We start from the raw sequence: 142,148 nt of genomic DNA, 5'->3' as shown, positions 1-142,148 counted from the left end.
GCACCTTCAGGAGAGGAGGGGACCCGTACCCCAGTGAGAGTCAGCACCTTCAGGAGAGGAGGGGGACCCGTACCCCAGTGAGAGTCAGCACCTTCAGGAGAGGAGGGGACCCGTACCCCAGTGAGAGTCAGCACCTTCAGGAGAGGAGGGGACCCGTACCCCAGTGAGAGTCAGCACCTTCAGGAGAGGAGGGGACCCGTACCCCAGTGAGAGTCAGCACCTTCAGGAGAGGAGGGGACCCGTACCCCAGTGAGAGTCAGCACCTTCAGGAGAGGAGGGGACCCGTACCCCAGTGAGAGTCAGCACCTTCAGGAGAGGAGGGGACCTGTACCCCAGTGAGAGTCAGCACCTTCAGGAGAGGAGGGGACCCGTACCCCAGTGAGAGTCGGCACCTTCAGGAGAGGAGGGGACCCGTACCCCAGTGAGAGTCAGCACCTTCAGGAGAGATGGGGGCCCGTACCCCAGTGAGAGTCAGCACCTTCAGGAGAGGAGGGGACCTGTACCCCAGTGAGAGTCAGCACCTTCAGGAGAGGAGGGGACCCGTACCCCAGTGAGAGTCAGCACCTTCAGGAGAGGAGGGGACCCGTACCCCAGTGAGAGTCAGCACCTTCAGGAGAGGAGGGGACCCGTACCCCAGTGAGAGTCAGCACCTTCAGTAGAGGAGTGAGTGGGACGGATTATTGGTGTTCTGTTGAAGTGAGTGTGAATCGCAGTCCCGGCCTCCCAGGATTAATCACCGGGTTTCTGCCAGCCCAGCATCGGAAAGACTGGAATCCCAGGACCCCGAGAGCACCTGACTGTCACCCTGGGAAATGCTGCTGTTTCCTGTCGAGGTGCTGGGATGGCGACGGGGGGAGGGCAAATTTCAAGAGATATTTGACCCCGAGCTTCGCTCTGACCCCCTGTGGGGTGGGTGGCTGGGCCCGGAGGGTCCGTGTGGTGCAGGTTGTGGGGAGGCGGAGGGGGGCAGCCTGATTCATTCAGCTATTTCAGGCTCCAGGGGCAGGGCCAGTACCACAGCTCTACACCAGGTGGCAGCCTGTCCCCACATTGAAACCCTGTCCTCTGTCAATGGGTCACAGACCCAGGATTCACATCCATTCAGTACTGACACGCAAGGCCATTCAGCCCAGGAGGGGCAGTACTGAGGGAGCGCCGCAATGTCGGAGGGGCGGTACTGAGGGAGCGCCGCACTGTCGGAGGGGCAGTACTGAGGGAGCGCCGCACTGTCGGAGAGGCAGTACTGAGGGAGCGCCGCACTGTCGGAGGGTCAGTACTGAGGGAGCGCTGCAATGTTGGAGGGGCGGTACTAAGGGAGCGCCGCACTGTCGGAGGGGCAGTACTGAGGGAGCGCCGCACTGCCGGAGGGGCAGTACTGAGGGAGCGCCGCACTGTCGGAGAGGCAGTACTGAGGGAGCGCCGCACTGTCGGAGAGGCAGTACTGAGGGAGTGCCGCACTGTCGGAGGGTCAGTACTGAGGGAGCGCTGCAATGTTGGAGGGGCGGTACTAAGGGAGCGCCGCAATGTTGGAGGGGCGGTACTGAGGGAGCGCCGCACTGTCGGAGAGGCAGTACTGAGGGAGTGCCGCACTGTCGGAGGGGCAGTACTGAGGGAGCGCCGCACTGTCAGAGAGGCAGTACTGAGGGAGCGCCGCACTGTCGGAGGGGCGGTACTGAGGGAGCGCCGCACTGTCGGAGGGGCAGTACTGAGGGAGCGCCGCACTGTCTGAGGGGCGGTACTGAGGGAGCGCCGCACTGTCGGAGGGGCAGTACTGAGGGAGCGCCGCACTGTCGGAGGGGCGGTACTGAGGGAGCGCCGCACTGTCGGAGGGGCGGTACTGAGGGAGCGTCGCACTGTCGGAGGGGCAGTACTGAGGGAGCGCCGCACTGTCAGAGGGGACAGTACTGAGGGAGCGCCGCACTGTCGGAGGGGCAGTACTAAGGGAGTGCTGCACTGTTGGAGGGGCAGTACTGAGGGAGTGCTGCACTGTCGGAGGGGACAGTACTGAGGGAGCGCCGCACTGTCGGAGGGGCAGTACTGAGGGAGTGCTGTACTGTTGGAGGGGCGGTACTGAGGGAGCGCTGCACAGTCGGAGGGGCGGTACTGAGGGAGTGCCGCACTGTCGGAGGGGCGGTACTGAGGAAGCGCCGCACTGTCAGAGGGGACAGTACTGAGGGAGCGCCGCACTGTCGGAGAGGCAGTACTGAGGGAGCGCCGCACTGTCGGAGGGTCAGTACTGAGGGAGCGCCGCAATGTTGGAGGGGCGGTACTAAGGGAGCGCCGCAATGTTGGAGGGGCGGTACTGAGGGAGCGCCGCACTGTCGGAGAGGCAGTACTGAGGGAGTGCCGCACTGTCGGAGGGGCAGTACTGAGGGAGCGCCGCACTGTCCGAGAGGCAGTACTGAGGGAGCGCCGCACTGTCGGAGGGGCGGTACTGAGGGAGCGCCGCACTGTCGGAGGGGCAGTACTGAGGGAGCGCCGCACTGTCTGAGGGGCGGTACTGAGGGAGCGCCGCACTGTTGGAGGGGCAGTACTGAGGGAGCGCCGCACTGTCGGAGGGACGGTACTGAGGGAGCGCCGCACTGTCGGAGGGGCGGTACTGAGGGAGCGTCGCACTGTCGGAGGGGCAGTACTGAGGGAGCGCCGCACTGTCGGAGGGGCAGTACTGAGGGAGCGCCGCACTGTTGGAGTGGCAGTACTAAGGGAGTGCTGCACTGTTGGAGGGGCAGTACTGAGGGAGTGCTGCACTGTCGGAGGGGACAGGAGAGGAGGGGACCCGTACCCCAGTGAGAGTCACCACCTTCAGGAGAGGAGGGGACCCGTACCCCAGTGAGAGTCAGCACCTTCAGGAGAGGAGGGGACCCGTACCCCAGTGAGAGTCTGCACCTTCAGGAGAGGATGGGGCCGGTACCCCAGTGAGAGTCAGCACCTTCAGGAGAGGAGGGGACCCGTACCCCAGTGAGAGTCAGCACCTTCAGGAGAGGAGGGGACCCGTACACCAGTGAGAGTCAGCACCTTCAGGAGAGGAGGGGACCCGTACCCCAGTGAGAGTCAGCACCTTCAGGAGAGATGGGGACCCGTACCCCAGTGAGAGTCAGCACCTTCGGGAGAGGAGGGGACCCGTACCCCAGTGAGAGTCTGCACCTTCAGGAGAGGAGGGGACCCGTACCCCAGTGAGAGTCAGCACCTTCAGGAGAGGAGGGGGCCCGTACCCCAGTGAAAGTCAGCACCTTCAGGAGAGGAGGGGACCCGTACCCCAGTGAGAGTCAGCACCTTCAGGAGAGGAGGGGACCCGTACCCCAGTGAGAGTCAGCACCTTCAGGAGAGGAGGGGACCCATACCCCAGTGAGAGTCAGCACCTTCAGGAGAGGAGGGGACCCGTACCCCAGTGAGAATCAGCACCTTCAGGAGAGGAGGGGACCTGTACCCCAGTGAGTGCCAGCGCCTTCAGGAGAGGAGGGGACCCGTACCCCAGTGAGAGTCAGCAACTTCAGGAGAGGAGGGGACCCGTACCCCAGTGAGAGTCAGCACCTTCAGGAGAGGAGGGGACCCGTACCCCAGTGAGAGTCAGCACCTTCAGGAGAGGAGGGGACCTGTACCTCAGTGAGAGTCAGCACCTTCAGGAGAGGAGGGGACCCGTACCCCAGTGAGAGTCAGCACCTTCAGGAGAGGAGGGGACCTGTACCCCAGTGAGAGTCAACACCTTCAGGAGAGGAGGGGACCCGTACCCCAGTGAGAGTCAGCACCTTCAGGAGAGGAGGGGACCCGTACCCCAGTGAGAGTCAGCACCTTCAGGAGAGGAGGGGACCCGTACCCCAGTGAGAGTCAGCACCTTCAGGAGAGGAGGGGACCCGTACCCCAGTGAGAGTCAGCACCTTCAGGAGAGGCGGGGACCCGTACCCCAGTGAGAGTCAGCACCTTCAGGAGAGATGGGGACCCGTACCCCAGTGAGAGTCAGCACCTTCAGGAGAGGAGGGGACCCGTACCCCAGTGAGAGTCAGCACCTTCAGGAGAGGAGGGGACCCGTACCCCAGTGAGAGTCAGCACCTTCAGGAGAGATGGGTACCCGTACCCCAGTGAGAGTCAGCACCTTCGGGAGAGGAGGGGACCCGTGCCCCAGTGAGAGTCAGCACCTTCAGGAGAGGAGGGGACCCGTACCCCAGTGAGAGTCAGCACCTTCAGGAGAGATGGGGACCCGTACCCCAGTGAGAGTCAGCACCTTCGGGAGAGGAAGGGACCCGTACCCCAGTGAGAGTCAGCACCTTCAGGAGAGGAGGGGACCCGTACCCCAGTGAGAGTCAGCACCTTCAGGAGAGGAGGGGACCCGTACCCTAGTGAGAGTCAGCACCTTCAGGAGAGGAGGGGACCCATACCCCAGTGAGAGTCAGCACCTTCAGGAGAGGAGGGGACCCGTACCCCAGTGAGAATCAGCACCTTCAGGAGACGAGGGGACCCGTACCCCAGTGAGTGCCAGCGCCTTCAGGAGAGGAGGGGACCCGTACCCCAGTGAGAGTCAGCACCTTCAGGAGAGGAGGGGACCTGTACCTCAGTGAGAGTCAGCACCTTCAGGAGAGGAGGGGACCCATACCCCAGTGAGAGTCAGCACCTTCAGGAGAGGAGGGGACCTGTACCTCAGTGAGAGTCAGCACCTTCAGGAGAGGAGGGGACCCGTACCCCAGTGAGAGTCAGCACCTTCAAGAGAGGAGTGGACCCGTACCCCAGTGAGAGTCAGCACCTTCAGGAGAGGAGGGGACCCGTACCCCAGTGAGAGTCAGCACCTTCAGGAGAGGAGGGGACCCGTACCCCAGTGAGAGTCAGCACCTTCAGGAGAGGAGGGGACCCGTACCCCAGTGAGAGTCAACACCTTCAGGAGAGGAGGGGACCAGAACCCCAGTGAGAGTCAGCACCTTCAGGAGAGGAGGGGACCCGTACCCCAGTGAGAGTCAGCACCTTCAGGAGAGGAGGGGGCCCGTACCCCAGTGAAAGTCAGCACCTTCAGGAGAGGAGGGGACCTGTACCCCCTGTGCGGTGGGTGGCTGGGCCCGGAGGGTCCGTGCGATGCAGGTTGTGGGGAGGCGGAGGGGGGCAGCCTGATTCATTCAGCTATTTCAGGCTCCAGGGGCAGGGGCAGTACCACAGATCCACACCAGGTGGCAGCCTGTCCCCACATTGAAACCCTGTCCTCTGTCAATGGGTCACAGACCCAGGATTCACATCCATTCAGTACTGACACGCAAGGCCATTCAGCCCAGGAGGGGCAGTACTGAGGGAGCGCCGCAATGTCGGAGGGGCGGTACTGAGGGAGCGCCGCAATGTCGGAGGCGCGGTACTGAGGGAGCGCCGCACTGTCGGAGGGGCAGTACTGAGGGAGCGCCGCACTGTCGGAGAGGCAGTACTGAGGGAGCGCCGCACTGTCGGAGGGTCAGTACTGAGGGAGCGCCGCACTGTCGGAGGGTCAGTACTGAGGGAGCGCCGCAATGTTGGAGGGGCGGTACTAAGGGAGCGCTGCAATGTTGGAGGGGCGGTACTGAGGGAGCGCCGCACTGTCGGAGAGGCAGTACTGAGGGAGTGCTGCACTGTCGGAGGGGCAGTACTGAGGGAGCGCCGCACTGTCAGAGAGGCAGTACTGAGGGAGCGCCGCACTGTCGGAGGGGCGGTACTGAGGGAGCGCCGCACTGTCGGAGGGGCAGTACTGAGGGAGCGCCGCACTGTCGGAGGGGCGGTACTGAGGGAGCGCCGCACTGTCGGAGGGGCAGTACTGAGGGAGCGCCGCACTGTCGGAGGGGCGGTACTGAGGGAGCGCCGCACTGTCGGAGGGGCGGTACTGAGGGAGCGTCGCACTGTCGGAGGGGCAGTACTAAGGGAGTGCTGCACTGTTGGAGGGGCAGTACTGAGGGAGTGCTGCACTGTCGGAGGGGCAGTACTGAGGGAGCGCCGCACTGTCGGAGGGGCAGTACTAAGGGAGTGCTGCACTGTTGGAGGGGCAGTACTGAGGGAGCACAGCACTGTCGGAGGGGACAGTACTGAGGGAGCGCCGCACTGTCGGAGGGGCAGTACTGAGGGAGTGCTGCACTGTTGGAGGGGCGGTACTGAGGGAGCGCTGCACAGTCGGAGGGGCGGTACTGAGGGAGTGCTGCACTGTCGGAGGGACAGTACTGAGGGAGGGCCGCACTGTCGGAGGGGCGGTACTGAGGGAGTGCCGCACTGTCAGAGGGGCAGTACTGAGGGAGTGCCGCACTGTTGGAGGGGCGGTACTGAGGAAGCGCCGCACTGTCAGAGGGGCGGTACTGAGGGAGCGCCGCACTGTCGGAGGGGCAGTACTGAGGGAGCGCCGCACTGTCTGAGGGGCGGTACTGAGGGAGCGCCGCACTGTCGGAGGGGCAGTACTGAGGGAGCGCCGCACTGTCGGAGGGGCGGTACTGAGGGAGCGCCGCACTGTCGGAGGGGCGGTACTGAGGGAGCGTCGCACTGTCGGAGGGGCAGTACTGAGGGAGCGCCGCACTGTCGGAGGGGACAGTACTGAGGGAGCGCCGCACTGTCGGAGGGGCAGTACTGAGGGAGCGCCGCACTGTCGGAGGGGCGGTACTGAGGGAGTGCCGCACTGTCAGAGGGGCAGTACTGAGGGAGTGCCGCACTGTTGGAGGGGCGGTACTGAGGGAGCGCCGCACTGTCGGAGGGGCGGTACTGAGGGAGCACCGCACTGTCGGAGGGGCAGCACTGAGGGAGCGCCGCACTGTCGGAGGGGCAGTACTGAGGGAGTGCCTCACTGTCGGAGGGGCAGTACTGAGGGAGCGCCGCACTGTCGGAGGGGGGAGTACTGAGGGAGCGCCGCACTGTCGGAGGGGCAGTACTGAGGGAGCGCCGCACTGTGGGAGGGGCAGTACTGAGGGAGTGCCGCACTGTCAGAGGGGCAGTACTGAGGGAGCGCCGCACTGTCGGAGGGGCAGTACTGAGGGAGCGCCGCACTGTCGGAGGGGCAGTACTGAGGGAGCGCCGCACTGTCGGAGGGGCGGTACTGAGGGAGCGCCGCACTGTCGGAGGAGCAGTACTGAGGGAGCGCCGCACTGTCGGAGGGGCGGTACTGAGGGAGCACCGCACTGTGGGAGGGGCAGTACTGAGGGAGCGCCGCACTGTCGGAGGGGCAGTACTGAGGGAGCGCCACACTGTCGGAGGGGCAGTACTGAGGGAGCGCCGCACTGTCGGAGGGGGGAGCACTGAGGGAGCGCCGCACTGTCGGAGGGGCAGCACTGAGGGAGCGCCGCACTGTCGGAGGGGCAGCACTGAGGGAGCGCCGCACTGTCGGAGGGGCAGTACTGAGGGAGCGCCGCACTGTCGGAGGGGCAGTACTGAGGGAGTGCCGCACTGTCGGAGGGGCAGTACTGAGGGAGCGCCGCACTGTCGGAGGGGCAGCACTGAGGGAGCGCCGCACTGTCGGAGGGGCAGTACTGAGGGAGCGCCGTTCTGTCGGAGGGGCAGTACTGAGGGAGTGCTGCACTGTCGGAGGGGCAGTACTGAGGGAGCGCCGCACTGTCGGAGGGGGGAGTACTGAGGGAGCGCCGCACTGTCGGAGGGGCAGTACTGAGGGAGCGCCGCACTGTCGGAGGGGCAGTACTGAGGGAGCGCCGCACTGTGGGAGGGGCAGTACTGAGGGAGCGCCGCACTGTGGGAGGGGCAGTACTGAGGGAGCGCCGCACTGTCGGAGGGGCAGTACTGAGGGAGCGCCGTTCTGTCGGAGGGGCAGTACTGAGGGAGCGCCGCACTGTGGGAGGGGCAGTACTGAGGGAGCACCGCACTGTCGGAGGGGCAGTACTGAAGGAGCGCCGTTCTGTCGGAGGGGCAGTACTGAGGGAGCGCCGTTCTGTCGGAGGTGCGGTACTGAGGGAGCGCCGCACTGTGGGAGGGGCAGTACTGAGGGAGCGCCGCACTGTGGGAGGGGCAGTACTGAGGGAGCGCCGCACTGTCGGAGGGGCAGTACTGAGGGAGCGCCGCACTGTGGGAGGGGCAGTACTGAGGGAGCGCCGCACTGTCGGAGGTGCTATCGTTCTGTTGAGACACGTCTGTCAACGTGTGCGTGTGCCGGCTGGTTGCCCTGTTTGAGAATAGCTTATCAGCCCACGTATCTGGGCTCAGGGGCTATAGACACGCTCTGTGGGTCTCAGTACCTCACTGGGCAGTGTCCCCCTGCCCCGAGGATCGAATGTCTTCAGGAATGAATCGACCCCTTTACCCACTTCCCGCTTCCCCCCGTTCGCCCCGAGACCACGGGCGGGAGAACCTGTCTGTGGTTCAGGGAACATCGGACCGGAAGGGGTTAATTCCGGCAGAGCCAGTCTGTGGAACGAGCAGCTCCAGACTTGTCGTACAGCAGGAGAGGCAGGCCTTGTGGGCCAGGCAATCTCCATGGCAACAGCCTTCTCTTCAAGGTCAGGCACAGCGAGCCTTCGCTCCTATCGTTCACGCACCTCTCGATTGACCCCTGAACCCATAGCTTGAGCGCCCCCCTCGACCCCCGCCAGGTCTCTGAGGGGCTGCAGTTCGAGGTTCATTCCCTTTCAACAGCACCTTGTATTTATATAGCACCTTTAACACAGTAAAACATCCGAAGGTGCTTCACAGGAGTGTAAATCAGACAAAATCAGACCCCGAGCCACATCAGGAGATATTAGGACAGGTGACCAAAAGCTGGGTCAAAGAGGCCGGTTTTAAGGAGCGTCTTAAAAGAGGAGAGAGAGGCGGAGAGGTTTAGGGAGGGAATTCCAGAGCTCGGGGCCCAGGCGGCTGAAGGCACGGCCGCCAATGGTGGAGCGATGGAAATCGGGGGATGCGCAAGAGGCCAGAATTGGAGGAGCGCAGAGATCTCGGAGGGCTGGAGGAGGTTACAGAGATAGGGAGGGGTGTAGGGCTGGAGGAGGTTACAGAGATAGGGAGGGGTGTAGGGGCTGGAGGAGGTTACAGAGATAGGGAGGGGTGTAGGGGTGGAGGAGGTTACAGAGATAGGGAGGGGTGTAGGAGCTGGAGGAGGTTACAGAGATAGGGAGGGGTGTAGGGCTGGAGGAGGTTACAGAGATGGGGAGGGGTGTAGGGCTGGAGGAGGTTGCAGAGATAGGGAGGGGTGTAGGTGCTGGAGGTGGTTACAGAGATAGGGAGGGGTGTAGGAGCTGGAGGAGGTTACAGAGATGGGGAGGGGTGTAGGGCTGGAGGAGGTTGCAGAGATAGGGAGGGGTGTAGGGGCTGGAGGAGGTTACAGAGATGGGCAGGGGTGTAGGGCTGGAGGAGGTTACAGAGATAGGGAGGGGTGTAGGGGCTGGAGGAGGTTACAGAGATAGAGAGGGGTGTAGGGGCTGGAGGAGGTTACAGAGATGGGGAGGGGTGTAGGGGCTGGAGGAGGTTCCAGAGATGGGGAGGGGTGTAGGAGCTGGAGGAGGTTACAGAGATAGGAAGGGGTGTAGGGGCTGGAGGAGGTTACAGAGACAGGGAGGGGTGTAGGGCTGGAGGGAGTTACAGAGATAGGGAGGGTTGTGGGGCTGGAGGAGGTTACAGAGATAGGGAGGGGTGTAGGGGCTGGAGGAGGTTACAGAGTCAGGGAGGGGTGTAGGGCTGGAGGGAGTTACAGAGATAGGGAGGGGCTGGAGGAGGTTACAGAGATAGGGAGGGGTGTCGGGGCTGGAGGGGGTTACAGAGATAGGGAGGGGTGTAGGGCTGGAGGAGGTTACAGAGATAGGGAGGGGTGTAGGAACTGGAGGAGGTTACAGAGATAGGGAGGGGTGTAGGGGCTGGAGGAGGTTACAGAGATAGGGAGGGGTGTAGGGGCTGGAGGAGGTTACAGAGATAGGGAGGGGTGTAGGGCTGGAGGAGGTTACAGAGATAGGGAGGTGTGTAGGAGCTGGAGGAGGTTACAGAGATGGGGAGGGGTGTAGGGGCTGCAGGAGGTTACAGAGATGGGGAGGGGTGTAGGGGCTGGAGGAGGTTACAGAGATAGGGAGGGGTGTAGGGGCTGGAGGGGGTTACAGAGATAGGGAGGGGTGTAGGGGCTGGAGGAGGTTACAGAGATGGGGAGGGGTGTAGGAGCTGGAGGAGGTTACAGAGATGGGGAGGGGTGTAGGGGCTGGAGGAGGTTACAGAGATAGGGAGGGTGTAGGGGCTGGAGGGGGTTACAGAGATGGGGAGGGGTGTAGGGCTGGAGGAGTTTACAGAGATAGGGAGGGGTGTAGGGGCTGGAGGGGGTTACAGGGATAGGGAGGGGTGTAGGGGCTGGAGGAGATTACAGAGATGGGGAGGGGTGTAGGGCTGGAGGAGGTTACAGAGATAGGGAGGGGTGTAGGGCTGGAGGAGGTTACAGAGATAGGGAGGGGTGTAGGGCTGGAGGAGATTACAGAGATAGGGAGGGGTGTAGGGCTGGAGGAGGTTACAGAGATAGGGAGGGGTGTAGGGCTGGAGGGGGTTACAGAGATAGGGAGGGGTGTAGGGGCTGGAGGAGGTTACAGAGATGGGGAGGGGTGTAGGGCTGGAGGGGGTTACAGAGATGGGGAGGGGTGTAGGGGCTGGAGGAGGTTACAGAGATAGGGAGGGGTGTAGGGGCTGGAGGAGGTTACAGAGATGGGGAGGGGTGTAGGACTGGAGGAGGTTACAGAGATGGGGAGGGGTGTCGGGGCTGGAGGAGGTTACAAATGTGATGAAATATGTCATTCATCAGACTCTGCAGTTAACTACATATATTGTATTGCCTGCTCCGATGTTTTACCTTGTATTGTGTATAGTGCACCGCCCCCTTTGTGTGTCGGCTCCGCCCATACCTGGCCCTACTTAAGACAAGCCCAGTCTTGTCTTGCAGCAGAACAGCTGCATGCTAGGTGAAGCCACAGGCATCTTTTCTTTGCTAATAAAAGCCTTGTTTTATTCAGTTAACTTTGAGTGTTGAAGTCATTGAAGCGCATCAACAGAGATAGGGAGGGGTGTAGGGGCTGGAGGGGGTTACAGAGATGGGGAGGGGTGTAGGGGGCTGGAGGAGGTTACAGAGATAGGGAGGGGTGTAGAGGCTGGAGGAGGTTACAGAGATGGGGAGGGGTGTATGGGCTGGAGGGGGTTACAGAGATAGGAGGGGTGTAGGGGCTGGAGGGGGTTACAGAGATGGGGAGGGGTGTAGGGCTGGAGGAGTTTACAGAGATAGGGAGGGGTGTAGGGGCTGGAGGGGGTTACAGAGATAGGGAGGGGTGTAGGGGCTGGAGGAGATTACAGAGATGGGGAGGGGTGTAGGGCTGGAGGAGATTACAGAGATAGGGAGGGGTGTAGGGCTGGAGGAGGTTACAGAGATAGGGAGGGGTGTAGGGCTGGAGGGGGTTACAGAGATAGGGAGGGGTTTAGGGGCTGGAGGAGGTTACAGAGATGGGGAGGGGTGTAGGGCTGGAGGGGGTTACAGAGATGGGGAGGGGTGTAGGGGCTGGAGGAGGTTACAGAGATAGGGAGGGGTGTAGAGGCTGGAGGAGGTTACAGAGATGGGGAGGGGTGTATGGGCTGGAGGGGGTTACAGAGATAGGGAGGGGTGTAGGGGCTGGAGGAGGTTACAGAGATAGGGAGGGGTGTAGGGGCTGGAGGGGGTTACAGAGATGGGGAGGGGTGTAGGGGCTGGAGGATGTTACAGAGATGGGGAGGGGTGTAGGGGCTGATGATGTTACACAGATCTGGAGGGGGTTACAGAGATAGGGAGGGGTGTAGGGCTGGAGGGGGTTACTGAGATAGGGAGGGGTGTAGGGGCTGGAGGAGGTTACAGAGATGGGGAGGGGTGTAGGGCTGGAGGGGGTTACTGAGATAGGGAGGGGTGTAGGGGCTGGAGGAGGTTACAGAGATAGGGAGGGGTGTAGCGCTGGAGGAGGTTACAGAGATAGGGAGGGGTTTAGGGCTGGAGGAGGTTACAGAGATAGGGAGGGACTGTAGGGACTGGAGGAGGTTAGAGAGATAGGGAGTGGTGTAGGGGCTGGAGGAGGTTCCAGAGATGGGGAGGTGTGTAGGGGCTGGAGGGGGTTACAGAGATGGGGAGGGGTGTAGTGGGCTGGAGGAGGTTACAGAGATGGGGAGGGGTGTTGGCCTGGAGGAGGTTACAGAGATGGGGAGGGGTGTAGGGGCTGGAGGAGGTAACTGAGATGGGAAGGGGTGTAAGGGCTGGAGGGGGTTACAGAGGTGGGGAGGGTTGTAGGGGCTGGAGGATGTTACAGAGATGGGGAGGGGTGTAGGGGCTGGAGGGGGTTACAGAGATAGGGAGGGGTGTAGGGCTGAAGGAGGTTACAGAGATAGGGAGGGGTGTCGGGCTGGAGGGGGTTACAGAGATGGGGAGGGGTGTAGGGCTGGAGGAGGTTTCAGAGATAGGGAGGGGTGTAAGGGCTGGAGGAGGTTACAGAGATGGGGAGGGGTGTAGGGCTGGAGGAGGTTACAGAGATAGGGAGGGTTGTAGCGGCTGGAGGATGTTACAGAGATGGGGAGGGGTGTAGGGGCTGGAGGGGGTTACAGAGATAGGGAGGGGTGTAGGGCTGGAGGGGGTTACAGAGATGGGAAGGGGTGTAGGGCTGGAGGGGGTTACAGAGATGGGGAGGGGTGTAGGGCTGGAGGAGGTTTCAGAGATAGGGAGGGGTGTAGGGCTGGAGGAGGTTACAGAGATAGGGAGGTGTGTAGGGGCTGGAGGAGGTTACAGAGATAGGGAGGGGTATAGGGGCTGGAGGGGGTTACAGAGATAGGGAGGGGTGTAAGGGCTGGAGGAGTTTACAGAGATGGGTAGGGGTGTAGGGCTGGAGGGGGTTACAGAGATAGGGGGGGGCTGGAGGGGGTTACAGAGATAGGAAGGGGTGTAGGGCTGGAGGAGGTTACAGGGATAGGGAGGGGTGTAGGGGCTGGAGGAGGTTACAGAGATAGGGAGGGGTTGTGGGGCTGGAGGAGGTTACAGGGATTGGGAGGGGTGTAGGGGCTGGAGGAGGTTACAGAGATAGGGAGGGGTTGTGGGGCTGGAGGAGGTTACAGAGATAGGGAGCGGTGTAGGGGCTGGAAGAGGTTACAGAGAGAGGGAGGGGGTCGAGGAGGCCATGGAGGGATTTGAAACGACGGATGAGAATTTTGAAATCGTGGCGTTGCCGGACCGGGTGCCAGTGTAGGTCAGCGAGCATGGGGCGGGGGGTGATGGGTGAACGGGACTCGGTGCGAGTTAGGACACACGGGGGCAGCAGAGTGTCGGATGGGATGATGGTTATGGAGGGTGGAATGTGGGAGGCCGGCCAGGTGATCCCCTCAGTCCAAGCGCGGAGTCGTGTTCGAAGGGAATGCGGGTGCTTGGGGTCGTAGCTATGAGACGACACTCCAATTGGCGGACCCTTTCGCCAGGCTCCGTGTTGGGGTCGCAGGGTCACGGGGGTCAGAGGTGATGTCCCGATGAGTGTCCAGTGACCCCTGGGTTAGAGAGAGGGGAAATCAGCCAGGGTTCCTGCTCCTGATCACTGTCCAGTGACCCCTGGGTTAGAGAGAGGGGAAATCAGCCAGGGTTCTTGCTCCTGATCACTGTCCAGTGACCCCTGGGTTAGAGAGAGAGGGGAAATCAGCCAGGGTTCCTGCTCCTGATCACTGCCCAGTGACCCCTGGGTTAGAGAGAGGGGAAATCAGCCAGGGTTCCTGCTCCTGATCACTGTCCAGTGACCCCTGGGTTAGAGAGAGGGGAAATCAGCCAGGGTTCTTGCTCCTGATCACTGTCCAGTGACCCCTGGGTTAGAGAGAGAGGGGAAATCAGCCAGGGTTCCTGCTCCTGATCACTGTCCAGTGACCCCTGGGTTAGAGAGAGGGGAAATCAGCCAGGGTTCTTGCTCCTGATCACTGTCCAGTGACCCCTGGGTTAGAGAGAGAGGGGAAATCAGCCAGGGTTCCTGCTCCTGATCACTGCCCAGTGACCCCTGGGTTAGAGAGAGAGGGGAAATCAGCCAGGGTTCCTGCTCCTGATCACTGTCCAGTGACCCCTGGGTTAGAGGTAAGGGAAATCAGCCAGGGTTCCTGCTCCTGATCACTGCCCAGTGACCCCTGGGTTAGAGAGAGGGGAAATCAGCCAGGGTTCCTGCTCCTGATCACTGTCCAGTGACCCCTGGGTTAGAGAGAGGGGAAATCAGCCAGGGTTCCTGCTCCTGATCACTGTCCAGTGACCCCTGGGTTAGAGAGAGGGGAAATCAGCCAGGGTTCCTGCTCCTGATCACTTTCCAGTGACCCCTGGGTTAGAGATAAGGGAAATCAGCCAGGGTTCCTGCTCCTGATCACTGTCCAGTGACCCCTGGGTTATAGAGAGGGGAAATCAGCCAGAGTTCCTGCTCCTGATCACTGTCCAGTGACCCCTGGGTTAGAGATAAGGGAAATCAGCCAGGGTTCCTGCTCCTGATCACTGTCCAGTGACCCCTGGGTTAGAGAGAGGGGAAATCAGCCAGGGTTCCTGCTCCTGATCACTGTCCAGTGACCCCTGGGTTAGAGAGAGGGGAAATCAGCCAGGGTTCCTGCTCCTGATCACTGTCCAGTGACCCCTGGGTTAGAGAGAGAGGAATCAGCCAGGGTCCCTGCTCCTGATCACTGTCCAGTGACCCCTGGGTTAGAGAGAGGGGAAATCAGCCAGGGTTCCTGCTCCTGATCACTGCCCAGTGACCCCTGGGTTAGAGAGAGGGGAAATCAGCCAGGGTTCCTGCTCCTGATCACTGTCCAGTGACCCCTGGGTTAGAGAGAGGGGAAATCAGCCAGGGTTCCTGCTCCTGATCACTGCCCAGTGACCCCTGAGTTAGAGAGAGGGGAAATCAGCCAGGGTTCCTGCTCCTGATCACTGCCCAGTGACCCCTGGGTTAGAGAGAGAGGAATCAGCCAGGGTCCCTGCTCCTGATCACTGTCCAGTGACCCCTGGGTTAGAGAGAGGGGAAATCAGCCAGGGTTCCTGCTCCTGATCACTGTCCATTGACCCCTGAGTTAGAGAGAGGGGAAATCAGCCAGGGTTCCTGCTCCTGATCACTGACCAGTGACCCCTGGGTTAGAGAGAGGGGAAATCAGCCAGGGTTCCTGCGCCTGATCACTGTCCAGTGACCCCTGGGTTAGAGCGAGGGGAAATCAGCCAGGGTTCCTGCTCCTGATCACTGTCCAGTGACCCCTGGGGTAGAGAGAGGGGAAATCAGCCAGGGTTCCTGCTCCTGATCACTGTCCAGTGACCCCTGGGTTAGAGAGAGGGGAAATCAGCCAGGGTTCTTGCTCCTGATCACTGTCCAGTGACCCCTGGGTTAGAGAGAGGGGAATTCAGCCAGGGTTCCTGCTCCTGATCACTGTCCAGTGACCCCTGGGTTAGAGATAAGGGAAATCAGCCAGGGTTCCTGCTCCTGATCACTGTCCAGTGACCCCTGGGTTAGAGATAAGGGAAATCAGCCAGGGCTCCTGCTCCTGATCATTGTCCAGAGTCTCTTACCAGCCCCACTCTGGGATTGTGTACAATGGGAGTGAATGGGAAGGGGTTGGGTCCATTGGGATTGTGTACAATGGGAGTGAATGGGAAGGGGTTTGGGTCCATTTGGATTGTGTGCAATGGGAGTGAATGGGAAGGGGTTTGAGTCCATTGGGATTGTGTACAGTGGGAGTGAATGGGAAGGGGTTTGGGTCCATTGGGATTGTGTACAATGGGAGTGAATGGGAAGGGGTTTGGGTCCATTGGTATTGTGTACAATGGGAGTGAATGGGAAGGGGTTTGGGTCCATTGGGATTGTGTACAATGGGAGTGAATGGGAAGGGGTTTGGGCCCATTGGGATTGTGTACAGTGGGAGTGAATGGGAAAGTGTTTGGTCCATTGGGATTGTGTACAGTTGGAGTGAATGGGAAGGGGTTAGGGCCCATTGGGGTTGTGTACAATGGGAGTGAATGGGAAGGGGTTTGGGCCCATTGGGATTGTGTACAGTGGGAGTGAATGGGAAGGGGTTTGGTCCATTGGGATTGTGTACAGTGGGAGTGAATGGGAAGGGGTTTGGGTCCATTGGGATTGTGTACAGTGGGAGTGAATGGGAAGGGGTTTGGGTCCATTGGGATTGTGTACAATGGGAGTGAATGGGAAGGGGTTTGGGTCCATTGGGATTGTGTACAATGGGAGTGAATGGGAAGGGGTTTGGGTCCATTGGGATTGTGTACAGTGGGAGTGAATGGGAAGGGGTTTGGGTCCATTGGGATTGTGTACAGTGGGAGTGAATGTGAAGGGGATTGGGTCCATTGGGATTGTGTACAATGGGAGTGAATGGGAAGGGGTTTGGGTCCATTGGGATTGTGTACAATGGGAGTGAATGGGAAGGGGTTTGGGTCCATTGGGATTGTGTACAGTGGGAGTGAATGGGAAGGGGTTTGGGTCCATTGGGATTGTGTACAATGGGAGTGAATGGGATGGGGTTTGGGTCCATTGGGATTGTGTACAGTGGGAGTGAATGGGAAGGGCTTTGGGTCCATTGGGATTGTGTACAGTGGGAGTGAATGGGAAGGGGTTTGGGTCCATTGGGATTACATGTGGAGATTTTCTACATTACTATCGAGCGATCTGTAGCAGAAGGAATAACAGAGACGGAAACTGTTTTTTTTGTTTATTTACATGATTCGCAGTTACAAAGACTTCTCTTTTCATTTTGGAATCATTTATGTACAACACGTGAAATAAAAAACTATTCTGCAGTATGAAACCTACAAGCTATGTACACCGAAAGATTAAAAATTAAAAAAATATGTGCCAGAGGGAATGGGGAGATGATGTTCTTTGGTGGCTGGACGGACAATGAGAGTGTCTGGGGTGACAGGAGCCTGTTCTGGGTAGGCCGAGGCCTGCCGCTGTCACTTGGCCAAGGAGGGCTGGAACTGACCATATTCTGCACCCAGACCATCCTCGCCCCGCCGCCCCCCCCCCGACCCCCGTGACAGATGCAGCTGGACCTCCCACTCCCGGATCTCGGGGCCGTTACACCGTTTGCAAGAGGCGCCCATCACTCCAAGGCGGTTTCCCTCCTTCGCTTTAGCCCCCTGCGCTGGGACGATCCCTCAAAGGCCCGGCTGAGGTCAGGAGCTCAGCTCAGTCGCAAGGGCGATAAACAATGACTGATCTTCTCACTCCCTTAGTTGGGAGAGGGTGAGAGTGGGCGCTCAGCTATCTGACCTCAGCCCGTGCAGCAGTTAACCCAGTGCCCTCTCTTAGGATGGGTTAAAATCAGCCAGGGCTCCTGCCTCTGATGACTATTGGCTCCTGAGCACTCTAGCCCCCCGATCACTATTGCTTCCTGCTCGGAGGCGGGTGTGAGTGAGGACAGTGTTGGGCTGGCTGTGTAGCCGCCCGACAATCAGCACCCACTGTCTGGATTCACACATAACAAGTGGCCCCTTGGCAGAGTGTTCGGTGCCTGTGGATCCCGGGCCCCAGTGAGAGTCAGTGCCTTTCAGGAGAGATGGGGACTAATGCGCGCACACACACAGATATCTGCACACACACGCACATAGATACACACCCGAGCTTGCGGTCACCTGTCTCTGCCCCACTCCCGCTCTGACCGTCCACACACAAAGGCCGGTAGAAGTTTGGAACTGTCTTCCGCAAACGGCAACTGATGCTAGATCAATTGTTAATTTTAAATCTGAGATTGGTAGCTTTTTGTTAATCAAAGATATTAAGGGGTATGGGGCAAAGGAGATGGAGTTAGGTCGCAGATCAGCCGTGATCTCATTGAATGGCGGAACAGGCTCGAGGGGCTGAATGGCCTCCTCCTGCTCCTCTGGTTCTCGGCCTCTTGCACTGTTCCAATGCAGCTCAGCGTAAGCTCGAGGAACAGCACCTCATCTTTCGATTAGGCACTTTACAGCCTGCCGGACTCAACATCCAGTTCAACAATTTCAGACCGTAACCTCGGCCCCTATCTTTTCACATTACAGCTGTTGATGATTCTGCCGTCCCCATTTACACCTCCTCTAGACCCACCTTTTGTTTCCTCACTTGTCCCGGGTTACCATCCTCGTTTGCCTCGCACCATCATCCCTATTGTCATTTAATCTCTCCTGCCTTCCGCCCGATCACAGACCGTCCCTTTTGTTCTTTCCCCCCTCCCCACTTTCCCGGCCCCTGCACTTGTTACATCTTTAACTTTCTCCAGTTCTGAAGAAAGGTCGTTGAGCTGAAACGTTAACTCTGTTTCTCTCTCCACGGATGCTGCCTGACCTGCCGAGTATTTCCAGCATTTACTGTTTGTATTTCAGATTTCCAGCATTCGCAGTATTTCGCGTTTTTTATATATACACACAAACACACACACGGATATACCACAGATACAGACAGAAAAACAGTAAATGCTGGAAATACTCAGCAGGTCAGGCAACATCTGACACACGCGCAGACACACACACAAACCTTTCAGTAGTTATCACTTGATATTGATCAGGAGTGGGGACCCTGGCATATTTTCCCCCGGCCCCTCCCTAACTTAGGGCGCTGAGGCCAACTGCAGTTTCCCCCTCCCCCCCCCCCCCGACTGAGATCCGCTGACTTGGGGCAGCCAAAGCGGGGGCTGTAACCCGCAGCATCCACTTCCCAGCCCAGCTGTGGGCTGGACACAAGTCGGGTAGGTCTTGACCCTGTGCGGTGGTGTGAGACGGGCTGTCGTTCCACTAGCGCACCGGATCAAGATCGACCCCGGAGTCGCCAACGTATTGCGGGAGGTGTTGTCACATGCCGCAGCGATTTGAAGGACTGAGTATGCAATGGGGCGCTGTGGGTCTCGGGGTGCGGAGCGTCACTGAGGCAGGGGGAGAGGGCGTTACCTCGACACTTCAAACACTGGCCTCACTCTAGAGTCCCAGAAACTGGCAAAACAAACTGATAACCCAGGAGGTTAACCTTTAATTCCTGGGGACTCCAGACCGATCTAGGAGCGCCGGACAAGCGGAGAAGGGAATTGGTGCGTGTTTGAGAGCGGTGATGTGCAAATGCTCAGTCTACATATTGCTGCAGTCTCCTTAATCTCACCACTAATCTGACAGATTGAATCCTGGAACCTGATCCCGGCAGAATTGCAGAACCCAGAGTGAAGGAAGGTGATTTGCTGGGAGCGTGCGGGGTGGGTGGGTGCATAGGTCAAGGAACATTCTTGGGTCACGCACTCTCCGCCAGCGAGACACCGCCCCGGTTATTTGTTCTGGAAACAAGGTGCAGGCCGGCAGGTTAGAGATACATCGGGATAAAAATGACCGGGGGAAGGGCCAGTGAGAGGGCTGGGGACAGATTCCCGGACCGCCGGGAGGTCCCTGTCGCTCCGGGGGCTTCCGATAATCACCGACACCCCGACACTTTGGGGGCGATTTTCTCAGCCCCGAGGAGGCGGGGCTGCCAGGAAAATGATAGAATTTGGCCCCCAACCCGCCTCCGTCCCGCGCCGGGTCCCGTCTCCTTGGAGGCGGGAAGGGGGTTAGTGCCACTTATTATCCCCATCTTACCCACACAAGTGCGGGCTTCCCGAAGGCTGCGAACCCCGCCAGGGCCACCGAGGCGAGCAGTGGGTCTGTGGGGGTCGGAGGGGTTGCAAAAGTGCGCTGTGGAGGCGAGTGATGGGCGCAAGTGTGGAGAGGTGAGTACGTGAGGTGAGTGGAAAGTGTTAGAAAAAGTTTCCTTACCTTTGTTTCTTCCTGCAGGCTTCAATCGGTGGGGATGCGGAGAGTCTCGCACCTCCGCGGCAGAGATGACAGACGGCCGCTGCATTCTCCAATGCAGCAACCATCCCATTTCTGCTAAAGAAAGAGGTTTGATGAGGTCTTGAATTCAAGAACTCATCAAACTACAGAGAATGTCAGTGTTTGACAGCTTCACAGAGCTGTCAAACGATGGCAATTCATCTGTCAAATGTTTTTGACAGATGAAACGTCATACACTGCCGTTCTCTGTAACCAGCTTCCCCTTAATTGGCCTGCTAAGCCCGCTAGGCGGGATTAACAAGGTCAATCAAGGGAAAATAGCGAGGGTTGGCCAGAAGTTGATGGAGGCGGGACTAGAACCCGACAAGTGGGAGTCCCGCCTCCAAAAGCTCCCCATTGGCCAAATCCAGCCCATTATCTCTCGGCTAAGTTTTAATACATGGAGGGGGAGAAATTGGGTATGTAGCGCCACCTGTTAGCGCCTAAAGAGGGCAGTCAGTGGCTGTAGCGCCACTGGCCGTGCCTCCCGCGATATTCAGCGGGGGCGCTAATGGTGGCGTTAGCCTGTTGCGCTGCGCCGCCACCGATGACGTCATCGGTGTGCGCAGCGCCCCATTAGCGCCCCGATCGAGATCGTCCGCTACCCGCGCCCGGTTCACGGGGCCTTGCTGTGCCGGCAGCGGCGCAAGTTAAGGTGGAGGTGCGGGGCGGCCACTTTTTTCGGCGGCCGCCTGCCAGCACCTCCGTCCCCGGCCTCCTGATCCCCCCCCCCCCCCGCGGCAGCGCCGGCTGTTCTCCTCTTTTGCCGGCACTCGCGATCAGGGATCGCGCTGTTGCAGGCCCCTCCCCCTTTACAATGGGCGGAAGGCCTGCAGTACCGCAGCGTGCCGTGCAGCAGCGTGTGGCGCTGTGGCACGTTGCGCTGCGATATTCAGTTTCAGCGCCCTAAGAGGGACGTGGAGCGCTTCGAGCCTCGCCCCGTCTCCCTCTAGGGGCGCTGAAACTGAATTTCTGGCGATCGGTATTACTCCGAACGCTGCGCAAAAATCAGCGCCCAGGCGAACTTGGCGCCACTTTGGCGCCTCAACCCAATTTCTAGGCCGGAGTGTTTTAAAGGAATGAGGCCCCAGTGCACACAGCTCGGAAGTACTTAAAGGGGCAGCACCTGCAGCCGGATTCCCCTCCCCCTCCCCTGCCCAAACACAGAGGACCCCGAGACCCGCTTAAATTCTCCATTCTGTGGTGCCGCCGCCCAGCTTTCCCACCGTGAAAGTAACATTTACATAACTCACGATTTCTCTCTCGTTGCTCTGCCTTCCAGTCCTTACACTGAATAATTCGATTGGCAGGAAGGCCCACAGCCAGAGAATTGAGCACAAAAATCCAGGCCGTCACGCCAGTGCAGTACTGAGGGAGCGCCGCACTGTCGGAGGGGCGGTACTGAGGGAGCGCCGCACTGTCGGAGGGGCAGTACTGAGGGGGCGCCGCACTGTCGGAGGGGCGGTACTGAGGGAGCGCCGCACTGTCGGAGGGGCGGTACTGAGGGAGCGCCGCACTGTCGGAGGGGCGGTACTGAGGGAGCGCCGCACTGTCGGAGGGGCTGTACTGAGGGAGCGCCGCACTGTCGGAGGGGCGGTACTGAGGGAGCGCCGCACTGCCGGAGGGGCAGTACTGAGGGAGCGCCGCACTGTCGGAGAGGCGGTACTGAGGGAGCGCCGCACTGTCGGAGGGGCGGTACTGAGGGAGCGCCGCACTGTCGGAGGGGCAGTACTGAGGGAGCGCCGCACTGTCGGAGGGGCAGTACTGAGGGAGCGCCGCACTGTCGGAGGGGCGGTACTGAGGGAGCGACGCACCGTTGGAGGGGCAGCACTGAGGGAGCGCTGCACTGTGGGAGAGGCAGTACTGAGGGAGGGCCGCACTGTCGGAGGGGCAGTACTGAGGGAGGGCCGCACTGTCGGAGGGGCAGTACTGAGGGAGCGACGCACCGTTGGAGGGGCAGTACTGAGGGAGCGCTGCACTGTCGGAGGGGCAGTACTGAGGGAGCGCCGCACTGTCGGAGGGGCAGTACTGAGAGAGTGCCGCACTGTTGGAGGGGCAGTACTGAGGGAGCGCCGCACTGTCGGAGGGGCGGTACTGAGGGAGCGCCGCACTGTCGGAGGGGCAGTACTGAGGGAGCGCTGCACTGTCGGAGGTGCAGTACTGAGAGAGTGCCGCACTGTCGGAGGGGCAGTACTGAGGGAGCGCCGCACTGTCGGAGGGGCAGTACTGAGGGAGCGACGCACCGTTGGAGGGGCAGTACTGAGGGAGCGCTGCACTGTCGGAGGGGCAGTACTGAGGGAGCGCCGCACTGTCGGAGGGGCAGTACTGAGAGAGTGCCGCACTGTTGGAGGGGCAGTACTGAGGGAGCGCCGCACTGTCGGAGGGGCGGTACTGAGGGAGCGCCGCACTGTCGGAGGGGCAGTACTGAGGGAGCGCTGCACTGTCGGAGGTGCCGTCTTTCGGATGAGACGTTAAACCGAGGCCCCGTCTGCCCTCTCAGGTGGACGTAAAAGATCCCATGGCCACTATTGGAAGAAGAGCAGGGGGAGTTCTCCCCGGTGTCCTGGGGCCAATATTAATCCCTCAATCAACATCACTAAAACAGATGATCCAGTCATTATCATATTGCTGTTTGTGGGAGCTTGCTGTGCGCAAATTAGCTGCCGCGTTTCCTACATTACAACAGTAACTACACTTCAAAAAAAGTACATCATGGGCGTGAAAGGCGCTATATAAATGCAAGTCTTTCTTTCTTTCCACCCCCCACTCCATGAAGGCACTGACTCTCGCTGGGGCACAGGGTCCACAGGCACTTACGCAAGTGAGCCATGGCAGGTGTAGTGCCGGCAAGATATTCGACTGCAAAAGGCATCGCCTGCGCTCTGCTAACGCACAGATCTGCCCTTTGCACCAGGGGGAACTGGATCGTGATCAGGAAGTGGTAACTCTGGCTGAATTACCGCCCCTCCTCCCCCGCCCCCCCCCCCCAGTTCAGGGACTCCGAGGGAAGCTGTAGCCCCTCCCCCTCCACCACCACCCCCCCTGCCCCCAACTCCCCCCTCAGCTGCAATGAGCAAAGATTCGGAAACAAGCCAGGGACCGTCTGCTCTGCGTGACTGTACTAAATATTTAAATTTTAAAACAGTCTATATTAAGCTCTCCGAGCCACGATATGATTGCGCTGTCTGAATATTAAACAGCCACCCGATTCCTGCATCTCATTTGGTCCCCGGCCAGCTGATTCATTCACAAACAAATGCACCTGCAGACTCCTTAACCCACCAATCAAGGACTGCCCCCTTTCATTGGACATTTCCATCTCGGAACGTGACTGCGGATTGACACATCACTCAATTACTGGGATTTACAAAGGTCGGGGGGGGCTGGTCGTGTGATGATGTCACACGCGGGTTTGTGTGCGTGTCTGTATGTACACACATGTGTCTGTGTGTGTGTGTGTGTGTGTGTGCATGCGTGTGTCTGTGCCCATGTGGGAGCATGTGCACTACGTGTTTTGAATGTACATGTATCTATGCATGTGCATGTCTGTGTGTCTGGCTGAGGTGTGTGTGTGCGTGTTTGTATGTACGCACATGTGTCTGTGTGCCCGTGTGGGAGCATGTGCACGTGTTTTGAATGTACATGTATCTATGTATGTGCCCATGTGCGTGTCTGTGTGTCTGTCTGTGTGCGTGTTTGTGTGTGGGCAGGCGTGTCTGTATGTGCGTGCATGTATCCATGTGATTTCCGTGTGTGTGCATGTGTGTGAATGCACACGCATGTGTGTGTGTGTTTGCACGCGTGTGTACGTGTGTGTCTGCATGCACATGCATGTGCATCTCTATGTATGCATGCGTGGATGTGTGCGTGTGTGTGCGGGGGGTTGCATTGTTTAAAGATGAGGTTCCCTGTTGAGTCCCCTCCACCTTGTACACGTTACTTTTACACTCTTGCCCCTTATATTCCGATGCGAGCCTCTCCCCACTCCCTGCAGTCACCACACCACACCCCAGTCGCACCGCACCGCGGGTTCTGTAACCGGCTGCACAGACCTCGCACACGGGCTGTACACCTGCTGTCAATGGCCAACTCCCTCCCATCACTCCTGTTCACTGAGCCTTGCACCGCCTCCCCTGGCCGCACAGCCCGCTCCTGTTCCGCCTGCCCCCTTTCCAGGCAGCACGCACTGCGTCCTAAGAGGGTAAATCGGGAGCTGGCGTTAACTACCGCGGTGGGGGGGGGGGGGCTGCTGGGAGAGGGTGAAATTGTCTGGGGAAAGGTTAAGACATGAATGAGTGGCCAAATAAACTCCGAGCCCAGTCCCACGCCACGGGGAACGGGAGCAAGGAAACGCGCCTCTGGAAGCGTACATAAGACACGGGTTACGTTCTAACTAGAGACGACGTAGTCACTTAAACAAACTCACACAGCTACAGTGTACGACACACACACGCACGCACGCACAGACGGGTAGGGTGCGTTCGTAGATCGCACCATCCTTGTTAATCTCAAGGCATCAGGAAGACATCAGACAATGACAGGAATTATTGGGACCTTCAGCTCAGTGTTGGTGTGGGTTTTATCGGACTTACCCCGCCCAATGTTACTGGCCTTGTCCAACGGGTCACCAGTACACACAATTAGTCTTTAGAATGTAAAAGAGTGATGGAAGGAAGCGAGAGTTAGTGCAATAACAGTAGATGCATCAGATCATCAGATTGTTTTCCCCATCTTCAAACTTTGGTCCGTCTCTTTACAGTGAAATTGCTTTGATTGGTTAACCCCGCGTCTCCTGCCCATTTCTCCCCCCTATCCGATCGCGCCCCCGCCCCCCCACTCCTTGAGCAGAAGGATTTGTCGGGTGGGGTTGTGGGGGGGTGGGTGTGGTTGTTTCTGAGATGTCCTGGCAGGAATCTCTCAGGGGTGTTGGTTGGGGGGGGGGGCTCATGTGTGAGCTGATGGGGCATCGCTTGTCCCTCCGCCTCCTGGTGTTCTTTGGGCAGCAGCCACTCGGGTCCGGGCGGGACAGCTTGACCAGGCCAGAGGTCAAGGTCCCCTCGGGGGTGGGTCCTGCATCTGCTCCCAGTGGCGGCTCCGCCGTCGGCCGAAGAGCCTCGAAGCGACTGAGAGGAGGGACCGCTGCTGGAACGAAACAATCCTGAGATTTGTTTTCTGTTGATTGGCTGGAGAGAGAGAGCGAGCGAGACGGCGGACTAGGAACCTGGAATGTTCCAGCTTGAGGCTGGAATGGAGTTTGATCCCATTTTAAGATTAAAAACACAGACGTCCAGAAGGTTTTATGGATAGTTAGTCCCAGTTTCCCAGTCCTCGGTGCTCTGGGGAGTTTGTTTGAGGTTCAGGGTCGGTTTGGCTTCCTCACCGCCCAGGGTCCAGCCCGTTGAGTTGGTTGGGTTTGAAGGACGAGTTGCTCTGGCGGGCCATTGAAGCTCATTGGTGGGCGGCCATGAGCCCTGGTCGATGGACCTCCTGATGGCTCCTCACCATATTGTCTTGGTAACAAAAACGGTCTCGTTTTGTCGAACATCTGCTATAGGTTTGGGGGCATTCATCCTTCCTTCCCCCCCCCTTCATTTCTTCATTCTCTCGCTCCCTTCTTTTGTCTCAACCTATGACTCCTTTATCCTTTTCTTCCTGTGTCTCCTCCCTCCCTCCCTTTCTCTGTTCCCTTCCTCCGTTTGCCTCCTCCCTCCCTCCCTTCCTTCCCTCCCTCCATTCTCTCTCTCCATTCTCTCCCTCCATTCCTTCCTCCTTTCCCCGCTCCCTCCCTTCCTTCCCTTCCTCCATTCCTTCCTCCTTTCCCTCCTCCTCTCCCCGCTCCCCCCCTTCCTTTTTGTCTCGCCCTCCCTCGCACGCATTTTCTTAAGACGTCTTTGTTCGCCAAGTTGAGGAGAGGGCCACCTTCACAAGCCGAGACCTGATTTAATCGAAGCCCTAGTTACGGTTGCCCCTTCCGTGGAATGCCCCCCCCCCCGCCAGATCTGATCAGGGTTGAGAGGCGAGGAGGCCACGCTCCAAGTCCCTCGTGACTCTAAACTGAATCGATGGCACATTGACGAGAAGCAGAGGTTGGCCGAAGGGTGGCCTCGCCTCGGTGGGGCCCTCCAGGTCCTCAGCAACCGACTGCCAACGAGAAAGGTGCACGAGGAATTGGAGGCCAGCTCGCACCATCTCTTCGGGACTTCCTTCCGTCTCTACATGTTGGACGGAAGTTTGGGCTTATCCGTCTCCAATTCTGGGCTGAAGACAACAGAGCTTTTCCTGGCTGGAGGCATGTCTTTGGGCTGCGAGGCTGAGGACTGTGCGGAGGGAGTGGGGGCGGAGGTGGGGGAGGGAGCTGAGGGCCTCGGAGGGGAAACCAGAGGCCCGGGGGGCATTTTCTGGGCGCACGTGGCCTGGCCCGTCACGCCGCCGGACGCTTTACTGAGAAACCCAGAGACGGACGAGGACGAGAGCTGGGTGATGCTGCCGGCGGACTTCCTGGCGTATTGGGCAGGGCTGCGGCTGATTGGCTGCGTCGCCTTGTTGGGCAAGGCCGGCTGAGAGGCCGAGAGCAGCCTGGCGTCTTGCGTCAGTTGCCCGGTGGGCAGTCCTTGCGCGCTCTTGTGTTTCACCAGCTGCTGGGGGCTGTCGGCGACCTGTTGGGTTGGGATGGACCCATGGGAGCCCATCACCCGGGACAGGCTGTAGTGGAACGTCTTCCCGGACAGCGGGCTTTGCGCTGGGCTCGACAGGCGGCTCCCGCCAGGCTGCTGGAGGAGCGAGGTTGACCGCGAAGCCGTCCTTGACTGCAAGGTTTGGGGCTGGGCCCCCTTTTCTGCTCGTGTTTGGGGCGCGGGTTGCTCCTTTCCTTTCGGCCGGCGGCCCTCTGCGCTCGCCGGCGGCCCGCCTCCCTCTGAAGCCCGCTGGCCCGCGGGCAGCGCGCCCCCCGTGCTCTGACGGCCCTGCCCGCCCTCCGGCCCCGGCTGCTGTGGAGCCAGGGGTGATCCGGCCACCGGCGTCGGAATCGGGGACTGGACGGCGGAGGGGGAGCCGGCAGACGAGGACACGGAGCTCTGGAGGACCGGGTGCGACCGCCTGATCTGCTTGGGCTGGCCAATCTCCAGGCTGGACAAGGAGGCAGGGGGCAAGAAGATGGCGGTGGGCAGGTTGTGCTGGTGGGTCAGCGCGATGGCAACAGAGGTGGTAGCGGCTGCGGTCTGGAGGGGCGCGTGGACCAGGGGTGCCCAGATGACCGGTTTGGGATGGAGGTCTTTGGCCACGCTCATCATCTGATGCTCCTGGATGCTGTGGGCCATGTCCCTGTCGTGCTTGACGATTTGCTGGATGATCTCGTTGTCTCGGTTATTGAGGGACCCCGAGTTGGAACCGTCTGTCCCTTTGCGCAGCAGGAGGCAGTTCTTCTTCCCTGTAGAGAAAGCACGAGGAACGGAGTCAGAGGGGGCGGTTTTGCCGGCATTCGAGGGGTCAGGTTTGGAGGTGGGACTGCTGGCAAAATCAAAAAGATTGGCAACGCGTGGTCCCGAACTCACTCCCAACCCGCCTCCAATCAATCGTCCCGGGAGGTGGATCCCCGATTTGCGCAGGGACCCGACTCCTAGCGGCGGGAAGAGGATTATAGCTTGTTAACAGGTAGTAAAGAGGCTTTTTCCCAATATTGACACTTCTACTGCGGGCTTCCCGACGTCGGGAAACCCCGCCAGGGTAAGTGTGGCATGCTGTGGGTCTACTGTAATGTTTGTGTATAGATGACAGCTGCAGAAGCGGTGTGAAGGATCCAATGGGACACTGGTGAGTATCAGAGGTAAGGAAATGTTGGGAAAGTCATTTTTAATGTGTTTAGGTTTTTCTGTACGTGACAAGCTTTGAAGTGTTTGTGTAGTCCCACCTCATTTGGGAGAACCTCTCTTACCACTGACAGATCACTTCTGTAACCTCACCTGCAGCTGTCGTCTGTTTTAGCCTAAGGAGAGAGTTACTGGAGAGCCTGGGTGCAAGGGCTCACCTTTGTACAGTGATTGTCAGTGTTTGCAGCACCTCAATGCTGTCGAACACTTAAAAAAATTATCTGTCAAAATGAAATGGTGGTGGCCCCTTTAAGAAAACCGGCATCAACTGACGTCGTCTGACACCGGCTTTCTCTTAATTGGCCGGCAAGCCCGCAGGGCGGGGCTTAACAAGGCCAATTGACGCAAAATAGCATCTGTGCATCGGATGTCACTGGGGGCGGGACTAGAACCCGAAAGGCAGCAGTCCCGCCCCCAACGCGCCTCTTCGGGTAAGATCCCGGCCATAGAGTCACAACGGCACAGAAGGAGGACATTTGGCCCATCGAGGCCATGCCGGCTCTCTGTAGAGCGATCCAGTCAGTCCCATTCCCCCGCTCTATCCCCGTAGCCCTGCAAGTTTATTTCCCTCAAGTGCCTATCCAGTCTCCCCTTGAAAACATTGAGTGTCTCCGCTTCCACCACTTCCGTCGGCAGCGAGTTCCAGGTCCTCACCACTCACAAAAAAATTTCCCTCACATCCCTCCCTGTATCTCTCACCCAAAACCTTAAATCTGTGTCCCCTAGTCCTTGTACCATCAACTAGTGGGAACAGCCTTTCCCCGTCTAGCCTATCCAAACCCGCCATAATCTTGTACACCTCGATCAAATCACCCCTCAACCTCCTTTGCTCTAATGAAAACAAATCCAGCTTCTCCAACCTGTCCTTGTAGCTAAGATCCCCCATCCCCAGAACCATTCTGGTAAATCTCCTCTGCACCCTCTCAAGGGCCTTCACATCCTTCCTAAAGTGTGGTGACCAGAACTGGACCCAATACTCCAGTTGTGGCCTAACCAGCGCTTTATAAAGGTTCAGCATAACTTCTCTGCTTTTGTACTCAATACCTCTATTTATGAAGTCCAAGATCCCATATGCTTTGCTAACCACTCTCTCAATATGTCCTGCCACCTTCAGGGACCTATGCACATTAACTCCCAGGTCCCTCTGTCCCTGCACACTCTTTAAAACTGTGCCATTAAGTGTATATTGCCTCTCCCTGTTCCTTCTGCCAAAATGCATCACCTCACACTTCTCTGTATTAAATTCCATCTGCCACTTGTCTGCCCATTCGCTTAGCCTTTCTATGTCCTGTTGCAGTCGATTGGAATGAACTCCTGGAGACTCAGGGAAGGGACCTGGGAGTGACAGCAGCCCTATCACTATCAAAGTCTGGGCAATCAATCAATCTGAGCTCGAGGGGTTGAGTGGCCTCCTCCTGTTCCTGTGTAACAGGCTCGAGGGGCTGAACGGCCTCCTCCTGTTCCTGTGTAACAGGCTCGAGGGGCTGAACGGCCTCCTCCTGCTCCTGTGTAACAGGCTCGGAGGGCTGAATGGCCTCCTCCTGCTCCTGTGTAACAGGCTCGGAGGGCTGAATGGCCTCCTCCTGTTCCTGTGTAGCAGGCTCGGAGGGCTGAATGGCCTCCTCCTGTTCCTGTGTAACAGGCTCGAGGGCCTGAATGGGCCTCCTCCTGTTCCTGTGCAACAGGCTCGAGGGGCTGAATGGCCTCCTGTTCCTGTGTAACAGGCTCGAGGGGCTGGATGGGCCTCCTCCTGTTCCTGTGTAACAGGCTCGAGGGGCTGAATGGGCCTCCTCCTGTTCCTGTGTAACAGGCTTGAGGGGCTGAATGGGCCTCCTCCTGTTCCTGTGTAACAGGCTCGAGGGGGCTGAATGGGCCTCCTCCTGTTCCTGTGTAACAGGCTTGAGGGGCTGAATGGGCCACCTCCTGTTCCTGTGTAAAAGGCTCGAGGGGCTGAATGGGCCTCCTCCTGTTCCTGAGTAACAGGCTCGAGGGGCTGAATGGCCTCCTCCTGTTCCTGTGTAACAGGCTCGGAGGGCTGAATGGCCTCCTGTTCCTGTGTAACAGGCTCGAGGGGCTGGATGGGCCTCCTCCTGTTCCTGTGTAACAGGCTCGAGGGGCTGAATGGCCTCCTCCTGCTCCTGTGTAACAGGCTCGAGGAGCTGAATGGGCCTCCTCCTGTTCCTGTGTAACAGGCTAGAGGGGCTGGATGGGCCTCCTCCTGTTCCTGTGTAACAGGCTCGAGGGACTGAACGGCCTCCACCTGTGTAACAGGCTCGAGGGGTTGGATGGACCTCCTCCTGTTCCTGTGTAACAGGCTCGAGGGACTGAATGGGCCTCCTCCTGTTCCTGCGTAACAGGCTCGAGGGGCTGAATGGGCCTGTTCCTGTGTAACAGGCTCGAGGGGCTGAATGGGCCTCCTCCTGTTCCTGTGTAACAGGCTCGAGGGGCTGAATGGCCTCCTCCTGTTCCTGTGTAACAGGCTCGAGGGGGCTGAATGGGCCTCCTCCTGTTCCTGTGTAACAGGCTCGAGGGGCTGGATGGGCCTCCTCCTGTTCCTGTGTAACAGGCTCGAGGGGGTGAATGGGCCTCCTCCTGTTCCTGTGTAACAGGCTCGAGGGGCTGAATGGGCCTCCTCCTGTTCCTGTGTAACAGGCTCGAGGGGCTGAATGGGCCTCCTCCTGTTCCTGTGTAACAGGCTCGAGGGGCTGAATGGGCCTCCTCCTGTTCCTGTGTAACAGGCTCGAGGGGCTGAATGGGCCTCCTCCTGTTCCTGTGTAACAGGCTCGAGGGGCTGAATGGGCCTCCTCCTGTTCCTGTGTAACAGGCTCAGGGAGCTGAATGGGCCTCCTCCTGTTCCTGTGTATCAGGCTCGAGGGGCTGAATGGGCCTCCTCCTGTTCCTGTGTAACAGGCTCGAGGGGCTGAATGGGCCTCCTCCTGTTCCTGTGTATCAGGCTCGAGGGGCTGAATGGGCCTCCTCCTGTTCTTGTGTAACAGGCTCGAGGGGCTGAATGGGCCTCCTCCTGTTCCTGTGTAACAGGCTCGAGGGGGCTGAATGGGCCTCCTCCTGTTCCTGTGTAACAGGCTCAGGGAGCTGAATGGGCCTCCTCCTGTTCCTGTGTATCAGGCTCGAGGGGCTGAATGGGCCTCCTCCTGTTCCTGTGTAACAGGCTCGAGGGGCTGAATGGGCCTCCTCCTGTTCCTGTGTAACAGGCTCGAGGGGCTGAATGGCCTCCTCCTGTTCCTGTGTAACAGGCTCAAGGGGCTGAACGGGCCTCCTCCTGTTCCTGTGTAACAGGCTCGAGGGGCTGAATGGGCCTCCTCCTGTTCCTATGTAACAGGCTCGAGGGGCTGAATGGGCCTCCTCCTGTTCCTGTGCAACAGGCTCGAGGGACTGAATGGGCCTCCTCCTGTTCCTGTGTAACAGGCTCGAGGGGCTGAATGGGCCTCCTCCTGTTCCTGTGTAACAGGCTCGAGGGGGCTGAATGGGCCTCCTCCTGTTCCTGTGTAACAGGCTCGAGGGGCTGAATGGGCCTCCTCCTGTTCCTGTGCAACAGGCTCGAGGGGCTGAATGGGCCTCCTCCTGTTCCTGTGTAACAGGCTCGAGCGGGCTGAATGGGCCTCCTCCTGTTCCTGTGTAACAGGCTCGAGGGGCTGAATGGGCCTCCTCCTGTTCCTGTGTAACAGGCTCGAGTGGCTGAATGGCCTCCTCCTGTTCCTGTGTAACAGGCTCGAGGGGTTGAATGGGCCTCCTCCTGTTCCTGTGTAACAGGCTCGAGTGGCTGAATGGCCTCCTCCTGTTCCTGTGTAACAGGCTTGAGGGGCTGAATGGGCCTCCTCCTGTTCCTGTGTAACAGGCTTGAGGGGCTGAATGGGCCTCCTCCTGTTCCTGTGTAACAGGCTCGAGGGGCTGAATGGGCCTCCTCCTGTTCCTGTGTAACAGGCTCGAGGGGCTGAATGGGCCTCCTCCTGTTCCTGTGTAACAGGCTCGAGGGGCTGAATGGGCCTCCTCCTGTTCCTGTGTAACAGGCTCGAGGGGCTGAATGGGCCTCCTCCTGTTCCTGTGTAACAGGCTCAGGGAGCTGAATGGGCCTCCTCCTGTTCCTGTGTATCAGGCTCGAGGGGCTGAATGGGCCTCCTCCTGTTCCTGTGTAACAGGCTCGAGGGGCTGAATGGGCCTCCTCCTGTTCCTGTGTATCAGGCTCGAGGGGCTGAATGGGCCTCCTCCTGTTCTTGTGTAACAGGCTCGAGGGGCTGAATGGGCCTCCTCCTGTTCCTGTGTAACAGGCTCGAGGGGGCTGAATGGGCCTCCTCCTGTTCCTGTGTAACAGGCTCAGGGAGCTGAATGGGCCTCCTCCTGTTCCTGTGTATCAGGCTCGAGGGGCTGAATGGGCCTCCTCCTGTTCCTGTGTAACAGGCTCGAGGGGCTGAATGGGCCTCCTCCTGTTCCTGTGTAACAGGCTCGAGGGGCTGAATGGCCTCCTCCTGTTCCTGTGTAACAGGCTCAAGGGGCTGAACGGGCCTCCTCCTGTTCCTGTGTAACAGGCTCGAGGGGCTGAATGGGCCTCCTCCTGTTCCTATGTAACAGGCTCGAGGGGCTGAATGGGCCTCCTCCTGTTCCTGTGCAACAGGCTCGAGGGACTGAATGGGCCTCCTCCTGTTCCTGTGTAACAGGCTCGAGGGGCTGAATGGGCCTCCTCCTGTTCCTGTGTAACAGGCTCGAGGGGGCTGAATGGGCCTCCTCCTGTTCCTGTGTAACAGGCTCGAGGGGCTGAATGGGCCTCCTCCTGTTCCTGTGCAACAGGCTCGAGGGCCTGAATGGGCCTCCTCCTGTTCCTGTGTAACAGGCTCGAGGGGGCTGAATGGGCCTCCTCCTGTTCCTGTGTAACAGGCTCGAGGGGCTGAATGGGCCTCCTCCTGTTCCTGTGTAACAGGCTCGAGTGGCTGAATGGCCTCCTCCTGTTCCTGTGTAACAGGCTCGAGGGGTTGAATGGGCCTCCTCCTGTTCCTGTGTAACAGGCTCGAGTGGCTGAATGGCCTCCTCCTGTTCCTGTGTAACAGGCTTGAGGGGCTGAATGGGCCTCCTCCTGTTCCTGTGTAACAGGCTTGAGGGGCTGAATGGGCCTCCTCCTGTTCCTGTGTAACAGGCTCGAGGGGCTGAATGGGCCTCCTCCTGTTCCTGATGTTCGTTAAAGGGATCGGCGAGAAGAGCAACAAGGCTGATCGCAAGTGTGAGGGGGAAGAATGGCGAGCGGGGCCTTGAATCTCAACTCCACTGTGTAGAGAAGGTTAAGGGGACCTCACTGGGCTGAAAAAAGTGATAAATGGCATAGGTTGGGACTGTTACTTTAAGGGCAGTCAACCCACAGAATAAGAGAGAAATTGAAATATGTGAAGACGAAATTTAGAATCATAGAAATTCACGGCACAGAAGGAGGCCATTCGGCCCCTCGTGTCCGTGCCGGCCGACAAAGAGCGATCCCAGCCTAATCCCACTTTCCAGCTCTCGGTCCGTAGCCCTGCAGGTTACGGCGCTTCAAGCGCACATCCAAGTACTTTTTAAATGTGATGAGGGTTTCTGCCTCGACCACCCTTTCAGGCAGTGAGTTCCAGACCCCCACCACCCTCTGGGTGAGAAAAGTTCACCTCAACTCCCCTCTAATCCTTCGACCAATTACTTTCAATCTATGTCCCCTGGTTATTGACCTCTCTGTTAAGGGAAATAGGTCCTTCCTGTCCACTCTATCGAGGCCCCTCATAGTTTTATACACCTCAGTTAAATCTCCCCTCAGCCTCCTCTGTTCCAAAGCAGGACAAAGCAGCCCGCTTGATCGGTACCCCATCCACCACCTTAAACATTCACTCCCTCCACCACCGGCGCACCGTGGCTGCAGTGTGCACCATCTACAAGATGCACTGCAGCAACTCGCCAAGGCTTTTTCGGCAGCACCTCCCAAACCCGCGACCTCTTCCACCTAGAAGGACAAGGGCAGCAGGCGCATGGGAACACCACCACCTCCAAGTTCCCCTCCAAGTCACACACACCATCCTGACTTGGAAATATAGCGGCCGTTCCTTCATCGTCGCTGGGTCAAAATCCTGGAACTCCCTCCCTAACAGCACTATGGGAGCACCTTCACCACACGGGACTGCAGCGGTTCAAGAAGGCGGCTCACCACCACCACCTTCATGGCCAATAAATGCCGGCTTTGCCAGCGACGCCCACATCCCATGAACGAATTTTAAAAAAGGACAACACCAGCCTATCCAATCTGTCCTCGTCACAATTGACCTAAAGAGATCAGGGGAGTGATGGCGGTGAATTTCCCGCCGTGTTGCGGTGTGAGAGTGTGGTGAACGAGCATGGCTTTGCCTGATTCACAGAAATCACAGAAACCCCACAGTGCAGATAGAGGCCATTTCGGCCCATCGAGCCTGCACCGACACATATCCCACCCGATCCCCGTAACCCCTACACCAACACATATCCCACCCTATCCCCGTAACCCCACGTATTTAATCCCCCTAACACTAAGGGTCAATTTATCATAGCCAATCAACCTAACCTGCACATCTTTGGACTGTGGGAGGAAACCGGAGCACCCGGAGGAAACCCACGCAAACACGGGGAGAATGTGCAAACTCCACACAGACAGTCGCCCGAGGCCGGATTCGAACCAGGGTCCCTGGCGCTGTGAGGCAACAGTGCTAACCACTATGCCACCGTGCTCCCTGTGCCCTCTGCCCGACCCTTCCATATCTCTGGCAGAAGTGGGGGGGCGGGGGGTGGTCCGACAGCGAGCCCACCTCTCCCCTGACCAGCTGTACCGCGGACGGCGAGTAACCGAGGGGGTGGTCTCTGGGGCCGCACTCTCAAAGCGGGCTTCCTCAGCACCTACCTATCCTATTGAGTCGGTCCATGGCCACGGTCTCGAAGGCTCGCCGCATCATGGGGTACTCCTCCAGCACTTCATTAAAGTGATCGACAGACAGCGAGTAGAGCCGGCAGTAGGTGTCCGCGCGGACGCTCGCTGTCCTCCTCCCGTGGGTCAACAGGCAGATCTCTGGTGGGGGAGGGGGAAGAAGAGCGACATTTCAGCAAAGAGTTCCCATTTCTCCCGCGCCTTTCCCCATCTCAGGACCTCCCAAAGCGCTTCACAGCCAATGAAGGACTCTCGGAGTGTCGTCACTGTCGTGATATAGGAACTTTCCCCCAGTCTCTAGCCCCCCGCTTCTTCCCGAGGGGTCACTGGGCACTGATCAGGAGCAGGAACCCTGGCTGATTTCCCCTCTCTCTAACCCAGGGGTCACTGGGCAGTGATCAGGAGCAGGAACCCTGGCTGATTTCCCCTCTCTCTAACCCAGGGGTCACTGGACAGTGATCATGAGCAGGAACCCTGGCTGATTTCCCCTCTCTCTAACCCAGGGGTCACTGGACAGTGATCAGGAGCAGGAACCCTGGCTGATTTCCCCTCTCTCTAACCCAGGGGTCACTGGGCAGTGATCAGGAGCAGGAACCCTGGCTGATTTCCCCTCTCTCTAACCCAGGGGTCACTGGACAGTGATCAGGAGCAGGAACCCTGGCTGATTTCCCCTCTCTCTAACCCAGGGGTCACTGGGCAGTGATCAGGAGCAGGAACCCTGGTTGATTTCCCCTCTCTCTAACCCAGGGGTCACTGGGCAGTGATCAGGAGCAGGAACCCTGGCTGATTGCCCCTCTCTCTAACCCAGGGATCACTGGGCAGTGATCAGGAGCAGGAACCCTGGCTGATTTCCCCTCTCTCTAACCCAGGGGTCACTGGGCAGTGATCAGGAGCAGGAACCCTGGCTGATTTCCCCTCTCTCTAACCCAGGGGTCACTGGACAGTGATCAGGAGCAGGAACCCTGGCTGATTTCCCCTCTCTCTCTAACCCAGGGTTCACTGGACAGTGATCAGGAGCAGGAACCCTCGCTGATTTCCCCTCTCTCTAACCCAGGGGTCACTGGACAGTGATCAGCAGGAACCCTGACTGATTTCCCCTCTCTCTATCCCAGGGGTCACTGGACAGTGATCAGCAGGAACCCTGGCTGATTTCCCCTCTCTCTAACCCAGGAGTCACTGGACAGTGATCAGGAGCAGGAACCCTGGCTGATTTCCCCTCTCTCTAACCCAGGGGTCACTGGACAGTGATCAGCAGGAACCCTGACTGATTTCCCCTCTCTCTATCCCAGGGGTCACTGGACAGTGATCAGCAGGAACCCTGGCTGATTTCCCCTCTCTCTAACCCAGGGGTCACTGGACAGTGATCAGGAGCAGGAACCCTGGCTGATTTCCCCTCTCTCTCTAACCCAGGAGTCACTGGACAGTGATCAGGAGCAGGAACCCTGGCTGATTTCCCCTCTCAGTAACCCAGGGGTCACTGGGCAGTGATCAGGAGCAGGAACCCCGGCTGATTTCCCCTCTCTCTAACCCAGGGGTCAGTGGACAGTGATCAGGAGCAGGAACCCTGGCTGATTTCCCCTCTCTAACCCAGGGTTCACTGGACAGTGATCAGGAGCAGGAACCCTGGCTGATTTCCCCTCTCTAACCCAGGGTTCACTGGACAGTGATCAGGAGCAGGAACCCTGGCTGATTTCTCCTCTCTCTAACCCAGGGGTCACTGGACAGTGATCAGGAGCAGGAACCCTGGCTGATTTCCCCTCTCTCTAACCCAGGGGTCACTGGGCAGTGATCAGGAGCAGGAACCCTGGCCGATTTCCCCCTCTCTTGAACCTAGGGGTCACTGGACAGTGATCAGGAGCAGGAACCCTGGCTGATTTCCCCTCTCTCTAACCCAGCAGTCACTGGACAGTGATCAGGAGCAGGAACCCTGACTGATTTCCCCTCTCTCTAACCCAGGGGTCACTGGGGACAATTTCAGCTTCAGTCCCAGTCAGTTAAGAGCAGGGACTGGGGTGGAACCTACGACCTTCCTGGTATGTTCTCAGTATCAAACCGGGAGGTGAGTTACTCACTGAACCATTGCTAAATGACTCCCTCTCCCTCTCTCTCTCTCTGTCTCTCTCTCCCTGTCTCTCTCTCCCTGTCTCTCCCTCTGTCTCTCTCTCTCTGTCTCTCTCTCTCTCTCTCTGTCTCTCTGTCTCTCTCTCTCTCTCTCTCTGTCTCTCTCTCTCTCTCTCTCTGTCTCTCTCTGTCTCTCTCTCTCTGTCTCTCTCTCGCTCTCTCTCTCTCTCTCTGCACTGAGTAGATTACAAATAAAAACAAAACTGCATCATTACTTTAAATCCTTGCTCCAACCCCAGTTAAATCTCTGATCTAATCTGCTGCCCTTTTAAATCTCACTCGGACAGTACCACGTCTCTCGGCCCTCTTGAGAGTGAAGCTTTCCTTCAGTAGACCCGAGGGCCCACAGTTGTGAGTTGAAAGCGGCAGGGGAGGGGGTGAGAGGCGTGAGGTGGACGAGCGACGCGGCGGGACTGCGTTACCTCCAAAGTACGAGCCATCGGACAGCTTCGTCTCCTTGCTGCCTTTGGTGAGGATGCTGACGACGCCGTGCTGGATGAAGTACATCTTCTTGCCCACTGTGCCCTCGCGCACGATGTAGTCTGCGGGCTGGAACACCTCGAAGCGCAGCTTGGTGAGCATGGCGGTCACAAAGTTAGGGTCGGCGTTGGCGAATAATGGCATCGTGGCCACCAGGCTCCGGCAGTTAAAGTTAACGATCTCCTGGAGGGCGGCACAAGCGGGTTAAAGGTTAACCATAAACACCCACTCCCATCCCCCATAAACACCCATTCCCATCCCCCACCATAAACACCCACTCCCATCCCCCATAAACACCCATTCCCATCCCCCACCATAAACACCCACTCCCATCCCCCATAAACACCCATTCCCATCCCCCACCATAAACACCCACTCCCATCCCCCATAAACACCCATTCCCATCCCCCACCATAAACACCCACTCCCATCCCCCATAAACACCCATTCCCATCCCCCACCATAAACACCCACTCCCATCCCCCATAAACACCCATTCCCATCCCCCACCGTAAACACCCACTCCCATCCCCCATAAACACCCATTCCCATCCCCCACCATAAACACCCATTCCCATCCCCCACCATAAACACCCACTCCCATCCCCCATAAACCCCCACTCCCATCCCCCATAAACACCCAGTCCCATCCCCCACCATAATAGAAATCAGTATTTGTAGGGAAATGGTGTTAGGGAAATTGATGGGATTGAAGGCCGATAAATCCCCAGGGCCTGATAATCTACATCCCAGGGTACTTAAGGAAGTGGCCCTAGAGATAGCAGATGCATTGCTGATCATCTTCCAAAATTCGATAGACTCTGGAACAGTACCCATGGATTGGCGGGTAGCTAATGTTACCCCACTATTCAAAAAAGGTGGTAGAGAGAAAACGGGGAATTACAGACCAGTAAGCCTGACATCGGTAGTGGGGAAAATGCTCGAGTCTATTATAAAAGATGTAATAGCAGAGAGCACTTGGAAAACAGTGACAGGATCAGACAAACTCAACATGGATTTACAAAAGGTAAATCGTGCTTGACTAATCTACTGGAATTTTTTGAGGATGTAACTGGTAAAATAGATAACGGAGAACCAGTGGATGTGGTGTGTTTGGACTTTCAGAAGGCTTTCGATTAGGTCCCGCATAAGAGATTAGCGTGTAAAGTTGAGGCACATGGGATTGGGGGCAAGGTATTGACTTGGATAGAGAACTGGTTGGCAGACAGAAAGCAAAGAGTTGGAATAAACGGCTCTTTTTCCGAGTGGCAGGCAGTGACTAGTGGGGTACCGCAGGGATCGGTCCTTGGACCCCAGCTATTCACAATATATATTAATGATCTGGACGAGGGAACTAGATGTAATATCTCCAAGTTTGCAGACACAAAGCTGGGTGGGCGTGTGTGCTGTGAGGAGGATGTCGAGAAACTCCAGTATGATTTGGGCAGGTTGGGTGATTGGGCAGAAGCATGGCAGATGCAGTATAATGTGGATAAATGCGAGGTTATCCACTTTGGTGTCAAAAACAGGAAGGCAGATTATTATCTGAATGGCAATAGATTGGGAGAAGGGGAAGTGCAACGAGACCTGGGTGTCCTTGTGCACCAGTCGTTGAAGGTAAGCATGCAGGTGCAGCAGGCGGTTAAGAAGGCAAATGGTATGTTGACCTTCGTAGCGAGAGGATTCGAGTACAGGAACAAGGATGTCTTGCTGCAGTTGTACAGGGCCTTGGTGAGACCGCACCTTGAGTATTGTGTGCAGTTTTGGTCGCCTTATCTGAGGAAGGATGTTCTTGCCATGGAAGGATTTCAGCGAAGATTCACCAGACTGATACCTGTGATGGCAGGAATGACGTATGAGGAGAGATTGGGTCGATTGGGCTTATACTCGCTGGAGTTTAGAAGAATGAGAGGGGATCTCATTGAAACTTATAAAATTCTAACAGGACTGGACAGACTAGATGCAGGAAGGATGTTCCCGATGGCGGGGGAGTCCAGAACCAGGGGTCACAGTCTAAGGAAGGCAGTTGAGGCCAATTCATTAAATATATTCAAGAAGGAGTTGGATATATTTCTTAAGGCTAAAGGGATCAAGGGATATGGGGAGAAGGCAGGGACCGGGTACTGAATTTGGATGATCAGCCATGATCTCATTGAGTGGCGGAGCAGGCTCGAGGGGCCGAATGGCCGACTCATGCTCCTATCCTCTGTTTCTATGTTTCCATAAACACCCACTCCCATCCCCCACCATAAACATCCACTGCCATCTACTATAAACACCCACTGCCATCCACCATAAACACCCATTCCCATCCAACGCCATAAACACCCACTCCCTCCACCACCGGCGCACCGTGGCTGCAGTGTGGACCATCTACAAGATGCACTGCAGCAACTCGCCAAGGCTTCTTCGGCAGCACCTCCCAAACCCGCCACCTCTGCCACCTAGAAGGACAAGGGCAGCAGGCGCCCGGGAACACCGCCACCTCCAAGTTCCCCTCCAAGTCACACACTATCCTGACTTGGAAATATATCGCTGATCCTTCATCGTCGCTGGGTCAAAATCCTGGAACTCCCCCCCTAACAGCACTGTGGGAGCACCTTCACCACACGGACTGCAGCGGTTCAAGAAGGCGGCTCACCACCACCTTCTCAAGGGGCAACTAGGGATGGGCAATAAATGCCGGCCAGTGTGAAACACATTCCAGCTCACTGACAGGGTCCTGGGGATTTACTGACAGGGTCCCGGGGATTTACTGACAGTCCCGGGGATTTACTGACAGTCCCGGGGATTTACTGACAGGGTCCCGGGGATTTACTGACAGTCCCGGGGATTTAATGACAGGGTCCTGGGGATTTACTGACAGGGTCCCGGGGATTTACTGACAATCCCGGGGATTTACTGACAGGGTCCCGGGGATTTACTGACAGGGTCCCGGGGATTTACTGACAGTCCCGGGGATTTACTGACGGGGTCCCGGGGATTTACTGACAGTCCCGGGGATTTACTGACAGGGTCCCGGGGATTTACTGACAGTCCCGGGGATTTACTGACAGTCCCGGGGATTTACTGACAGGGTCCCGGGGATTCACTGACAGGGTCCCGGGGATTTACTGACAGTCCCGGGGATTTACTGACAGTCCCGGGGATTTACTGACAGGGTCCCGGGGATTTACTGACAGTCCCGGGGATTTACTGACAGGTCCCGGGGATTTACTGACAGGGTGCCGGGGATTTACTGACAGTCCCGGGGATTTACTGACAGGGTCCCGGGGATTTACTGACAGGGTCCCGGGGATTTACTGACAGTCCCGGGGATTTACTGACAGGGTCCCGGGGATTTACTGACAGTCCCGGGGATTTACTGACAGGGTCCCGGGGATTTACTGACAGTCCCGGGGATTTACTGACAGGGTCCCGGGGATTTACTGACAGTCCCGGGGATTTACTGACAGTCCCGGGGATTTACTGACAGTCCCGGGGATTTACTGACAGTCCCGGGGATTTACTGACAGGGTCCCGGGGATTTACTGACAGGGTCCCGGGGATTTACTGACTGGGTCCCGGGGATTTACTGACAGGGTCCCGGGGATTTACTGACAGGGTCCCGGGGATTTACTGACAGGGTCCCGGGGATTTACTGACAGGGTCCCGGGGATTTACTGACAGGGTCCCGGGGATTTACTGACGGTCCCGGGGATTTACTGACAGGGTTCCGGGGATTTACTGACAGTCCCGGGGATTTACTGACAGGGTCCCGGGGATTTACTGACAGTCCTGGGGATTTACTGACAGGGTCCCGGGGATTTACTGACAGTCCCGGGGATTTACTGACGGTCCCGGGGATTTTACTGACAGTCCCGGGGATTTACTGACAGTCCCGGGGATTTACTGACAGGGTCCCGGGGATTTACTGACAGTCCCGGGGATTTACTGACAGGGTCCCAGGGATTTACTGACAGGGTCCCGGGGATTTACTGACAGTCCCGGGGATTTACTGACAGGGTCCCGGGGATTTACTGACAGGGTCCCGGGGATTTACTGACAGTCCCGGGGATTTACTGACAGTCCCGGGGATTTACTGACAGTCCCGGGGATTTACTGACAGGGTCCCGGGGATTTACTGACAGGGTCCCGGGGATTTACTGACAGGGTCCCGGGGATTTACTGACAGTCCCGGGGATTTACTGACAGGGTCCCGGGGATTTACTGACAGGGTCCCGGGGATTTACTGACAGTCCCGGGGATTTACTGACAGGGTCCCGGGGATTTACTGACAGGGTCCCGGGGATTTACTGACAGGGTCCCGGGGATTTACTGACAGTCCCGGGGATTTACTGACAGGGTCCCGGGGATTTACTGACAGAGTCCCGGGGATTTACTGACAGGGTCCCGGGGATTTACTGACAGTCCTGGGGATTTACTGACAGGGTCCCGGGGATTTACTGACAGTCCCGGGGATTTACTGATAGGGTCCCGGGGATTTTACTGACAGTCCCGGGGATTTACTGACAGGGTCCCGGGGATTTACTGACAGGATCCCGGGGATTTACCGACAGGGTCCCGGGGATTTACCGACAGGGTCCCGGGGATTTACTGACGGGGTCCCGGGGATTTACTGACGGGGTCCCGGGGATTTACTGACAGGGTCCCGGGGGTTTACTGACGGGGTCCCGGGGATTTACTGACAGGGTCCCGGGGGTTTACTGACAGGGTGCCGGGGATTTACTGACAGGGTGCCGGGGATTTACCAGGACTTCCTCGGTAAGCTCTCCTGTGATCACTCACCTCTCTCAGGGGCACACTGAGTTCTTCCAGAATATTCTCCTCATCGAACATCTTGCCCTGGTAGCGGTGCTCGTAGTACTCGTGAATCCGCTGCCGCATTTCCGACGGCAGCTTGTGGAAGGACATGTATTGTTCCACTTGTTTGTACTGCAATCACAAACGGCAAGACTCGTCAGTCAGTGACACGCCGGCCCGGGGCTGGAGTCCGCTCCCCCGCACCGCCCTGCACCGTCCCAGGGGAGCCACGCTCTCCCTGTGTGTGGGTGGCAGAAGCAACTGCTCCCTTCTCCAAACCCACCTGCCAGCCTCACTCTCGGGAAACACTCGCTGCGATCTTTCAATTCAATTCAATTCAAATCGCTTTATTGGCATGATAAGGTACTTCACTATCTGTCTCTCTCCCTCTCACCCCGTCTCTCCATTTTTCTCTCCCTGTCTGTCTGTCTGTCTTTCCCTCTCTGTTTCTCTCCCCCTTCGCTCACTCTCCCTCCCTCTCTCTGTCTCTCTCTCTCTCCCTCTCACCCAGTCTCTCCATTTCTCTCTCTCTCTCTCTCTGTCTTTCCCTCTCTGTTTCTCTCCCCCTTCGCTCACTCTCCCTCCCTCTCTCTCTCTCTCTTTCTCGGTCTCCTCTTTCTCTCTCTCTGTCTGTCTGTCTTTCCCTCTCTCTCTCTCTCTCCCTTCGCTCACTCTCACTCCCTCTCTCTGTCTCTCTCTCTCTCTTTCTCGGTCTCCCTCTTTCTCTCTCTCTCTCTCTCTCTGTCTGTCTTTCCCTCTCTCTCTCTCCCTTCGCTCACTCTTGTATTGATTTCTTTGTGGGTTCAATGATGAGACATTTATGAAAGAGAATGAGTTTTAATCTAAAGTCTGTTCAACTCCTTTATACAGCTTTTACAGGAGACACGATGCTGTGATGCATCTAGAACGAAACCGAAAATAAACTAACTGCCTTGCTTCTCTCGGTCACATGCCCTCTGCTGGTCAGGCACAAGCAATCATGCTATTAAGGCATCATAATCGAACAGGCAAATACCATCTCTATTTGCTGATATCATTACATCTCCTTTTCTTAAAACAAAAGTATTTTACTTTTAACTAACAACATGTTTTCTTTGTATTAATCTGCATTTTAACTGTAACACTTAATGAACTTACATTCATGATCAAGGTTTTTTAACCTTGCTTTGTGTGTTCACATGAAATATGTAAATACACTAGAACTTGAAGAAAGAATAAGATAACATTACTTCCTTCTATAACAATAGTCCTTAAATTTGCTCAATGAGTCTCTCAGGAGGCTTCACGTGTCTTGAGGATTTTCTGATTGATTGTCCTTGAATCTGAGTTGTTGCCTCAGATGATTGGTTCTCAGCTGTGTGATCAGGTTGTTCAACAGTATCAGTCTCTTGACCTGCTGTGGCTGGTCCCATGAGAAGATCTCGACGAGTTCTTCTCAGAACAGCACCCTCATCTGTCTGAATGGTGTATGATCTTGGTTGAACTTCACTCAGGACAGTTCCCTTCTGAGTCCATGTGTTTGTTTTGTCTTTCAACCTTACTTGGTCACCAGTGTGGAGTTCAGGTAGGTTTTGTGTTCCTCTGTCATAGTAGTACTTTTGCTTTTCTTTCTGTTGCTCTTTGAACTTCCTCACTTTCTCCCCCTCTTTTGTTTTCAGGAGGTTCTCCGGGATGGGTAGGTTTGACCTTAGCCGACGTCCCATAAGGAGTTGGGCTGGTGACATACCACACTCGAGCGGCGTTGTGCGGTATACAAGCATGCTCTGGTAGAAGTCAGTTCCACTGTCTTTTGCCTTGTACATCAGTCTTTTCACTGTGTTTGCGGGCTCTCCTGGATCAACAGCTCTGGACAACGTGTCTGCTGTATACATCAGCTTTCCCGGTGTGTACGCAACCTTCAGTTCATCATAGACTGTCTCTCCTTCGCTTTCCACAACGAGGACTCTCTTTACCAGGTTCAGTCTCTCACAGGCTTTTAAACCTAGTATGGCTTGCACATCCTTTGGCACCACGATTAATGCTAGCGTGTGCTCTCTGTCCTTGTGTGTTACTTTGACAATGCATCTTCCTTTCACTGGTATATCAGTACCTGAGTATCCTGTCACTTTCACTTTTATTCCATGTATCTTTGGTCTGGGTCTAATTTTCTTAAAATCAGTCTCTGATATCACATTAACTTGTGCTCCAGTATCCAATTTAAATGGAATATGTATGTCGTTCACTTTTAGTGTCAACATCCAGTCTCTTTCTTCTTGTTTGTTTTCAGACACAACATCTACATAGAACTCCTCTATGTCGCTTTCATCTACTGTATGGACCTTGCTTTGTTGCGCTTGGTTCTTACAGCAACGGGCATAATGGTTGTTCTTGTTGCAACTATTGCATGTTTTACCATATGCTGGACACTTTCTTGGTGGATGCTGTGTACCGCATCGACTACATGACTTTCGATTGTCCCTTTCATTTTCGTTCGCTGGCCACGCCTCTTTTTTCACATTGGCGCTCTTTTTGTTAAACGGTTTGTGTCCGTTCTTACTCACTGCATCCACGTTGCAGCTACTGTCACTGAACAGCTCTTTTGCCTGCAACTTCACAGTCTCTGTAGCCCTACACAGTGCTATGGCTTTTCCCAGGTCTAGATCTTGCTCTCTTAGCAGTCTTTCCCTTAGACCATTATCTGGAATACCGCACACCAGTCTGTCTTTTATCAGCGAGTCTGCCAGTCCCCCAAATTCACACGATTTGCTTCTGTTTCTCAGTTCAGTCACATACTGATCAATAGTCTCACCCGTTTTCTGTACACGTGAAAAATCTGTGCCTCTCAAACGTCACATTACGTTTAGGTATGCAGTAGACCTCAAACTGTTCCATTATTTTATCTAGTTTCATTTTGTCTCCATCAACAGCGAATGTGAAGTTATTATACACCTCCAGCGCTTCATCACCCACGACATGTAAGAACAGTGACGATTTCTTTTTATTACTTTTCTCGTCAGCTCCGATTGCCGCTAAATACAATTCCAAACGTTGTTTGAATCTCCTCCAATTTTCAGCCACATTACCTGTCAACTGAAGCATCGCCGGTGGGTGTAATCCTTCCATTTTTTCACTTTGTTAGCTATTCTCTAATGGTAAGTAACGATGTTCTCTTTTGGCTTGCTAATCTGTGGAGAGCTGATTTAACTTCAGATTTTTTCTCTTCATCTCTTTCAGCCACTTCTGACACCATGTATTGATTTCTTTGTGGGTTCAATGATGAGACATTTATGAAAGAGAATGTCTTTTAATCTAAAGTCTGTTCAACTCTTTATACAACTTTTACAGGAGACACGATGCTGTGATGCATCTAGAATGAAACTGAAACCAAACTAAACTGCCTTGCTTGTCTCGGTCACATGCCCTCTGCTGGTCAGGCACAAGCAATCAATACATGCAATCATGCTATTAAGGCATCATAATCGAACAGGCAAATACCATCTCTATTTGCTGATATCATTACAACTCTCCCTCCCTCTCTCTCCCTCCCTCTCTCTGTCTCCCTCTCTCTGTCTCTCTCTTTCTCTCTCTGTCTGTCTGTCTGTCTTTCCCTCTCTGTTTCTCTCCCCCCTCGCTCACTCTCCCTCCCTCTCTCTGTCTCTCTCTCTCTGTCTTTCTCAGTCTCCCTCTTTCTCTCTCTCTGTCTGTCTGTCTGTCTTTCCCTCTCTGTTTCTCTCCCCCTTCGCTCACTCTCCCTCCCTCTCTCTGTCTCTCTCTCTCTCGGTCTCCCTCTTTCTCTCTCTCTCCCTCTCAGTCTCTCCCTCTCCCTCTCCTCTTTCCTTCTCTCCCTCTCCTGCTCGCCGCAGCGATGCTCAGTGTGTGTAGGTTCTGTCCCATGGAGATATATTAGGAGTCAGGGTTTATAATTGGGTCATTATTCCACTGATTTATCCTCTCACCACTTGCACTGATTGTAATTTAAAGGCTCCTTTTGAAAAGGACATTAAATATGCAGCACTGTATCCATAAGGCAAGTGATGATCTTGGGCCGAAGCTCGTGTGTGCTGAGAGAAGCTAAGGATTGTCACCAGCTAGTAACTCCAGGCCTGTGTCTGTAGGCCTGTGTCTCCGGGCCTGTGCCTCCGGGCCTGTGACTATAGGCCTGTGACTCCGGGCCTGTGACTATAGGCCTGTGTCTCCGGGCCTGTGCCTCCGGGCCTGTGACTATAGGCCTGTGACTCCGGGCCTGTGACTCCGGGCCTGTGACTGGAGGCCTGTGTCTCCGGGCCTGTGTCTCCGGGCCTGTGACTCCGGACCTGTGACTCCAGGGCCTGTGACTCCGGGCCTGTGACTCCGGGCCTGTGACTCCGGGCCTGTGACTCCAGGGCCTGTGACTCCCGGCCTGTGTCTCCGGGCCTGTGTCTCCGGGCCTGTGACTCCGGGCCTGTGACTCCAGGGCCTGTGACTCCGGGCCTGTGACTCCGGGCCTGTGTCTCCGGGCCTGTGTCTCCGGGCCTGTGACTCCGGGCCTGTGTCTCCCGGCCTGTGTCTCCGGGCCTGTGACTCCGGGCCTGTGACTCCGGGCCTGTGACTCCGGGCCGGTGTCTCCGGGCCTGTGACTCCGGGCCTGTGACTCCGGGCCTGTGTCTCCGGGCCTGTGACTCCGGGCCTGTGACTGTAGGCCTGTGTCTCCGGGCCTGTGTCTCCGGGCCTGTGACTGTAGGCCTGTGACTCCGGGCCTGTGTCTCTGGGCCTGTGACTCCGGGCCTGTGACTCCGGGCCTGTGACTCCGGGCCTGTGTCTCCAGGCCTGTGACTCCGGGCCTGTGACTCCGGGCCTGTGACTCCGGGCCTGTGTCTCCGGGCCTGTGACTGTAGGCCTGTGTCTCTGGGTCTGTGACTCCGGGCCTGTGACTCCGGGCCTGTGTCTCCCGGCCTGTGACTCCCGGCCTGTGACTCCCGGCCTGTGACTCCAGGGCCTGTGACTCCAGGGCCTGTGACTCCCGGGCCTGTGTCTCCGGGCCTGTGACTCCGGGCCTGTGACTCCGGGCCTGTGACTCCGGGCATGTGTCTCCGGGCCTGTGACTCCGGGCCTGTGTCTCCCGGCCTGTGACTCCCGGCCTGTGACTCCCGGCCTGTGACTCCCGGCCTGTGTCTCCGGGCCTGTGACTCCCGGCCTGTGACTCCCGGCCTGTGTCTCCAGGGCCTGTGACTCCGGGCCTGTGACTCGGGGCCTGTGTCTCCGGGCCTGTGTCTCCCGGCCTGTGACTCCCGGCCTGTGACTCCCGGCCTGTGACTCCCGGCCTGTGACTCCGGGCCTGTGTCTCTGGGCCTGTGTCTCCGGGCCATGTAACTGAGCCTGAGCAGGGGACGTTCTCCTCGGTGTCCTGGGGCCAATATTTATCCCTCAATCAACATCACTAAAAACAGATTCTCTGGTCATTATCACATTTCTGTTTGTGGGAGCTTGCTGTGCGCAAATTGGCTGCCGCGTTTCCCACATTACAACAGTGACTGCAAAGCAGTTGGGGAGACCTGAGGTGATGAAAGGCGCTGGAGAAATGCAAGTCTTTTTTCTTTCTTTCTCTCTCTCTCTCTCTCTCTCTTTCTCTCTATATCGCTATCTCTCTATCTTTCTCCCCTTCTCTCTCACTGGTTTCTCTTTCTCTCTCGCTCTCTCCCTCTCTCTCTCTTTCCCTCTTTTCGTCTCCCCCCCGCACCCCACAGTCCCAGACCTGCCGTGCCTCGCCAGTCTCTCCCGCTCCCTCTGCCGTGATCCGGACGGGCCTTACCTTCTCCTGGTACTGGCGCCGGGACGAGTCGAGGGACTGGATGAGCGCGGTGGCGTGTCCAATGAACATGGCGTAGCAGGTGGCGCCCACGATCATGCTGAGCATGGTGAGCCAGACGTCCGTCATCCCCTTGGGGGCCTGCTGCCCGTAGCCGATACACAGCATGTGGCTCATGGCCTTGAAGAGGGCGTGCGAATACTGCTTTCCCCAGGAGTCGTTCTGTGAGAGAGACACAACCAGATCATTGTCCTGGGGGCCCAGATCACCTCGCACCGAGGGGTAGGAACTACGAGGAACTATCAGGGCTGGAGAGGTCTCCTGGACTCGTTCCGATCGCCAAAAGGGGGTCCGGAGGGGACTATCCCAGATCTCCCCCCCCCGCAAATGGGCTTTTTACCCAGTTTTCACCTCCCCCAGTCCCTCACTCCTCCCCTCCCCCAGTCCCTCACTCCTCCCCTCCCCCAGTCCCTCACTCCTCCCATCCCCCAGTCCCTCACTCCTCCCATCCCCCAGTCCCTCACTCCTCCCATCCCCCAGTCCCTCACTCCTCCCATCCCCCAGTCCCTCACTCCTCCCATCCCCCAGTCACTCACTCCTCCCCTCGCCCAGTCCCTCACTCCTCCCCTCCCCCAGTCCCTCACTGCTCCCATCCCCCAGTTCCTCACTCCTCCCATCCCCCAGTCCCTCACTCCTCCCCCAGTCCCTCACTCCTCCCCTCGCCCAGTCCCTCACTCCTCCCATCCCCCAGTCCCTCACTCCTCCCCTCCCCCAGTCCCTCACTCCTCCCATCCCCCAGTCCCTCACTCCTCCCCTCCCCCAGTCCCTCACTCCTCCCCTCCCCCAGTCCCTCACTCCTCCCCTCGCCCAGTCCCTCACTCCTCCCCTCGCCCAGTCCCTCACTCCTCCCCTCCCCAGTCCCTCACTCCTCCCATCCCCCAGTCCCTCACTCCTCCCATCCCCCAGTCCCTCACTCCTCCCCTCCCCCAGTCCCTCACTCCTCCCATCCCCCTGTCCCTCACTCCTCCCCTCCCCCAGTCCCTCACTCCTCCCCTCCCCCAGTCCCTCACTCCTCCCATCCCCCTGTCCCTCACTCCTCCCATCCCCCAGTCCCTCACTCCTCCCCTCGCCCAGTCCCTCACTCCTCCCCTCCCCCAGTCCCTCACTCCTCCCCTCCCCAGTCCCTCACTCCTCCCATCCCCCAGTCCCTCACTCCTCCCATCCCCCAGTCCCTCACTCCTCCCATCCCCCAGTCCCTCACTCCTCCCCTCGCCCAGTCCCTCACTCCTCCCCTCCCCCAGTCCCTCACTCCTCCCCTCCCCCAGTCCCTCACTCCTCCCATCCCCCAGTCCCTCACTCCTCCCCCAGTCCCTCACTCCTCCCCTCCCCCAGCCCCTCACTCCTCCCCTCCCCCAGTCCCTCACTCCTCCCCTCCCCCAGTCCCTCACTCCTCCCCTCGCCCAGTCCCTCACTCCTCCCATCCCCCAGTCCCTCACTCCTCCCATCCCCCAGTCCCTCACTCCTCCCATCCCCCAGTCCCTCACTCCTCCCATCCCCCAGTCCCTCACTCCTCCCCTCCCCCAGTCCCTCACTCCTCCCATCCCCCAGTCCCTCACTCTTCCCCTCCCCCAGTCCCTCACTCCTCCCATCCCCCAGTCCCTCACTCCTCCCCTCCCCCAGTCCCTCACTCCTCTCCGCACCCAGTCTCTCACTCCTCCCCTCCCCCAGTCCCTCACTCCTCCCCTCCCCCAGTCCCTCACTCCTCCCATCCCCCAGTCCCTCACTCCTCCCATCCCCCAGTCCCTCACTCCTCCCCTCCCCCAGTCCCTCACTCCTCCCCTCCCCCAGTCCCTCACTCCTCCCCTCCCCCAGTCCCTCACTCCTCCCATCCCCCAGTCCCTCACTCCTCCCCTCCCCCAGTCCCTCACTCCTCCCATCCCCCAGTCCCTCACTCCTCCCATCCCCCAGTCCCTCACTCCTCCCATCCCCCAGTCCCTCACTCCTCCCCTCCCCCAGTCCCTCACTCCTCCCATCCCCCAGTCCCTCACTCCTCCCCTCCCCAGTCCCTCACTCCTCCCCCAGTCCCTCACTCCTCCCCTCCCCCAGTCCCTCACTCCTCCCATCCCCCAGTCCCTCACTCCTCCCCTCCCCCAGTCCCTCACTCCTCCCATCCCCCAGACCCTCACTCCTCCCATCCCCCAGTCCCTCACTCCTCCCATCCCCCAGTCTCTCACTCCTCCCCTCCCCCAGTCCCTCACTCCTCCCATTCCCCCAGTCCCTCACTCCTCCCATCCCCCAGTCCCTCACTCCTCCCCTCCCCCAGTCCCTCACTCCTCCCATCCCCCAGTCCCTCACTCCTCCCCTACCCCAGTCCCTCACTCCTCCCCTCCCCCGGTCCCTCACTCCTCCCATCCCCCGGTCCCTCACTCCTCCCCTCCCCCAGTCCCTCACTCCTCCCCTCGCCCAGTCCCTCACTCCTCCCCTCGCCCAGTCCCTCACTCCTCCCCTCCCCAGTCCCTCACTCCTCCCATCCCCCAGTCCCTCACTCCTCCCATCCCCCAGTCTCTCACTCCTCCCCTCGCCCAGTCCCTCACTCCTCCCCTCGCCCAGTCCCTCACTCCTCCCCTCCCCCAGTCTCTCACTCTTCCCATTCCCCCATCCTTTCTCTGCCGAGTCCCCCGCTCCTCGTCTCCCCCCCAGCCCCTCCCCCCACCCCTCAGGGCTCGGTCTAGTTGTGCCCCGGCCTGAGTTGCTTACCACCATGTGGTTGATGGAGACCCAGCAGTCTTCGGGGAAATCTTGGAGCATCGGGACGAGGAACTGGAGGCATCCATCCCAGTGACACAGCAAGAGCATCATCCCGATCAGGTTCACGATGCGCACCACCGCGCTGGCCAGGTCGTAGGTCATGTGGAAAATCTACCCAACAGAACAGAGTGCCAACACAATCAGCCAATGGGGGAGCCTCTCAAAACAGAGTCATCCACCTGGGGTTTGCTACTTTCCAACATAGAATCAAAGGCTGTCAGTCGACGCTGGTGTGGGTTTAAACGGTTCAAGGGGGAGTGCAGTTTGACACGGAGTGCAGCTTGGACCAGAGTGTAAAGCTGCGAGTTTGGTGAGTGAGGGAGTTCGGGGAGGGAGGTGTTCCTTTCATTTTTCGATCTTTGTCAGCTTCCAGGAGGGCAGGAGTTAAAAAGCTGCACAAGCGGGGACAGAGAACCAGTGGGAGTTCGGCACTGTGACACCCACCAACCGTATCTGGAGAAAAATACAGGGTGGCATTACAGGGAAACGGGTAAGTGATTGGTTGGTGAGTATTTTGTTCACCTCCCTTATCTTTTAAAGACCAGGAAATGTGTTAGTAATTGTAAGGTTTCATTAGTACTAGTTTACTAGCAGTAATAAATCTTATTAGGTGTAGTAGTGTTTATTAATTAATAAAAATAAATTAATTAAGACTCAATAAAGATGGCAGGGCAGGTGATGTGTTGCGACTGCAGTATGTGGGAACTCCTGGACGCCAGTGTGATCCAGGATGAACACGTCTGCAGTAAGTGTCTGCGGCTCGAGGAGTTTCGGCTCAGAGTTGATGAGCTGGAGGCCGAGCTGCGGACTCTGCGATGCATCAGGGAGGGGGAACGTTACCTGGACACGTTATTCCAGGGGGCAGTCGCACCCCTTAGGACAGGGTCTTCTGATTTGGTCAGTGGTCAGGGACAGGAGGATGTGACTGCGAGTGAGGCAGGTATGGGGACCCAGGAGGTGGAGGAGCCTCAGCCTCAGTAATTGTCCAATAGGTTTGAGGTTCTTGTGGCCTGTATGGATGAAAGCGGTGGCTGCAGGGTGGATGAGCAAACTGACCATGACACCGAGGTACAGGGAGTTAATAGGAATGTAGTGGTAATTGGGGACAGCATAGTCAGGGGGATAGTTACAGTTCTCTGCGGCCAAGAGCGAGAGTCCAGACGGCTGTGTTGCCTGCCCGGTGCCAGGGTTCGGGACATCTGCTCTGGGCTGGAGAGGAACTTGCAGTGGGAGGGGGAGGAGCCAGTGGTCGTGGTCCATGTAGGTATCAACAACATAGGTAGAACTAGGAAAGAGGTTCTGCTGAGAGAGTATGAGCAGCTAGGGGCTAAATTAAAAAGCAGAACCTCAAGGGTAATAATGCCTGCATTATTACCTGAGCCACGAGCAAATTGGCACAGGGTAAATAAAATTAGAGAGATGAATGCGTGGCTCAAAGGCTGGTGTGGGAGAAATGGGTTTCAATTCCTGGGGCACTGGCACCCGTACTGGGGAAAGTGGGATCTGTATCGTTGGGACGGTCTTCACCTGAACCGTGCTGGGACCAGTGTTCTGGCGAGTCGTATAACTAGGGCGGTAGAGAGGGTTTTAAACTAAATATTGGGGGCAAGGGATCAAATTTGGGAAGATGTGGTAATTCAAAGGTTAGAGACAAGGCAATAGAGAAAGGTATTAATATGGGAAATGATAAACAGACCGTGACAGGAAGGGATCGAGAGTACAAATCTAAGAGTAAATCAACAGATAAGGCTAGAGGTTACAAAAATAATAAAAGGGCAAAAATAAACGCTCTGCATCTGAATGCATGTTGCATTCAAAACAAAACAGATGAACTGATAGCGCAAATAGAAATAAATAAATATGATCTGATAGCCATTACAGAAACATGGCTGCAGGATGACATAGATTGGGACCTGAATATTGAAGAGTACATGACATTTAGGAAGGTGGGAAAAGGTGGAGGGGTGGCTCTGTTAATTAATGATGGTATTAGCACAATAGAGAGGGATGACCTAAGTTCAGGAAACCAGGGTGTAGAAGCGGTTTGGGTAGAAATGAGAAATAATAAAAGGCAAGAAGTCACTTGTGGGAGTGGTGTACAGGCCCCCGAACAGTAACCACATGGTAGGGTGGAGTATAAAGGAAGAAATAATGGGAGCTTGTCAGAAGGGTACGGCAATAATCATGGGGGATTTTAATCTGCATATAGACTGGGAAAATCAGATGGGCAAAGGTAGCATAGATGAGGAGTTCATGGAATATTTTCGGGATAGTTTCTTAGAACAGCATGTTCTGGAGCCAACCAGAGAGCAGGCTATACTAGACCTGGTATTGTGCAACGAGATAGGATTAATTAATGACCTCATAGTGAAGGCGCCCCTAGGTAGCAGCGATCATAATATGATTGAATTTTACATTCAGTTTGAGAGAGAGAAGAGTGGGTCCAAGACTAGTATTTTAAACTTAAATAAGGGCAATTATGAGGGCATGATAGCAAAGCTAGCTAAAGTGAACTGGCAAATTAGGTTAAGGGATGGGTCAATAGAGTTACCGTGCCAGACATTTAAGGGGATAATTCAGAATACACAGAATATATACATTCCAGCAAGAAAGAACAATTCCAAGGGGAGGACCCACCATCCGTGGTTAACTAAAAAAGTTAAAGATAGTATTAAACTTAAAGAAAAAGCATATAATTGCGCAAAGATGGGTGGCAGGTCAGAAGATTGGACAGAATATAAAAAACAGCAAAGAATGATTAAAAGAATAATAAGGAGATAAAAATTAGAGTGCGAGAGAAAGCTAACAGGCCGTGTAGCCTGATCCTGCTCCTAGTTCGTGTGTCTAATTCTGTTAGATTCAGGAGATGGTGCTGTGATAGTAGATTGGTGGTCAGGATCAGATCAGCCATGATCTTATTGAATGGCGGAGCAGGCTCGAGGGGACGATTGGCCTACTCCTGCTCCTATTTCTTATGTTCTTATGTAAATATAAAAACAGATAGTAAAAGTTTCTATAGATATTTAAAAAAGAAAAGTTAACAAAGTGAGCATTGGTCCTATAGAAAGTGAGTCTGGGGAATTAATAATGGAAAATAAGGAGATGGCAGTTGAATTGAACATGTATTTTGTATCGGTCTTCACTATAGAGGATGCAAGTAACATCCCAGAAATAGCTGTAAATCAGGAAATGGAAGGGAGGGAGGAACTCAAGAAAATTATAATCACCAGGGAAGTGGTACTGAGCAAATTGTTGGAGCTGCGGGCTGACAAGTCCCCGGGTCCTGATGGACTTCATCCTAGGGTCTTAAAAGAAGTGGCTAGTGAGATAGTTGATGTGTTGGTTTTAATTTTCCAAAATTCCCTAGATTCGGGGAAGGTTCCATTAGTTTGGAAAATAGTGAATGTAGCTCCTTTATTCAAAAAGGGAGGGAGACAGAAAGCAGGAAACTACAGACCAGTTAGCATAACATCTGTCCTAGGGAATGTGTTAGAAGCGATTATTAAAGACGTTCTAGCAGGGCACTTAGAAAAGTTCAAAGTAATCAGGCAGAGTCAACATGGTTTTGTGAAAGGGAAATCATGTTTAACCAATTTATTGGAGTTCTTTGAGGAAGTAACATGTGCTGTGGATAAAGGGGAACCGGTAGATGTACTGTACTTAGATTTCCAGAAGGCATTTGATAAGATGCTGCATCAAAGGTTATTGTGGGAAAAAAAGCTCATGGTGTAGGGGGTAACATATTGGCATGGATAGAAGATTGGCTAGCTAACAGGAAACAGAGAGTAGGCATAAATGGGTCATTTTCTGATTGGCAAGATGTAACGAGTGGTGTGCCACAGGGATCAGTGCTGGGACCTCAACTTTTTACAATTCATATAAATGAGAGAGAGGGGAGATTGACCAGAGTGGTACCGGGGACGAGGGACTTCAGTTATGTGGAGAGACTGGAGAATCTGGGGTTGTTCTCCTTAGAGCAGAGAAGGTTAAGAGGAGATTGACCAGAGTGGTACCGGGGATGAGGGACTTCAGTTACGTGGAGAGACTGGAGAATCTGGGGTTGTTCTCCTTAGAGCAGAGAAGGTTAAGAGGAGATTTGATTGAGGTGTTCAAAATCATGAATGGATTTGATAGAGTAAATAAGGAGAAACTGTTTCCCCCTGGCTGGAGAGTCTAGAACCAGGGGTCACAGTCTCAGGATAAGGGGTCGGCCATTGAGGACTGAGATGAGGAGGAATTTCTTCACTCAGAGGGCGGTGAATCTTTGGAATTCTCTGCCCCAGAGGGCTGTGAATGCTCAGTCGTTGAGTATATTCAAGGCTGAGATCGATAGATTTTTGGACTCTCGGGGAATCGAGGGATATGGGGATCGGGCGAGAAAGTGGAGTTGAGGTCGATGATCAGCCGTGATCTTATTGAATGGCGGAGCAGGCTCGAGGGGCCGAATGGCCGAGTCCCGCTCCTAATTCTTATGTTCTTAAGATACGAGTTTTTCTTTAGAAAGACTGGAGAAGCTGGGGTTATTCTCCTTAGAGCAGAGAAGGTTAAGGGGAGATTTGATAGAGGTGTTCAAAATCATGAAGGGTTTCGATAGAGTAAATAAGGAGAAAGTGTTTCCAGTGGCAGGAGGGTCGGGAACCAGGGGACACGGATTGAAGATAATCGGTAAAAGAACCAGAGGGGGAGCTGAGGAGAATGTTTTTTACGCAGCGAGTTGTTGTGATCTGGAACGCGCTGCCTGAAAGGGCGGTGGAAGCAGATTCAATAGTAACTTTCAAAAGGGAATTGGAGAAATACTCGAGGGGGAAAATTTGCAGGGCTACGGGGAAAGAGCAGGGGGGAGTGGGACTAATTGGAGAGCTCGTTCAAAGAGCCGGCACAGGCACGATGGGCCGAATGGCCTCCTCCTGTGATTCGAGGATCAAAAGCTTACCTCTTCCCACTGGTGGATGTATCGAATGAGCCGGGACAGGCGCAGGAGACGCAGCAAGCTGAGGATCTTGGCGAAACGCACGATGCGTAGCGCCCGGGCGGTCTTATAGACCTCGGAATCCACCCTAGTCTCCAGGTCCACGATGAGGAAGACGTAGTCGACCGGGATGGACGATACAAAGTCCACCAGAAACCAGCTCTTCAGGTACTTCATCTTGATGGTGTGAGGGTCCAGGATGATCTCGGTGTTGTCCTCCACCACAATGCCTGTCCTGAAGTTCAGCACCAGGTCGATGAGGAAGAAAGTGTCCGAGACAACATTGAAGACAATCCAAGGAGGGGTGTTCTCGTCCTTGAAAAACGTGATTCCCACCGGCAGAATGATCAAATTCCCCACCATCAGCAGCAACATAGCAAGATCCCAGTAAAACCTGCCCAAAACAAACCCCCAGAACAGGCGTTTAAATCGGCCCGCTAACCGTTAACAAGCTCGCCTCACCCGCCACGTGCCCCACACTCAACACACACGCCAACAGGCTCGCCCCTGAATTGCTTCACTCTTTACTCCTATTTACCTATTCAAAAAAGGTGGTAGAGAGAAAACGGGAAATTACAGACCGGTAAGCCTGACATCGGTAGTGGGGAAAATGCTAGAGTCTATTATAAAAGATGTAATAGCAGAGCACTTGGAAAACAGTGACAGGATCGGAAAAAGTCAACATGGATTTACAAAAGGTAAATCATGCTTGACTAATCTACTGGAATTTTTTTGAGGATGTAACTAGTAAAATAGATAAGGGAGAACCAGTGGATGTGGTGTATTTAGACTTTCAGAAGGCTTTCGATAAGGTCCCGCATAAGAGACTAGCGTGTAAAGTTAAGGCACATGGGATTGGGGGCAAGGTATTGACTTGGATAGAGAACTGGTTGGCAGACAGAAAGCAAAGAGTTGGAATAAATGGCTCTTTTCCCGAGTGGCAGGCAGTGACTAGTGGGGTACCGCAGGGATCGGTGCTAGGACCCCACCTATTCACAATATATATTAATGATCTAGACAAGGGAACTAGATGTAATATCTCCAAATTTGCAGGTGACACAAAGCTGGGTGGGCGTGTGTGCTGTGAGGAGGATGCCGAGAAACTCCAGGATGATTTGGACAGGTTGGGTGATTGGACAGAAGCATGGCAGATGCAATATAATGTGGATAAATGTGAGGTTATCCACTTTGGTGGCAAAAACAGGAAGGCAGATTATTATCTGGATGGCAATAGATTGGGAAAAGGGGAAGTGCAACGAGACCTGGGTGTCCTTGTGCACCAGTCGCTGAAGGTAAGCATGCAGGTGCAGCAGGCGGTTAAGAAGGCAAATGGTATGTTGGCCTTCGTAGCAAGAGGGTTTGAGTACAGGAATAAGGATGTCTTGCTGTAGTTGTACAGGGCCTTGGTGAGACCACATCTTGAGTATTGTGTGCAGTTTTGGTCGCCTTATCTGAGGAAGGATGTTCTTGCCATGGAAGGAGTGCAGCGAAGATTCACCAGGCTGATACCTGGGATGGCAGGAATGACGTATGAGGAGAAATTGGGACGATTGGGCTTGTACTCGCTGGAGTTTAGAAGAATGAGAGGGGATCTCATTGAAACTTATGAAATTCTGACAGGACTGGGCAGACTAGATGCAGGAAGGATGTTCCTGATGGTTGGGGAGTCCAGAACCAGGGGTCACAGTCTAAGGATAAGGGGTAATCCATTTAGGACAGAAATGAGGAGGAATTTCTTCACCCAGAGAGTGGTGAACCTGTGGAATTCTCTACCACAGAAGGCAGTAGAGGCCAATACATACATTAAATATATTCAAGAAGGAGTTGGATATATTTCTTAAGGCTAAAGGGATCAAGGGGTATGGGGAGAAAGCAGGGACAGGGTACTGAGTTTGGATGATCAGCCATGACCGCATTGAATAGCGGAGCAGGCTCGAAGGGCCGAATGGCCTACTCCTGCTCCTATCTTCTATGTTTCTATGTCGAGTTAGCCCTGTCCCCCATCTCTGTTACACACCACTCATGAGGCCCACGAGGATACACACACAGACAGAAACACACACACACACACACACACACACACACACACACACACAGAAAGACACACACAAACACAGACACAGAAACACACACACTGAGGGAGGGCCGCACTGTCGGGACGGTACAGAGGGAGCGCTGCACTGTCGGAGGGGCAGTATTGAGGCAGCACCGCACTGTCGGAGGGGCAGTGCTGAGGGAGCACCGCACTGTCGGAGGGACAGTACTGAGGGAGCGCGCACTGTCGGAGGGACAGTACAGAGGGAGAGCCGTACTGTCGGAGGGGCGGTATTGAGAGGGTGCTGCACTGTCGGAGGGGCGGTACTGAGGGAGTGCTGCACTGTCGGAGGGGCAGTACTGAGGGAGCGCCGTACTGTCGGAGGGGCGGTATTGAGAGGGTGCTGCACTGTCGGAGGGGCGGTACTGAGGGTGTGCCGCACTGTCGGCGGGGCGGTACTGAGGGAGCGCCGCACTGTTGGAGGGGCGGTACTGATGGAGCACAGCACTGTCGGAGGGGCAGTACTGAGAGAGCGCCGCACTGTCGGAGGGGCAGTACTGAGGGAGTGACGCACTGGTGGTGGGGCGGTACTGAGGGAGTGCCGCACTGTTGGAGGGGCAGTACTGAGGGAGTGCCGCACTGTCGGAGGGGCAATACTGAGGGAGTGCCGCACTGTCGGAGGGGCAGTACTGAGGGAGCGCCGCACTGTCGGAGGGGCAGTACTGAGGGAGCGCCGCACTGGCGGAGTGGCAGTACTGAGGGAGCGCCTCACTGTCGGAGGGGCAGTACTGAGGGAGCGCCGCTCAGTCGGAGGGGCAGTACTGAGGGAGCGCCGCACTTAATTTTATGTGAAGCACTTTGAGACATGATATAAAACCGCTGCTACTAGCCGTGGTCTTTCGACCTGCCCCACATGTACTGCTTGGCTACAGCGCACCCGTGCACAAACATCCAGCTTGTTCAATGCATCTGATGCACAGCCAGGGCAGGCCACACATTTAAGCTGCAACTTACAATGGAATATACACTCTGCACACCCAGTGTGACAGGCTGAACATTCACTAGTGACACCTGCTGGTACCTCTCACAATGAGGCCCGTGGATCATTTCCTTGCCTGATCCTCTGCAACATGCAAGCAAACAGCCGCACGTCACAATATCGAACAGACGCCTTAAACCCTGACTTCACTTCCCAGCACCGACACTGACACACAGTCTGTGCCTGCTCACTGAAGAGTCGTGGGCACGCCGCCAAGGGAACGCACAGTCGCACCTGCCCGATAACAGGGAGCCTCTGCCAGTCACAGCAACGAGCAAGGAACATCCACTCACCTCAAAGCTCAAGACAATCACCAAGTGTTTTCTGTACGTCAGGAGCCCCTGAGATTCAATTACCAAAATACCCAGCCAGAAGCAGCAATGAAAGTGTGCTGGGACTGGAAATACAGAGCGACGAGGCACAGCATTCTAATAATATCCCTCAACGCACCGAGCAGGTAAAGGGTCAATAGTGAGATGATCGCAGCCAATCCCAGTGTGTGAGACAAATCCTATTCCACAATTTCAATTGGGCTCTGAACTTCAATCATATAAATGGAAAGTATAAAAACTTAATGGAAGTATATCGTTAATTTAAATGAATATTTAATTTAAATATATACAGTATAACATCAGTATAATGAACCCTTGGTATTAGTGATCTTAGCGGGAGATACTGACATCAGTAGTAGGTTAAATGCTAGAATCTATTATTAAGGACATGGTAACAGGGCACTTAGAAAATCATAATATGATTGGGCAGAGTCAACGCAGCTTTATGTAACGGAAATCGTGTTTGACAAATCTGTTAAGAGTTTTTTGAGGTTGTAACTAGCAGAATAGATAAGGGGGAACCAGTGGATGTGGCGTATTTGGATTTTCAGAAGGCATTCGATAAGGTGCCACTCAAGAGGTTATTAAACAAAATTAGGGCTCATGGGATTGGGGGTAATATTCTAGCATGGATTGAGGATTGGTTAACGGACAGAGAACAGAGAGTAGGAATAAACGGGTCATTTTCAGGTTGGCAGGCTGTAACTAGTGGGGTACCGCAAGGATCAGTGTTGGGGCCTCAGCTATTTACAATCTATATCAATGACTTAGATGAAGGGACTGAGTGTAATGTATCCAAGTTTGCTGATGATACAAAGCTAGGTGGGACAGTAAGCTGTGAGGAGAACACAGAGTCTGCAAAGGGATATCGATAGACTAAGTGAGTGGGCAAGAACATGACAGATGGAGTACAACGCGGAGAAATGTGAAGTTATCCACTTTGGTAGGAAAAATAGAAAAGCAGAGTATTTTTTAAATGGTGAGAGATTGGTAAATGTTGGTGTTCAGAGGGACCTGGGTGTCCTTGTACACGAATCACTGAAAGTTAACATGCAGGTACAGCAAGCAATTAGGAAAGCAAATGGTATGTTGGCCTTTATTACAAGAGGATTTGAGTATAAGAGTAAAGACGTCTTACTGCAATTATATAGGGCCCTGGTGAGACCACACCTGGAGTACTGTGTACAGTTTTGGTCTCCTTACCTAAGGAAGGATATACTTACCATAGAGGGAGTGCAACGAAGGTTCACCAGACTGATTCCTGGGATGGGGGGGGATTGTCCTATGAGGAGAGATTGAGGAGACTAGGCCTATATTCACTAGAGTTTAGAAGAATGAGAGGTGATTTCATTAAAAAATATAAAATTCTTACAGGGCTTGACAGGGTAGATGCTGAGAGGCTGTTTCCCCGGATGGAGAGTCTAAAACGAGGGGTCACAGACTCAGAATAAGGGGTCGGCCATTTAGGACTGAAATTTCTTCACTCAGAGGGCGGTGAATCTTTGGAATTCTCTACCACAGAGGGCTGTGGAGGCTCAGTCGTTGAGTATATTCAAGACAGAGGTCGATAGATTTTTAGTAGCTAAGGCAACCAAGGGATATGGGGATAGTGCAGGAAAGTGGAGTTGAGGTCGAAGATCAGCCATGATCTTATTGAATGGCGGAGCAGGCTCGAGGGGCCGAATGGCCAACTCCCGCTCCTATTTCTCATGTTCTTATGTTCTTAAGATACGAGTTTTTCTTTAGAAAGACTGGAGAAGCTGGGATTGTTCTCCTTAGAACAGAGAAGGTTAAGGGGAGATTTGATAGAGAGTTTCAAAATCTTGAAGAGTTTTGACAGAGTAAATAAGGAGAAAGTGTTTCCAGTGGCAGGCGGGTCGGTAACCAGAGGTCACGGATTGAAGGTGATTGGCAAAAGATCCAGGGGGGTGAGGAGGAGAATGTTTTTTACGCAGCGAGTTGTTGTGATCTGGAACGCGCTGCCTGATCGGGCGGTGGAAGCAGGTTCAATAGTAACTTTCAAAAGGGAATTGGAGAAATACTGGAAAAGGAAACAATTGCTGGGCTATAGGAAAATTGCCAGGGAGTGGGACTAATTGGATAACTGATGGGCTGAATGGCCTCCTTCTGTGCTGTATCATTCTATGATTCTGTGATTCTAAATCCGCCCGACTACAATGAACAATTCAGCAGGATCAACCTGGATAGAATGATATCCCTGCCCTGGACCCACCGCCAACATCCTGGGGGTCACCATTGACTAGAAACTGGACCAGCCACATGAATACCGTGACTACTAGAGCAGGTTTGTGGTGAGTGTCTCACCTCCTGACTCCCCAAAGCCTCGCCACCGTCTACAAGGCACAAGTAAGGAGTGTGCTGGAATACTCTCCACTTGCCTGGATGAGTGCAGCTCCAACAACACTCGAGAAGCTCGACACCATCCAGGACAAAGCAGCCCGCTTGATCGGCCCCCCATCCACCACCTGAAACATTCACTCCCTCCACCACCGGCGCACCGTGGCTGCAGTGTGTACCATCTACAAGATGCACTGCAGCAACTCGCCAAGGCTTCTTCGGCAGCACCTCCCAAACCCGCCACCTCTTCCACCTAGAAGGACAAGGGCAGCAGGCGCGTGGGAACACCACCACCTCCAAGTTCCACCTCCAAGTCACACACCATCCTGACTTGGAAATATATCGGGCCGTTCCTTCATCATCGCTGAGTCAAAATCCTGGAACTCCCTCCCTAACAGCACTGTGGGAGCACCGTCACCACACGGACTGCAGCCGTTCAAGAAGGCGGCTCACCACCACCTTCTCAAGGGCAATTAGGGATGGGCAATAAATGCCGGCCTTGCCAGCGATGCCCACATCCAGTGAATGAATTTAAAAAATTGACACATAAAAATCTACACACACTCAGACCTACACACAACCATACTCGCACATATGAACAAACTTATACCCTCCTGCACACAAACACACCCACACACAAACACCTCACGCCCCCATACACACAAACCCACATACATCACACATATAGTCACACACAAACTAACAGACACATGCACAAACATACTCTTGATCACACACAGCCTGATGCACACCATTTTACACACATACTCGCAATCTCACACTCATAGTTCCCACCCACAGTCTCACACTCACCCACAGGCTCACACTCACCTAGTCTCACACTCACCCACAGTCTCACACTCACCCACAGTCTCACACCCACCCACAGTCTCACACTCACCCACAGGCTCACACTCACCTAGTCTCACACACACCCACCCACAGGCTCACACTCACCCACAGTCTCACACCCACCCACAGTCTCACACCCACCCAGTCTCACACTCACCTCAGTCTCACACTCACCTCAGTCTCACACTCACCCACAGTCTCACACCCACCCACAGCCTCACACCCACCCACAGCCTCACACTCACCTAGTCTCACACTCACCCACAGTCTCACACTCACCCAGTCTCACACCCACCCACAGTCTCACACTCACCCACCCAGTCTCACACCCACCCACAGTCTCACACTCACCCACAGTCTCACACTCACCCACAGTCTCACACTCACCCAGTCTCACACCCACCCACAGTCTCACACTCAGCCAGTCTCACACTCACCCACAGTCTCACACTCACCCAGTCTCACACTCACCCACAGTCTCACACTCACCAACCCAGTCTCACACTCACCCAGTCTCACACTCACTCACAGTCTCACACTCACCCACACAGTCTCACACTCACCCACAGTCTCACACTCACCCACAGTCTCACACTCACCCAGTCTCACACCCACCCACAGTCTCACACTCACCCACAGTCTCACACTCACCCAGTCTCACACTCACCCACAGTCTCACACTCACCCACCCAGTCTCACACTCACCCACAGTCTCACACTCACCCAGTCTCACACTCACCCACAGTCTCACACTCATCCACAGTCTCACACTCACCCACAGGCTCACACCCACCCACAGTCTCACACCCACCCAGTCTCACACTCACCCACAGTCTCACACTCACCAACAGTCTCACACTCACCCACAGTCTCACACCCACCCACAGTCTCACACTCACCCAGTCTCACACCCACTCACAGTCTCACACTCACCCACAGCCTCACACTCACCCACAGCCTCACACCCACCCACAGTCTCACACTCACCCAGTCTCACACTCACCCAGTCTCACACTCACCCACAGTCTCACACTCACCCACCCAGTCTCACACTCACCCACAGTCTCACACTCACCCAGTCTCACACCCACCCACAGTCTCACACTCACCCAGTCTCACACTCACCCACCCAGTCTCACACTCACCCACCCAGTCTCACACTCACCCACACAGTCTCACACTCACCCAGTCTCACACTCACCCACAGTCTCACACTCACCCACACAGTCTCACACTCACCCACAGTCTCACACTCACCCATAGTCTCACACTCACCCACACAGTCTCACACTCACCCACAGTGTCACACTCACCCAGCCTCACACTCACCTAGTCTCACTCACTCACCCACAGTCTCACACCCACCCAGTCTCACACTCACCCACACAGTCTCACACTCACCTAGTATCACACTCACCCACAGTCTCACACTCACCTAGTCTCACACTCACCCACCCAGTCTCACACTCACCCACAGTCTCACACTCACCTCGTCTCACACTCACCCACCCACAGTCTCACACTCACCCACCCACAGTCTCACACTCACCCACAGTCTCACACCCACAGTCTCACACTCACCTAGTCTCACACTCACCCACCCACAGTCTCACACTCACCCACCCAGTCTCACACCCACCCACAGTCTCACACTCACCCACCCAGTCTCACACCCACCCACAGTCTCACACTCACCCACAGTCTCACACTCACCCACAGTCTCACACTCACCCACCCAGTCTCACACTCACCCACAGTCTCACACTCACCTAGTCTCACACTCACCCACCCACAGTCTCACACCCACAGTCTCACACTCACCTAGTCTCACACTCACCTAGTCTCACACTCACACTCACCCACCCACAGTCTCACACTCACCCACCCACAGTCTCACACTCACCCACAGTCTCACACCCACCCACAGTCTCACACCCACCCCCACTCTCTCACACACTCACACCCCTGGTTGGAGTCCAGCTCATTCTACCTGTAGCTTGCCCAAGGCTGCCCAGCATTGCCTTGCTCCCCACCCCCCGGCCCTCAGCCCACACCCCCCCAACCCCTCTCCCTCTCCCCCCACCCCTTTACCTGAAATCGCTGTAAGGGTGAATGATCCAAAAGCCCGCAGATTTAACCCTCTCCTGCTCGATCTTCACCGCCTTGTGGCTGCCGAACATGCGGAGGGAGAACTTGTTGACCCCGGGCTGCAGCAAGGAGCTGAACTGCCTTTGCAGGAAGGTGTTGCCGGAGATGGCCAGGTCCTGCTCGGCCAGCAGGATCTGCTCGGAGGAGCCCTCGGCTTTCTTGGTGAAAGCCACCGACTTGTTGGGGCCGGGAGCCGGCTCTCGGGGCAGGGAGCCCGGCACAGGCTTGCGGCTCCCGGCGCTGTCCTCCTGCCCCAGCCCGTCCTCCAGCTCCCAGTCCTGGGGGCTCTTGGCCAGAGAGGACCCGCTGCCTTTCGCCTGCCTCACATTGCCCTGCCTCACTCCCTGGCCAGCATCTGCTGGCTCCAGCTCGCTGCCCCTTCGCTCCATTCGGTGAGAGAGAGAGGGAGAGAGAGAGGGAGGACCACTTTCTCTCTTCTCTCTCCTCCCCTCTCTCTCTCCTCCCTCCCTCTCTCTCCTCCCTCCCTCTCTCCTCCCTCTCTCTCTCTCTCCTCCCCCTGCCTTCCTTCCTCTCTTTCTCTCCCCTTCCTTCCCCCCTCCCCTGCTTTCCTCTCTTCCTCCTTCCCCCTTCCTTCCTTACTCCCTCCCTCTTTCCCTTTCCTTACTCCCGCCCTCTCCCTCTCTCCTTCCCTCCCTCTCCTTTCCTCTCTCTCTCCTTTCCTCTCTCTCTCCTTCCCCCTCCCTCTCTCCCTCTCTCTCCTTCCCCCTCCCTCTCTCCCTCTCCCCTTCCCTCTCTCCCTCTCCCCTTCCCTCTCCCCTTCCCTCTCTCCCTCTCTCCTTCCCTCTCTCCCTCTCTCCTTCCCTCCCTCTCGCCCTCTCTCTCTCCTTCCCCCTCCCTCTCCCCCTCTCCCCTTCCCTCTCCCCCTCTCCCCTTCCCTCTCTCCCTCTTCCTCCCTCTCCCCTTCCCTCTCTCCCTCTCTCCCTCTCCCCTTCCCTCTCTCCCTCTTCCTCCCTCTCTCTCCTCCCCTCCCTCTCCTTCCCCCTTCCTTTCTCGCTCTCTCCCTCTCTCCTTCCCTCTCTCTCTCCTCCTTCAGCGATTAAACCAGCACCAGGGCAGGCTTGCCTTGCAGTAGCTGGGAGTCCAGGCCATCTTGAGGCGGAGTGAGGAGCGTGTGGGTCATGTTCAGGAGGGCAGCAGCCCCCCGAGAGCCGGGCTCCCCCCGGGGAGGAGGCTCGGGCTCAGGGTGCAGGGGGGCGGCCCCTGGGCTGGATGCTGCGAGGTGCCCGAGGCGCTTTCAGCACCGTCAGCCCTGGACAGCGGCCGGCTAGGCTAGGCTGGGCTGAGCTGGCGAGTCTCACTGCTCCATACACACAGCCACAGCGAGAGGCAGCTGCCGCAATGTTCATCAGCTGACTGTCTGACTCTCTCCAACAATGAAGGTGTCGCCCACCCGTGCCTCAGTGTGTTTATTGCAAGGGCACTGATTTAAAACAGGCATCTGAGTGTGTCTGAGTGTGTGAGAGAGAGTGTGTGTCAGTCAGTGTGTGTGAGAGTGAGTGTGTGTCAGTCAGTGTGTGTGAGAGAGTGTGTGTCAGTCAGTGTGTGTGAGAGTGAGTGTGTGTCAGTCAGTGTGTGTGAGAGTGAGTGTGTGTCAATCAGTGTGTGTGAGAGTGAGCGTGTGTCAGTCAGTGTGTGTGAGAGTGAGTGTGTGTCTGAGTGAGTGTGAGAGTGTGTGAGAGTGAGTGTGTGTGTGTGTGAGTGAGTGAGTGTGTGTGTGAGAGTGAGTGTGTGTCCGTCAGTGTGTGTGAGAGTGAGTGTGTGTGAGAGAGTGTGAGAGCGAGTGTGTGTCTGAGTGAGTGAGTGTGTCAGAGTGTGAGAGTGAGTGTCAGTCAGTGTGTGTGAGTGTGTGTGTGAGAGAGTGTGAGAGTGAGTGTGTGTCTGAGTGAGTGAGTGTGTGTCAGTCAGTGTGAGTGAGTGTGTGTCAGTCAGTGTGTGTGAGAGTGAGTGTGTGTCAGTCAGTGTGTGTGAGAGTGAGTGTGTGTCAGTCAGTGTGTGTGAGAGTGAGTGTGTGTCAGTCAGTGTGTGTGAGAGTGAGTGTGTGTCAGTCAGTGTGTGTGAGAGTGAGTGTGTGTCAGTCAGTGTGTGTGAGAGTGAGTGTGTGTCAGTCAGTGTGTGTGAGAGTGAGTGTGTGTCAGTCAGTGTGTGTGAGAGTGAGTGTGTGTCAGTCAGTGTGTGTGAGAGAGTGTGTGTCAGTCAGTGTGTGTGAGAGTGAGTGTGTGTCAGTCAGTGTGTGTGAGAGTGAGTGTGTGTCAATCAGTGTGTGTGAGAGTGAGCGTGTGTCAGTCAGTGTGTGTGAGAGTGAGTGTGTGTCTGAGTGAGTGTGAGAGTGTGTGAGAGTGAGTGTGTGTGTGTGTGAGTGAGTGAGTGTGTGTGTGAGAGTGAGTGTGTGTCCGTCAGTGTGTGTGAGAGTGAGTGTGTGTGAGAGAGTGTGAGAGCGAGTGTGTGTCTGAGTGAGTGAGTGTGTCAGAGTGTGAGAGTGAGTGTCAGTCAGTGTGTGTGAGTGTGTGTGTGAGAGAGTGTGAGAGTGAGTGTGTGTCTGAGTGAGTGAGTGTGTGTCAGTCAGTGTGAGTGAGTGTGTGTCAGTCAGTGTGTGTGAGAGTGAGTGTGTGTCAGTCAGTGTGTGTGAGAGTGAGTGTGTGTCAGTCAGTGTGTGTGAGAGTGAGTGTGTGTCAGTCAGTGTGTGTGAGAGTGAGTGTGTGTCAGTCAGTGTGTGTGAGAGTGAGTGTGTGTCAGTCAGTGTGTGTGAGAGAGAGTGTGTGTCAGTCAGTGTGTGTGAGAGTGAGTGTGTGTCAGTCAGTGTGTGTGAGAGTGAGTGTGTGTCAATCAGTGTGTGTGAGAGTGAGCGTGTGTCAGTCAGTGTGTGTGAGAGTGAGTGTGTGTCTGAGTGAGTGTGAGAGTGTGTGAGAGTGAGTGTGTGTGTGTGTGAGTGAGTGAGTGTGTGTGTGAGAGTGAGTGTGTGTCCGTCAGTGTGTGTGAGAGTGAGTGTGTGTGAGAGAGTGTGAGAGTGAGTGTGTGTCTGAGTGAGTGAGTGTGTCAGAGTGTGAGAGTGAGTGTCAGTCAGTGTGTGTGAGTGTGTGTGTGAGAGAGTGTGAGAGTGAGTGTGTGTCTGAGTGAGTGAGTGTGTGTCAGAGTGTGTGTGAGAGAGTGTGAGAGTGAGTGTGAGAGAGTGAGTGTGTGTCAGTGTGTGTGTGAGAGAGTGTGAGAGTGAGTGTGAGAGAGTGAGTGTGTGTCAGTGTGTGTGTGAGAGTGAGTGTGTGTCTGAGTGAATGAGTGTGTGTCAGAGTGTGTGTGAGAGTGTGTGAGAGTGAGTGTGTGTGTGTGAGAGTGAGTGTGTGTCTGAGTGAGTGAGTGTGTGAGAGTGAGTGTGTGTCAGTCAGTGTGTGTGAGAGTGAGTGTGTGTGAGAGAGTGTGAGAGTGAGTGTGTGTCTGAGTGAGTGAGTGTGTGTGAGAGAGTGTGAGAGTGAGTGTCAGTCAGTGTGTGTGAGTGTGTGTGTGAGAGAGTGTGAGAGTGAGTGTGTGCCTGAGTGAGTGAGTGTGTGTCAGAGTGTGTGTGAGAGAGTGTGAGAGAGTGAGTGTGTGTCAGTCAGTGTGTGTGAGTGAGTGTGTGTGAGAGAGTGTGAGAGTGAGTGTGTGTCTGAGTGAGTGAGTGTGTGTGAGAGAGTGTGAGAGTGAGTGTCAGTCAGTGTGTGTGAGTGTGTGTGTGAGAGAGTGTGAGAGTGAGTGTGTGTCTGAGTGAGTGAGTGTGTGTCAGAGTGTGTGTGAGAGAGTGTGAGAGAGTGAGTGTGTGTCAGTCAGTGTGTGTGAGTGAGTGTGTGTGTGTGTGAGAGAGTGTGAGAGTGAGTGTGTGTCTGAGTGAGTGTGTGTCAGAGTGTGTGAGAGAGAGTGAGTGTGTGTGTGAGAGTGTGAGAGTGAGTGTGTGTCAGTCAGTGTGTGTGTGAGAGAGTGTGAGAGTGAGTGTGCGTCAGTCAGTGTGTGTGAGTGAGTGTGTGTGTGTGAGAGAGTGTGAGAGTGAGTGTGTGTCAGAGTGTGTGAGAGAGAGTGAGTGTGTGTGTGAGAGTGTGAGAGTGAGTGTGTGTCAGTCAGTGTGTGTGTGAGAGAGTGTGAGAGTGAGTGTGTGTCAGTCAGTGTGAGTGAGTGTGTGTCAGTCAGTGTGTGTGAGAGTGAGTGTGTCAGTCAGTGTGTGTGAGAGTGAGTGTGTGTGTATGAGTGTGTGTGTGAGTGTGTGTGTGAGTGTATGTGTGTGTGTCTATATGTGAGAATCAGGCTAAATATAGAAAGTTCAGAGGAGACGTGAAAAAGAAAATAAGAGGGGCAAAGAGAGGGTATGAGAATAGATTGGCAGCCAAAATAAAAGGGAATCCAAAAGTCTTCTATCGGCATATAAATAGTAAATGGGTAGTAAGAGGAGGGGTGGGGCCGATTAGGGACCAAAAAGGAGACCTATGTCTGGAGGCAGAAGGTATGGCTGAGGTACTAAACGAGTACTTTGCATCTGTCTTCACCAAGGAAGAAGATGCTGCCATAGACATAGTGAAGGAGGAGGTAGAGGAAATACTGGATGGGATAAAAATTGATAAAGAGGAGGTACTAGAAAGGCTGGCTGTACTTAAAGTAGATAAGTCACCAGGACCGGATGGGATGCATCCGAGGATGCTGAGGGAAGTGAGGGAAGAAATTGCGGTGGTACTGGCCATAATCTTCCAATCCTCCTGGGATAGGGGGGTGGTGCCAGAGGACTGGAGAATTGCAAATGTTACACCCTTGTTCAAATAAGGGTGTCAAGTTAAACCCAGCAACTACAGGCCAGTCAGTTTGACCTCGGTAGTGGGGAAACTTTTAGAAACAATATTCAGGGACAAAATTAACAGTCACTTGGACAAGTGTGGATTAATTAAGGAAAGCCAGCACGGATTTGTTAAAGGCAAATCGTGTTTAACTAACTTGATAATTTTTTGATGAGGTAACAGAGAGGGTTGATGAGGGCAATGCGGTTGACGTGGTGAACATGGATTTCCAAAAGGTGTTCGACAAAGTGCCACATAATAGGCTCGCCAGCAAAGTTGAAGCCCATGGAATAAAAGGGACAGTGGCAGCATGGATACGGAATTGGCTAAGTGACAGGAAACAGAGAGTAGTGGTGAACGGTTGTTTTTCGGACTGGAGGAAGGTATACAGTGGTGTTCCCCAGGGGTCGGTTCTAGGACCACTGCTTTTCTTGATATATATCAATGACTTGGATGTGGGTGTACAGGGCACAATTTCAAAATTTGCAGATGACACAAAACTTGGAAGTATAGTGAACAGTGAGGAGGATAGTGATAGACTTCAGGAAGACATAGACAGGCTGGTGGAATGGGCGGACACGTGGCAGATGAAATTTAATGCAGAAAAGTGTGAAGTGATATATTTTGGTAGACAGAATGAGGAGAAGCAATATAAACTAAAGGATACAATCCTAAAGTGGGTGCATGAACAGAGAGACCTGGGGGTATATGTGCACAAATCGTTGTAGGTGGCAGGGCAGGTTGAGAAAGCAGTTAAAAAGGCTTACGGGATCCTGGGCTTCACGAATAGAGGTATAGAGTACAAAAGTGTGGAAATTATGATGAACCTGTATAAAACACTGGTTCAGCCTCAACTGGAGCATTGTGTCCAATTCTGGGCACCGCACTTTAGGAAGGATGTGAAGGCCTTAGAGAGGGTGCAGAAAAGATTTACAAGAATGGTTCCAGGGATGAGGGACTTCAGTTACGTGGATAGACTGGAGAAGCTGGGGTTGTTCTCCTTGGAGCAGAGAAGATTGAGAGGAGATTTGAGGTGTTCAAAATCATGAGGGGTCTGGACAGAGTAGATCGGGAGAAACTGTTCCCATTGGCGGAAGGGTCGCGAACCGGAGGACACAGATTTAAGGTGATTGGCAGAAGAACCAAAGGCAACATAAGAAAAAAAAAATTTATGCAGTGAGTGGTGAGGATCTGGAATGCACTGCCTGAGAGGGTGGTGAAGGCAGACTCAATCGTGGCTTTCAAAAGGGAGTTGGATAAAGTATCTGAAGGAAAAAAATTTGCAGGGTTACGGGGAAAGGGCGGGGGAGCGGGACTAGCTGAGAGTCGGGACGGGCTCGACGGGCCGAATGGCTGCCTTCCGTGCTGTAACCGTTCTAGGATTCTAGGATATGTGTGTGTGTGTGTGTATTTTTTTAAAATTAGTTTATGGGATGTGGGCGTTGCTGGGAAGGCCAGCATTTATTGCCCATCCCTAGTTGCCCCTTGAGAAGGTGGTGGTGAGCCGCCTTCTTGAACCGCTGCAGTCCGTGTGGTGAAGGTGCTCCCACAGCGCTGTTAGGGAGGGAGTTCCAGGATTCTGACCCAGCGACGATGAAGGAATGGCTGATATATTTCCAAGTCAGGATGGTGTGTGACTTGGAGGGGAACTTGGAGGTGGCGGTGTTCCCATGCGCCTGCTGCCCTTGTCCTTCTAGGTGGAAGAGGTCACGGGTTTGGGAGGTGCTGCCGAAGAAGCCTTGGCGAGTTGCTGCAGTCATTGGCAAACATCCCCATTTCTGACCTTATGTTGGAGGGAAGGTCATTGATGAAGCAGCTGAAGATGGTTGGGCCTAGGACACTGCCCTGAGGAACTCCTGCAGTGATGTCCTGGGGCTGTGATGATTGACCTTCAACCTCCACAACTATCTTCCTTTGTGCTAGGTATGACTCCAGCCAGTGGAGAGTTTTCCCCCCGATTCCCATTGACTTCAGTTTTACTAGGGCTCCTTGATGCCACACTCGGTCAAATGCTGCCTTGATGTCAAGGGTAGTCACTCTCACCTCACCTCTGGAATTCAGCTCCTTTGTCAATGTTTGGACCAAGGCTGTAATGAGGTCAGGAGCTGAGTGGTCTTGGCTGAACCCAAACTGGGCATCAGTGAGCAGGTTATTGGTGAGTAAGTGCCGCTTGATAGCACTGTCGATGACACCTTCCATATGTGTGTGTGTGTGTGTGTGTGTGTGTGTGTGTGTGTGTGTGAGTGGTGTTCCCCAGGGTTCGGTATTGGGACCACAGCTCTTTTTGATATATATTAATGACCTGGGCTTGTATATACAGGGCATAATTTCAAAGTTTGCAGAGGACTCGAAACTCAGAAATGTAGTAAACTTCATCCTGAATTGGAAATATATCGCCGTTCCTTCATCGTCGCTGGGTCAAAGTCCTGGAACTCCCTCCCTAACAGCACTGTGGGAGTACCTTCACCACACGGACTGCAGCGGTTCAAGAAGGCGGCTCACCACCACCTTCTCAAGGGCAGTTAGGGATGGGCAATAAATGCCGGCCTTGCCAACGACGCCAACATCACATAAACGAATAAAAAAAACGAGGAGGATAGTAACAGACTTCAGGAGGACATAGACAGACTGGTGAAATGGGCAGACACATGGCAAGAAATAAAGAAACACTTGCATTTATGTGGCGCCTATCACCACCTCAGGATGTCCAAAAGCGCTTCACAACCAATGAAGTACTTTTTTGAAGTGTGGTCACTGTTGTAATGTAGGAAACGCAGCAGCCAATTTGCGCACAGCAAGCTCCCACAAACAGCTATGTGATAATGACCAGGTCATCTGTTTTAGTGATGTTGGTTGAGGGATAAATATTGGCCCCAGAATCTTTTACGTCCCCCTGATGGAGCAGACGGAGCCTCGGTTTAATGTCTCATCCGAAAGACGGCCCCCTCGATTTCCATCGCTCCACCATTGGCGGCCGTGCCTTCAGCTGCCTGGGCCCCGAGCTCTGGAATTCCCTCCCTAAACCTCTCTGCCTCTCTCTCCTCCTTTAAGACCCTCCTTAAAACCGACCTCTTTGACCCAGCTCTGGGTCACCTGTCCTAATATCTCCTTATGTGGCTCGGGGTCAAATTTTGTCTGATTTACGCTCCTGTGACTCGCCTTGGGACGGTTTACGACAACAACCACGTAAACAACAACTTGCATTTTATTCAGCGCCATTAACATAGTAAAACGTCCCAAAGTGCTTCACAGGACCATAAATCAGACAAAAGAAGGAGCGATATAAATACAAGTTGTTGTCGCACAGCAAGATTCCGGGCACAACGAATGTAACCTTTTGCAGCACACAAATGGGGTGGGGGTGGATTGGGGGGAAAGTGCACAACTTTCAGAAGTGTTTTGAAAAATAGGGGCAGTACTGAGGGAGCGCCGCACTGTCGGAGGGGCAGTACTGAGGGAGCGCCGCACTGTCGGAGGGACAGTACTGAGGGAGCGCCGCACTGGCGGAGGGGCAGTACTGAGGGAGCGCCGCACTGTCGGAGGGGCAGTACTGAGGGAGCGCCGCACTGTCGGAGGGACAGTACTGAGGGAGCGCCGCACTGTCGGAGGGGCAGTACTGAGAGGGCGCCGCACTGTCGGAGGGGCAGTACTGAGGGAGCGCCGCACTGTCGGAGGGGCAGTACTGAGGTAGCGCCGCACTGTCGGAGGGGCAGTACTGAGGGAGCGCCGCACTGTCGGAGGGGCAGTACTGAGGGAGCGCCGCACTGTCGGAGGGGCGGTACTGAGGTAGCGCCGCACTGTCGGAGGGGCAGTACTGAGGGAGCGCCGCACTGTCGGAGGGGCAGTACTGAGGGAGCGCCGCACTGTCGGAGGGGCGGTACTGAGGGAGCGCTGCACTGTCGGAGGGGCAGTACTGAGGGAGCGCCGCACTGTCGGAGGGGCGGTACTGAGGGAGCGCCGCACTGTCGGAGGGGCGGTACTGAGGGAGCGCCGCACTGTCGGAGGGGCAGTATGAGGGAGCGCCGCACTGTCGGACGGCAGTACTGAGGGAGCGCCGCACTGTCGGAGGGGCGGTACTGAGGGAGCGCCGCACTGTCGGAGGGGCAGTACTGAGGGAGCACCGCACTGTTGGAGGGGCAGTACTGAGGGAGCGCCGCACTGTCGGAGGGGCAGTACTGAGGGAGCGCCGCACTGTCGGAGGGGCAGTACTGAGGGAGCGCCGCACTGTCGGAGGGGCAGTGCTGAGGGAGCGCCGCACTGTCGGAGGGGCGGTACTGAGGGAGCGCCGCACTGTCGGAGGGGCGGTACTGAGGGAGCGCCGCACTGTCGGAGGGGCAGTGCTGAGGGAGCGCCGCACTGTCGGAGGGACGGTACTGAGGGAGCGCCGCACTGTCGGAGGGACGGTACTGAGGGAGCGCCGCACTGTCGGAGGGGCGGTACTGAGGGAGCGCCGCACTGTCGGAGGGGCGGTACTGAGGGAGCGCCGCACTGTCGGAGGGGCGGTACTGAGGGAGCGCCGCACTGGCGGAGGGGCAGTACTGAGGGAGCGCCGCACTGTCGGAGGGGCGGTACTGAGGGAGCGCCGCACTGTCGGAGGGGCGGTACTGAGGGAGCGCCGCACTGGCGGAGGGGCGGTACTGAGGGAGCGCCGCACTGTCGGAGGGGCGGTACTGAGGGAGCGCCGCACTGTCGGAGGGACGGTACTGAGGGAGCGCCGCACTGTCGGAGGGACGGTACTGAGGGAGCGCCGCACTGTCGGAGGGGCGGTACTGAGGGAGCGCCGCACTGTCGGAGGGGCGGTACTGAGGGAGCGCCGCACTGTCGGAGGGTCAGCACTGAGGGAGCGCCGCACTGTCGGAGGGTCAGCACTGAGGGAGCGCCGCACTGTCGGAGGGGCAGTACTGAGGGAGCGCCGCACTGTCGGAGGGGCGGTACTGAGGGAGCGCCGCACTGTCGGAGGGGCGGTACTGAGGGAGCGCCGCACTGTCGGAGGGGCGGTACTGAGGGAGCGCCGCACTGTCGGAGGGGCGGTACTGAGGGAGCGCCGCACTGGCGGAGGGGCCGTCTTTCGGATGAGACATTAAACCGAGACTCCGTCTGATCTCTCGGGTTTATGTAAAGGATCCTGGGGCCAATATTTATCCCTCACCGACAGCACTAATAATAGATGATCCGGTCATTCGCACATTGCTGTTCGTGGGAGCTTGCTGTAAGCGAATTGGACGCAGTCTTCCTTAAAAACACAAACACTTCGAAAGAAAGCACTTGATTGGCTGTAAAGAGCTTTGGGGAGGTGCTGAAAGGCGCTGGGGAAACGCCAGCTCTGTCTATTCGAAGGAAAGCAGTGGCAGTGGCGGATGGCAGAGAGAGTTGACTGGGAGCAAGGTTCAAGTAGCAACTCCGCGCGGGGCGGTGCTGGGGGCGGCTGCTGGTCGGCCACCGGTCGGCCGGATCGGGGAGTTGGTGGCTGGTCGGCCACCCAGAAGGCCCGAAGCCTGGGCCTGGGAGTTGCGAGCCGCCCCGCCATGGCTGCGAACGCCGGCAGCCCAGAGTTAGCGCCGCAACCCGCCGTCGCAGGTCCGCCTAAAGCAAACCCAGCCGTCGCCAGGCGAATTTAGAGAGTTTTATTTTTTAAAGGGGCCGTGCCCACCCCTCCCCCACTGATGTAGGGAACTCAGGAGTGTTTGATGGGGACAGTGTAGAGGGAGCTTTACTCTGTATCTAACCCATGCTGTACCTGCCCTGGGAGTGTTTGATGGGGACAGTGTAGAGGGAGCTTTACTCTGTATCTAATCCATGCTGTACCTGCCCTGGGAGTGTTTGATGGGGACAGTGTAGAGGGATCTTTACTCTGTATCTAACCCGTGCTGTACCTGCCCTGGGAGTGTTTGATGGGACAGCATAGAGGGAGCTTTACTCTGTATCTAACCCGTGCTGTACCTGCCCTGGGAGTGTTTGATGGGACAGCGTAGAGGGAGCTTTACTCTGTATCTAACCCGTGCTGTACCTGCCCTGGGAGTGTTTGATGGGACAGTGTAGAGGGAGCTTTACTCTGTATCTAACCCGTGCTGTCCCTGCCCTGGGAGTGTTTGATGGGGACAGTGTAGAGGGAGCTTTACTCTGTATCTAACCCGTGCTGTACCTGCCCTGGGAGTGTTTGATGGGACAGTGTAGAGGGAGCTTTACTCTGTATCTAACCCGTGCTGTACCTGCCCTGGGAGTGTTTGATGGGACAGTGTAGAGGGAGCTTTACTCTGTATCTAACCCGTGCTGTACCTGCCCTGGGAGTGTTTGATGGGACAGTGTAGAGGGAGCTTTACTCTGTATCTAACCCGTGCTGTACCTGCTCTGGGAGTGTTTGATGGAGACAGTGTAGAGGAACTAACCCGTGCTGTATCTGCCCTGGGAGTGTTTGATGGGACAGTGTAGAGGGAACTTTACTCTGTATCTAACCCATGCTGTACCTGCCCTGGGAGTGTTTGATGGGACAGTGTAGAGGGAGCTTTACTCTGTATCTAACCCGTGCTGTACCTGCCCTGGGAGTGTTTGATGGGACAGTGTAGAGGGAGATTTACTCTTTATCTAACCCCTGTCCTGGTGGGTGTTTGACAGGACAGTGGATGGCTGAAGGTTTCACTTCTTCAGCACTCACCTTCCTCACCTCGGTGAGCCTGTCTCTTGAGATTCTCCAACGCTCCAGTTATTAACTTGGCAAAAGGCAGCCCATGAGCCAACGAGAAGTTGCCCCTGTTCCTTGGCCAGAATCTGCCGGCCTGGTTCCCCCGCTGTGTCCGGCTGTGATAGATGCAGTGCCTGACGCGCCTGGAGCCTGTTGCCATCCTGTGGGCAATCGGAGATCGGGCTGCAGGGTCGCTCGGCTGTCGTCCGCTCAGCAGGGCAGGGGCTCCCACTCATGGAATCGTCTCAAACAAAACTGCCCCATTCCTGCAAAGAAAGAACTAGTATTTTTATACTGGGAGATTACAACCTTACTGATTCGGTACCAACACAGCCCAATCCCGTCAGCCTCTTCCACCGGTCTTGAATTATTCTGTAACTCTTTCCTGGGGCTCTGTCTTTATATTCCGTTTCCCTTCCCTCACACTCCCTTTCTGATCTGCCTCTGTTTCTCTTTCTGAACTCTTTGTCACTCGCTACCTTAAACTCCTTGATGTGGCTGCCTTCTTTCTCACTCGTTCTTTTCTCCTCGCTCCTGTTTATCTCTCTATGTAACTTATCCCTCGTGTCCTCTTTCCCTGCAACGAGACCTGGGTGTCCTTGTGCACCAGTCGCTGAAGGTAAGCATACAGGTGCAGCAGGCGGTTAAGAAGGCAAATGGTATGTTGGCCTTCGCAGCGAGAGGATTCGAGTACAGGAACAAGGATGTCTTGCTGCAGTTAATAGGATAAGGCAGGATCTGGCCAAAATGGACTGGGATCAGCTACTTGTAGGAAAATCCGCATCGGAGCAATGGGAGGCTTTCAGAAGGGAGATTGAGATCATACAATGGCAACATGTTCCCGTAAAGGTCAAGAGTGGTTCCAAAAACCACAGGGAGCCGTGGATGTCAGGGGATATACGAGAATGGATTAGGAAAAAAAGGAGGGCTTTTGGTAGATACAAAAGGCTAAAGACGGAGGAAGCCCTAGAGGAGTACAAAAAGTGCAGGGGGATACTTAAAAAAGAAATTAGGAGATCAAGGAGGGGCCATGAAATAACACTGGCGAGCAAAATAAAGGAAAATCCGAAGATGTTTTATAAGTATATTAAGGGTAAGAGGATAACTAGGGAAAAAATAGGGCCCATTAGGGACAAAAGTGGCAATCTGTGTGTGGAGCCGGAAGATGTAGGAGAGGTTCTAAATGAATTTTTTGCATCCGTTTTCACTATGGAGAAGGACGATGTAGACATAGAAATAGGGCGGGGGGACTGTGATATGCTCGAACATATTAACATCGAGAGGGAGGAGGTATTGGCGGTTTTAGCTGGCCTAAAAATGGATAAATCCCCAGGCCCGGATGAAATGTATCCCAGGCTGCTGTGTGAGGCAAAGGAGGAGATTGCGGGGGCTCTAACACATATATTCAGGACCTCTCTGGCCACAGGGGATGTGCCAGAGGACTGGAGAACCGCTAATGTAGTACCATTATTCAAGAAGGGTAGTAGGGAAAAACCGGGGAACTACAGGCCAGTGAGCCTAACATCAGTGGTAGGAAAATTATTGGGAAAAAGTCCTGAGGGACAAAATTTGTCTCCACTTGGAGAGGCAAGGATTAATCAGGGATAGTCAACATGGCTTTGTCAAGGGAAGATCATGTCTGACTAATTTGATTGAATTTTTTGAGGGGGTGACTAGGTGTGTGGATGAGGGTAACGCAGTGGATGTGGTATACATGGATTTCAGTAAGGCCTTCGATAAAGTCCCGCACAGGAGGCTGGTCAAGAAGGTAAGAGCCCATGGAATCCAGGGTGCCTTGGCACATTGGATACAAAACTGGCTTAGTGGCAGAAGGCAGAGGGTGATGGTCGAAGGTTGTTTTTGTGACTGGAAGCCTGTGGCCAGTGGGGTACCACAGGTATCGGTGCTGGGTCCCTTGCTGTTTGTGGTCTACATTAATGACTTGGATATGAATGTAAAGGGTATGATCAGTAAGTTCGCGGATGATACAAAAATTGGTAGGGTGGTAAATAGCGAGGAGGGTAGCCTCAGTCTGCAGGACGATATAGATGGGTTGGTCAGATGGGCGGAACAGTGGCAAATGGAATTTAACCCGGAAAAGTGCGAGGTGATGCACTTTGGGGGGACTAACAAGGCAAAGGAATACACAATGAATGGAAAGACCCTAGGCAAGACGGAGGGTCAGAGGGATCTGGGTGTGCAAGTACACAGATCCCTGAAGGCGGCGGAACAGGTGGATAAGGTGGTAAAAAAGGCATATGGGATACTTGCTTTCATTAGCCGAGGCATTGAATATAAGAGCAAGGAGGTTATGATGGAGCTGTATAAAACACTGGTTAGGCCACAGCTGGAATACTGTGTGCAGTTCTGGTCGCCACACTACAGGAAGGATGTGATTGCGTTAGAGAGGGTGCAGAGGATGTTCACCAGGATGTTACCAGGGCTGGAGCGCTTCAGCTATGAAGAGAGACTGGGCAGATTGGGTTTGTTTTCCTTGGAGCAGAGGAGGCTGAGGGGGGACATGATTGAGGTGTACAAAAGTATGAGGGGCATAGATAGGATGGATGCTGAGGAGCTTTTTCCCTTAGTAGAGGGGTCAATAACTAGGGGGCATAGATTCAAGGTAAAGGGCGGGAGGTTTAGAGGGGATTTGAGAAAGAACTTTTTCACCCAGAGGGTGGTTGGAGTCTGGAACTCACTGCCTGAAAGGGTTGTGGAGGCAGGAACCCTCACAACATTTAAGATGCATTTGGATGAGCACTTGAAATGCCATAGCATACAAGGCTACGGGCCAAATGCTGGAATATGGGATTAGATTAGACAGGGCTTGATGGCCGGCGCGGACACGATGGGCCGAAGGGCCTCTATCCGTGCTGTATTACTCTATGACTCTATGAGTTGTACAGGGCCTTGGTGAGACCACACCTTGAGTATTGTGTGCAGTTTTGGTCGCCTTATCTGAGGAAGGATGTTCTTGCCATGGAGGGAGTGCAGCGAAGATTCACCAGGCTGATACCTGGGATGGCAGGAATGACGTATGAGGAGAGATTGGGTCGATTGGGCTTATACTCGCTGGAGTTTAGAAGAATGTGAGGGGATCTCATTGAAACTTATAAAATTCTAACAGGACTAGACAGACTAGATGCAGGAAGGATGTTCCCGATGGCGGGGGAGTCCAGAACCAGGGGTCACAGTCTAAGGATAAGGGGTAAGCCATTTAGGACTGAGATGAGGAGGAATTTCTTCACCGAGAGTGGTGAACCTGTGGAATTCTCTACCACAGAAGGCAGTTGAGGCCAATTCATTAAATATATTCAAGAAGGAGTTGGATATATTTCTTAAGGCTAAAGGGATATGGGGAGAAGGCAGGGACCGGGTACTGAATTTGGATGATCAGCCATGATCTCATTGAATGGCGGAGCAGGCTCGAGGGGCCGAATGGCCTACTCTTGCTCCTATCTTCTATGTTTCTATGTTTCAAATCCCTCTCCCCATTCTACCTCTCTTCTCCCCTTGAACTCTCTTCCTACTGCTATTCCTTCCAATCTCTCTAACCTCCTGCTCCCCCTTTCCCTGCTACCGTTTCTTTTTCCCTGTACCGCTCTCCTCCCCCATCTCGCTCTCCTCCCCCATCTCGCTCTCTCTCGCTCTCTCTCTCTCGCTCTCTCTCTCTCGCGCGCTCTCTCTCGCGCGCTCTCTCTCGCGCGCTCTCTCTCGCGCGCTCTCTCTCTCGCGCTCTCTCTCTCGCGCTCTCTCTCTCGCGCTCTCTCTCTCGCGCTCTCTCTCGCTCTCTCTCTCTCTCTCTCTCTCTCGCGCTCTCCCTCTCCCTCTCCCTCTCTCGCTCTCGCTCTCGCTCTCGCTCTCGCTCTCGCTCTCGCTCTCGCTCTCTCTCGCTCTCTCCCTCTCTCGCTCTCTCTCTCTCGCGCTCGCTTTAGCTCTGTTCAGATGGGACGGGATTGTTGGTGGTTGCTGACTTCTCGATGTCCTTCTGTCCCCAGAGCTCACCGAGGCCGTGGAGGAGTTGGCCACGGAGCTGGAACGGTTTCAGCACAACATGCAGAAGATGACCGAGTACCAGGCCTCACTGCTCCGAGTCAATAAGTTAATGGTAAGAAACCGATTTTTGAACATAACCCGAGTGGAGGAAGGATCTCGGATCCCGCCTCCGTGCCGGGGCTGGAATCTCCGGCTAGTCGCTATCGGGAGGTGACCACGCTTCTTCATTCTGCTGATCCATATACTGGTGAGCTTCTCCTGTAATATAGTTGGACAGGGTGGATGTTGAGAGGATGTTTCCCCTCGTGGGCGAATCTAGAACTAGGGGCATAATCTCAGAATAAGGGGTCGCCCATTTAAGACGGAGATGAGAAGGAATTTCTTCTGAGGGTCGTGAATCTTTGGAATTCTCTTCCCCAGAGAGCTGTGGAGGCGGAGTCATTGAACATATTCAAGGCGGAGATTGACGGAGATTTGAGCAACAGGGGAGTCGAGGGTTATGGGGAGCGGGCAGGGAAGTGGAGTTGAGTCCAAGATCGGATCAGCCATTGAATGGCTCGAGGGGCCGAATGGCCTGCTCCTGCTCCTAGTTTATATGTTCTATAGATCAATCACTGAGATCGCGCCGCACTTACTGCTCACCAATCAAAGTTCAACTGTTTGCCGAGACCCAATCTGTCCAATAGTTTTGAGATTCTTGGTCCGTTTCTCTGTGCGCCTAAACGAGTTTTGCTGATGCTCTAGGTGTTGGGAACCCTGCCTGGCCGCAGAGACCCGATCGTCACACCGCCGCGCAGTTTGTCCACACCCGTGTTTTCCTCAATTTGGCCAGTATCTTTGACAAAGCCCCAGATCCCTTTGCCAACAGGCAGGTAAGTTATGCTTTCCAGGCAGATACAGTGGGTCGCACTCTCTCGCCTCTGAGTCAGAAGGTCGTGGGTTCAAGTCCCACTCCAGAGACTTGAGCACAAAAATCCAGGCCGGCACTCCCAGTGCAGTACTGAAGGAGCGCCGCACTGTCGGAGGGGCAGTACTGAGGGAGCGCCGCACTGTCGGAGGGGCAGTACTGAGGGAGCGCCGCACTGTCGGAGGGGCAGTGCTGAGGGAGTGCCGCACTGTCGGAGGGGCGGTACTGAGGGAGCGCCACACTGTCGGAGGGGCAGTACTGAGGGAGCGCCGTACTGAGGGAGCGCCGCACTGTCGGAGGGGCAGTACTGAGGGAGCGCCGCACTGTCGGAGGGGCAGTACTGAGGGAGCGCTGCACTGTCGGAGGGGCAGTATTAACGGAGTGCTGCACTGTCAGAGGTGCCGTCTTTCGGATGAGACGTTAAACCGAGGCCCCGTCTGCTCTCTCAGGTGGACGTAAAAGATCCCACGGCCACTATTGGAAGAAGAGCGGGGGGAGTTCTCCCCGGTGTCCTGGGGCCAATATTTATCCCTCAACATCACTAAAACAGATGATCCGGTCATTATCGCATTGCTGTTTGTGGGAGCTTGCTGTGCGCAAATTAGCTGCCGCGTTTCCTACATTACAACAGTGACCACACTTCAAAAAAAGTACTTCATTGGCTGTGAAGCGCTTTGGGACGTCCTGAGATGGCGAAAGGCGTGGGAGAAATGGGAGTCTTTCGTTCTGTTGATTTTTGCCTCGGCTAAAATTCCATGTAATTGACGTGCAAGCTCATGGAACCCAACATGCCTTTTGTGTCCTTGGGACATCTGGAAGCCAATGAATAACTCTGCGTAATTATCGCTGCTGGTTTGTAGGGAAACTGCGGCAGCCACCGAACGAACAGCAAAGAGCCACAGGCGGCAAGTGTGATGAATGACCGAGACGGTGTGTTTTTAGGGGTAATAACAGCAGCAAATGCTGGGAACACTCAGCAGGTCAGGCAGCATCCGTGGAGAGAGAAACAAGAGTTAACGTTTCAGATCTGGGACCCTTCGTCAGAACTGGGAAAAAGTTGGAGATGGAACAGATTTTAAGCAGGTGCAGGGGCAGGGAAAGGGGAGGAAGGGATAAAAGGGACGGTCTGTGATCGGGTGGAAGGCAGGAGAGATTAAATGCTGCAAATGGGGATGGCAGATCATCAACAGCTGCCGCCTGACAAAAATGGGGGCAGAGGTTATGGTCTGAAATTGTTGAACTCGGAGTCCAGAAGGCTGTAAAGTGCCCAATCGAAAGATGAGGTGTTTCAAATCAAATCAAATCAAATCACTTTTATTGTCATTGTTAGTGCACAAGTGCAGTACAACGAAATGTAGGCTTGCGGCTCCCGAGAGTGTACATTTAGATTAAGACATTTAAACATTCCACATACATTTGGCTTGTAATACATTAACATAAACATAATAAAGTGCATTGGCAGATGTGCAGGCTTTAGAGTTTATTTGTGGAGTTCAGTAGGATGACAGCCCTGGGAAAGAAGCTGTTCCTAAATCTGGTCGTTCGGGTGCGAATGCATCTGTAGCGTCTCCCAGATGGCAGGGGGGCGAACAGACTGTGGCTGGGGTGGGTAGGGTCTTTGATGATGGACCGTGACCTCTGTAGACAGCGTTTATGGTATATGTGCTCTATGGTCGGTAGCCGGGTGCCGGTAATGCATTGGGCAGTTTTGACTACCCGCTGCAGGGCTGGCTTTCCGGTCGTAGTTCCGGCTTTCCGGTTGTCGTTCCAACGAAGCTCAACGTAAGCTCGAGGAACAGTGTAAGAGGCGGAGGTCAGAGTGGGAGTGAAGCGGAGAATTAAAGTGACAGGCGACCAGAAGCTCAGGGTCACCCTTACGGACTGAACGGAGGTGTTCCGCAAAGCGGTCGCCCAATCTGCGTTTGGTCTCCCCCAATATAGAGGAGGCCGCATCGTGAGCAGCGAATACAGTATACTAAATCGCAAGAAGTACAAGTAAATCGCTGTTTCACCTGGAAGGGGGTGTTTGGGGCCCTGTTTTGAGGGGTGTTAATCGAGGGATCAGTGTTGCTTGGGACACCAGTGGATCAGCAACTGAAAGGAAGGGGGGCTCAAGTTTCACTCTTCTGACGAAGGATGGCACCCAAGTCATTAACTTGTTTTTCCCTTCGACCCTTGCTGCTTATTTGCTGCATTTTCTGTAATTTGGCGCTGGGTCTTATTTCCGAGACTGTATTCTAATCGTCGGGTTCTCGCTGTTCTTCTATCGCAGTGTTTCTGGATGGAGAATGCGCAGGAGTTAACAAAGCATCGCAGGCAGATGAGTCAGCCTTCAGCCTCCACGCTAAAACTACTCGGGAAATGATGCCGGCCGTTTCTCTCTCTCTCCTCATCTGAAGCTGAAGGAACTCTGCCCTCTCCTGGCTACAGCTAGCTGTGTATATGTGTGTGTGCGTGTAAACCCGTTCTGTTTGAAGATGAGAGTTCCTTAAATTCTCACGCTGTTGCAGTTGCCTAATTTGCCCCGCAGTTGTGTTTTCTAATGTGAAGGGGACATTTCCGACTCGGTGGCCCCGTGTGTCGGCGCACTGCTGATCGCTGTGCTCTCCGCTGAGTCCCTGCGCCGAGCCGTGCACAGTGGGAGCTGCACAACCTTCCCCGGGGGGGGCCTGGGGAATGCTGAGCAGGACGCCTCTGAGCCGGCCTCCGAGCAAGCTCACAGACCTGGAGATGAACTGTAATCATTCTAACCATTTGTCGCATTTCCTCTAAAGCTATTGTTTCATTCCCTGTTGTGCACTTGCTAACGTGTCGGTGTGTTTCAGAAGGTATTCCTATTAATGTATAAATAAACTACAGCCTGGTAACTACACTCAGTACTTTTCCACATCATATTTCTGTTGTAAGTTGAGCGAGCGGGCAAACACATGGCAGATGCAGTATAACGTGGATAAATGTGAAGTTATCCAGTTCGGTAGGAAAAACAGAAAGGCAGGGTATTATTTAAATGGTGATAGATTGGGAAATGCTGATGTACAGAGGGACCTGGGTGTCCTTGTGCACCAGTCGCTGAAAGCAAACATGCAGGTGCAGCAAGCAGTTAGGAAGGCAAATGGTCTGTTGGCCTTCATTGCAAGAGGATTTGAGTACAGGAGCAAGGATGTCTTACTCCAGTTATACAGGGCCTTGGTGAGACCACACCTGGAGTACTGTGTGCAGTTTTGGTCTCCTTACCTAAGAAAGGATATACTTGCCATAGAGGGAGTGCAGCGAAGGTTCACCAGACTGATTCCTGGGATGGCAGGACTGTCGTATGAGGAGAGATTGGGTCGACTAGGCCTGTATTCACTAGAGTTTAGAAGAATGAGAGGGGATCTCATTGAAACGTATAAAATTCTGACAGGGCTAGACAGACTGGATGCAGGGAGGATGTTTCCCCTGGCTGGGGGGGGGGTCGAGAACGAGGGGTCATAGTCTCGGGGTAGGACATTTAGGACTGAGATGAGGAGAAATGTCTTCACTCAGAGGGTGGTGAACCTGTGGAATTCTCTACCACAGAAGGCTGTGGAGGCCAAGTCACTGAATATATTGAAGAAGGAGATCGATAGATTTCTAGACACAAAAGGCATCAAGGGGTATGGGGAGAGAGCGGGAATATGGTATTGAGATAGAGGATCAGCCAGGATCATATTGAATGGCGGAGCAGGCTCGAAGGGCCGAGTGGCCGACTCCTGCTCCTATTTTTCTAAATCTCTGATCCTCTGACTGTGATCATGGCGTGTTGTCTCTCTTTGTCCTCCCCAGTCTCTCTGCAGCATCCCATCATCCTCCATCACCTCTCCTCCGCTGTCCAGCTCCCTCGGTTTGTCCCGTGTGGTTCTATTCCTGTCTTATCAGAACGTGGCCAGGGCAATCGCTTTCTCTTCCTGCCCCCCCGTACCACCTCCAGAACCCCAGAGCTTCTGCCCTTCGCCCCATTCCTTTCCTCATCTACGCGCCGGCCCCTCCGGACATCATCCGCAGCCGCGGATCGGCGCCCGTACACCTGCTGACGCCTAGATTTCCCTCTCCGCTACCTCGCTCGAACCCCACGACCTCGAGTCACAAGTAGACCGCAACTTCCTTTAACACGGGGAAGACCGAAGCCATTTGTTTTCGACCCATCGCAAACCCGGTTCTCTCGCCGCTGATTCAGTCCTCCTCTGTGCTCGCCCTGAACTGAACATCAAACTGCACATCCTCTCCGTCACCACGACTGCACAGCGCCGCCCACGTCTGCTGAAACCCTTCTCCGTACTTTTGTTATGTCTCCATTTGATTAAACCACAAATGCCGAATCATCTAATACAGCTGCCTGTGTCTGTGTCCAGCGCTAAATCCCCTCGCCCATCACTCCTACCCTCACTTACCTACACAGGCTCCCTCGCCCCAACATATTAAATTCAAACACCTTATCCTCACTTTCAGATTCCTCCACGGTCTCTCCTTGCCTTGTCTCTGTAACCTCCTCCAGCCCTTTGACATTCAACGGCATTACCATCGCCGAATCCCCCACCATCGCCGAATCCCCCACCATCGACATCCTGGGAGTCACCATTGACCAGAAACTGAACTGGACCAGCCACATCAATACTGTGGCCACAAGAGCAGGTCAGAGGCTGGGAATTCTGCGGCGAGTGTCTCACCTCCTGACTCCCCAAAGCCTTTCCACCATCTACAAGGCACAAGTCAGGCGTGTGATGGAATACTCTCCACTTGCCTGGATGAGTGCAGCTCCAACAACACTCAAGAAGCTCGACACCATCCAGGACAAAGCAGCCCACTTGATTGGCACCCCATCCACCACCTTAAACACTCACTCCCTCCACCACCGGCGCACCGTGGCTGCAGTGTGTACCATCTACAAGATGCACTGCAGCAACTCGCCAAGGCTTCTTCGGCAGCACCTCACAAACCCGCGACCTCTTCCACCTAGAAGGACAAGGGCAGCAGGCGCATGGGAACACCACCACCTCCAAGTTCCCCTCCAAGTCACACACACCATCCTGACTTGGAAATATATCGGCCGTTCCTTCATCGTCGTTGGGTCAAAATCCTGGAACTCGCTCCCTAACAGCACTGTGGGAGCACCTTCACCACACGGACTGCAGCGGTTCAAGAAGGCGGCTCACCACCACCTTCTCAAGGGGCAACTAGGGATGGGCAATAAATGCTGGCTCTTGCCAGCGACGCCCACAGCCTGAGAACGAATAAAAAAGAAGCCTTATAATATGCTCCCTGATTCAATCTTATAATTCAGGCCATTTCAGCACCCTCTTCCCCACCCGCCCCCCACCAACCCTTCATCCCACCACTGGCATTAACCTCATTTGGCAATGCTGTCTGGAACTCACTTTCCCCTCTCCACGTCTCGCGCATCACTGATTATTTTCAGTCTCCCCCTGTGATGCTGCAACTGTTTCCCGATCCGCAGTCCATCTGCGAAATGCCATTCAAAGGGCCGCGTGAGTGTAAGCTGATCCGACAGACCTTGTGTGTTCTGGCTCCAAGCTCGCTGGTTCGGCAGGGCTGGAGCGCTGGGGATGGCCCAGAGGGAGCGACTGGCTGGAATCCCACCTTCAGCTTATGATGGATCCCGACTGTCCCCGGGAAGGGGGCTCAGTACAGAGCGCTGTTTCCTGGTTAAAAAAAAAAGACAAGACTTGCATTTCTCCAGCGCCTTTCACGACTCCCGGACATCCCAAAGCGCTTCACAGCCAGTGAACTACTTTTGAAGTGTAGTCACTGTCGGTAATGCGGCAGCCAATTTGCGCACAGCAAGCTCCCACAAACAGCAATGTGATTTTTAGTGATTAATATTGACACCGGGGATAGCTCTCCTGCTCTTCGAATAGTGCCATGGGACCTTTTACGTCCATCTGAGACGGCAGACGGGGCCTCAGTTTAATGTCTCATTCAAAAGACAGCATCTCCGACAGTGCGGCGCTCCCTCGGTACCGCCCCTCCGACAGTGCGGCGCTCCCTCGGTACCCGCCCCTCCGACAGTGCGGCGCTCCCTCGGTACCGCCCCTCCGACAGTGCGGCGCTCCCTCGGTACCGCCCCTCCGACAGTGCGGCGCTCCCTCGGTACCGCCCCTCCGACAGTGCGGCGCTCCCTCGGTACCGCCCCTCCGACAGTGCGGCGCTCCCTCGGTACCCGCCCCTCCGACAGTGCGGCGCTCCCTCGGTACCGCCCCTCCGACAGTGCGGCGCTCCCTCGGTACCGCCCCCTCCGACAGTGCGGCGCTCCCTCGGTACCGCCCCTCCGACAGTGCGGCGCTCCCTCGGTACCGCCCCCTCCGACAGTGCGGCGCTCCCTCAGTACCGCCCCTCCGACAGTGCGGCGCTCCCTCGGTACCGCCCCCTCCGACAGTGCGGCGCTCCCTCAGTACTGCACTGGGAGTGTCAGCCTAGATCTTTGTGTTCAAGTCTCATGGAGTGGGACTTTAACCCACAGCCTTCTGATTTAAAGGCGAGCATGCTACCAACTGAGCCACAGCTGACACTGGCAGATCGAGGCTCGGAGAGATGGAGATCTCTCTGATCAGAAATATCTCAGCCCCAGTGAAGTCTGTGGCCCAGATAATTCGAATGGGAACAGCTGCAGCAAAGTGCTGCCTGGAGACTGCGGTTTAAATAAATCAGCCATTTTCAGCTCCACTCCTCCCCTGACTGACACTTTGTTACGGTGGGTGCCTTAGAGTAACCCCCTCAAGTTCCCATGTTTCATGTGTGAATCTAGACAGTTAGTGCCAGCAGCCTATTTTAGGAACAGGAGGAAGCCATTCAGCCCCTCGAGCCTGCTCCTCCATTCAATTAGATCACGGCTGATCTGTACCTCAACTCCACTTACCCGCCCTTGCTCCAGATCCTTCAATACCCTTACCTAACAAAAACCCGTCGATCTCAGCCGCGAAAGCTCCAATTGACCCCCACCCCCCAGCGTCCGACGCCTTCTGAGGAGAGAGTTGCTGATTTCTACGACGCTTTGTGAGAAAGAGTGCTTCCTGATTGAGTAGATCGGGCCGGTACTCTCTGCAGTTTTTCAGAACATAAGAACATAAGAAATAGGAGCAGGAGTAGGCCAATCGGCCCCTCGAGCCTGCTCCACCATTCAATAAGATCATGGCTGATCTGATCCTAACCTCAAATCTTCTATCACTGTGCATCCACCCGAACCCATGTGATCTCCCGGGAGAGGTGAAAAACCAGATAAAAAACCCAATGGCCAATTTGGGAGAAAAAATCTGGGAAATTCCTCTCCGACCCATCCAGGCGATCGAAACTCGTCCAGGAGATCACTCTGTCCCTATATTTGCTACAGTACTTACCTTCTGTAAAGGCGATCTCCACCCCAGCCAGGAACAGGAATAAAACCATCTCCTGAAATCTAACACAGAATTAGAACACAAGAAGTAGGAGCAGAACCAGGCTACACGGCCCCTGGGCCCGCTCCGCCACCCACAGGGCCATGACCATTCCGAACCTAGACTCATGTCCAATTTCCTGCCCGCTCCCCGTAACCCTTAATTCCCTTTACTTCTAGGAAACTATCTATTTCTGTTTTAAATTTATTTAATGATGTAGCTTCCACAGCTTTCTGGGGCAGCAAATTCCACAAACCTACCACCCTCTGAGTGAAGAAGTTTCTCCTCATCTCAGTTTTGAAAGAGCAGCCCCTTATTCTAAGATTATGCCCCCTAGTTCTAGTTTCACCCATCATTGGGAACATCCTCACCGCATCCACCGATCAAGCCCCTTCACAATCTTATATGTTTCAATAAGATCGCCTCTCATTCTTCTGAACTCCAATGAGTAGAGTCCCAATCTACTCAACCTCTCCTCATATGACCACCCCCTCATCCCCAGGATTAACCGAGTGAACCTTCTTTGTACTGACTCGAGAGCAAGTATGTCTTTTCTTAAGTATGGACACCAAAACTGTATGCAGTATTCCAGGTGCGGTCTCACCAATACCTTGTACAACTGCAGCAATACCTCCCTGTTTTTATATTCTATCCCCCTAGCAATAAAAGCCAACATTCCATTGGCCTTCTTGATCACTTGCTGCACCTGCATACTAACTTTTTGAGTTTCGTGCACCAGGACCCCCAGATCCCTTTGTACTACAGTACTTTCCAGTTTCTTGCCATTAAGATAATAACTTGCTCTATGATTTTTCCTGCCAAAGTGCATAACCTCACACTTTCCAGTATTGTATTCCATCTGCCAAATCTCTGCCCACTTACTTAGCCTGTCTATGTCCCCTTGCAGGTTTTTTATGTCCTCCTCACTCACTAGGTGAGGTGATCTCACTGAAACATATGAGATTCTAGATACATAGAAGGTAGGAGCAGGAGTAGGCCATTCAGCCACTCGAGCCTGCTCCGCCATTCAACGAGATCATGGCTGATCATCCAAACTCAGTACCCTGTCCCTGCTTTCTCCCCATACCCCTTGATCCCTTTAGATTCTGAGGGGGATTGACAGGGTAGATGCTGAGAGGCTGTTTCCCCCTGGCTGGAGAGTCTAGAACCAGGGGTCACAGTCTCAGGATAAGGGGTCGGCCATTGAGGACTGAGATGAGGAGGAATTTCTTCACTCGGAGGGCGGTGAATCTTTGGAATTCTCTGCCCCAGAGGGTCATGGAGGCTCAGTCGTTGAGTATATGCAAGGCTGAGACAGATAGATTTTTGGACTCTCGGGGAATCGAGGGATATGGGGATCGGGCGGGGAAGTGGAGTTGAGTTCGATGATCAGCCGCGATCTTATTGAATGGTGGAGCAGGCTCGAGGGGCCGAATGGCCGACTCCCGCTCCTGATTCTTATGGTGAGACCCAGAGACCATCAAATGTACCAGCAATCCTGCTCCTAATTCTTCTGTTCTTATATCCTTGGTACAAAAGTGACCACACTTCAAAAGGTGCTTCATTGGGAGTTGCTGAGGGTGGAGAGGGCCGGCACAGGCCGGATGGGCTGAAGGGCCTCCTACTTTCTGCGGCTGCGCGCTGCCGGCGGTGGCGCAGGCGCACAGGAGGCGAGAGTGGGAGGGGGCGGGGCGGGGCTTGGCGGGCGGTGATGTCAGTCAGTGGGCGGGGCTGGCGACCTGCGATATCAGTGAGCGAGTGTAAGAAGTCACACAACACCAGGTTATAGTCCAACAGCTTTATTTGAAATCACAAGCTTTCGGAGCGCTGCTCCTTCTTCAGGTGAAGTGGGCGGGGCTGGCGCCCGGTGATGTCAGTCAGTGGGCGGGGCTGGCGACCTGTGACATCAGTGAGCGAGTGGGCTTGGCGACTTGTGATATCAGTGAGTGAATGGGCGGGACTGGCGACCTGTGATGTCATGTGAGTGAATGGGCGGGGCTGGCGACCTGTGCTATCAGAGAGTAAGTGGGCGGGGCTGGCGCCCGGTGATGTCAGTGAGTGTGGGCGGGGCTGGCGACCTGTGCTATCAGTCAATAGGCGGGGCCGGCGACATCAGAGATTGAGTGGGCGGGCCTGGCGCCAGCTGATGTTAATCAGTGGGCGGGGCTGGCGACCGGTGATGTCAGTGAGTGAGTGGGCGGGGCTGGCGACCGATGACGTCCGGCGTGCGTGCAGGGGCGGGACTTGGCGGCGGCGGCGCGTCACAAAGCAGAGGCGGGGCCACGCTGCCGTTGGTGTTTTTTCTAATTTCAGCGTTAGAGAGAGAGAGAGAGAGAGTTGGCGGTCCGGAGAAAGTCCGCCATCACGGATTTCTTGTGGGACAAACACACTGGGCTGGCTGCGAAAACGGTAAGAGCGGGATGGAGGAGCGGGCGGGGTGTGACCGCGAGTGAGTCCCCGCCAGCTTGCTTTTGTTTTTTCACCTGAGGGACGACAGATTTTTTTGCGCAAAAATAAAGCTCCCGTCAGGCGACAAGATGGCGGCGGCGCGGCTGCCAAATGGCGGCCGCCGAGCGAGAGAGAGAAAAATAACAGCAAACCAACGCGGCCGCTCGCTCCGGAATCGTTGTGCAATTGGTGGTGGGTGGGATTGGGAAATAAATAATCCTGTGATTTGTTTTGTGAATGTTTATTTGATGTGAGGGGGGTGGGCGATTTCTGGGCCGCGCGCATGCGCACCCCTCCCCCGCGCTGTGCATGCCGGGGGTTGTAGTCCGCCTTCTGCCGCGGTGCCCCGGATGAGGAAGTCTCCCAGCTGGATTGTTGACATTCAGCCCATCGCCCTCCTGCAAGCCCAGGGTTTGCATCCCTCCCCATTGGTTTAACAGCCCTGCCCCAAGAAGGCTGGAAACTATAGACCGGTTAGCCCAAATACTGAAACCCAAACCAGGTTATTTAACGATCAGGAAGGACAGGCAGGAAGGAAGGGGAGGTGGGGTGGCTATGTTAATAAAGGAAGGAATCACTGTAATACAGAGAAATGATATTGGGTCAAAAGATCAGGATAATGAAACAGTTTGGGTGGAGGTAAGGAATAATAAGGGGGAAAAAACACTAGTGGGCGTAGTCTATAGGCCTCCGAACAGTTGCAACTCTGTTGGACGGAGTATCAATCAGGAAATAGTTGAGGCTTGTAATAAGGGAACATCTATAATTATGGGGGATTTTAACTATCATATTAATTGGACAAATCAAATTGGGCAGGGCTGCCTTGAGGATGAGTTCATTGAGTGTATTAGGGATGGGTTTCTTGAGCAGTATGTAACTGAACCGACCAGGGGGCAAGCAACCTTAGATCTGGTCCTGTGTAATGAGACAGGATTAATTAAAAATGTCCTAGTAAAGGATCCCCTTGGAATGAGTGACCATAACATGGTTGAATTCCATATTCAATTAGAGGGTGAGAAGGTTGGATCTCAAACAAGCGTGCTAAGCTTGAATAAAGGAGACTATGAAGGTATGAGAGCGGAATTGAGTAGAGTGGATTGGGAAAATAGATTAAAGGGTAAGACGATACATGATCAGTGGTGCACATTTAAGGAGTTATTTTACAACTTCCAAAAAAAATATATTCCACTGAGAAGAAAAGGGTGTAAAAGAAAAGACAGCCATCCGTGGCTAAGTAAAGAAATTAAGGATAGTATTCGACTAAAAACAAGGGCATATAAGGTAGCCAAATCTAGTGGCAGGATAGAGGATTGGGAAAACTTTAAAAGACAGCAAAAAATAACAAAAAGATTGATTAAGAAAGGGAAGATAGATTATGAAAATAAATTAGCAAACAATATAAAAACAGATAGTAAGAGTTTTTATAGTTATATAAAAAGAAAAAGGGTGGCTAAAGTAAATGTTGGTCCCTTAGAGGATGAGACCGGGAAATTAATGGTGGGAAATATGGAGATGGCAAAAACACTGAATGAATATTTTACATCAGTCTTTACAGTAGAAGACACTAAGAATATCCCAACACTGGACAAACAGGGGGCTATAGGGGGGGAGGAGCGAAACACGATCAAAATCACTAAGGAAGTGGTACTTGGTAAAATAATGGGGCTCAAGGCAGATAAATCACCTGGACCTGATGGCTTACATCCTAGGGTCTTGAGGGAAGTGGCGGTAGGGATTGTGGATGCATTGGTAATTTTCCAAAACTCCCTGGACTCGGCAAAGGTCCCGGCAGACTGGAAAACTGCTAATGTAACACCCTTATTTAAAAAGGGCAGTAGACAGAAGGCTGGAAACTATAGACCGGTTAGCCTAACATCTGTGGTAGGTAAAATTTTGGAGTCCATTATTAAGGAGACAGTAACAGGACATTTGGATAATCATAATTTAATAGGACAAAGTCAGCATGGTTTTATGAAGGGGAAGTCATGTTTGACAAATTTGCTGGAGTTCTTTGAGGAAGTAACATATAGGGTGGATAAAGGGGAACCAGTGGACGTAGTGTATTTAGACTTCCAAAAGGCATTTGACAAGGTGCCACACAAAAGATTATTGCTTCACAGCGCCAGGGACCCGGGTTCAAATCCGGCCTCGGGCGACTGTCTGTGTGGAGTTTGCACATTCTCCCCGTGTTTGCGTGGGTTTCCTCCGGTGCTCCGGTTTCCTCCCACAGTCCAAAGATGTGCGGGTTAGGTTGATTGGCCATGATAAAAAAAATTGACCCTTAGTGTTAGGGGGGATTAAATACGTGGGGTTGCGGGGATAGGGCTTGGGTGGGATGGCTGTCGGTGTAGGGACCGGGTGCTAGGGTTTGGATGATCAGCCATGATCTTGTTGAATGGCGGAGCAGGCTCGAAGGGCCGAATGGCCTACTCCTGCTCCTATCTTCTAAGATAAAAAGTCACAGGATTAGGGGTAATATTCTGGCATGGATAGAGGATTGGCTATCTAACAGAAGGCAGAGAGTTGGAATAAATGGTTCATTCTCAGACTGGCAATCAGTAACTAGTGGTGTTCCGCAGGGGTCAGTGCTGGGTCCCCAACTCTTTACAATCTATATTAACGATTTGGAGGAGGGGACCGAGTGTAACATATCCAAGTTTGCAGATGATACTAAGATGGGAGGGAAAGTAGTGAGTGAGGAGGACATAAAAAACCTGCAAGGGGACATAGACAGGCTAAGTAAGTGGGCAGAGATTTGGCAGATGGAATACAATACTGGAAAGTGTGAGGTTATGCACTTTGGCAGGAAAAATCGTAGAGCAAGTTATTATCTTAATGGCAAGAAACTGGAAAGTACTGAAGTACAAAGGGACCTGAGGGTCCTGGTGCACGAAACTCAAAAGGTTAGTATGCAGGTGCAGCAAGTGATTAAGAAGGCCAATGGAATGTTGGCTTTCATTGCTAGGGGGATAGAATATAAAAATAGAGAGGTATTGCTTCAGTTGTACAAGGTATTGGTGAGACCGCACCTGGAATACTGCGTACAGTTTTGGTGTCCATACTTAAGAAAGGACATACTTGCTCTCGAGTCAGTACAAAGAAGGTTCACTCGGTTAATCCCGGGGATGAGGGGATGGACATATGAGGAGAGGTTGAGTAGATTGGGACTCTACTCATTGGAGTTCAGAAGAATGAGAGGCGATCTTATTGAAACATATAAGATTGTGAAGGGGTTGGATCGGGTGGATGCGGGGAGGATGTTCCCGATGATGGGTGAAACTAGAACTAGGGGGCATAGTCTTAGAATAAGGGGCTGCTCTTTCAAAACTGAGATGAGGAGGAACTACTTCACTCAGAGGGTGGTAGGTCCATGGAATATGCTGCCCTAAAAAGCTGTAGAAGCTACATCATTACATAAATTTAAAACAGAAATAGACAGTTTCCTAGAAGTAAAGGGAATTAAGGGTTACGGGGAGCGGGCAGGAATTTGGACATGAGTCTAGGTTCGGATCGGCCATGGCCCTGTGGGTAGCGGAGTGGGCCCAGGGGCCGTGTAGCCTGATCCTGCTCCTATTTCGTGTGTCTAATTCTGTCAGATTCAGGAGATGGTTCTGTGATAGTGGATTGGCGGTTAGGATCAGATCAGCCATGATCTTATTGAATGGCGGAGCAGGCTCGAGGCGCCGATTGGCCTACTCCTGCTCCTATTTCTTATGTTCTTATGTTCTCCCCATTGGTTGAGCAGCCCTGCCCCTCCCTCCCCATTGGTTTAGAAACATAGAAGATAGGAGCAGGAGTCGGCCATTCGGCCCCTCGAGCCTGCTCCGCCATTCAATGAGATCATGGCTGATCATCCACACTCAGTACCCTGTCCCTGCCTTCTCCCCATATCCCTTTAGCCTTAAGAAATATACCCAACTCCTTCTTGAATATATTTAATGAATTGGCCTCCACTGCCTTCTGTGGCAGAGAATTCCACAGGTTCACCACTCTCTGGGTGAAGAAATTCCTCCTCATCTCAGTCCTCAATGGCCGACCCCTTATCCTGAGACTGTGACCCCTGGTTCTAGACTCTCCAGCCAGGGGGAAACAGCCTCTCAGCATCTACCCTGTCAATCCCCCTCAGAATCTTGTATGTTTCAATGAGATCACCTCTCATTCTTCTAAACCCCAGAGAGTATCGGCTCAATCTACTCATCATTGGACAACCCTCTCATCCCAGAGATCAATCTACATATACAGCCCAGAAACAGGCCATTCGGCCCAACCAGTCCGTGCCGGTGTTTATGCTCCACTCGAGCCTCCTCCCGTCTTTCCTCATCTAAATCTATCAACATAACCCTCTATTCCCTTCTCCCTCGTGCTTGTCCAGCCTCCCCTTAAATGCATCTCTACTATTCGCCTCAACCACTCCCTGTGGTAGCGAGTTCCACATTCTCACCACTCTCTGGGTAAAGAAGTTTCTCCTGAATTCCCTACTGGATTTCTTGGTGACTATCTTATATTGACGGCCTCTGGTTCTGCTCTTCCCCACAAGTGGGAACATTCTCTCTGTATCCACTCTATCAAAACCTCTCCTAATTTTAAAGACCTCTATTAGGTCACCCCCCAGCCTTTTATTTTCAAGAGAAAAGAGACCCAGCCTGTTCATCTGTTCCTGATATGTATACCCTCGCATTTCTGGTATCATCCTTGTAAATCTTCTCTGCACCCTCTCCAGTGCCTCTATATCCTTTTTATAATATGGCGACCAGAACTGTACGCAGTACTCTGAGTGCGGTCTAACCAAGGTTCGATACAGGTTTAGCATCACTTCCCTACTTTCAATTCTATCCCTCTAGAAATAAACCCGAGCTTGGTTTCATTTTTATGGCCTTGTTACCCTGTGTCGCAACTTTTAGTGATTTGTGTATTTGTACTCCGAGATCCCTTTGTTCCTCTACCCCACCCAGACTCGTGACCTCCAAGTGAGAAGTGACCTCTCCATTCTTCCTACCAAAATGTAATACCTAGTGAACCTTTGTTGCATTACCTCTAATGCAAGTATGTCATAGAGTCATAACGGCACAGAAGGAGGCCATTCGGCCCATCGAGTCGGTGCCAGCTCTCTGTAGAGCAATCCAGTCAGTCCCATTCCCCCCGCTCTATCCCCGGAACCCAGCAAGTTTATTTCCCTCAAGTGCCTATCCAGTCTCCCCTTGAAAACATCGAGTGTCTCCGCTTCCACCACTTCCGTCGGCAGCGAGTTCCAGGTTCTCACCACTCGCTGCGTAAAAAAGATTTTCCTCACGTCCCCCTGTATCTCTTGCCCAAAACCTGAAATCTGTGTCCCCCAGTCCTTGTACCATCAGCTAGTGGGAACAGCCTTTCCCCGTCTAGCCTATCCAAACCCATCATAATCTTGTACACCTCTATCAAATCACCCCTCAACCTCCTTTGCTCTAATGAAAACAAATCCAGCTTCTCCAACCTGTCCTTGTAGCTAAGATCCCCCATCCCCGGAACCATTCTGGTAAATCTCCTCTGCACCCTCTCAAGGGCCTTCACATCCTTCCTAAAGTGTGGTGACCTGAACTGGATGCAGTACTCCAGTTGTGGCCTAACCAGCACTTTATAAAGGTTCAGCATAACTTCTCTACTTTTGTACTCAATACCTCTATTTATGAAACCCAAGATCCCATATGCTTTGCTAACCACTCTCTCAATATGTCCTGCCACCTTCAGGGACCTATGCACATTAACTCCCAGGTCCCTCTGTCCCTGCACACTCTTTAAAACTGTGCCATTAAGTGTATATTGCCTCTCCCTGTTCCTTCTGCCAAAATGCATCACCTCACACTTCTCTGTATTAAATTCCATCTGCCACTTGTCTGCCCATTCTGCTAGCCTTTCCATGTCCTGTTGCAGTCGATTGGTATCCTCCTCACTGTTTGCCACACCCCCAAGTTTGGTGTTATCGGCAAATTTAGAAATTCTACTCAGTATTCCAATATCCAGGTCATTTATATATAATCAAAAAAAGCAGTGGCCCCAGCACTGACCCTTGGGGAACACCACTGTCTACCATCCTCCAGTCTGAAAAACAGCCATTCACCACAACTCGCTGTTTTCTGTCCTTAAGCCAATTCCTTATCCAAGCTGCCACTGACCCACCTATTCCATGAGCCTCAATTTTGTCAAACGCCCTCTGAAAATCCATGTAGACAGCATCCATTTCAATCCTCCCTGTTGCATCATCAAAAATTCAATTAGATTAGTCAAACACAATCTGCCTTTTACAAATCTATGTTGGCTCTCAATTAGTTTAAACCTCTCCAAGTGCCCATTAATGTTTTCCTTGATTATTGTTTCTAAAACTTTACCCACCACTGATGTTAAACTGACCGGCCTGTAGTTACTAGGATTGTCCTTACACCCATTCTTGAACAATGGGGTCACATTTGCCACTTTCCAATCCTCAGGCACCTCCCCCGAATCTAGGGAATTTTGGAAAATTATGGCCAGCCCTTCCGCTATCTCCTCCCCCAATTCCCTCAGCAACCTGGGATGCAAGCCATCTGGACCAGGCGACTTGTCCACTCTAAGCACACCCAGCCTGTCTAGTACATCCTGTCTAGCAATTTTCACCCCTTCCATTGCTTCTACCTTTTCCACTTCTGCCACGTCCTTTCTCCGATAAGGAGGCCAAAACTGTGCGCAGTACTCCAGGTGTGGTCTCACCAGGGCCCTGTACAATTGTAGCAAGACTTCCTCACTCTTATACTCCAACCCCCTTGCAATAGAGGCCAACTTGCCATTTGCCTTCCTTAATGCTTGCTGTAGCTGCATGCTAACTCTCTGTGTTTCTTGCACGAGGACACCCAAATCTCTCTCAACACCAAGGGCAGTCTCTGCAATGGCACAGACTGGGGTTTGAATTTGTCACACGGCCCCTAACTCTTTTTGCAAAATTTCTGTTACACAACAAGGCTGCCTGGCGGGGTGGGGATAGGATCGAGACCGAGGATGCAGTCCATCTGATGCACAGCCTTTTCACATCTCAAACTTGAGGATGATTGCTGGCTGAAAAAGCTGTCCCGGTACAGAGATTGCAAACACCTTGAGAGAACCATAGAAATTTACGGCACCGAAGGAGGCCGTTCGGCCCATCATGTCCGTGCCGGCCAACAGAGCTATCCACCCGATCTCACTTTCCAGCTCTCGGTCTGTAGCCCTGTCGTTTCTGGCACTTCAGGTGCATATCCAAGTACTTTTTAAATGCGATGAGGGTTTCTGCCTCGACCACCCTTTCAGGCAGTGAGTTCCAGACCCCCACCACCCTCTGGGTGAAGAAAGTTCTCCTCAACTCCCCTCTAATCCTTCTCCCAATGACTTTCAATCTCTGCCCCCTGGTTATTGACCTCTCTGCTCCGGGAAATCGGTCCTTCCTATCCACTCTATCCAGGCCCCTCATCATTTTATACACCTCAAGAGCTGTGGGATTGTTTAAAAACCCAACTGGTTCACTGCCCTTCAGGGGTGACGATCAGCCGACCCCTGCCCGATCGGGCCCACGTGCCTCCAGTCCCAATGCTCTGTGGTTGCTCTGAGGGCATTGAATCAACTGGGATAATAAATTCTGCTTCGACTGTGTTGCCCACCTACCCAGGAAGGGAACCGGTCACCCCTACCTGTTCCGGCATGTATGTAAGCTGCTGTCCTGCGACATGTGGTTGACTTTTCATGTCCGTTGGGCACTGCTTACCCGGTGCTGCCCACATGGCACAGACAAATAATAAAGCATCGCCAAAACCATTTTAGCTGTGAACCAAGAGGGTGGTATTTAAGCACCATGGGCTGCTTTGCAATGTTAAAGGTGGTGTATAAAGTTGTTTCTTTCCTGTTGGTGTTTTAATTGAGGCCGGACATTTTCATAGGAATTGGTAAAAGCCTGAAATTCCAGGCTACATCTCACCGACGTTGGCAACATACAATTTTGAGAACGGCGCAGGTGATTTCTAAAAAGGTTTTGTCAAATGCTGACTATCTGCTTCCTAACAGATAGGAACAGGAGGAGGCCTCTCAGCCCCTCGAGCCTGTTCTGCCAGGTCATGGCTGACCTGAACCTCGACTCCATTTACCCACCAAAAAAAAAAACCCTTTTTTTTTTGTAGATGCCTCGTTTGAGGCGGTACCGCTCGTCAGACCGGGAGAGCCGGGACAGTTACCACGATCGTTACCGGAGAAGCAGACGTGGGAGGCGGAGATCCCGGTCTCGGTCGAGGAGCAGTGACCGAGACAGGCGGCACAGGAATGAAAGTTACATCAGGTCCAGAAGGTTTGTAATATTTCTCCCTATTGGCGGGCGGGCAAGCGAGCAAGAGGCCAGTGGGCCGTTTATTGCAGCGCACTTCATTCGAAGCTGAAATTGGTTTTGCCCCATTTGTGACTTGTCTTCCCTTCTCCCTGCCCACTCTGGCGGGATGACAGGATAAATGTGTAGGGTGCAGAGGGTCACAAGAGTGAACTCTCGACACAGTGGAGCAATCAGCTACCGTTGAGTGCAGTCCAGAGCACTGCACAACTTGTACCAGCTGTGTGTAACAGAAAGGCAGCACTCTTCTGTTTGGATTGTGATCTGGTAGCTCTACTCGTGGAGCTCTGTGCTCACAAGTTAAATTCCCTCAGAGAAGTAGCTTGCTAGATCTTCTTGCCTAGTTTTTTCGAGTAAATCTGTAGCAGGGATGCCCAGCCGTTCAAAGCGAAGAGCTGCAAAGGGAAATGTTTATCAGACAGCCACAGCTGTGACTCTCCGCTACTGTTGGCTCATTGCCACCGACAGGTTTGTTGTTTCGGGTGTACGGGATGGATGAACGTGCTAGAGGTCACATTCTCTCCACTCTCAAACTCAAACCACACAAGTCAAGACCCGCACCGAATCCATTCTTCTTCACATTCTCTCCACTCTCAAACTCAAACCACACAAGTCAAGACCCGCACCGAATCCATTCTTCTTCACATTCTCTCCACTCTCCAACTCAAACCACACGAGTCAAGACCCGCACCGAATCCATTCTTCTTCACATTCTCTCCACTCTCAAACTCCAACCACACAAGTCAAGACCCGCACCGAATCCATTCTTCTTCACATTCTCTCCACTCTCAAACTCAAACCACACAAGTCAAGACCCGCACCGAATCCATTCTTCTTCACATTCACCACTCTCCAACTCAAACCACACGAGTCAAGACCCGCACCGAATCCATTCTTCTTCACATTCTCTCCACTCTCAAACTCCAACCACACAAGTCAAGACCCGCACCGAATCCATTCTTCTTCACATTCTCCACTCTCAAACGCAAACCACACAAGTCAAGACCCGCACCGAATCCATTCTTCTTCACATTCTCCACTCTCAAACTCAAACCACACGAGTCAAGACCCGCACCGAATCCATTCTTCTTCACATTCTCTCCACTCTCCAATTCAAACCACACAAGTCAAGACCCGCACCGAATGCATTCTTCTTCACATTCTCCACTCTCAGACTCAAACCACACAAGTCAAGACCCGCACCGAATCCATTCTTCTTCACATTCTCTCACACTCAAACTCAAACCACACGAGTCAAGACCCGCACCGAATCCATTCTTCTTCACATTCTCCACTCTCAAACTCAAACCACACAAGTCAAGACCCGCACCGAATCCATTCTTCTTCACATTCTCCACTCTCCAACTCAAACCAAACAAGTCAAGACCCGCACCGAATCCATTCTTCTTCACATTCTCCACTCTCCAACTCAAACCAAACAAGTCAAGACCCGCACCAAATCCATTCTTCTTCACATTCTCCACTCTCCAACTCAAACCAAACAAGTCAAGACCCGCACCGAATCCATTCTTCTTCACATTCTCTCACTCTCAAACTCAAACCACACGAGTCAAGACCCGCACCGAATCCATTCTTCTTCACATTCTCTCCACTCTCAGACTCAAACCACACAAGTCAAGACCCGCACCGAATCCATTCTTCTTCACATTCTCTCCACTCTCAAACTCAAACCACACAAGTCAAGACCCGCACCGAATCCATTCTTCTTCACATTCTCTCCACTCTCAAACTCAAACCACACAAGTCAAGACCCGCACCGAATCCATTCTTCTTCACATTCTCTCCCTTCTCAAACTCAAACCACACGAGTCAAGACCCGCACCGAATCCATTCTTCTTCACATTCTCTCCCTTCTCAAACTCAAACCACACAAGTCAAGACCCGCACCGAATCCATTCTTCTTCACATTCTCTCCCTTCTCAAACTCAAACCACACAAGTCAAGACCCGCACCGAATCCATTCTTCTTCACATTCTCCACTCTCAAACTCAAACCACACAAGTCAAAACCCGCACCGAATCCATTCTTCTTCACATTCTCTCACTCTCAAACTCAAACCACACGAGTCAAGACCCGCACCGAATCCATTCTTCTTCACATTCTCTCCACTCTCAAACTCAAACCACACGAGTCAAGACCCGCACCGAATCCATTCTTCTTCACATTCTCTCCACTCTCAAACTCCAACCACACAAGTCAAGACCCGCACCGAATCCATTCTTCTTCACATTCTCTCCACTCTCAAACTCAAACCACACAAGTCAAGACCCGCACCGAATCCATTCTTCTTCACATTCACCACTCTCCAACTCAAACCACACGAGTCAAGACCCGCACCGAATCCATTCTTCTTCACATTCTCTCCACTCTCAAACTCCAACCACACAAGTCAAGACCCGCACCGAATCCATTCTTCTTCACATTCTCCACTCTCAAACTCAAACCACACAAGTCAAGACCCGCACCGAATCCATTCTTCTTCACATTCTCCACTCTCAAACTCAAACCACACGAGTCAAGACCCGCACCGAATCCATTCTTCTTCACATTCTCTCCACTCTCCAACTCAAACCACACAAGTCAAGACCCGCACCGAATGCATTCTTCTTCACATTCTCCACTCTCAGACTCAAACCACACAAGTCAAGACCCGCACCGAATCCATTCTTCTTCACATTCTCTCACACTCAAACTCAAACCACACGAGTCAAGACCCGCACCGAATCCATTCTTCTTCACATTCTCCACTCTCAAACTCAAACCACACAAGTCAAGACCCGCACCGAATCCATTCTTCTTCACATTCTCCACTCTCCAACTCAAACCAAACAAGTCAAGACCCGCACCGAATCCATTCTTCTTCACATTCTCCACTCTCCAACTCAAACCAAACAAGTCAAGACCCGCACCAAATCCATTCTTCTTCACATTCTCCACTCTCCAACTCAAACCAAACAAGTCAAGACCCGCACCGAATCCATTCTTCTTCACATTCTCTCCCTTCTCAAACTCAAACCACACGAGTCAAGACCCGCACCGAATCCATTCTTCTTCACATTCTCTCCCTTCTCAAACTCAAACCACACAAGTCAAGACCCGCACCGAATCCATTCTTCTTCACATTCTCCACTCTCCAACTCAAACCAAACAAGTCAAGACCCGCACCAAATCCATTCTTCTTCACATTCTCTCCACTCTCAAACTCAAACCACACAAGTCAAGACCCGCACCGAATCCATTCTTCTTCACATTCTCTCCACTCTCAAACTCAAACCACACAAGTCAAGACCCGCACCGAATCCATTCTTCTTCACATTCTCTCCCTTCTCAAACTCAAACCACACGAGTCAAGACCCGCACCGAATCCATTCTTCTTCACATTCTCTCCCTTCTCAAACTCAAACCACACGAGTCAAGACCCGCACCGAATCCATTCTTCTTCACATTCTCTCACTCTCAAACTCAAACCACACAAGTCAAGACCCGCACCGAATCCATTCTTCTTCACATTCTCCACTCTCCAACTCAAACCAAACAAGTCAAGACCCGCACCAAATCCATTCTTCTTCACATTCTCCACTCTCCAACTCAAACCAAACAAGTCAAGACCCGCACCGAATCCATTCTTCTTCACATTCTCTCACTCTCAAACTCAAACCACACGAGTCAAGACCCGCACCGAATCCATTCTTCTTCACATTCTCTCCACTCTCAAACTCAAACCACACGAGTCAAGACCTGCACCGAATCCATTCTTCTTCACATTCTCCACTCTCAAACTCAAACCACACAAGTCAAGACCCGCACCGAATCCATTCTTCTTCACATTCTCTCACTCTCAAACTCAAACCACACGAGTCAAGACCCGCACCGAATCCATTCTTCTTCACATTCTCTCCACTCTCAAACTCAAACCACACGAGTCAAGACCCGCACCGAATCCATTCTTCTTCACACTCTCAAACTCAAACCAAACAAGACAAGACCCGCACCGAATCCATTCTTCTTCACATTCTCTCACTCTCAAACTCAAACCACACAAGTCAAGACCCGCACCGAATCCATTCTTCACATTCTCTCCACTCTCAAACTCAAACCACACAAGTCAAGACCCGCACCGAATCCATTCTTCTTCACATTCTCTCCACTCTCAAACTCAAACCACACAAGTCAAGACCCGCACCGAATCCATTCTTCTTCACATTCTCTCACTCTCAAACTCAAACCACACAAGTCAAGACCCGCACCGAATCCATTCTTCTTCACATTCTCTCACTCTCAAACTCAAACCACACAAGTCAAGACCTGCACCGAATCCATTCTTCTTCACATTCTCCACTCTCAAACTCAAACCACACAAGTCAAGACCCGCACCAAATCCATTCTTCTTCACATTCTCCACTCTCCAACTCAAACCACACAAGTCAAGACCCGCACCGAATCCATTCTTCTTCACATTCTCTCCACTCTCAAACTCAAACCAAACAAGTCAAGACCCGCACCGAATCCATTCTTCTTCACATTCTCCACTCTCCAACTCAAACCAAACAAGTCAAGACCCGCACCGAATCCATTCTTCTTCACATTCTCCACTCTCAAACTCAAACCACACAAGTCAAGACCCGCACCGAATCCATTCTTCTTCACATTCTCCACTCTCAAACTCAAACCACACAAGTCAAGACCCGCACCGAATCCATTCTTTTTCACATTCTCCACTCTCAAACTCAAACCACACCAGTCAAGACCCGCACCGAATCCATTCTTCTTCACATTCTCCACTCTCAAACTCAAACCACACAAGTCAAGACCCGCACCGAATCCATTCTTCTTCACATTCTCCACTCTCCAACTCAAACCAAACAAGTCAAGACACGCACCGAATCCATTCTTCTTCACATTCTCTCACTCTCAAACTCAAACCACACAAGTCAAGACCCGCACCGAATCCATTCTTCTTCACATTCTCTCCACTCTCAAACTCAAACCACACAAGTCAAGACCCGCACCGAATCCATTCTTCTTCACATTCTCTCCACTCTCAAACTCAAACCACACAAGTCAAGACCCGCACCGAATCCATTCTTCTTCACATTCTCTCCCTTCTCAAACTCAAACCACACGAGTCAAGACCCGCACCGAATCCATTCTTCTTCACATTCTCTCACTCTCAAACTCAAACCAAACAAGTCAAGACCCGCACCGAATCCATTCTTCTTCACATTCTCCACTCTCAAACTCAAACCACACAAGTCAAGACCCGCACCGAATCCATTCTTCTTCACATTCTCCACTCTCAAACTCAAACCACACAAGTCAAGACCCGCACCGAATCCATTCTTCTTCACATTCTCTCACTCTCAAACTCAAACCACACGAGTCAAGACCCGCACCGAATCCATTCTTCTTCACATTCTCTCCACTCTCAAACACAAACCACACGAGTCAAGACCTGCACCGAATCCATTCTTCTTCACATTCTCCACTCTCAAACTCAAACCACACAAGTCAAGACCCGCACCGAATCCATTCTTCTTCACATTCTCTCCACTCTCAAACTCAAACCACACAAGTCAAGACCCGCACCGAATCCATTCTTCTTCACATTCTCTCACTCTCAAACTCAAACCACACGAGTCAAGACCCGCACCGAATCCATTCTTCTTCACATTCTCTCCACTCTCAAACTCAAACCACACGAGTCAAGACCCGCACCGAATCCATTCTTCTTCACATTCTCTCCACTCTCAAACTCAAACCAAACAAGTCAAGACCCGCACCGAATCCATTCTTCTTCACATTCTCTCACTCTCAAACTCAAACCACACAAGTCAAGACCTGCACCGAATCCATTCTTCTTCACATTCTCCACTCTCAAACTCAAACCACACAAGTCAAGACCCGCACCGAATCCATTCTTCTTCACATTCTCTCCACTCTCAAACTCAAACCACACAAGTCAAGACCCGCACCGAATCCATTCTTCTTCACATTCTCTCACTCTCAAACTCAAATCCCACGAGTCAAGACCCGCACCGAATCCATTCTTCTTCACATTCTCTCCACTCTCAAACTCAAACCACACGAGTCAAGACCCGCACCGAATCCATTCTTCTTCACATTCTCTCCACTCTCAAACTCAAACCAAACAAGTCAAGACCCGCACCGAATCCATTCTTCTTCACATTCTCTCACTCTCAAACTCAAACCACACAAGTCAAGACCCGCACCGAATCCATTCTTCTTCACATTCTCTCACTCTCAAACTCAAACCACACAAGTCAAGACCCGCACCGAATCCATTCTTCTTCACATTCTCTCACTCTCAAACTCAAACCACACAAGTCAAGACCTGCACCGAATCCATTCTTCTTCACATTCTCCACTCTCAAACTCAAACCACACAAGTCAAGACCCGCACCAAATCCATTCTTCTTCACATTCTCCACTCTCCAACTCAAACCACACAAGTCAAGACCCGCACCGAATCCATTCTTCTTCACATTCTCTCCACTCTCAAACTCAAACCAAACAAGTCAAGACCCGCACCGAATCCATTCTTCTTCACATTCTCCACTCTCAAACTCAAACCACACAAGTCAAGACCCGCACCGAATCCATTCTTCTTCACATTCTCCACTCTCAAACTCAAACCACACAAGTCAAGACCCGCACCGAATCCATTCTTCTTCACATTCTCCACTCTCAAACTCAAACCACACAAGTCAAGACCCGCACCGAATCCATTCTTTTTCACATTCTCCACTCTCAAACTCAAACCACACAAGTCAAGACCCGCACCGAATCCATTCTTCTTCACATTCTCTCACTCTCAGACTCAAACCACACAAGTCAAGACCCGCACCGAATCCATTCTTCTTCACATTCTCTCCACTCTCAAACTCCAACCACACAAGTCAAGACCCGCACCGAATCCATTCTTCTTCACATTCTCTCCACTCTCAAACTCAAACCACACAAGTCAAGACCCGCACCGAATCCATTCTTCTTCACATTCTCCACTCTCAAACTCAAACCACACAAGTCAAGACCCGCACCGAATCCATTCTTCTTCACATTCTCTCCACTCTCAAACTCAAACCACACGAGTCAAGACCCGCACCGAATCCATTCTTCTTCACATTCTCTCCACTCTCAAACTCAAACCACACAAGTCAAGACCCGCACCGAATCCATTCTTCTTCACATTCTCCACTCTCAAACTCAAACCACACAAGTCAAGACCCGCACCGAATCCATTCTTCTTCACATTCTCCACTCTCAAACTCAAACCACACAAGTCGAGACCCGCACCGAATCCATTCTTTTTCACATTCTCCACTCTCAAACTCAAACCACACAAGTCAAGACCCGCACCGAATCCATTCTTCTTCACATTCTCTCACTCTCAGACTCAAACCACACAAGTCAAGACCCGCACCGAATCCATTCTTCTTCACATTCTCTCCACTCTCAAACTCCAACCACACAAGTCAAGACCCGCACCGAATCCATTCTTCTTCACATTCTCTCACTCTCCAACTCAAACCACACAAGTCAAGACCCGCACCGAATCCATTCTTCTTCACATTCTCCACTCTCAAACTCAAACCACACAAGTCAAGACCCGCACCGAATCCATTCTTCTTCACATTCTCTCCACTCTCAAACTCAAACCACACGAGTCAAGACCCGCACCGAATCCATTCTTCTTCACATTCTCTCCACTCTCAAACTCAAACCACACAAGTCAAGACCCGCACCGAATCCATTCTTCTTCACATTCTCTCACTCTCAAACTCAAACCACACAAGTCAAGACCTGCACCGAATCCATTCTTCTTCACATTCTCCACTCTCAAACTCAAACCACACAAGTCAAGACCCGCACCGAATCCATTCTTCTTCACATTCTCTCCACTCTCAAACTCAAACCACACAAGTCAAGACCCGCACCGAATCCATTCTTCTTCACATTCTCTCACTCTCAAACTCAAACCACACGAGTCAAGACCCGCACCGAATCCATTCTTCTTCACATTCTCTCCACTCTCAAACTCAAACCACACGAGTCAAGACCCGCACCGAATCCATTCTTCTTCACACTCTCAAACTCAAACCAAACAAGACAAGACCCGCACCGAATCCATTCTTCTTCACATTCTCTCACTCTCAAACTCAAACCACACAAGTCAAGACCCGCACCGAATCCATTCTTCACATTCTCTCCACTCTCAAACTCAAACCACACAAGTCAAGACCCGCACCGAATCCATTCTTCTTCACATTCTCTCCACTCTCAAACTCAAACCACACAAGTCAAGACCCGCACCGAATCCATTCTTCTTCACATTCTCTCACTCTCAAACTCAAACCACACAAGTCAAGACCCGCACCGAATCCATTCTTCTTCACATTCTCTCACTCTCAAACTCAAACCACACAAGTCAAGACCTGCACCGAATCCATTCTTCTTCACATTCTCCACTCTCAAACTCAAACCACACAAGTCAAGACCCGCACCAAATCCATTCTTCTTCACATTCTCCACTCTCCAACTCAAACCACACAAGTCAAGACCCGCACCGAATCCATTCTTCTTCACATTCTCTCCACTCTCAAACTCAAACCAAACAAGTCAAGACCCGCACCGAATCCATTCTTCTTCACATTCTCCACTCTCCAACTCAAACCAAACAAGTCAAGACCCGCACCGAATCCATTCTTCTTCACATTCTCCACTCTCAAACTCAAACCACACAAGTCAAGACCCGCACCGAATCCATTCTTCTTCACATTCTCCACTCTCAAACTCAAACCACACAAGTCAAGACCCGCACCGAATCCATTCTTTTTCACATTCTCCACTCTCAAACTCAAACCACACCAGTCAAGACCCGCACCGAATCCATTCTTCTTCACATTCTCCACTCTCAAACTCAAACCACACAAGTCAAGACCCGCACCGAATCCATTCTTCTTCACATTCTCCACTCTCCAACTCAAACCAAACAAGTCAAGACACGCACCGAATCCATTCTTCTTCACATTCTCTCACTCTCAAACTCAAACCACACAAGTCAAGACCCGCACCGAATCCATTCTTCTTCACATTCTCTCCACTCTCAAACTCAAACCACACAAGTCAAGACCCGCACCGAATCCATTCTTCTTCACATTCTCTCCACTCTCAAACTCAAACCACACAAGTCAAGACCCGCACCGAATCCATTCTTCTTCACATTCTCTCCCTTCTCAAACTCAAACCACACGAGTCAAGACCCGCACCGAATCCATTCTTCTTCACATTCTCTCACTCTCAAACTCAAACCAAACAAGTCAAGACCCGCACCGAATCCATTCTTCTTCACATTCTCCACTCTCAAACTCAAACCACACAAGTCAAGACCCGCACCGAATCCATTCTTCTTCACATTCTCCACTCTCAAACTCAAACCACACAAGTCAAGACCCGCACCGAATCCATTCTTCTTCACATTCTCTCACTCTCAAACTCAAACCACACGAGTCAAGACCCGCACCGAATCCATTCTTCTTCACATTCTCTCCACTCTCAAACACAAACCACACGAGTCAAGACCTGCACCGAATCCATTCTTCTTCACATTCTCCACTCTCAAACTCAAACCACACAAGTCAAGACCCGCACCGAATCCATTCTTCTTCACATTCTCTCCACTCTCAAACTCAAACCACACAAGTCAAGACCCGCACCGAATCCATTCTTCTTCACATTCTCTCACTCTCAAACTCAAACCACACGAGTCAAGACCCGCACCGAATCCATTCTTCTTCACATTCTCTCCACTCTCAAACTCAAACCACACGAGTCAAGACCCGCACCGAATCCATTCTTCTTCACATTCTCTCCACTCTCAAACTCAAACCAAACAAGTCAAGACCCGCACCGAATCCATTCTTCTTCACATTCTCTCACTCTCAAACTCAAACCACACAAGTCAAGACCTGCACCGAATCCATTCTTCTTCACATTCTCCACTCTCAAACTCAAACCACACAAGTCAAGACCCGCACCGAATCCATTCTTCTTCACATTCTCTCCACTCTCAAACTCAAACCACACAAGTCAAGACCCGCACCGAATCCATTCTTCTTCACATTCTCTCACTCTCAAACTCAAATCCCACGAGTCAAGACCCGCACCGAATCCATTCTTCTTCACATTCTCTCCACTCTCAAACTCAAACCACACGAGTCAAGACCCGCACCGAATCCATTCTTCTTCACATTCTCTCCACTCTCAAACTCAAACCAAACAAGTCAAGACCCGCACCGAATCCATTCTTCTTCACATTCTCTCACTCTCAAACTCAAACCACACAAGTCAAGACCCGCACCGAATCCATTCTTCTTCACATTCTCTCACTCTCAAACTCAAACCACACAAGTCAAGACCCGCACCGAATCCATTCTTCTTCACATTCTCTCACTCTCAAACTCAAACCACACAAGTCAAGACCTGCACCGAATCCATTCTTCTTCACATTCTCCACTCTCAAACTCAAACCACACAAGTCAAGACCCGCACCAAATCCATTCTTCTTCACATTCTCCACTCTCCAACTCAAACCACACAAGTCAAGACCCGCACCGAATCCATTCTTCTTCACATTCTCTCCACTCTCAAACTCAAACCAAACAAGTCAAGACCCGCACCGAATCCATTCTTCTTCACATTCTCCACTCTCAAACTCAAACCACACAAGTCAAGACCCGCACCGAATCCATTCTTCTTCACATTCTCCACTCTCAAACTCAAACCACACAAGTCAAGACCCGCACCGAATCCATTCTTCTTCACATTCTCCACTCTCAAACTCAAACCACACAAGTCAAGACCCGCACCGAATCCATTCTTTTTCACATTCTCCACTCTCAAACTCAAACCACACAAGTCAAGACCCGCACCGAATCCATTCTTCTTCACATTCTCTCACTCTCAGACTCAAACCACACAAGTCAAGACCCGCACCGAATCCATTCTTCTTCACATTCTCTCCACTCTCAAACTCCAACCACACAAGTCAAGACCCGCACCGAATCCATTCTTCTTCACATTCTCTCCACTCTCAAACTCAAACCACACAAGTCAAGACCCGCACCGAATCCATTCTTCTTCACATTCTCCACTCTCAAACTCAAACCACACAAGTCAAGACCCGCACCGAATCCATTCTTCTTCACATTCTCTCCACTCTCAAACTCAAACCACACGAGTCAAGACCCGCACCGAATCCATTCTTCTTCACATTCTCTCCACTCTCAAACTCAAACCACACAAGTCAAGACCCGCACCGAATCCATTCTTCTTCACATTCTCCACTCTCAAACTCAAACCACACAAGTCAAGACCCGCACCGAATCCATTCTTCTTCACATTCTCCACTCTCAAACTCAAACCACACAAGTCGAGACCCGCACCGAATCCATTCTTTTTCACATTCTCCACTCTCAAACTCAAACCACACAAGTCAAGACCCGCACCGAATCCATTCTTCTTCACATTCTCTCACTCTCAGACTCAAACCACACAAGTCAAGACCCGCACCGAATCCATTCTTCTTCACATTCTCTCCACTCTCAAACTCCAACCACACAAGTCAAGACCCGCACCGAATCCATTCTTCTTCACATTCTCTCACTCTCCAACTCAAACCACACAAGTCAAGACCCGCACCGAATCCATTCTTCTTCACATTCTCCACTCTCAAACTCAAACCACACAAGTCAAGACCCGCACCGAATCCATTCTTCTTCACATTCTCTCCACTCTCAAACTCAAACCACACGAGTCAAGACCCGCACCGAATCCATTCTTCTTCACATTCTCTCCACTCTCAAACTCAAACCACACAAGTCAAGACCCGCACCGAATCCATTCTTCTTCACATTCTCTCACTCTCAAACTCAAACCACACAAGTCAAGACCCGCACCGAATCCATTCTTCTTCACATTCTCCACTCTCAAACTCAAACCACACAAGTCAAGACCCGCACCGAATCCATTCTTCTTCACATTCTCCACTCTCCAACTCAAACCAAACAAGTCAAGACCCGCACCGAATCCATTCTTCTTCACATTCTCTCACTCTCAAACTCAAACCACACGAGTCAAGACCCGCACCGAATCCATTCTTCTTCACATTCTCTCCACTCTCAAACTCAAACCACACAAGTCAAGACCCGCACCGAATCCATTCTTCTTCACATTCTCCACTCTCAAACTCAAACCACACAAGTCAAGACCCGCACCGAATCCATTCTTCTTCACATTCTCTCCACTCTCAAACTCCAACCACACGAGTCAAGACCCGCACCGAATCCATTCTTCTTCACATTCTCTCCACTCTCAAACTCAAACCACACAAGTCAAGACCCGCACCAAATCCATTCTTCTTCACATTCTCTCACTCTCAAACTCAAACCACACAAGTCAAGACCCGCACCGAATCCATTCTTCTTCACATTCTCCACTCTCAAACTCGAACCACACAAGTCAAGACCCGCACCGAATCCATTCTTCTTCACATTCTCTCCACTCTCAAACTCAAACCACACGAGTCAAGACCCGCACCGAATCCATTCTTCTTCACATTCTCTCACTCTCAAACTCAAACCACACAAGTCAAGACCCGCACCGAATCCATTCTTCTTCACATTCTCCACTCTCAAACTCAAACCACACAAGTCAAGACCCGCACCGAATCCATTCTTCTTCACATTCTCTCACTCTCAAACTCAAACCACACGAGTCAAGACCCGCACCGAATCCATTCTTCTTCACATTCTCTCCACTCTCAAACTCAAACCACACAAGTCAAGACCCGCACCGAATCCATTCTTCTTCACATTCTCCACTCTCAAACTCAAACCACACGAGTCAAGACCCGCACCGAATCCATTCTTCTTCACATTCTCTCCACTCTCAAACTCCAACCACACGAGTCAAGACCCGCACCGAATCCATTCTTCTTCACATTCTCTCCACTCTCAAACTCAAACCACACAAGTCAAGACCCGCACCGAATCCATTCTTCTTCACATTCTCTCACTCTCAAACTCAAACCACACAAGTCAAGACCCGCACCGAATCCATTCTTCTTCACATTCTCCACTCTCAAACTCAAACCACACAAGTCAAGACCCGCACCGAATCCATTCTTCTTCACATTCTCTCACTCTGCAACTCAAACCACACAAGTCAAGACCCGCACCGAATCCATTCTTCTTCACATTCTCTCCACTCTCAAACTCAAACCACACAAGTCAAGACCCGCACCGAATCCATTCTTCTTCACATTCTCTCCACTCTCAAACTCAAACCACACAAGTCAAGACCTGCACCGAATCCATTCTTCTTCACATTCTCTCACTCTGCAACTCAAACCAAACAAGTCAAGACCCGCACCGAATCCATTCTTCTTCACATTCTCCACTCTCAAACTCAAACCAAACAAGTCAAGACCCGCACCGAATCCATTCTTCTTCACATTCTCCACTCTCAAACTCAAACCACACAAGTCAAGACCCGCACCGAATCCATTCTTCTTCACATTCTCCACTCTCAAACTCAAACCACACAAGTCAAGACCTGCACCGAATCCATTCTTCTTCACATTCTCCACTCTCAAACTCAAACCACACAAGTCAAGACCCGCACCGAATCCATTCTTCTTCACATTCTCTCACTCTCCAACTCAAACCACACAAGTCAAGACCTGCACCGAATCCATTCTTCTTCACATTCTCCACTCTCCCACTCAAACCACACAAGTCAAGACCCGCACCGAATCCATTCTTCTTCACATTCTCCACTCTCAAACTCAAACCACACAAGTCAAGACCTGCACCGAATCCATTCTTCTTCACATTCTCCACTCTCAAACTCAAACCACACAAGTCAAGACCTGCACCGAATCCATTCTTCTTCACATTCTCCACTCTCCCACTCAAACCACACAAGTCAAGACCCGCACCGAATCCATTCTTCTTCACATTCTCTCCACTCTCCCACTCAAACCACACAAGTCAAGACCTGCACCGAATCCATTCTTCTTCACATTCTCCACTCTCCCACTCAAACCACACGAGTCAAGACCCGCACCGAATCCATTCTTCTTCACATTCTCTCCACTCTCAAACTCAAACCACACAAGTCAAGACCCGCACCGAATCCATTCTTCTTCACATTCTCCACTCTCAAACTCAAACCACACAAGTCAAGACCCGCACCGAATCCATTCTTCTTCACATTCTCTCACTCTCCAACTCAAACCACACAAGTCAAGACCCGCACCGAATCCATTCTTCTTCACATTCTCTCACTCTCAAACTCAAACCACACAAGTCAAGACCCGCACCGAATCCATTCTTCTTCACATTCTCCACTCTCAGACTCAAACCACACAAGTCAAGACCCGCACCGAATCCATTCTTCTTCACATTCTCCACTCTCAAACTCAAACCACACAAGTCAAGACCCGCACCGAATCCATTCTTCTTCACATTCTCTCCACTCTCCCACTCAAACCACACAAGTCAAGACCCGCACCGAATCCATTCTTCTTCACATTCTCTCACTCTCAAACTCAAACCACACAAGTCAAGACCCGCACCGAATCCATTCTTCTTCACATTCTCCACTCTCAGACTCAAACCACACAAGTCAAGACCCGCACCGAATCCATTCTTCTTCACATTCTCCACTCTCAAACTCAAACCACACAAGTCAAGACCCGCACCGAATCCATTCTTCTTCACATTCTCTCCACTCTCCCACTCAAACCACACAAGTCAAGACCCGCACCGAATCCATTCTTCTTCACATTCTCCACTCTCAGACTCAAACCACACAAGTCAAGACCCGCACCGAATCCATTCTTCTTCACATTCTCCACTCTCCAACTCAAACCAAACAAGTCAAGACCCGCACCGAATCCATTCTTCTTCACATTCTCCACTCTCAAACTCAAACCACACAAGTCAAGACCCGCACCGAATCCATTCTTCTTCACATTCTCTCACTCTCAAACTCAAACCACACGAGTCAAGACCCGCACCGAATCCATTCTTCTTCACATTCACCACTCTCAAACTCAAACCACACAAGTCAAGACCCGCACCGAATCCATTCTTCTTCACATTCTCCACTCTCCAACTCAAACCAAACAAGTCAAGACCCGCACCGAATCCATTCTTCTTCACATTCTCCACTCTCAAACTCAAACCACACGAGTCAAGACCCGCACCGAATCCATTCTTCTTCACATTCTCTCACTCTCAAACTCAAACCACACAAGTCAAGACCCGCACCGAATCCATTCTTCTTCACATTCTCTCCACTCTCAAACTCAAACCACACGAGTCAAGACCCGCACCGAATCCATTCTTCTTCACATTCTCCACTCTCAAACTCAAACCACACAAGTCAAGACCCGCACCGAATCCATTCTTCTTCACATTCTCCACTCTCAAACTCAAACCACACGAGTCAAGACCCGCACCGAATCCATTCTTCTTCACATTCTCTCCACTCTCAGACTCAAACCACACAAGTCAAGACCCGCACCGAATCCATTCTTCTTCACATTCTCCACTCTCAAACTCAAACCACACAAGTCAAGACCCGCACCGAATCCATTCTTCTTCACATTCTCCACTCTCAAACTCAAACCACACAAGTCAAGACACGCACCGAATCCATTCTTCTTCACATTCTCCACTCTCAAACTCAAACCACACGAGTCAAGACCCGCACCGAATCCATTCTTCTTCACATTCTCTCCACTCTCAAACTCAAACCAAACAAGTCAAGACCCGCACCGAATCCATTCTTCTTCACATTCTCCACTCTCAAACTCAAACCACACAAGTCAAGACCCGCACCGAATCCATTCTTCTTCACATTCTCTCCACTCTCAAACTCAAACCACACAAGTCAAGACCCGCACCGAATCCATTCTTCTTCACATTCTCTCCACTCTCAAACTCAAACCACACAAGTCAAGACCCGCACCGAATCCATTCTTCTTCACATTCTCTCACTCTCAAACTCAAACCACACAAGTCAAGACCCGCACCGAATCCATTCTTCTTCACATTCTCCACTCTCAAACTCAAACCACACGAGTCAAGACCCGCACCGAATCCATTCTTCTTCACATTCTCCACTCTCAAACTCAAACCACACGAGTCAAGACCCGCACCGAATCCATTAACGCCTCACTCGCCCGTCGTCTCTACAGCACCGTTGTTTTTACATACTGTGGGGTAAGCAGCACCTCCAGCCCATGGCTCTCACTTCAGATGATGTATGGTAAATTATAATCTGCCGGCAGATATACAAGTACTGGCTTTTCAGATGGGGGCCGCAGTCATTTTCAATTATAGGTGATTGGTTTTAAGAATTGCAACAACTATCGAGACAGAATTGAATCATTTCCCATCGAGACTCCACTGCGAGCAGGAGCTGAAGGGTGTTCTGACTAACCTGGTTTGCCTGCCTTGCACTAGGTCCAGTCAAGGCTCGTCGATCAGCGACGCCTTTCTGATGTGCTTTATTGCTCGCGGCTTTCTTGAAATAAGGTTTTTATTCAGATGCGTGTGAGATCTGAGCGTAATTTCATTGAGACCCATGTTGCATATATTGGGAGGTGAAACAAAGATCCCCATACCTGGGCCTCGGGCACCAAGATGGAGAGATTTGAGCTCCACACTGACGATTAGAGCACTCTGTCATTCACCCAATTTGTCGTCTTCCCCTGCTTCAATTCCGAGGAAATCTTGTAATGGGACAGGAGGATAACAGTTCCTTGAAGTTCAAATGGAGATAAATTCTATTGGTTTGACGTCTTTTCCCCACTCCGCCCCCCCATTTGTTATCTCCTGACGGTCTAACGTTGTGGGCCTGACGTCCCCCACAGTCCAGGAGGGTAACAGAAGCTCAAATCATCGTTCACCTTCATCTGTAGCAAAGTCGCACATTATTTCATGATTAATTTTTGCTCCTTTTGCTTTATGTTCAAGAAGCCTTGCAGGTACGTAGAGCAGAGGCGCGAGCGAGCGAGCACCCGTGGGTTATACGGAATGCGAGACTGTGAGCCGGCCGCTCTGAAGCCGGTTGGGAATAAACCTTTGTGGAATGCAAACTGGAGGCGTTTGTGATGTGGCCACTTGTACACTTAGTCACAGCCTGGCCTGGGGGCCTTTAGAAATGATGGAATGAAACAACCATGGGCTGCACCTTCACCCAGCGAGTTATATTTAGATCTGTTTATTTTATCTCATCATGTCCCTGTTGGAAAGGATGGTGGCAACAGTGCCTCGGGCTCAGCCACTGCGGCCCGGACTTGATGTGTTCTGTTTTTGGTACTTATGCATTATTCTGATTTGTTTCGAGCTGTGGCGCTGTTGGTCAATTAATCTTTGTGTTTCTCCACTCCTTCTTGCCTCTTCCCACCCCCTCCCCGTGACTATAGTATAGAGAACTGCTCGTGCGACCGTCGACTGTACAATGAGAGGAGGTACTGTGATGCTTACCAGGGCAACTACAGCCGGGACCAGGGCGATGGCTACCACGAGCCGGACTACTGCTCTCGCAACTCGTACGACTACCGGCGCTCGCAGGAGCGGGACAGGAGCTACAGGAGTCGGAAGAGCAGCAGACGTAAGCACAAACGGCGGCGCCGCAGAAGCAGGTCATATAGTCGCTCCTCCTCGGTGAGTACTCCCACCTCTCTATTCGTGTATCAATAGCCCTTTTTTTTTTCAGCCCACAGGATTTGGTAAGTAAAGCCACTTTTATTCTGCTTTTTCCTTATGGTTGTGTGGACTGTTTTTAAAGGTGGAACACTCGCACATGCCCACAAGCTTGGGGGTTGCACATCTGTTTGTTGCCTCTGGGCGGCCGTAACCTCGTATGTGGCTGTCCAGGCAACGCTTTCACGTTCTTTCTTTGGATCTGCCTTGAACAGCGAGCGCGTGCATTTGCAGTAGGCGGTTTTTGGTAGCGGGAAGGCTGCCGTGATTCTGCTTTCTATAGCCGCCACCCAGCAGCTGTCGAGTGCTGTGGGGGGTGGGTGGGGGCAGTGGGATTTATCTCCGCCTGATCCTACTGCTTCACTTTCTCAAGCACTGCAGTCTGAGGGGGGGGAAGGGTTGGTAAATCGCACCCATAGCTGCTCTCGTTCATTGTGACCAGGCTGCAGCGGTAACTGGCTATCTGCTCGTTTTCTCGACATGCGAACGACGTGGGGAGAAAATCGAAATTTCTGGGGGAGAGAGCTGCGCTGAGGGGGCTTTTCCCCCCCCCCACCCTCCTCCCTCTCTCTCTCGATTTTGTTTCAGGGTGTGTGGACCTCTCTCCATCACCGCAGTCAGTGTCCACTCTTAACGTCAGCTGTGCTTGAAGTGGGGTCACTGAAGCCACCTCCTCCTCCCGTCCTCTCTCGCCTCTTCCTTCTCCTCCTCTTGTCCCTCCATGTTATGGTGCTATCGACCAGGTCAAACCCTCACTATGAAGCTGGGGGGAAGAGGGGGTTTAAGTGACTGTGAATGGAACCTAGTGACCGCCTGGTTTGGAGCCAGACATTCACTCTCTTCTCCTGCTTCTAAAGAGACTTTTGAGGTTTTTTTTGTATTTCCCCCCCCCCCCCCCGCCGCCCTCCTGTTCTGTTAAAACGCTGTACCACCCCTTTTTTTTTGTTCTACACGCTATCCTAACTTGAGCCTGTAAGTAAATGTGCCAAGATGAACTAGTTTGCTTTACAGCGCTGAAACTGTTTTAAATGTGTAGGACTGATCGTGAAAAGGAGCGAATTTAACGATGTGTTGAGTGTTCCTGTCTGTGCGGATGTGTGTGGCTGCTTGTGTTAAGATTAGGAGCTCAGTTTAGTCTTAACGTCTGGATTAGAAACGGTAGCCTTTGTAAGAATGGAAATTAATGCATTGTACAGTACACATGCCGATAATGCAGAGTGGGGGTGTTTCTATAGGGAAGGGGTTGCAGCGATATTACATTTTATTTTACGATCGGGAGAATCGTCGATTCTTAACTTTGAGTAATCGCAATGGAATTCTCCTCGCTGTCCCGACTGTAACCCGTTCGAGTCATCATAGTCATACAGCTCAGAAAGAAGCCCTTCGGCCCACCGTGTCCGCGCCGGCCAGCAAGCCCTGTCTATTGGAATCCCATTTTCCAGCACTTGGTCCGTAGCCTTGTATGCTGTGGCGTTTCAAGTGCTCATCTTAAAGCGGCGAGTTTGGTCTGTGTCGGACACCCCGAGTGTCTGTCACTCGGAGGCTGGGCGGGAATTTGAAACTCGCCCAGTGCAGCCCAAAGGGTTGCTGCCGCTGTGTGTTTCTCATCGCTGTGCTGTGCAAGTAGTGATCTGTAAATCGGGAATCTTCTTTCTGTCTGTTGGGGAGAAGGCAGCGGGAGAGTTCTTTGCTAAATATTTGCATTCCATTTTTTCAACAACAAAAAATATCTCTGCAACTCTATATTGGGCAATCTTTAATCATTATTGAATCTATTAAATTAAATGCATTAAAATGATTTATTGGGAGTGGTGGTAGACGTTTGCTTTGTAAATTAAATCTTGCGTAACTGTATTGGATGGGGTGGGACGCTGTAGGTGGGGTTATGAAATGTTTCTTATTTTTTTATTTTCTTGAGTTAGTACTGTGTATCTTGACATGTTCCCTTGCAATATCCCTATCGTTATATATCCTATGTGGGCGTATGAATTGCCTGGAATCTTGACAATCTGGCAATCGACCACTCCATCGCTGCCCCCCTTCTCGACAATGCGAAAACCCCAAACCATCCAATGTGGCTGCTGGTTTGAAAAAATGTCTCTCTCTCCAATTGGCTTGGATGGTGGTTTGATGGGCGCCTGTGTGTGTTGCTGTCACCGCCCTGGCATCGGGGATACTGCGTACACAGCGGAGTCACCAGAGCAGCAGAAGGGCCAAGAGTGCGGAAGATGACAACGAGGGCCACCTGATCTATCGCAGCGGCGACTGGCTACAAGAACGATGTACAAGCTTAAATCGTAACTTCATTTAGCTCTATAGTTAAGATCCCAAAAAAAAAAAAAAAAAAAGTTGCAGACCTCTGATTGCTGTTTTTATTTTCTAATTCCCTTTCTCCTCCTCCTGCTTTTTGTTTTTATTTGTTTATACTTGTTATAATTTATTCTAAATGCAGGACAATAATATTGTACAGAGATCTTTTTTTCTCAGCAGATGGTGTTATATGCTTTCTGCTTCAGCCATGTGCCATACTTGTACTGACGAGTGAAAAAAAAAACTGTGTAATCAGAGCAGGCTTTAATTTACCTTCAAACTGATTGTGTTCTTTATTAAATGTTCTCCTCATTCAGTCCCGTTCAGGAGGCTCATTGCATATTCTTTCTTCTCTCCTCCTCAGATGAAATTGTTGGCACTTTAGGTGAAGGAACCTTTGGCAAAGTCGTACAATGTATTGACCATCGGAGGTAGGCATTGCTGACTGCTCCTGGCTCGTGCTCTCCTTCCTTGATAGGTCTCTAGGTTGAGGGTAGAAATCCTCACCCACGCCTTTGTTACTTCTACGCTTGACTGTTTCAACCCACTCCTGGCTGGCCACCCACCTTCGACCCTCCGTAAACTGAGCTCATCCAAAACTCTGCTGTCCCCGTGTCCTAACTCGCACCGAGCCCCGTTCACCTATCACCCCCTGTGCTCACTGCCCCGTGTCCTAACTCGCACCGAGTCCCGTTCACCCATCGCCCCCTGTGCTCACTGCCCCGTGTCCTAACTCATACCCAGTCCCGTTCACCCATCACCACCTGTGCTCACTGCCCCGTGTCCTAACTCGCACCGAGTCCCGTTCACCCATCACCCCCTGTGCTCACTGCCCCGTGTCCTAACTCGCACCCAGTCCCGTTCACCCATCACCCCCTGTGCTCACTGCCCCGTGTCCTAACTCGCACCGAGTCCCGTTCACCCATCACCCCCTGTGCTCACTGCCCCGTGTCCTAACTCGCACCGAATCCCGTTCACCCATCACCCCCTGTGCTCACTGCCCCGTGTCCTAACTCATACCCAGTCCCGTTCACCCATCACCCCCTGTGCTCACTGCCCCGTGTCCTAACTCACACCCAGTCCCGTTCACCCATCACCCCCTGTGCTCACTGCCCCGTGTCCTAACTCGCACCGAGTCCCGTTCACCCATCGCCCCCTGTGCTCACTGCCCCGTGTCCTAACTCACACCCAGTCCTGTTCACCCATTGCCCCCCTGTGCTCACTGCCCCGTGTCCTAACTCACACCAAGTCCCGTTCACCCATCGCCCCTGTGCTCGCTGACCTACATTGGCTCCTGGTTAAGCAACGACTTTAAAATTCTCCTTGTTTTCAAATTCCTCCATGGCCTCGCCCTCTCCCTATCTCTGTAACCTCCTCCAGCCCCACAACCCCCCGAGATCTCTGCGCTCCTCCAATCCTGGCCTCTTGCGCATCCCCCGATTTCCATCGCTCCACCATTGGCGGCCGTGCCTTCAGCTGCCTGGGCCCTGAGCTCTGGAATTCTCTCCCTAAACCTCTCCGCCTCTCTCTCTCCTCCTTTAAGACGCTACATAAATGCAAGTTGTTAAGTTCAGTTGATCTGTGCAGAGTTCATTGATCTTGTCCAGTTTGACAAGTGGGGCGCTGTGATTGATCTCGAGGGCCTCCCCCACCCCCCTCCACTTGAACATGTGTGACAGCTGAGGATGGAATTGAGCTTGTTTGTGAAGCTCATGCTGAACTGAACTGGCCCCCGAGGAATCGACCCCCAGTAGAGTCAGTGCCTGCGGGGAGGAAAATGGCGGTTCAAGTAAATGCCAATGATTACATGGAATGCACAGCACGGAAACAGGCCATTTGGCCCACCTGGTCTGTGCCGGTGTTTCTGCTCCACACCAGCCTCCTCCCACCCCCCCTTTCATCTCCCCCCCCATCAGCATCTCCAGATTGGTGTAGAATGACCTGTTTGTTGAGCTGCTTGCTGATGTTGGGATGTGTGCGTCGAGCTGATGGCTCTGTTTTTCTCTTCGCAGGGGTGGTTCACGGGTGGCTCTTAAAATAATTAAGAATGTGGAAAAATACAGAGAAGCTGCCCGGTTAGAAATTAACGTATTGGAAAAAATCAACGAGAAGGACCCAGATAATAAATTGTAAGTAACGTCACTGGCCTTGGGCTTGTCAAAATGACCACTGTCTTTCCAAATCCTGCGTCCTTTGTACTTCACAGTTAACCATTGCAGTGTAAGCGTGATGGGAAATACATTTTTTAAAATTAGTTCCTGGGATGTGGGCGTCGCTGGCAAGGTCCAGCATTTATTGCCCATCCCTAATTGCCCTCGAAGGTGGTGGTGAGCCGCCGCCTTGCACCGCTGCAGTCCGTGTGGTGAAGGTGCTCCCACAGCGCTGTTAGGGAGGGAGTTCCAGGATTTTGACCCAGTAACGATGCAGGAACAGGAAGGTGGGAAAAGCAATAGCGATTTGGGATTCGATAATTATGGAAGCAGACAGGCGTTTCTGCGGCCGCAGATGTGATTCCAGGTTGGTATGTTGCCTCCCTGGTGCCAGGATGTCACAGAGCGGTTGCAGGACATTCTGAGGGAGGAGGGTGAACAGCCAGAGGTCGTGGTCCATATCGGTACCAACGACATGGGTAGAAAGAGGGATGAGGTCCTGCAGGCAGATTTCAGGGAGCTGGGAAAGAGATTAAAAAGCAGGACCTTAAAGGTAGTAACCTCAGGATTACTCCCGGTGCCACACGCGAGTGAGTATAGAAATAGGAGAATAGAGCAGATGAATGCGTGGCTGGAGAGATGGTGCAGAAGGGAGGGCGTCAGATTCCTGGGGCATTGGGGCCGGTTCTGGGGGAGGTGAGACCCGGACAGGTTGCACCTCAACAGAGCCGGGACCAATATCCTCGCGGGGAGGTTTGCTGGTGGGGAGGGTTTAAACTAATTTGGCAGGGCGATGGGCACCAGGATGTAGCATTAGAAAGGAGAAACAATGGGCACAAAGGATTGGGAGAGACAGATCGCACTAAAGTAAGAAATAGTAAGGTATTAGGTGGGGTCAGACCAAGAGAGAATACAGGATAGTCAGATGGGTTTACAGTGGATGTATGTGAACGCACAAAGCATAGTAAACAAGGTTGGTGAGCTGCAGGCGCAAATAGTCAAATGGGAATATGATGTTGTGGCAATAACGGAGACCTGGCTCAAAAAGGGCAGGATGAGTATTAAATATTCCTGGATATAAGGTGTTCAGGAAAGGAAAGATAGGAGGTGGTATGGCAGTGTTGGCTGAGGAAAATGTTACTTTAAGGCACAGAAACCCCACAGGAAAAGTGGTCCAACCATGGCTAACAAGAGAAGTTAAGGATAGTATTCGATCAAAGGAAGAGGCTTATAATGCTGCCAAAAAGAGTAGTAAGCCTGAGGATTGGGAGGATTTTAGAATTCAGCAAAGGAGGACCAAAAAATTGATGAAGAAAGGGGAAATAGAATATGAGAGTAAACTAGCGAGAGACATAAACAGACTGAAAGCTTCTATAGGTATGTAAAAGGAAAAGATTAACAGAAGTAAATGTGGGTCCCTTACAGGCCGAGACAGGAGAAATTATAATGGGGAATAAGGAAGTGGCTGAGAAATTAAACGAATCCTTTGTGTTTGTCTTCACGGGAGAAGAGGCAAAAAACTTCCCGGAAATAGTTAACCTCCCGGAAGTAGTGGAGAACCAAGGGTCTGGCGAGAATGAGGAACTGAAAGAAATTAGCATTCGTAAAAAAGTATTCCTGGAGAAATTAATGAGACTGAAAGCCGATAAATCCCCTGGACCTGATGGCCTACATCCTAGGGTTTTGAAAGAGTTGGCTATAGAGGTAGTGGATGCATTGGTTGTCAGGGGTGGTAGAGGAGATCCTGGATGGGATAAAAATTGATAGAGGAGGTACTAGAAAGGCTGGCTGTACTTAAAGTAGATAAGTCACCAGGAGAGGATGGGATGCATCCGAGGATGCTGAGGGAAGTGAAGGAAGAAATCGCGGAGGTACTGGCCATAATCTTCCAATTCTCCTTAGAAATGGGGGTGGTGCCAGAGGACTGGAGAATTGCAAATGTTACACCCTTGTTCGAATAAGGGTGTAAAGATAAATCCAGCAACTACAGGCCAGTCAGTTTAACCTCGGTAGTGGGGAAACTTTTAGAAACAATAATCGGGGACAAAATTAACAGTCACTTGAACAAGTGTGGATTAATTGAGCAAAGCCAGCATGGATTTGTTAAAGGAAAATCGTGTTTAACCAACTTGATTGAGTTTTTTGATGAGGTAACAGAGAGGGTTGATGAGGGTAATGTGGTTGACGTGGTGAACATGGATTTCCAAAAGGTGTTCGACAAAGTGCCACATAATAGGCTTGCCAGCAAAGTTGAAGCCCGGGAATAAAAGGGACAGTGGCAGCATGGATACAGAATTGGCTAAGTGACAGGAAACAGAGAGTAATGGTGAACGGTTGTTTTTCGGACTGGAGGAAGGTACACAGTGGTGTTCCCCAGGGGTCGGTTCTAGGACCACTGCTTTTCTTGATATATATCAATGACTTAGGATTGGGTGTACAGGGCACAATTTCAAAATTTGCAGATGACACAAAACGTGGAAGTATAGTGAACAGTGAGGAGGATAGTGACAGACTTCAGGAAGACACAGACTGGCTGGTGGAATGGGCAAACACGTGGCAGATTAAATTTAACACAGAAAAGTGCAAAGTGATACATTTTGGTAGAAAGAATGAGGACAGGAAATATAAACTAAAGGGTACAATCCTAAAGTGGGTGCATGAACAGAGAGACCTGGGGGTATATGTGCACAAATCATTGTAGGTGGCAGGGCAGGTTGAGATAGCAGTTAAAGCATACGGGATCCTGGGCTTCACGAATAGAGGTATAGAGTACAAAAGTGTGAAATTACGATGAACCTTCATAAAACACTGGTTCAGCCTCAACTGGAGCACTGTGTCCAATTCTGGGCACCGCACTTTAGGAAGGATGTGAAGGCCTTAGAGAGGGTGCAGAAAAGATTTACGAGAATGATTCCAGGGATGAGGGACTTCAGTTACGTGGATAGACTGGAGAAGCTGAGGTGGTTCTCCTTGGAGCAGAGAAGATTGAGAGGAGATTTGATCGAGGTGTTCAAAATCATGAGGTGTCTGGACAGAGTAGATAGAGAGAAACTGTTCCCATTGGCGGAAGGGTTGAGAACCAGAGGACACAGATTTAAGGTGATTGGCAAAAGAACCAAAGGCGACATGAGGAAAAACTTTTTTAGGCAGCGAGTGGTTAGGATCTGGAATGCACTGCCTGAAAGGGTGGTGGAGGCAGACTCAATCATGGCTTTCAAAAGGGCATTGGATAATTAGATGAAGGAAAAAAATGTGCAGGGCTATGGGGGAGTGGGACTAGCTGAGAGTTGGCACGGGCCGAATGGCCCCCTTCCGTGCTGTAACCATTCTATGATTCTAAGCCTTGGCAAGTTGCTGCACTGCATCTTGTAGACGGTACACACTGCAGCCACGGTGCACCGGTGGTGGAGGGAGTGAGTGTTTAAGGTGGTGGATGGGGTGCAGATCAAGCGGGCTGCTTTGTCCTGGATGTTGTCGAGCTTCTCGAGTGTTGGAGCTGCACTCATCCAGGCAAGTGGAGAGTATTCCATCACACTCCTTACTTGTGCCTTGTAGATGGTGGAAAGGCTTTGGGGAGTCAGGAGGTGAGACACTCGCCGCAGAATACATGTCCAACCATGGGTGGCCCATGCAGGGAAGGCAGCTCATTTCATATCTCCTGCCAGTATATTTGTATATAAATGCTAGGTTCAATAACGGAGTCAGTTGGGGAGGGGAGAAGATGGATGGTGCAGTTGTTATTCAGGCAAGGGGCCAAGCCTTTAGGGAGGAGGTTATGCCAGCTCTCAGTTGCTTCTTTGGTGGCCACGAGGAGACGCGCAGTAGCCAGAGGGGAGAATGAGGTTTCCTGTCCATTGAGAGAGAATTAGCTGCTTCAGGAAGACTGGCACAAAGCGGTGTGGGTGTCGAATGGACCCTCCATGCAGTGGCAGTGCATTGTATGTCTAAACCCTGTTCCTCTCTCTCTTCTCCCTTTCAGTCACTGTGTACAGATGTTTGACTGGTTCGATTACCATGGCCATATATGTATATCTTTTGAGTTACTCGGCCAGAGCACCTTTGATTTTTTGAAGGACAACAATTACTCGCCATACCCTATTCACCAAGTGAGACACATGGCCTTCCAGACCTGCCATGCTGTTAACTGTGAGTATCATTTTCATTAACTGGCGTCCTGTCCGCTGCGTAAATAAAGAAACTATCCCAGTAGTGGGTTAGCAGATAGAGTAACCCATACCCTGCAGTAAAAGCTCGTTCCGTAACTCTTTCCCGGATAGTTGTTGTAGCCCGCGCAGTGGATTATTGTCAGTCCGATGCCTAATTGTTAGCTGGTGGCCTGTGCTGTTGCCTAATCTTTCTTTTTATCCCTTTAATAGTTTTACATGACAACAAGCTCACTCACACCGACTTAAAGCCAGAGAACATTCTTTTTGTAAATTCCGACTATGAAGTTGTGTGTAATGTGGAAAAGGTATGTGTGTGTCCCTGCAAGCACTGGGACTTCAACCAGTCGTCTCCTCTTGTGTTATCTCCTTGCTTTATCTCCGAAGCAGTTGGCTAAATGATGAGATTAAAAGCGGTTGATTTTTCTCCATTTCTGTGCTTCTAGAAGCGTGAAGAGCGAGTGGTTAAAAATACAGCGACCCGGGTCGTGGACTTTGGCAGTGCCACCTTTGACCATGAGCATCACAGCACTATTGTCTCCACCAGACACTATCGAGCACCAGAAGTCATATTAGGTAGGTATTGTATATTACTTCCACTCTGATTGAAACATACAAGATTCTGAGGGGGGATTGACAGGGTAGATGCTGAGAGGCTGTTTCCCCCTGGCTGGAGAGTCTAGAACCTTATCTGAGGAAGGATGTTCTTGCCATGGAGGGAGTGCAGCGAAGATTCACCAGACTGATACCTGGGATGACATATGAGGAGAGATTGGGTCGATTGGGCTTATATTCACTAAAGTTTAGAAGAATGAGAGGGGATCTCACTGAAACTTATAAAATTCTAACAGGACTAGACAGACTAGATGCAGGAAGGCTGTTCCCGATGGCGGGGGAGTCCAGAACCAGGGGTCGCAGTCTAAACATAACATAAGAACATAAGAAGCAGGAGTAGGCCATACGGCCCCTCGGGCCTGCTCCGCCATTCAATAGGATCATGGCTGATCCGAACCTAGACTCACGTCCACTTCCCTGCCCTCTCCCCGTAACCCCTAATTCCCTTATCAGCTAGGAAACTGTCTATCTCCGTTTTAAATTTATTTAATGTCGCAGCTTCCACAGCTCTCTGAGGTAGCAAATTCCATAGATTTACTACCCTCTGAGTGAAGAAGTTTCTCCTCATCTCAGTTTTGAAACGGCAGCCCCTTATTCTAAGATTATGCCCCCTAGTTCTAGTCTCACCCATCAGTGGAAACATCCTCCCCGCATCCACCCGATCAAGCCCCCTCACAATCTTATATGTTTCCATAAGATCGCCTCTCATTCTTCTGAATTCCAATGAGTAGAGGCCCAACCTACTCAACCTTTCCTCATAAGTCAACCCCCTCATCTCCGGAATCAACCGAGTGAACCTTCTTTGAACTGCCTCGAGAGCAAGTATATCTTTTCTTAAATATGGAAACCAAAACTGTACGCAGTATTCCAGGTGTGGCCTCACCAGTACCCTGTACAACTGCAGCAAGACTTCCCTGCTTTTATACTCCAACCCCCTTGCAATAAAATCCAAGATTCCATTGGCCTTCCTGATCACCTGCTGCACCTGCATACTAACCTTCTGTGTTTCATGCACCAGGACCCCCAGATCCCTTAGTACTGTAGCACTTTGCAGTTTCTCTCCATTTAGATAATAACTTGCTCTTTGATTTTTTCTGCCAAAGTGCATAACCTCACACTTTCCAACATTATATTCCATCTGCCAAATTTCTGCCCACTCACTTAGCCTGTCTGTCTTTTTGCAGGTTTTTTATGTCCTCCTCACTCACTGCTTTCCCTCCCATCTTTGTATCGTCGGCAAACTTGGATATGTTGCACTTTGTCCCCTCCTCCAAATCATTAATATAAATTGTAAAGAGTTGGGGTCCCAGCACCGACCCCTGCGGAACACCACTAGTTACTGATTGCCAGCCCGAGAACGAACCATTTATCCCAACTCTTTGTTTTCTGTTAGATAGCCAATCTTCCACCCATGCCAGTATATTACCACCAATCCCGTGATTTTTTATCTTGTGCAGTAATCTTTTGTGTGGCACCTTGTCAAATGCCTTTTGGAAGTCCAAATACACCACATCCACTGGTTCCCCTTTATCCACCCTGTTTGTTACATCCTCAAAGAATTCGAGCAAATTTGTCAAACATGACTTCCCCTTCATAAAACCATGCTGACTCTGTCTGATTAAATTATGCTTATCCAAGTGTCCTGTTACTGCTTCCTTAATAATGGACTCCAACATTTTACCAACCACAGATGTTAGGCTAACTGGTCTATAGTTTCCAGCCTTTTGTCTACCTCCCTTTTTAAATAAGGGTGTTACATTAGCAGTTTTCCAATCTGCTGGGACCTTTCCTGAATCCAGGGAGTTTTGGAAAATTACCACTAATGCCTCCGCAATCCCTACCGCTACTTCTCTCAAGACCCTAGGATGTAAGCCATCAGGTCCAGGGGATTTATCCGCCTTAAGTCCCATTATCTGACCGAGTACCACTTCCTTAGTGATTTTGATCGTGTTTAGCTCCCCCCCCCCCCCCCCCATAGCCCCCTGTTTGTCCAGTGTTGGGATATTTTTAGTGTCCTCTACTGTAAAGACTGATACAAAATATTTGTTCAGCGTTTCTGCCATCTCCATGTTCCCCACCACTAGTTTCCCGGTCTCGTCCTCTAAGGGACCAACATTCACTTTAGCCACCCCTTTTCTTAAAGATAAGGGGTAAGCCATTTAGGACAGAGATGAGGAGGAATTTCTTCACCCAGAGAGTGGTGAACCTGTGGAATTCTCTGCCACAGAAGGCAGTTGAGGCCAATTCATTAAATATATTCAAGAAGGAGTTTGATATATTTCTTAAGGCTAAAGGGATATGGGGAGAAGGCAGGGGCAGGGTACTGAATTTGGATGATCAGCCATGATCTCATTAAATGGCGGAGCAGGCTCGAGGGGCCGAATGGCCTGTTCCTATCTTCTATGTAACCAGGGGTCACCGTCTCGGGATAAGGAGTCGGTCATTGAGGACTGAGATGAGGAGGAATTTCTTCACTCAGAGGGCGGTGAATCTTTGGAATTCTCTGCCCCAGAGGGCTGTGGAGGCTCAGTCGTTGAGTATATTCAAGGCTGAGATCGATAGATTTTTGGACTCTCGGGGAATCGAGGGATATGGAGATCGGGCGGGAAGGTGGAGTTGAGGTCGATGATCAGCCATGATCTTACTGAATGGCGGAGCAGGCTCGAGTGGCCGACTCCTGCTCCTAATTCTTATGTTCTTGTATATGAAAATTAGCTTAAAGCCCTGGCAGTAAATCGCTAGGTAACTCTGATGAACAGTGATGGGTGGGAAGTGGTTCAGGGGAAGCAAATCCATGAGAGGGAACTACAGTGAACAACGGGACCCAGTTTAACTACTTTTTTCTAAATGTGAGATGCTCTCTGAAGCGCTTCACTCGGTCTGCATCTAACGAATGCTCCTCCTCTTCCAGAGCTTGGGTGGTCCCAGCCGTGTGACGTGTGGAGCATAGGCTGTATCATTTTCGAATATTACCTCGGCTTTACGCTTTTCCAGGTAGGTTTGTGCTGAATTTAGCCCATTCAGAACTTGAAATCGGCTAAGTGTGTTATTTTCCAGATGGTTTGATCTGTAATAGCGGTTCTTGAGGTGCAGCCCTGATAACCAGGGGTCGGGGAAGCTGTAATCCTGCTGGTTTGTGCTGCTGTAAACCGTCACCGGGACAAGAAAAAGCGAATGCGCAAACCTCTCCTGTGTTCCAATTGCCCAGCCCGCTATGGTGCCGAGACCCGCAGCAGAAGGTTTGATTCCTGGTTTGTGCTGTTAGCCAATCGCCACCGTCAGGGCTACCGCGGGGCTCGGTTAAGGAGGGGGAAATCATCCAGGGCTGTTGCGGGGAGAGAGATGTAACATTTTCATCTGTTCTTTGTAGACGCATGACAATCGAGAGCATTTGGCCATGATGGAGAGAATCCTTGGTCCAATCCCAACGCGGATGATCAGAAAGACCAGGTGAGAGGCGGGTGGTGTGGCAGGCTCGAGTGTGTATGGAGCTCTGGTCACTGACCGACATGGCACCAGCACAGTTAGAGGGCACGCTTTCTTCAAGCACTTTTGCATGAATGTCACCCTGGTGAAGCATGTATTTAGCAGGGGGAAGGCAGGCGGTTGCCGTGGGGAGGGGAGGGGCGGCGGTTGCCGTGTTGGAGGGGAGGGGGGGCGGTTGCCGAGGGGAGGGGGGGGTGGTTGCCGAGGGGGGGCGGTTGCCGTGGGGAGGGGAGGGGGCGGTTGCCGTGGGGAGGGGAGGGGGGGCGGTTGCCGAGGGGAGGGGAGGGGGGGCGGTTGCCGTGGGGAGGGGAGGGGGGGCGGTTGCCGTGGGGAGGGGAGGGGGGGCGGTTGCCGAGGGGAGGGGAGGGGGCGGTTGCCGTGGGGAGGGGAGGGGGGGCGGTTGCCGAGGGGAGGGGGGGCGGTTGCCGTGGGGAGGGGAGGGAGGGGCGGTTGCCGTGGGGAGGGGAGGGAGGGGCGGTTGCCGTGGGGAGGGGAGGGGGGGCGGTTGCCGAGGGGAGGGGGGGCGGTTGCCGTGGGGAGGGGAGGGGGGGGCGGTTGCCGTGGGGAGGGGAGGGGGGCGGTTGCCGAGGGGAGGGGGCGGTTGCCGTGGCGTGTGCTTGTAACAAAGGCTGTTTGAGAGTTGGCTCAACTTGTCCAATTGAAATGTGCGTTGATATTTTAACAGGAAACAGAAGTATTTCTATCATGGCCACTTGGATTGGGATGAAAGCAGTTCAGCTGGACGATATGTAAGAGATAACTGCAAACCATTAAAAGTAAGGCCATTGTGCTGGCTGGGCTTCAGGGTCTGGCTTTGTGCAGGGTTATGCTTCTTCCCTCTGACTTCCTAGCAACACGATTAGGCCATTCCTCTTCATTCTGTCTCCATCACAAGGACCTCCGTAACCTCGCCCGTCTCCTCCCCGCCTCAGCCCATCTGCTGCTGAAACCCTCATCCATGCTTTTGTTGCCCCCAGACTCCGCTATTCCAACCCCGTCACCCCCCCCCGCCCCGTGTCCGAACTCACACCCAGTCCCGTTCACCCATCACCCCCTGTGCTCACTGCCCTGTGTCCTAACTCACACCCAGTCCCGTTCACCCGTCGCCCCCTGTGCTCACTGCCCCGTGTCCTAACTCGCACCGAGTCTCGTTCACCCATCACCCCCTGTGCTCACTGCCCCGTGTCCTAACTCACACCCAGTCCCGTTCACCCATCACCCCCTGTGCTCACTGCCCCGTGTCCTAACTCGCACCGAGTCTCGTTCACCCATCACCCCCTGTGCTCACTGCCCCGTGTCCTAACTCACACCCAGTCCCGATCACCCATCACCCCCTGTGCTCTCTGCCCCGTGTCCTAACTCACACCCAGTCCCGTTCACCCATCACCCCCTGTGCTCACTGCCCCGTGTCCTAACTCACACCCAGTCCCGTTCACCCATCACCCCCTGTGCTCACTGCCCCGTGTCCTAACTCACACCCAGTCCCGTTCACCCATCACCCCGTGTCCTAACTTGCCCCCAGTCCTGTTCACCCATCACCCCCTGTGCTCACTGCCCCGTGTCGTAACTCACACCGAGTCCCGTTCACCCATCACCCCGTGTCCTAACTTGCCCCCAGTCCTGTTCACCCATCACCCCCTGTGCTCACTGCCCCGTGTCCTAACTCACACCGAGTCCCGTTCACCCATCACCCCCTGTGCTCACTGCCCCGTGTCCTAACTCACACCCAGTCCCGTTCACCCATCACCCCCTGTGCTCACTGCCCCGTGTCCCAACTCACACCCAGTCCCGTTCACCCATCACCCCCTGTGCTCACTGCCCCGGGTCCTAACTCACACCCAGTCCCGTTCACCCATCACCCCCTGTGCTCACTGCCCCGTGTCCTAACTCACACCCAGTCCCGTTCACCCATTACCCCCGGGGCTCGCTGCCCCCGTGTCCTAACTCACACCCAGTCCCGTTCACCCATCACCCCCGGGGCTCGCTGCCCCCGTGTCCTAACTCACACCCAGTCCCGTTCACCCATCACCCCCTGTGCTCACTGCCCCGTGTCCTAACTCACACCCAGTCCCGTTCACCCATCACCCCCTGTGCTCACTGCCCCGTGTCCTAACTCGCTCCGAGTCGCGTTCACCCATCACCCCCTGTGCTCACTGCCCCGTGTCCTAACTCACACCCAGTCCCGTTCACCCCTCACCCCCTGTGCTCACTGCCCCGTGTCGTAACTCACACCCAATCCCGTTCACCCATCACCCCCTGTGCTCACTGCCTCGTGTCCTAACTCACACCGAGTCCCGTTCACCCATCACCCCCTGTGCTCACTGCCCCGTGTCCTAACTCGCACCCAGTCCCGTTCACCCATCACCCCCTGTGCTCACTGCCCCGTGTCCTAACTCGCACCCAGTCCCGTTCACCCATCACCCTCTGTGCTCACTGCCCCGTGTCCTAACTCGCACCCAGTCCCGTTCACCCATCACCCCCTGTGCTCACTGCCCCGTGTCCTAACTCGCACCCAGTCCCGTTCACCCATCACCCCCTGTGCTCACTGCCCCGTGTCCTAACTCGCACCCAGTCCCGTTCACCCATCGCTCCCTGTGCTCACACCCAGTCCCGTTCACCCATCGCCCCCTGTCCTCTGACCTGTGTTGGTCCTGGTCAGGCAATGCTTCAATTTTAAAAATTTGGATCCTCCTGTTCAAATCCTCCATGGTTCGCCCCTCTTATCACTGTTGCCTCCTATAACCCCCCGAGATATCTGCGCTCCTCCAATTCTGGCCTCTTGAGCATCCCCCGATTTCCATCGCTCCACCATTGGCGGCCATGCCTTCAGCCGCCTGGGCCCCAGGCGCTGGAATTCCCTCCCTAAACCTCTCCGCCTCTCTCCTTTTAAGACGCTCCTTAAAACCGACCTCTGTGACCCAGCTTTTGGTCACCTGTCCTAATATCTCCTGATGTGGCTCGGAGTCTATTTTTGTCTGATAATCGCTCCTGTGAATCGCCTTTGGGACGTTTCACTACGTTAAAGGCGCTGTATTAATACAAGCTGCTGTTGTTCTGCCCCTCGAGCCTGCTCTCCTGTTCAGTTAGACCATGTCAGATCTGTACCTCGAGCCTGCTCTCCTGTTCAGTTAGACCATGTCAGATCTGTACCTCGAGCCTGCTCCCCTGTTCAGTTAGACCGTGTCAGATCTGTACCTCGAGCCTGCTCCCCTGTTCAGTTAGACCATGTCAGATCTGTACCTCGAGCCTGCTCCCCTGTTCAGTTAGACCGTGTCAGATCTGTACCTCGAGCCTGCTTCCCTGTTCAGTTAGACCGTGTCAGATCTGTACCTCGAGCCTGCTCCCCTGTTCAGTTAGACCGTGTCAGATCTGTACCTCGAGCCTGCTCCCCTGTTCAGTTAGACCATGTCAGATCTGTACCTCGAGCCTGCTCTCCTGTTCAGTTAGACCGTGTCAGATCTGTACCTCGAGCCTGCTCCCTTGTTCAGTTAGACCATGTCAGATCTGTACCTCGAGCCTGCTCCCCTGTTCAGTTAGACCGTGTCAGATCTGTACCTCGAGCCTGCTCCCCTGTTCAGTTAGACCGTGTCAGATCTGCCCCTCGAGCCTGCTCCCCTGTTCAGTTAGACCATGTCAGATCTGCCCCGTTCACCCATCACCCCCTGTGCTCAGTGCCCCGTGTTCTAACTCACACCCAGTCCCGTTCACCCATCACCCCCTGTGCTCACTGCCCCGTGTCGTAACTCACACCGAGTCCCGTTCACCCATCACCCACTGTGCTCGCTGCCCCGTGTCCTAACTCGCACCGAGTCCCGTTCACCCATCACCCCCTGTGCTCACTGCCCCGTGTCGTAACTCACACCGAGTCCCGTTCACCCATCACCCCGTGTCCTAACTTGCCCCCAGTCCTGTTCACCCATCACCCCCTGTGCTCACTGCCCTGTGTCCTAACTCACACCCAGTCCCGTTCACCCATCACCCCCTGTGCTCACTGCCCCCGTGTCCTAACTCACACCCAGTCCCGTTCACCCATCACCCCCTGTGCTCACTGCCCCATGTCCTAACTCACACCCAGTCCCGTTCACCCATCACCCCCTGTGCTCACTGCCCCGTGTCCTAACTCACACCCAGTCCCGTTCACCCATCACCCCCTGTGCTCACTGCCCCGTGTCCTAACTCACACCCAGTCCCGTTCACCCATCACCCGCTGTGCTCACTGCCCCGTGTCCTAACTCACACCCAGTCCCGTTCACCCATCACCCCCTGTGCTCACTGCCCCGTGTCCTAACTCGCACCCAGTCCCGTTCACCCATCACCCTCTGTGCTCACTGCCCCGTGTCCTAACTCGCACCCAGTCCCGTTCACCCATCACCCCCTGTGCTCACTGCCCCGTGTCCTAACTCACACCAAGTCCCGTTCACCCATCACCCCCAGTGCTCACTGCCCCGTGTCCAACTCGCACCCAGTCCCGTTCACCCATCGCTCCCTGTGCTCACACCCAGTCCCGTTCACCCATCGCCCCCTGTCCTCTGACCTGTGTTGGTCCTGGTCAGGCAATGCTTCAATTTAAAAAATTTGGATTCTCCTGTTCAAATCCTCCATGGTTCGCCCCTCTTATCACTGTTGCCTCCTATAACCCCCCGAGATATCTGCGCTCCTCCAATTCTGGCCTCTTGAGCATCCCCCGATTTCCATCGCTCCACCATTGGCGGCCGTGCCTTCAGCCGCCTGGGCCCCAGGCGCTGGAATTCCCTCCCTAAACCTCTCCGCCTCTCTCCTTTTAAGACGCTCCTTAAAACCGACCTCTGTGACCCAGCTTTTGGTCACCTGTCCTAATATCTCCTGATGTGGCTCGGAGTCTATTTTTGTCTGATAATCGCTCCTGTGAATCGCCTTTGGGACGTTTCACTACGTTAAAGGCGCTGTATTAATACAAGCTGCTGTTCTGCCCCTCGAGCCTGCTCTCCTGTTCAGTTAGACCATGTCAGATCTGTACCTCGAGTCTGCTCCCCTGTTCAGTTAGACCGTCTCAGATCTGTACCTCGAGCTTGCTCCCCTGTTCAGTTAGACCATGTCCGATCTGTACCTCGAGCCTGCTCCCCTGTTCAGTTAGACCATGTCCGATCTGTACCTCGAGCCTGCTCCCTTGTTCAGTTAGACCATGTCCGATCTGTACCTCGAGCCTGCTCCCTTGTTCAGTTAGACCGTGTCAGATCTGTACCTCGAGCCTGCTCCCCTGTTCAGTTAGACCCTGTCCGATCTGTACCTCGAGCCTGCTCCTCTGTTCAGTTAGACCGTGTCAGATCTGTACCTCGAGCCTGCTCCCCTGTTCAGTTAGACCATGTCCGATCTGTACCTCGAGCCTGCTCCCCTGTTCAGTTAGACCATGTCAGATCTGTACCTCGAGCCTGCTCCCCTGTTCAGTTAGACCGTGTCAGATCTGTACCTCGAGCCTGCTCCCCTGTTCAGTTAGACCCTGTCCGATCTGTACCTCGAGCCTGCTCCCTTGTTCAGTTAGACCATGTCAGATCTGTACCTCGAGCCTGCTCCCCTGTTCAGTTAGACCGTGTCAGATCTGTACCTCGAGCCTGCTCCCTTGTTCAGTTAGACCGTGTCAGATCTGCCCCTCGAGCCTGCTCCCCTGTTCAGTTAGACCGTGTCAGATCTGTACCTCGAGCCTGCTCCCCTGTTCAGTTAGACCGTGTCAGATCTGTACCTCGAGCCTGCTCCCCTGTTCAGTTAGACCATGTCAGATCTGTACCTCGAGCCTGCTCCCCTGTTCAGTTAGACCGTGTCAGATCTGTACCTCGAGCCTGCTCCCCTGTTCAGTTAGACCGTGTCAGATCTGTACCTCGAGCCTGCTTCCCTGTTCAGTTAGACCGTGTCAGATCTGTACCTCGAGCCTGCTCCCCTGTTCAGTTAGACCGTGTCAGATCTGTACCTCGAGCCTGCTCTCCTGTTCAGTTAGACCGTGTCAGATCTGTACCTCGAGCCTGCTCCCCTGTTCAGTTAGACAGTGTCAGATCTGTACCTCGAGCCTGCTCTCCTGTTCAGTTAGACCATGTCAGATCTGTACCTCGAGCCTGCTCTCCTGTTCAGTTAGACCGTGTCAGATCTGTACCTCGAGCCTGCTCTCCTGTTCAGTTAGACCGTGTCAGATCTGTACCTCGAGCCTGCTCCCTTGTTCAGTTAGACCGTGTCAGATCTGTACCTCGAGCCTGCTCTCCTGTTCAGTTAGACCGTGTCAGATCTGTACCTCGAGCCTGCTCCCCTGTTCAGTTAGACCGTGTCAGATCTGTACCTCGAGCCTGCTTCCCTGTTCAGTTAGACCGTGTCAGATCTGTACCTCGAGCCTGCTCCCCTGTTCAGTTAGACCGTGTCAGATCTGTACCTCGAGCCTGCTCTCCTGTTCAGTTAGACCATGTCAGATCTGTACCTCGAGCCTGCTCTCCTGTTCAGTTAGACCATGTCAGATCTGTACCTCGAGCCTGCTCCCCTGTTCAGTTAGACCGTGTCAGATCTGTACCTCGAGCCTGCTCTCCTGTTCAGTTAGACCATGTCAGATCTGTACCTCGAGCCTGCTCCCCTGTTCATTTAGACCATGTCAGATCTGTACCTCGAGCCTGCTCCCCTGTTCAGTTAGACCGTGTCCGATCTGTACCTCGAGCCTGATCCCCTGTTCAGTTAGACCATGTCCGATCTGTACCTCGAGCCTGCTCTCCTGTTCAGTTAGACCGTGTCCGATCTGTACCTCGAGCCTGATCCCCTGTTCAATTAGACCGTGTCAGATCTGCCCCTCGAGCCTGCTCCCCTGTTCAATTAGACCGTGTCAGATCTGTACCTCGAGCCTGCTCCCCTGTTCAGTTAGACCGTGTCAGATCTGTACCTCGAGCCTGCTCCCCTGTTCAATTAGACCATGTCAGATCTGTACCTCGAGCCTGCTCCCCTGTTCCGTTAGACCGTGTCAGATCTGTACCTCGAGCCTGCTCCCCTGTTCAATTAGACCGTGTCAGATCTGTACCTCGAGCCTGCTCCCCTGTTCAGTTAGACCGTGTCAGATCTGTACCTCGAGCCTGCTCCCCTGTTCAGTTAGACCGTGTCAGATCTGTACCTCCACTCCATTTCCCCACCTTTGATCCACATCCCTTTGATACTCCTGCCTGATTTAAAATCTGTCCATCTCTTGAAAATTAACATTGCCCCGGTGTCCCCGGGCTTCTGTGGGGGAAGAATTCCAGATTTCCGCTACCTAGTGTGAAGATAGCGATTCCCGATTTCACTCCCGAGTGGCCTAGCTATAAGATTGTGCCTCCTTGTTCTGGATTCCTCCCCCCCATCATAGGACGAGTCTTTCTGTATCTAATCCCCTTTAAAGTCTCCATTAGATCACCCCTCAATCTTCTAAACTCAAGGGGATAGAAGTCCAGTTTATTCAATCTGTCGTCTATTTTGGAATCTTGGCCCAGACCAGTAGAAGTGTTTTTTCTCTGATTTTTGGGGGGAGTTGTGGCTCTTAGCCTCTCGTTAAATGCCTCTTAATGGCCATTGCCAGAGGCCAGTGAGAGGATGGAGCTTGCCTCGCGATCGGGGCAGTGCAGCGAGGGATAGAAAGGCGGTGATTTTTTTTTCCCGTTGACTGTTTTGTGAATGAACAGCTGTGTCATTCTGCCCTTGTTTAGCGATACATGATTGCCGAGAGCGAGGAGCACTGCCAGCTGTTTGACTTGATCGAGAGAATGTTGGAGTACGAGCCTTCCAAAAGGATAACACTAGCGGACTCGCTGCGGCACCCTTACTTTGACTCGCTCAAAACCGAACAGAAAAACCCCAAACCCTGGGACTCCAATCGTGATATCAGCAGATGACATGAAGCTGGGCCCGGGGACTTTGGGGGGAGGGGGAAGAGAGAAGAGCCTTTATTTTGTTTGGCCTAACTTATTCCTTCCGACCGCCCCCCCCCCCACGATCTTCCTGGGCTGCCGCCTTCTGAATGGATCCCTGAGCCGTGGTAACCAGAGTTTGGAACGTTGCAGTGACCAGCGATCAAGCTCTGCAGGCGACTTCTAACTAAAATAAATCTTTTTGAGACGTGTAAAGCTGGTGACTGTATCTCGGCTCCCTCGCCAGCTTTCTTTGTGTCCGAGGACATGAGCTGGACGTTCTGCCTGTGGAGAGTTTGTAGGATACGTGCCATCATCTGCCGTTCGAACTTCTCGATGAGAAACTGATGCTTAAAGGACAACTGACCTGACTGGATGCCTTTGCAATCAACCTTTTGTGTGTGTGTGTGTAATCGGCGTCATTCCTTCTAGCACACCGTGCACGTGGTAGCTCCGAGCCAAGGCACTCCCAACTTCAAAGAGGCTGCTGTTTACACTGGTCTCCCTATTGGCGTGACTCCAGCAGGAACTCGCCATCACATTGAATCGATATTCTCCCCCTCTCCCACCACCAGCTCCCCGTGGATATCATTGACCAGTGGAAGGGATGTTTGCGCCTCGTGATGTACACTGCGGTTCCCCTGCTGAGGCTGGGACTCCTTCGTCCTGCTGGTCTGTCTTTGTCACAGCTCAGCGTTTCTGCTGTGTGTACCATGCCAGTTCTACTGTAAATAATATGTAAATAGGAGTCTTGTGCCGGTTTATTTTGAACTTCACCATGACCATAAACTCTGGATTGTGAATCTTATTCCCATCCCCCCCCCCCCAAACACATGTTTACAAGAATTCAGCCGTTGTGTTCTGTAGATTACTGGACTTGGGAGGATGTTACAGGGAAGGGTTGGGCACTTTTTGTGATGGTTTAAAAGAGGTTTATCTAATATCTGCTTTACCATCAGTGTTTTTATAATAAAAGCTTTGTATTGTCTAAGTATAAAACGAGGTGCATCTGCTGTCGGGTCTCCGGGTGTAGTGGTGATCGACGGGCCCCGGGGCGCGGTCTCGAGGCCGGTGTTTGGCGTGTCTGCCCCCGGGGCACTGTCTCAAAATGGGGTGCTCTCGCCAGGCCCGTGAGCCACATGGGCAGAGGCCTGAGAACCCACCTCTGAAACTGGTGGGTGGGGGTGAAGCTGGAAGGAGAAACCACTCTGACTTCCAGCCAGAGTTGGCTAACGGACCAGAGGAAAAGCTGCACTTTACGTCACGCTCTTAATTTGCCCCTTCAGATTGATCCTATGGTCCCAGTGTTCTGCAGTTCAAAGTGGTCTCGGCAGACAGACACCCCTCATGAAGCCACAGTGATGGGCTGGTTACTGGTGCGCCGACAGGCCTGGTCTCTGCTCTAACGGGATTGTTAAATCACTTGTGAATTGGCACCAACTAACCCCCCTCTCCCGCCCGAGGCCCCTTTGCCTGTTCCGGTGGTCCTGCCCCAGCGAAGGAATTCTCCCAGTGTCCTGGGCGGCATTCCTTCCCTCAAACAAAACCGCTATTCACCTTCCTCCTTTTTCTGCGGGATCGTGCCGTATTATAAAAATGGCCGCCGGGTTTGCCTGCAGGGCGGCCCCTGCACTGGAAAGCGCCGTCCGTCGTGAGTCCTCGGGGCGTCCCGAAGCGCACCGCGATTAATTTCCGTCTGCGTGAAGCAGCAAAACCAGGAAGGCTGACATTTCCAGCGTCTTCACTCTGGCTTTGCTTCTCGCAACTGTTAGTTTTAAGGCCGTCTTTGCTGTAATGCTGGCGTGGAATTCAGAGTGGGGCCCACCCATAATTATTCACCCGACAGTGTTACCACGCTGAGTCACAGAAACATCGAAGATAGGAGCAGGAGTCGGCCATTCGGCCCCTCGAGCCTGCTCCGCCATTTAATGAGATCATGGCTGATCATCCAAACTCAGTACCCTGTCCCTGCCTTCTCCCCATATCTCTTGATCCCTTTAGCCTTAAGAAATATATCCAACTCCTTTCGGTTTTAGAGGTTCATGGTGGGCCCGTTCTCCCCCCTCCCCCCCCCCCCCCCCCCCCCCCCCCCCCCCCATTCTGTTTCTAACTGGAGACCGAGGTTTCCAGCCCAGGTTGGTTTTCCCCCCCCCCATCTTGTTTTACTTTCTCAAGTCATTGTGCACGTGTGAGACTATCGCAGGGATGTTCTGAGATCCTTTTAAGCCGAGCGTGGCGGCACTGCAGCTGGAGGGGAGCGGGGGGGGAGGAGGTGGAGGAGAGGTGCGACACCTCCGGGAAGAAAGCTACAGTCGAAGGGGGGGCCTGGCGCTGTGGTACTGGAGGGAGCGTGGACGAGATGGATGGTTTGAAGCGTGCGTTTGGGTGGCAGGGAGCCAGTGTGGGCGGGGTTGATGGGCGAGGGTGGGGCTGGCGGGTGGGCGTAACCGGGACAGGATGCTTGCAGCAGAGTTTTTGGACAAGTGGTGGAGGGAGGCTTGATGGTAGGCGTGGAGTCTGACGGCTTGGGGAGGGGTGCGAGGGGGATTTTTAGGCTAGTGCTGCATCCCTCGTACGCTAAGGGTTTATTTACACTTGGTGAGTGCAGGGAGCTGAACGCGAGGCACTCGGGCAGGGGTGATCAGTGTAATTGTTCCCTGTCAAAAATAACGTTCTGGAAGGCCCATTTACCGCACAAATGGCTTTTCCTGCGGTGCTTATTAGCCCACGCCCTCATAGGAACAGGAGGAGGCCCTCGAGCCTGTTCCGCCATTCAGTGAGATCATGGCTGATCTGTGTCCTAACTCCATCCACCCGCCCTGGCTCCCATGTCTCTGAATAGCTTTTTTTGTTGCTAGACAAGGGTATCGGTCTCCGATTCTAAAATGACTGAGTGAGCATCTACTGTTTGTTCAGGGAGAGAGTTCCACAGTTCTGCCCCCCCCCCCCCCCCCCCCGCCTTTGGCACTGACCAAACTTCAGATGTTTGGTACAGAATTTGTGGATAAGGGGCCAATTTGAAGCCTGGGTGGGGTGGGCGAGATGCCCGACGGAGATGATCCACTGTGTGAAAGTAGGTAAATGGCCACCCTGGTAAACATGCCCCGTCATTAAGCACAACAACTTGCATTTATATAGCACCTTTTTAACACAGTAAAACGTCCCCAGGAGCTTGGTCAAAGAGGTATGTCTTGAGGAGCATCTTAAAGGAAGGGAGGTTCAGGGAGGGAATTCCAGAGCTCGGGGCCCAGGCGGCTGAAGACACGGCCGCCAATGGTGGAGCGATGGAAATCGGGGGATGCGCAAGAGGGCAGAATTGGAGGAGCGCCGAGATCTCGGTGCGGGGGTGGCTGGAGGAGGTTACAGAGATAGGAGGATTGTGGGACTGGAGGAGGTTACAGAGATAGGGAGGGGTGTAGGGGGCTGGAGGAGGTTACAGAGATAGGGAGGGGTGTAGGGCTGGAGGAGGTTACAGAGATAGGGAGGGGTGTAGGGCTGGAGGAGGTTACAGAGATAGGGAGGGGTGTAGGGGCTGGAGGAGGTTACAGAGATAGGGAGGGGTTGTAGGGGCTGGAGGAGGTTACAGAGATAGGGAGGGGTGTAGGGCTGGAGGAGGTTTCAGAGATAGGGAGGGGTGTAGGGGCTGGAGGAGGTTACAGAGATAGGGAGGATTGTGGGACTGGAGGAGGTTACAGAGATAGGGAGGGGTGTAGGGGCTGGAGGAGGTTACAGAGATAGGGAGGGGTGTAGGGCTGGAGGAGGTTTCAGAGATAGGCAGGGGTGTAGGGGCTGGAGGAGGTTACAGAGATAGGGAGGGGTGTAGGGCTGGAGGAGGTTACAGAGATAGGGAGGGGTGTAGGGGCTGGAGGAGGTTTCAGAGATAGGCAGGGGTGTAGGGGCTGGAGGAGGTTACAGAGATAGGGAGGGGTGTAGGGCTGGAGGAGGTTACAGAGATAGGGAGGGGTGTAGGGCTGGAGGAGGTTACAGAGATAGGGAGGGGTGTAGGGCTGGAGGAGGTTACAGAGATAGGGAGGGGTGTAGGGGCTGGAGGAGGTTACAGAGATAGGGGCTGGAGGGGGTTACAGAGATAGGGAGGGGTTGTAGGGGCTGGAGGAGGTTACAGAGATAGGGAGGGGTGTAGGGCTGGAGGAGGTTTCAGAGATAGGTAGGGGCTGGAGGAGGTTACAGAGATAGGGAGGATTGTGGGACTGGAGGAGGTTACAGAGATAGGGAGGGGTGAAGGGGCTGGAGGAGGTTACAGAGATAGGGAGGGGTGTAGGGGCTGGAGGAGGTTACAGAGATAGGGAAGGGTGTAGGGGCTGGAGGAGGTTACAGAGGTAGGGGCTGGAGGAGGTTACAGAGATAGGGAAGGGTGTAGGGGCTGGAGGAGGTTACAGAGATAGGGAAGGGTGTAGGGGCTGGAGGAGGTTACAGAGATAGGGGTGTAGGGGCTGGAGGAGGTTACAGAGATAGGGAAGGGTGTAGGGGCTGGAGGAGGTTACAGAGATAGGGGTGTAGGGGCTGGAGGAGGTTACAGAGATAGGGAAGGGTGTAGGGGCTGGAGGAGGTTACAGAGATAGGGAAGGGTGTAGGGGCTGGAGGAGGTTGCAGAGATAGGGAAGGGTGTAGGGCTGGAGGAGGTTGCAGAGATAGGGGTGTAGGGGCTGGAGGAGGTTACAGAGATAGGGGTGTAGGGGCTGGAGGAGGTTACAGAGATAGGGAAGGGTGTAGGGGCTGGAGGAGGTTACAGAGATAGGGAAGGGTGTAGGGGCTGGAGGAGGTTGCAGAGATAGGGAAGGGTGTAGGGCTGGAGGAGGTTACAGAGATAGGGGTGTAGGGGCTGGAGGAGGTTACAGAGATAGGGAAGGGTGTAGGGGCTGGAGGAGGTTGCAGAGATGGGGAGGGGTGTAGGGGC

General features: G+C 53.1%; 3 protein-coding genes and 1 long non-coding RNA gene across 5 annotated transcripts; 2 read left to right on the top strand and 2 right to left on the bottom strand.

Annotated features, from left to right (window-relative positions):
• Positions 1 to 25,443: 25,443 nt before the first annotated feature.
• Positions 25,444 to 55,843, bottom strand: LOC147086396 (potassium/sodium hyperpolarization-activated cyclic nucleotide-gated channel 3-like). The gene is made up of 7 exons (XM_085978468.1): positions 55,417 to 55,843; positions 50,433 to 50,594; positions 47,679 to 47,897; positions 41,897 to 42,043; positions 37,051 to 37,291; positions 34,484 to 34,648; positions 25,444 to 27,146 (listed from the first exon to the last, which is right to left on the bottom strand). The coding sequence occupies exons 1-7, from the start codon at positions 55,825 to 55,827 to the stop codon at positions 25,933 to 25,935; spliced, it is 2,559 nt and encodes an 852-aa protein (XP_085834594.1). The 5' UTR covers positions 55,828 to 55,843; the 3' UTR covers positions 25,444 to 25,932.
• An 8,312-nt stretch (positions 55,844 to 64,155) lies between these two features.
• Positions 64,156 to 64,732, bottom strand: LOC147086395 (potassium/sodium hyperpolarization-activated cyclic nucleotide-gated channel 2-like). The gene has a single exon (XM_085978242.1). It carries the CDS (start codon positions 64,603 to 64,605, stop codon positions 64,156 to 64,158), a length of 450 nt encoding a protein of 149 aa, XP_085834368.1. The 5' UTR covers positions 64,606 to 64,732.
• A 9,566-nt stretch (positions 64,733 to 74,298) lies between these two features.
• LOC147086394 (uncharacterized) lies at positions 74,299 to 83,475 on the top strand. Of its 2 annotated transcripts, none has more exons than XR_015075723.1 (3): positions 74,299 to 74,406; positions 79,699 to 79,808; positions 82,876 to 83,475. It is a non-coding gene; the product is annotated as an uncharacterized LOC147086394 (long non-coding RNA). The 2 variants fall into 2 exon arrangements; XR_015075722.1 differs by lacking the exon at positions 74,299 to 74,406 and adding an exon at positions 74,413 to 74,598.
• A 6,836-nt stretch (positions 83,476 to 90,311) lies between these two features.
• Positions 90,312 to 138,232, top strand: clk2a (CDC-like kinase 2a). Its single transcript, XM_085978462.1, has 13 exons — positions 90,312 to 90,418; positions 98,611 to 98,774; positions 116,350 to 116,590; positions 118,818 to 118,911; positions 119,304 to 119,370; positions 120,952 to 121,068; positions 125,069 to 125,235; positions 125,466 to 125,560; positions 125,699 to 125,828; positions 128,779 to 128,861; positions 129,238 to 129,317; positions 130,039 to 130,129; positions 137,033 to 138,232. Exons 2-13 carry the CDS (start codon positions 98,611 to 98,613, stop codon positions 137,216 to 137,218), a joined length of 1,515 nt encoding a protein of 504 aa, XP_085834588.1. The 5' UTR covers positions 90,312 to 90,418; the 3' UTR covers positions 137,219 to 138,232.
• The last annotated feature ends 3,916 nt before the right edge of the window (positions 138,233 to 142,148 follow it).

This window comes from Somniosus microcephalus, unplaced genomic scaffold, assembly GCF_052327205.1.
Source record: "Somniosus microcephalus isolate GS21.2 unplaced genomic scaffold, FLI_Smic_1.0 unresolved_chr7, whole genome shotgun sequence".
Taxonomy (NCBI): Eukaryota; Metazoa; Chordata; class Chondrichthyes; order Squaliformes; family Somniosidae; genus Somniosus; species Somniosus microcephalus.
This window is presented reverse-complemented; position numbering and strand designations above follow the sequence as displayed.

Coding starts and splice junctions, on each gene's coding strand:
- LOC147086395 (XM_085978242.1), bottom strand. CDS start 64,605: ATGGAGCGAAGGGGCAGCGAGCTGGAGCCAGCAGATGCTGGCCAGGGA.
- clk2a (XM_085978462.1), top strand. CDS start 98,611: ATGCCTCGTTTGAGGCGGTACCGCTCGTCAGACCGGGAGAGCCGGGAC. Junction 118,912..119,303: donor CGACTGGCTACAAGAACGAT/GTACAAGCTTAA, acceptor TCTCCTCCTCAG/ATGAAATTGTTGGCACTTTA. Junction 130,130..137,032: donor ATAACTGCAAACCATTAAAA/GTAAGGCCATTG, acceptor GCCCTTGTTTAG/CGATACATGATTGCCGAGAG.
- LOC147086396 (XM_085978468.1), bottom strand. CDS start 55,827: ATGTTGCTGCTGATGGTGGGGAATTTGATCATTCTGCCGGTGGGAATC. Junction 50,595..55,416: donor ACATCCACCAGTGGGAAGAG/GTAAGCTTTTGA, acceptor TCTGTTGGGTAG/ATTTTCCACATGACCTACGA. Junction 27,147..34,483: donor GGACCGACTCAATAGGATAG/GTAGGTGCTGAG, acceptor CTTTCTCTACAG/GGAAGAAGAACTGCCTCCTG.